The following is a 144179-nucleotide window of genomic DNA, read 5'->3' as shown; positions in this document are numbered from 1 at the left end:
TTTTTTTGGGTTAAGTATTTTTAGTATAGTTTCACATAATATAATCATTTTTGTCTCTTCTGAATCCGTCAAGTTATTTTTCTCATTTTAAAAATTGTTGCACATTTCTGTAGTTGTTAATGCAAATTACCCTCTTTATCCTGGCTAATGTTGCTCTGCACCTCTACTGATACCATCTCTGGCATTCACCTACAATTATTATTCATTCTATTATCTTTAATTTCTCTTTTGTTTTAGTTATATGTCTCAAAATATATTAGGTATCTGATAATTGAATTTTCTTTTTAAAACTATTAGAAGAATCTTTGTCTTTTACTGTATCTGCTGAAATAATCATAATCACATAAATTGGCAACATAAAAACTACATTCCCTAATGGTGTGACTCTGCACAATAAACAGCCAAAAGAATGAGAAGTTGTGTTCCTTTTATGTACAGTGTGTCAAAATACATTCTACTGTAATGTATAACTAATTAGAACATATTTTAAAATTTAAAAATAAATAAATAAATTTAAGAATTGATTCTACACTTATTAAAAGATCAAATTTCAATGATCAAAAGAAAAAAAACATTCCTGTAGTATTATGTTCATCACCTTTCTGGTTCCTTATATTCTCTTGCTAGTTTCTTAATTATATGCATTTTTATTTTCCAAAAACTTCCATCACCAGGACAATGGAGATCTCAGTAAACCAGTCCAGGTACTTTCCTCCTTTCGTGGGAAGCTTGCTGTGTCTTACTCATAATGGTCTGATCACTCTGTTTTAAACAGGTATAGATTGTTTCCTTTAAAGCATATAAAAACTAAAACAAAGTTTTATTTCCACAACACTTACACTTGTCCCTTCTCTCCAATGAAGTCTCTTCTTTGCCAGAGGCATGGTTTATGTTCTTACAGGAGGCTATAGAAGTTCCCACTAGGTAATAGGAAGAGCATTTGCCCTGGGAATTCATATCATGGGTTCCAAGACCCTTAAGTTTTAATACTGTACATCTATTGATACATATTTCAAAAACTCACCTTATATATATTCCTAAAACTCACCTTAGTGTCTGTTTCTTGGAGCTATCACAACTTGGGTTTTCTACCTATCACCCACATAAAGTAAGCAAAAGTTTATTGAAGAGTAAACCCTGTTAAAGGAGAAGGAAGGATGCTGTATCTGGTAGGAGACTTGACAGTTAGCTGTACAAAATCTTACAAAATTTCTGCAAAAAAAAAAAAAAAAATGGAAAAGAAGAATACCCAGTAGAGAAGTCTACATAAGGTGGAAATAGCTTGTATCATTAGCTTGCTCAATAATTAATTGGGTGCTACCTAGAGAAGAGCATGGAAAATTGAGGCAGACGCAAAGCTAATAGCTAAAAACAGTCAGATTGTATTAAGCATATCCTTTTAATCTGAAGCTTTCACATCTGAGGCCTTGATGAGCTTGGCAAGTGGGGTGGGACTGTCCCTCCCAAGGCAAACTAATCCCTAAAGATAACAAATGACTCTCCTGTGAGTGTGGCTTTCATAAACAAACCAGCTAATTCAAATCTTAAGCCTTAACCACCTCCTTTTTGGCACTCTTGTACTCAAGGCCCTGATTTCACTCCCAGATCACCCCAGGTCCACCCCAGGTATCAAGAAACTAGGGACTGCCTCTATGTCACAGAGCCCCTGAAATTATTCAACTAGTCAATTTTAAACCTACTCTTCTCTCTCTCTCATCCATTTTCCCCATGAAAATCATAGGAAAATTCTTTATCCCTTTTCTTTCTGTCTGTTCTTGGTACTTTGCTTTGTGGCCTTGTGTGGCCTTGTATGGCCATGTGTGACATGGTGTGCATCATTCCCCTGGGAACTGTGAGTAGCAATCTAACTTTACATTGGCAAAATTGTCACTGGATCTGATGATCTCACCATACTTAAATAAAAATAAAAGACAGGTGCTCATGCTGGACAAAGTGGCATATACCTCTAATCCCAGTGAATAAGAGGTCACTTATGCAGACAGGGAAGACTAGAGAAGCAGGTTTTGAAAGAGGAAGGAAGCAGAGCACAGCTGAAAAGGTAGTCTATTAAGGGAAGAAGAAAGCTTCTTCAGCTATAATAGAAGGATATGGGAAGATGCATATACATTTGAATATATAATAATAGGAAATTGAGGGAGTGTCCATCTGAAAGGCTTCTGTTTTTTTCAATAATAGTAAGGTGAACAAACATACATCGGAGAAAAGATACGCTCTTCAACAAATTGTGCTGGGAAAACTGGACGTCCATAGGTAGCAAAATGAAATTAAACCCTTATCTCTCATCCTGCACAAAATTCAACTCAAAGTGGATCAAGGAACTTGGCATTAGACCAGAGATCTGTGCCTACTAGAAGAAAATGCAGGCCCAACTCTCCATTATGTTAGCTTAGGAACCAAATTTCTCAACAAGACTCCTAAAACGCAAGAAGTAAAATCAAGAAATCAATTAGTGGGATGGTATGAAACTAAAAGCTTCTTTACAGTAAAGGAATCAATCAAGAATGTGTAGAGAGAGCCTATAGAATAGGAGAAAAACCTTACCACCTGCATCTCAGAGCACTTATCTCCAGAAAAAAACTCAAAAAACTTAACACCAAAAAAAAAAAAAAAATCAATAAATGGACAAAGGAATTATGATATTTATACATGTATTACAGAAGAAGAAATACAAATGGTCAACAAATATGTGAAAAAAATGTTCAACATCTCTAGCAATTAGAGAAAAGCAATTTAAAACCACACTGAGATTCCATCTCACTACAGTCATAATGACAATAAGAATATGAGTACCAACAAAATAATAGAAAAGTAAGTCATCTGTTGAAAACAATTGCGGTGAATAAGGGATGTAAAACAAATGTTTGGAGAAGAGTAGAAAAGATTTGAAATGGTTTTCATCAATGATAATTCTGACACTGATTAGGTAAATCTAGCTGTATTGCCAGGCAGTGTTGAAGAACCAACTAAGACCAACAATCATAAATTAGTAATGCGATCAATTTAAAAACTGATTTTTCTTATAACAGTTATCTGTACTCGTACTGTTCTCATTACTGACTATATAAAAGATCACCTACAAATTGTGGATATGCTGAATAATTTTAATAACTGAATTTATCAGCCAGACCCTTCAGAGGGTGAAATGTGTTTTGGTGTTATATATTAAATGTATTTATTTGTTTTGATTGCTTCTCTGAATGTAGAGAAATACTACAAGAGTCAGACTTGTTATTGTATGCAGGAATGTGGCAACTACGCCCGATAGCCCATAGAAGAAAACAACTCTGTAGCTCAAGGAAGTCTTGATGTGGAGAACATAGGAGAGGAATAAAAGTATTTGTTTTAGCAAGATAAAGGATAATATCATTCAGCTATAAAGAAGAATGAAACATGATGGCATTCACTGGTAAATGGATAGAACTGGAGAATATCATGCTAAGTGAAATAAGCCAGTCCCCCAAAACCAAAGGTTGAATGTTCTCTCTGGTAATGAAGGGAAGGAAGTGGGGATAGAAATAGGAAAGACAGTAGCATGAATCAAATATAACTTTCCTATGCTCATATATGAATATACAACCAGTGTAACTCCACATCATGTTCAACCACAAGAATGGGATTAAAATTGTAATGCTTGCATGCCATGAATGTATGTCAAAATGTACCCTACTGTCTTGTATATCTAAAAATAAGAAATAAAAAGAGAGATGCTTCTATTACCTCTTATTACAAAAAAAAAAAACTGTTAAAAAATTACAAGTAGAAAGCATAAGAGCTGACTTTCAGCATGAAAGCCATCACAGGTTGTAATGAATGTCGCGCTTCCTTAACCATGTTTGTATAAATGGTTTTGAAATGATTGGTTTGGAAAAGGAAAATAAAGTGGGAATCTAGGAAGGTAAACATTTTAGAAACATCAAAGACCAATTTCAAAATATGTACGTTCGCTCCTCAGTGATTTTGTGCTCACACACACACTATTGCCTGAATGACTATGTTACTAATGCATTAGTTCATTTGATTTGATTTGACTGAATTTGATTTTCACAACTTTATAGAATGTAATTTTAACTCCATTTCTAGAAGTATAAAAATCGACACTGGGTAAAAAGTATAAGAGCCAAGGTTTTATTTAGGGCAATTTCTACCTTCAAAGAGCATACTTGTTTTTATTATATCATGCTTTCAGAATAGACAAGATTAGAAACACTAGGATTTACTTATCTTTTTATCTTCAACTGCCTACAATTTTCATAATTCAGAAAATTAAATTGGCCACATTTTCAAAATCCATTACTACACAATTTTTAAATTTACGTTTATAATGATTGTAAATATTTTAATAACATACTGCAACTTTTGAATGATGGGTATATACATTATCTTTCTTTTTCTACCTTCATATATCTGTGAGGGAGTTTGTAACAAAAGCATCACCAACCACAACTATGCTACTTTGGACTTGATGACTTAAATAGACTCCAAACTCAAAGAAAACACTACTGGTCCACACCTTCTTAGATCATCTGCTTTTTGGTTATTGTTGTTTTCCTTTTTTTTTTCCTATTTATATTGTTATAATGGGTTCCATTGAATGATTCATATTTCCTTCAAAACTAGGTCTTTTAATAGATGTTTGTGGAGAAATATTCCAGAGTTCAAGATTCAATGATTTAGAGATATTTTCTTTAGCATGGTCTCTCCCCCTCTCCTTTGGCAGGCAAAAGAACCAACCTCAATAATTCTTACGTTGTATGGTTTATCTTCCTTTAAAATAAATGCTGTCTACTATCTTCTTGAAGGCTATTTGTACCAGTTCTCCTAGGTCAGGTTACCTTGGTTTTACAATTTTATGAGTGGGAGAATAAAATCAAGTCTAACAGAGAAGAAGAGGTATTTGGATTTTTTTGTTTTGCTATTGGGGTTTTTGTTTGCTTGCTTGCTTTTTGTTTTTTGTTTTGTTTTGTTTTTGTATAATATGATTCTACATACCTATTCCTGCACAAGCCACCTCTAAAGAATGGAATAGGTCAAGGCCTATCCTCCCACTCCCTAAGGATCCAAAGGTTAAGAGTCAACACCTTTGTAACTAGTTCCTATTATGAACAGTTTCTTTGCTTCACAAACCATAATTTCAGCCCCACCTCTCTTTCTAAATGATCACTATCATGCAGGAAGTCACTTTCAGAGGGAACACAATTTTCCACATGCCATTCTTCTGACTCATTCCCAGGTTTTGTTGTGAACAGTAAAAGTAATAAATCTGCATTAATATATTAATTTATTTGACATTCAAACAGTATATGGAGTAAGCACATACTGGGTAAAAAGGCCTTTGCTGAGTACTCCAAAGACGTAGGAGAAGGAGCATGCATAATGGGGTAAGATTCTGTAATGAACAAAAACAAAAAGATAACACTTCAAAATCTAAAAAAAAAAAAATTAGAACAAGAAGAAATTTTAAAAGCCATTAAAATATTTAAACTATTTGGCACAACAAGACTTTTCAGTATATTCTAAGTAAAAATTGAGAAGTAGGGTAAAAAAAGAAAAACTGTTCATGAAGGTGTCATTGAATCATTTATGATTGTAAAAAACAGAAAATGTCTAAAAACTTCATATTAGAAAGTTGTTTTAATATTTTATGATGAATCCATTCAGTGTAAATGATTTTCCCTTTAAAATATAGCCATTAAAATTTTTAGTAATTAGGGCTGGAGATGTAGCTCAGTAATAGAGTACTTGCCTAACATTCATAAGGCCCTGAGTTCCTGAGTTCTGAAAAATACCCAGTTCTGAAAAATAAATAAATAAATAAAAGTGAAAAATTTGTTGATATGTGATGAATCTAGGTGCAATATTACACATTTTCTGTTAGTTTGAAATTACATAAAAATAAAAAGTTATAAATATAGCTCCTAGAAATAAGAATTAGTAACAGGGATATGCTTATGAAATAACATGAATTTAAAAAGCATAATACAGGACGGTGATGGTGGTACATGCTTATAATCTTAGCACTCAGGAATTGGAGGCAGGAGGATCACAAGGTCAAGGCCAGCCTCAGCAATTTTCAGAGGTCCTAAGCAACTTAGTGAGATCCTGTCTGAAAGTAAAAAATAAAAAGGGCTGGGAATTTAGCTCAGTTGTAAAGCATCTCTGGGTTCAATCCCCAATACCCAAAACAAACAAAAAAGTATAATACAAAGTTACACATTGATACAACATAACTTGTGCAAAACATATTTATATATGAAAAAATATAAGTGGGAGGATAGGCCTTGACCTATTCCATTCTTGAAAGTACCTGAAGTTAACATGTTAAATGAAAATAGTTTGTTTAGGTAATGTTCAAATTTTTAAGAATATTAATTCATTTTTTTCACTGAAAAAAATCAATTACAGATAATCAGGCATGAGATACATTCTAAAAAACATATTTAAGAAGGATAAGGAGAAACCACTTATTCCTGCCTTTGTTGTACAGATGGCATATTATGTTAAAAAAAAGTGTAAGTAATTGAATACTTCTTGAGTTAAGATCCTTGAATAAATTCATAAGTCATTAGTTGTCAGTAATCTATAAGAAAGTCACAGAATTTTAAAGTTGAAAGAGTCCTCGAGGACCCCCAATACAGTTTCCCATTTTCTCATAAATACACAGGACTCAAGGAGGAAAATGCAATTTTTTTCCTTAGACTACATACTCAGTTAATGAAAAATCTAAGCCTAAAACTCAATTTTTAATTCCTAGTCTAATTTTATTCCAAGTTCCAATTCTGTGGCATTCGTTATTTCTTACAAGGTAGTCCCAGCATAACCGTCCAAATTTGTCTCCTACTCTTTCCCAACACATTAGACAGGAATGCCCTTTCTCACTTACATGCTATTCTTGCCTGTGTTTTCTTGGGTTCTGCTCCTGCCTACAAACACTACCTACTCTTACCCTGAATCCTTATTCTAAACCCACACACAAATAATACTCACTACTGTCCACTCATCTTCTAGTAGCCTGTGCAAAATGTTTTTCAAAAGACAATACTAAGAAAAAGATTAGGTAGATTCTAGTCCCTGCTATTTTGCTTGCTTATTCCACAATTTATGTACCTATTGGAATCTCTGCTTCATACCTTATGAGAAAAAAAAAATACTTTTTCTCAGAGACAAGGGAATTCAGAGATAATGCCCATTAATGTATACAATTTTTTCCTGACAGTTCTTGGCTTGCTGTGGCAAGGAATAAGGTACATTACAATATGATATCAGTGGGAGTTCATAACCCACTTGAATCAAAGTGTGAAATATGATATATCAAGAAACATGTAATGTTTTGAACAACCAACAATAAAAAATTTAAAAAAAACAATATGATATCAGGGGCAAAAATGTCATGTCTTCTTGGATTGAAAATTATTATACTATGTCAAGTAGTCACTAATTTTTGCATAATACATGTCACCCTCCATTGTGTTTAATCACAGTTTACCAGAATAAATGAAATTCTTACTGCTTTGTGAAATTCCCTGTTTCTGATTCTGTTTCATAAGTCATACTATTGATTTTCATAAGTCATACAAGTTGATTCCTTCAGACTTGTTTAACAAGTTAGGTTTTAATTACATGGGATTTCCTCCTTTGACTTCAGCCCGCTCAAAGATACACATAACACATGAGATTCATTTGTGAGAATCTCAAAGCAGTGGAACAGGCAGAAAAAACGAACCTCTTCATTATTCAGGGTTAAAATGTATAGGTAAGTCCTGTTTTTTCCTTCAGTAGTTTTAGATGTTTTACTATTTCTTAGGGATATAAAAAATATACAGAAGTTTAAGAAATTTTGGCTGTGTCCAGCAATCTTCTTGTGACTTTCAAAAACTTCACTGAAACTTACATATTGTGTAGATGTTTGATGTTTAGATAAGGTGTTTGCATTTTTACAAAATGAATAAACCTCAAGAGATGGTTTAGCATTTCAACATCTCTTTTAATAAGCAAGTATTTTTATCTCATGTTTCACGCTTCAAAAAGTGATGTGTAGATATTTTAAAGGTAATCAGTAAAAATTTACTCTATTGTTTCAGAATATTTTGAGAATTCTATATTTTGACTTCTGACACTGTGTGATTACTGATTATTAAATATACTATAAATTCTAAATGTCCTTTTTGAGAAAGTAAAGACAGTATTTGTCTATTTTACATACAGTTATGGAATTGTTATTTTCAAGAAAAGTTTGCTAATACTTAAGAAAAATATTTTTTTTGTTTTTTTAGTTAATGAATAATTATTTTTATATACTTTTTCATAAAAAGCAACAAGGTATGGCATAACCTAACATCAGATGGTACAGTCCCAATTAACACAATGAAAATCACTATATGTAATTTGATGTGTTTATGTGTGCATCTGAGTATTTAAGTTGTACATATTGTTTTTCTGTATGCACAGCAAAACATGATACTGATATGTCATGCTGAAAGGGGAATCAATAAAAACCAGGAAAATATGTGGTTATGACAAGAATAGTTGGATTTATTTTAATTTGAGCATTTGAAATGTAGAATCAAAATTCAATCTATTTTTAAAAATGAAAATCTGTGTTCATTTGAATAGATAGTTAAGTGAAAAATGGATGACATTTTAAATTTCCAGCAAAGTAGAAAATAAAACATTATTTCATATTCATAAAATATAAATGAGGAAGATGTTAAAAATCTATGAAGTAATTTATATACTGTGATCACTCTCATTAAATGTGAAAATAAAACAAATTTTAAAATTGTACTTTCTGATCAACTATCAAATGTAAAGATACACATGTCAAAAACTCTAATAAGGAATATAAAACCCTAATAAGGTTTATTGTATTAAAGTAGTGTTTATGAATTACATTTTTTCACTATTCCTAAAATTTCTATAACAATAATATTCTTTTGGCAATCACATTACATTTTGAAATGTATTTTGCTGAAATATTTTAATTTTAAAAAATTTCTCTGATTGGCTGGGGATGTGTGTGGCTCAAGCGGTAGTACGCTCGCCTGGCATGTGCAGGGCGCTGGGTTCGATCCTCAGCACCACATAAAAATAAGATAAAGATGTTGTGTCCATGGAAAACTAAAAAAAGTAATATTAAAAAATTCAATCTCAAAGGGAGAGAGAAGGGAAATTGCATGGAAATGGAAGGAGACCCTCAGAGTTATACAAAAGTACATACAAGAGGAAGTGAGGGGAAAGGGAAAAATAATACAAGGGGGACAAATGAATGTCAGTAGGGGGGCAGAGAGAGAAGAGGGGAGGGGAGGGGAGGGGAGGGGGATAGTAGAGGATAGGAAAGGCAGCAGAACACAACAGACACTAGTATGGCAATATGTAAATCAATGGATGTGTAACTGATGTGATTCTGCAATCTGTATATGGAGTAAAAATGGGAGCTCATAACCCACTTGAATCAAAGGGTGAAATATGATATATCAAGAACTATGTAATGTTTTGAACAGCCAACAACAAAAAATTAAAAAAAAAATTCAATCTCTCTCTCTTTGAAAAAAATTTCTCTGAGTTTTAAAAAACTGATCCATATATCGCAGCTAAATGTATATCAAACCATCATTCAAAGGAAAATGAAGATTTAAATAATGAGAGAGGTATAATTTTTTGCAGAATGCCTTCAATCAGTCTAAATTTTTTTAAATTTATTTGTTTATTTACTTATTTTTGTAGTGCTGAGAATTGAACCTAGGGCCAGGTACATGTGAGGCAAGCACTTTGCCAACTAAGCTATATCGCCAGTCCAGGATCAATCTAATTTTTAAATATTTCCATCATGTAGAGGAAATCTGACATTTAGTCAGGGCCAGCCTTACCAATAACAAAGAACTTTCCTTAGGAATTTTTATTTCTATAGACGTTTTGGCACATTTTATCTCTTAAACAGATTGAGTTTACTACTAATAATAAGCTCATCCCTTTTATTAAGATGAAACATCTACAACTCTCAATTCATTTTTTTTCATGGGTTGGTCAGTTAATTTTACCAAGAAAAGATAATCAGCATTATCATGCTAAATTGTTGAAATTTTGAATATAACTTTAATATTAATAAGTAACCTTATGCAAAGATTTGAGGACGTGCGACTGGGAAATCCAAGTCCAAATCAGAATTTCCAGCAGGAAGGAGGAAGCACATTCAAATGACCTAGGGAAATTTTTTAAACTCCAACTTTTCCCAATTCTTTTATATCCATTGAAGGACCAAAGTATCCAAATCAGGTTGAGGAAGGGAAATGTAATTATATATTATAATATTTAGGTAATTGTAGGTATTTTTTACCAAATTTTACATAAATCTTCCGATAATTCTGAAATACATTTGGTTGAGAATGGGCTCTCTTGTATGGTTTGATTTATTAAAAGAAAAAAAAAAACAAAAAAACAAGGATCTCTCCTGATCTCCTGAGTGCTGACAAATGTTATGTTTCTTTCTTTATTCACCTTGTTTTCCCCTTCTCTGTAGAAGGAAATCCTTCTACAGGTCCAGAACCTGGAAGGCTGTGTTATTGTTACTCATCTGAAGATCCTTGAGCACTCCAGAATTTCTTAGTCCCATCCAGAGAGTGTCTGTATCTACCAGATTATATAAAATATGTGATATGAGGTTTGAGGAAACAGGGTGAAGTACAGGCTAGAATTCATAATATGATTTACAGTAAAAGAACCAATCTCAGCTCAGGAATAGACAAATCTTAGCAGGAATCCTCTCCCACCAGAACAAATCTTATTTTTATTTACTCCACTTTTTTTTTGTTTTTGTTTTTTGTAATGATTAACTGGCTACAGAGGCATGCCAAAGTCCGTCAGATGCCCTGCCTCCCAAGAGCCTGAAAGAACATGAGACAAAAGTGGGGAAAAAAAGAAAAGAAAAACCATCAATGTCAAAAAATGTTTACCAAACTCTTTTCCTGTTGTTTCAATCTGGTCACTGAATTGCTCTTTTATCTTTCAAAAAAAATCATGCTTAAAATTGTAATTTGCTAGCCAAAGAATGTGTTTCTTCATAGAAATTGGGCAGGGAAGACACTAATATATGTTTATAGTCGGAGCCCAAAATAGTGTGAAGTACTATGCAGTTAAGACTGTGATGGTTGTGTCTGTATTAAAACATCACAGGGGGCTGGGGATGTGGCTCAAGCGGTAGCATGCTTGCCTGGCGTGCGTGCGACCAGGGTTCCATCCTCAGCACCACATACAAACAAAGATGTTGTGTCCGCCGAAAACTAGAAAATAAATATTGAAAAATTCTCTCTCCCTCTCTCTCACACTCTCTCTTTAAAAAAAAAAAAATCACAGACTGTTTTACCTGTAATTATTCCCTAAACAATACAGTATGACAATTATTTACATAGCATTTACATTGTACTAGGTATTTTAAGCAATCTAGGGATATTTTTTATGTGTAGATGATATACAAATACTACACCATTTTATAGAAAGTACATAAGCATCAACAGATTTTTACCTGCATGTGGTCCTAGAACCAATCTATCTCAGATACTGAGAGACAACTGCCTAAGTTTTTGCCTACAAATATTTTGGACTATATTCTCAAATAGTTGCTACATTTGGCCAGAATTTCCTAACAGTAGTATGGAATGGCGACTAGAGATGTCAGTATGATACATATGAAGATCAGCTGCAATCAGTCATTTGGGATTACATGTTTCCTGGCAATTCTCTCAAGTCTACTGGCAATTTTTCTACTAGAGAGCACTTTCAAACTACTTCCTCAGAGCTGAGCCCAGTGGTGCATGCTACAGATCCAGCGGCTCAGGAGAATGATGAGTTCAAAGACAGCCTCAGCAACAGTGAGGTGCTAAATAACTCAGTGAGACCCTGTCTCCAAATAAAATACAAAATAGGGCTGTGGATGTGGCTCAGTGGTCAAATACCCCTAAGTTCAATCCCCAGACCTCCCCGCCCCACCCGCCAAAATAAACCTGTTTCTTCAGAAATCCATTATTTTTCTGACACTAAAGCTCTCCTATCTCCATAATAGGCTACTGTTGCCCTCCCTAAAATAAGACCCGAGGTAGAAATCAATATCTACTATTTATTATTGTGGAATCCAAAGTCATTCAACCCAATTCCTTAAAAGATATTGCTCCAACTTGTAGGATCTCATTCTCTTGAGCAAAGATGTTTCATGATATCAGCTAAAGAATATTTTTAAAGTCTAACTGTAGTATATGCTCATAATGTATAAAATAAAAGCACCATCTCAAGTCTAAAATTAATCATTGAGCAACAGTCCATTGTGATTTAAAAACAGAACTGACTTCAAAAGTTCATGTCAATGAATAATTCAACAAAAAGGAATTGCAGATTTTATTAATATTTACAATATCTATTTACTAGACTTAGGAACAAATGTAGCAGTAATTAATAAGAGGATATGTGAGCTAAGAATTCAAGTATAGGTGTCAAAAAAACACTGAATATAATTTTTCTAACCTAGATAAGTTTTTTATTCTGATACTATTACTTCTTAGGCAGCATATCTGCCTGACTTACTGCAAGAAATAAATTAAGACATATAAGTTTTCTCCTCTGTTGGAATATTCCTATCAGCATGAAGACATGCCATTCTATTTTCAGTTAAAAAAAAAAAGTCCTTCATTTGACTCACATCCCTTTTCCAACTATGACTTCATTTCTAATCTTCTCTCCCTAATAGCAAAATATTCTGAAAGATTTTAGACCCACTGCCTCTATTTCTGTTTTCTTCTCCCATTCTATCCTTTTACTTTCAAATAATTTGATTATGAAACATATCACAATTAAGGCCTAATTAAAAATGAACTTCCTTTCTTATATGTTACTGCATAGTAGGATAACAATAAATAATGAGAAATATACATGTATCCATGAATCAAAATATCATATGGTACCTCATAACTATGTACAACTTTTGCTTTCATGTATTAATTAAAATAAAAATCAATAACTAAAAATCAACCAAATATCAAATAGGGCTACTCCTTAAAGAAAGCCCTTGCATTATGTTCAAAGAGATGAACAAAATATTCATTTTTCAATAATGGATAAATTAAATTATATTTATAAATCAGAATTACCATGTAGCAGTTAAAACAAATAACTTAAGATTCATATCAAAGAATGCCTCAGAAAAGCAGGTCATCTGATGATAACTATATATGTATATTTTAAAAAAACTAATAAAACAATACTATATTTTATTCACAAACACAATACCTAACTATACAAAAGTATTAAGAATACACAAGAATGAGAAACTAAATCCATTATGAAACTAAATCCATTATGAATCCATTATGGTTGACTAGGATGGGAGAAAGGAATCAGACTGGAGATGAAGGACCAAGTGAATTTTACCTGAAATGTCTTATTTTCTTTATGGAAAAAAAAACAGCCTTAAGTGGCAAAATGTTAGCAATTTTCTATTCTGGATGTTGGGTACAAGATGCTCATCATATAATTATGTTGATAACAACCTACTGAATCACCTCCAGGCCATATAATTTAACGTGAAATAATGGCATATGCCTAAAGTTAGTTCTGATGATATAGTTAGAAAGGATATATTGATGTGCACTTGCACAAACATTATTGGAGTAGAATTCAGATCACGTAGTATCTGATGTGAGATTTTTAAATGAATATACTTGTATTAAGTATTTTTAAAACTTTTGCAAAAAAATATATCAATGGTTAGTAGTTATGGTAAAAAGAATAAAATCTTTCCAAAGATGTAAACATTTCTAAAATTGAATTTCTGAATCCTTAGCATCTATTTAAAAGAAATAGCATCACCAATACTTAAAAGATCCTCTGGGTACCTCCACAAATACATCCTGCCTACTAACTTTCCATGTCTCACCCAGCCCAAGTAACTGTCATTTGTCAAGGTATAATTCATATAATTCACTTCAGAGAATTTACAGTTTACCATACATATGGTAGAGTTCTAAGTACAGTATCTCATATAATCCTCACAACCCTCTAAGGTGAGGAAAGTAGGGCTCAGAGAGATTTTGTCCTGTGTCAGTGGTCACATGGAACTGTGTGATAACAAAACTCATGATCAAAACTATTGTGTCATAGTAATATTATACCATTATTGTGTTGCTGTTTACCCATGTAGTAATTAAAATACAGGCCTCCACTCAGGGCTAGTATTTCATAGGCATTTTTATATCAAAACAAAAGTAACTGAGTTAACAGGTACATTTATTCAGGAGTCAGGAAAGAATTCCTATGCATGTGGCTCTTGATGCCCATGTTAGAAACCATGGCAATATTCACAGAGTAGATAGGGCCTCACTTCCAACATATACTCCATCTCCTTACTGCACAGATCTATTTAATGAAAACTTAGGAAAATGCAGTGGAAAACAAATCATAATCAGCCCCTGTTTTCATTTATTTGATTCATCAAAAAATGACATAGGGCCAACCATGTGCCAGATATTATTCTAGCTGTGTTAAAATTTTAACACATTTGTAAAATAAATTTTATAAATATCATTTATATTGTATTTATAAGGATAAAATTTTATCCTTATAAAAATATGTAGGTAGGTATTATTGTTACCTCCATTTTGCAGGTAAGGAATTCAGGAGTTAGGTGACTTCCTAGGTTCATACAGCAAGTAAATGGCAGAGGTGGTTGAATCCAGTTGGTCTAGATTCAGAGTCTGCCCCTTACTTGCTATATTCTTACTTCTTACTTGCTATATTCTTACTCTTCTTACTCCTATATTCTCTCATGGAGAGAGTTCTATGCTCTCACTCTCATGGAGCTTACTATCTGTTGGGTGTTGAGGAAGCAAATGGAGGGAGACAAGAAATACACACATGAGCCAACAGACCCTCTTAAGGAAATAAAATAATGGCAAAGATGGAGTGTGTAGTAAGGTTGGAGGATCTATCGCATGTAGTAGTCCTCTAAGTAAGAAGAGGCCATCAATGTGAAGAAGCGAGAGAAAGAAGAGTATGAAGGTGATGAGGAAGCTCACAGATTCTTTGTTCAATGACAGAGAAGAAAACTGAAGTCCAGGGAAGGTTTTACTTGGTGTCAAGTAGCTCTCTGATTACAGCACTCCCCTGCCTCTCTATGTAGACTGCATTCAGGGTAAAAGAACACATTTTCAGTATTTTTCATGAGCTCTGAGCAATACACTCTATTGAACAGATCTCAATATTATTTGGTACATAGACCATGGAACTCTGTGAATTTCATTATGAAACAAAATCAACCTGGGAGAATGATACTGAGAACCTCATGTCTTTATCCTGCTTCTAAAAACAGTGTGGGCAAAAAGCCAGTAGGATTAAATTCAGAAGGGATTGAGTATAGATTTTTTAAAAAATATATTAATGAAACTAAATATTACTCAAGAGCATGTGAAACAACTAATCTTAGGTTTGGTCTATGATTCACTATAAGCCACTTTTTTGTTTGGTCTATGAGAATAATTACCATTAGTGACAGTAATTAAATAGAACTAATCATGATGCAGTGAGGCTCTGATTCCAGTCTTCATTCCTCTTACCTAAGTTCCTGATAATAACCTTCAACCACTCATCCTGAAAGAACAGTTCCAGAACATTTCTGAATTCTCCATTCTATCATCTCCTCTGATATAATTCATCCAATGTGTGCTAAAATGTCTCTCTGGATTAAAGCTATTTATTAATAAATTCTTCCTTCTTAATCTGTTCATTATTAATGATCTATTTGTTTTGTATTTCTTCTACTCCATTATTCATAGAACCTTCTTTCCTATCTCTGCATTCCTGTACCCAACATTTTAAATGTTATGACCAATGTTTTTAAAAAAACTGATATATATCTTTACATTCAATTGGCAATTGTTAGAACTTTTTCAGTCAATATATAATTATCAATTAATATTAGAAGATATACTACACTCAGGAAGCAAAATAATAATAACTGTATTAAAATATATTTACATACCACCAAGTTCACCTGTTCAAGGTGTCCAATTTATTGGTTTTAGTATATTTACAGAGAAGAGCAACCATCACCAAAGCCCATTTTCAGAACATTTTCCTACCAAAACATAATTGAGTTCTGAAGATATTCAAGTACTCATATCCCAAAGAGCAATTTGACAATAAATATTATGTATTTCTACTGTCATGAATATTTATTTATACTTTGTAAGTAGCTAGCAAGAAAAAAATGATGCCAGTAAGTCAAAGAACATCTTTAGTTAAAAATAAAAAGAAAGAAAGTAAAGGGAAGGGAAGGGAAGAGAGGAAGAACACTTACCTATCTGAAAACCAAATACAGATATAAAAAAAAATGCTATTTTGTCTGTCTTGAGTGAAACAGGCAAGGAAACAAGTCTTCAACAAAATAGTTGCTTCTTGCTTTGAAACTGGTATAGATTAATGCCTATACTTTCCAGAACTCAGAAGTAATAGAATACAAACATTGAATGACAGTGCCCTCTAGAGTACATGCTAGGCTCCCACTGACTAACATTAATCCTCAAGGAGATAGACAGGTAACCTGTGTCCAAGCTTTCTGTTAAAATTGTTAGTATTCAAACACTGGGGCATTTTCTTTAACAACAGCAGAGTCAATGAAGTATTTTCCCCATAAATTTGAGAATTTGATGACTTCTAGAGAAACATTTAAAATATTAGCATCATAAAGATCCATAAGAAACATGTCTATTCCTTCTATTTATAAATCACTTAGGCAGTTTCACCTTTCTAAATGGTGACACATTTTGCCATAATGCTCCCGTGTCCATTTATAGACAGAAAAGGCTTTTTAAGCTCATTTATGGAAACAATAACCCACCCTTTGTACCACTGTACAGTGCCAGGAAAGATGACTTTTCTTATAAAAGCAAGTGTATACTAAGTATGACCAAGCAGAAATCAGAATATTCCTTAAAGTCATTGACTCTTTGCAGAAATATCTTCAAAGTCTTCAGATACTTTCTAGTCATAATTTCATGAGGTTGACTCTGTTATTGAATATGAGGGTATAAGCTGAGTGAGGAGAAACCAAGCAAGTTTAACCAACCAGCAACCAACAGCATTTCTTCAAAACTTTGTCAACAGTTTGTACCATGCTCCAAGCAAATCATTTTGCTTTGAGGAAAGTAATGCATGAGTGACAATACAGATACACCATCTCTTTCCTTAGCCTAAAATAAGTTAACTACCGAATGAGGATCCAAAATTATCATCTGGAAAATCTTGCATTAAAAATGATGGGTGCAGGGCTGGGGTTGTAGCTCGGAGATAGATCGCTCACCTTCTATGTGTGAGGCACTGGGTTCAATCCTCAGCACCACATAAAAAAATAAAATTAGGGCTGGGGATGTGGCTCAAGCAGTAGCGCACTCACCTGGCATGCGTGTGGCCCGGGTTCGATCCTCAGGACCACATACAAACAAAGATGTTGTGTCCGCTGATAACTAAAAAATAAATATTAAAATTCTCTCTCTCTCTCTCTCTCTCTCTCTCTCTCTCTCTCTCTCTCTCTCTCTCTCTCTCTCCCTCTCTCTTTAAAAAATTAAATTAAATTAAATTAAAATATTGTGTCCACCTAACTTGGGGCTGGGGTTGTAGATCAGTGGTAGAGTGCTTGCCGAGCATGTGTGAGTCACTGGATTGGATCCTTATCACCAAATAAAAATAAATGAATAAAATAAAGGTATTGTGTCCATCTACAACTAAAATTGAAAGAAAGAAAGAAAGAAAGAAAGAAAGAAAGAAAGAAAGAAAGAAAGAAAGAAAGAAAGAAAGAAAGAAAGAAAGAAACTGTAAGTTTCATCAATTAAGTCTTCCTTGGTCAACAAATACTTTCCCTGAAAAGGCTATGAAATAAGCCCCATTCATGAATATTGACTTGTCTTTAGCATATGCCATATTCCTCTCTAGTCTTTTCAATATCAAATTCAGTTCCTTCTCTTAGCCAATGTCATTCTAGAAATAGTTCTTAAATGTGTTAAATAGAAAGAAACCAGAGTAATGGAAACACTGCCTTATAAAATAAAGGCATTATACACTAGTTGGTGTAAAGTTAGAAAGGAAATAAAATAAAAATCCTCACCTCATGGAACCCTAAACCACTGGAGGGAGACAAAACAAAACAAGTAAATTGTTTACTATATTAGAAAGCTATAAGTTCTCCACAAAATAATAATAAAACAAATAAATATTAATAATAGAACAGAGAGAGTAGTTACACTTTTAAACAGGGTAGTTAGGAAGGTCTCACTGAGATGATGTCAACTGAAGAGTGACTCAAAGGAAACAAGGGAGAGAGCCCTGTGGAAACCTGGTAAGAGTGCTCCATGCAGAGGGAACAGGAAGTACCAATACCCCATGCTGGAGAGTGTCAGTTGTGCTAGAGGCTAAGCAGGGAAACCAGGATTCCTGGAGCAAGATATGGAGATAGAGAAAAATGGAAGAAAAAAATCAAAGTCATATGGAAATATGGGACTACATTAGAAGTTCCTGGAAGCAGAGTTTCTGTGAAGCATCAAGAATTTAAGAGTTAAAATATTACAAGATAAATACCCAATGTAGTACCAGATGACTGATAAATGTATAAGCATCACCAGTTTTAGTCTTGAATATCCTAGAAAATGTTAAAATGTTCAAAAAAGTGTTGCCTCACATAAGAAAAGCATATGACATTCAGCATGACATCCTTAGGAGGATAATCAATGTAGCTCAAAAGTGGCATAGCTTGTATTAGATCATCTTGTTTAATTAGGTATTTCCTTCCCTTCTTTTGTGAAGGAAAAGGAATTATTACAAAAGAAGCATAGTGATTTTTTAAAATAAGAATAAATGCTCAGCTTGTAGCTGTGAACTAGTGAGGAAAATTATTCCAAAATTAGTCCTTTGACCTTGGTTTCCTTATACCATACCCTAAGTACCTAAAATAGCCAGATACTGATTGATGAGTTAATGAAGTAGCAGTGGTTCTTCTATCAACCATTTAAATAACCACACACCTAATTATCCAGCATGAGTAATTATTTAGCCTATTTGCATCCATTTAACTGTCAGTGCTTTTTAAAGAATCAGTGTAGAGTAGAAAAAAAGAAGTACAGATCATATTACATATTTCTTTCTTTTTTCTTTTTGTAAGGTATAGTACATTTTTATTTTCCCTGGGTCATGGATCACTCCAATTTTATTATTATATGTAAAATAATTCTACTTAAGACAATGGGTGATCATTTGTTTGTAAATATTAATTGACAGCTGCATATACACACATGCATATAATTACCAAGTGCTTCCAATATTACTGGATGTCTAAAGCTACAATAATGGGAAATTCTTTATGAAGTCAAATTCATGCGTGGCTGCATAGATTAGAGATACATTGTAGGTCGGTATTTTTATTCCAACTGTAGCAAAATGAATTGGTTTTACATACTCTTTTTCAGAGATTTAAATACTACCTCTAAGATAATGACTTTAGAAAAGATACCTCCAGTCCTAAGATCATTGCTCAACCTAGAGCCACCTTTCCAGTTGACTTCTAGGACGACTATTGTTTAACAAATACTACTAATTACTAAAATTAAATAAGATGGTTCTGGACTCATAATGGTTTTATTTAATAATATTTCATCTTCACCATGGTGTGAAAACAATACTTCAGTGGAGTTTATAACTTTAAATTTAGAATTTTGAGCTTTTTCCTGTATATCAATAGGCACCATGATACTATTACAATGCTAGGCTATAACAGCAAGTCATGATGCCTAGTCATCAACAGGATCAGGAGGGTAGTATGCGTGCATTACTAAGTTACAAAGTAAAAGGGTATATTAAATGCATTTTGACTTCTTCTATTTTCAACTTACTATAAAGATGGACTGATTGAAGTATAACCTTCACAATTGGGAAGAATATATATTATTAAAATATCTTGGAAAATCTCAAATTCCTGTGACTAATATGATTAATCACCAATGACTCAAATTCAATCCTCAAAGTCTCAATTTTGAATGCTACTCCTACCTCCCGCACTGAATCCCCTACCAGAGAATAGTACTAATTTCTCATCTTCCATGTTCCTTTCAAATCTTCCCTTTTTGCCCCCACTCAGCCCCTACACAGCCCTAGGTCCCTCCTGTTTTATTAGAAGACTAATAAATAGTCTTTACGATGAGACTTTCTGCCTGCTAACTCCCTCATGTTGCAGCCCAATTAGGCCATCAAATTAATCTTTCCAAAACACTGCTATTTTCCTAAAAATTCTCATTTCAAAAAGCTTAATCATGCCCAAAAGCTAACATAGAGTCTATAATTAATCACTCTTCAGTCCTCCATAATCTTTATCAACCTGATTTTTCCAGATTATTTTTCCATCTGTTTGCCCACAAGCGATTTACTGGGCTAATTATCGTACTCCAAACACATCTGCACTTTCTATCTCTTTTGTAATTGTTTCTTCATTTACCCAGAAGGCCCACCCATCCTTCAAGGCATAGCTCACCTGTCACATGTTCCACAAAGATTAGTAACAGTTTCTCCTACCTTTAGCCAAAAGTTATTTCTCTGACCTCTTAATTTCTACAGCATATAGAGTGATCATGTGGCACTTTTCACCTATCACTTTGTAGTATACTTGAGAAATTATATCTTGTTTATTTTTTCATGACTGGAAAAATAATAGGCATGCCAAAAACTCAACATTACTAGGCAAGTGTTCTACCACAGAACCACATCCCCATATATTCAATAAATATTTCTGAGTAAAAGAATTAAAAACTATAGAAAAATAGAAAACTAATAGTAAACTTCTTCTACACTAGAAATACATCAATCAAGGAGAGTGTAGACATATGCCTTTTTTTCCATTCAAAGTTATCTGTGTGATAAAACTCAAGAGTCATTTGCAAGAAATTAGCATTCATGAAAAATGTTATAACTAAAGGTATAAATGTAGAAGTCATCTCTGAAAAAGAACGTATATAGAGAGAGTAAGAGGAAAAGATAGATGTTTAGTATGATATTGAATATTTTAAAAGACATGCAGTTTTTCTCCAGGTAGTATAAATTAAAATATAAGCAGATAGTAATAAAGTAGAATTATATGTGGTGCTGAGGTCAAACCCAGGGCCCCACATGTGCTAGGCAATTAAAATCATGAAAATAATTATTTTTGCTAAAAAAATTTTCTTGCACTTCCTTAGCCCTTTATATGAACTGCATATTATGTGCTCACAAAATATCCTGTGCAGTGGGTGCTATTAAGATTATCATATAATTGGGGGAAATAAAATTCCATGATGTTAAAAAGATTCATCCAGGATACTCAAAAGTCATTGGTATAAGGATCTTCATTTCTAAAGATCTTGCTATTATACTTCAGTTGCCCCTATAATAATACCTTCAATACCAGTGAACTTTATTTTACAAATTAATGTCACATATACTATTTTGATTCTTTTTGTATGAAAAAGCCATCATGTTGCCATGGTGCTTACTTTAAAAATAAAATAGCTGGAGCTTGGAACAGTTATGGTTTATGTGAGATCTCATAGCTCCCATTTGACAGAGTACTTGAATCCACATGTCCTTTCTATATCCTCTCAAAGCCCTTTTCAATGCAAGAATCAAGACTGTGTTCAGAAGGCTAAATTCACTTAAGGAATCTTTAATAGCTCAGGTCCTTCATTTGAAAAACTTGATTGGTAGTAGAGAAAAATCTCAAAAAGAAGAAATGATCATGTTTTAATTGAAAAAAAATTAATGTTTTACTTATTATAGGATCATTAAGTGAAAATTACTAACAAAGAATATATTATAGAACTATAGCTATTTTTCAATTTAACAGAATCCAAATGAATTAATATTTAATGTACTGTGGTGAAGCAGAATCTACAAACTTTTCCTTCTCTAATAATTGCTTAATACTGCATAAAGTATAGCCCTCAAATATTAGAATCCAGTGAAAATATCTTAAATTCAACTAGTGATTGCTGTAAAACATCTTCAAACATAATTCAATGATATCCTAATAGCAATAAGTTGGAGAGGGATGTCCATGGACTTCTAAGATATGAATATGATTTCTTCAAAATTAGAACTGATTAGATAAAGTATAGCTAGAACATCAGTAGGAAAGGCACTTATTTCTCTCCTAGAAGTGAAGATGTATTTGTCCTACTATGGTCATAACCTACACTCATTAGCCAAAGTTTCAGAAAGGGAAAACCTTAACCAGTCTGTTAAGCAATTGAGCTCATACTCCAAGCCTCATTGGCAGAAGGTTTTCATGAACCTTCATCAACTCCCCTTGCCTTTATTACACACATGCACCCACACATAGTAGTCATTTGTCCACATCAATTTGGAAACTTTATGAGAAAGATTTTAATCCTACATTGGCTTTTTATAGAAATATAAGATTCTAGAATTCAATACATCATTTCATCACTGCTCTCTACAATTGTGGAGTTTGTGCAGTGTACAAAAATGTGTGGGTTCAGGGGAAGACTGGAAGCTGAGATGGAGGCTATCCCTGCTAAGCTATTTGCCCCAGAGTAGAGTTGCATGCAACCAACCCAAGGAACAGTCTTTTATAAATTTTTGTCTCCCAAAGAAGTTACCCTTTTCTTTTTTAAATATTTTTTTAGTTGTAGTTGGACACAATACCTTTATTTTATTGATTTATATGTGGTGCTGAGGATCAAACTCAGGGCCCCGCATGTGCTAGGCAAGCGCCACATCTGAGCCACAACCCCAGACCCGGAGTTGCCTTTTTCTAATTCTCACCAAAGTATTATATAGGCTAGCTCAGGTCCCTCACCACTTACTCAACCTCTCTGTCTTCAAGGAGTATAAAGTAATTTGTATGCTCAAGGAAAATAAACTTATTTAATATAACTCAATATAAAAATATATTAAAAAATAAATCATTAAAATAAAGGTAGTACATTCTAAAGGTAAACACAATTATTGTCACATACATTTTCCCATCCCAAAAGAATCAAAATAGTGTATGTGACATTAATTTGTGTTTACCTTTAGAATGTGGATTTGTGGTTCATGGATAGAATTCTAACCCTCCATACGAATCCAGAGTTTTCAAAATGCAGCATGTTCTTCAAGAAGTTGAAACTATGGGGGTGATTATGGCTCTGCCATCAAGTTGTGTGACCCTGAATGATGCTCAGTTCTTTTCCTTTTACAGTGCACCTTACACTTAAGTTTATCAAGAAAAAAAATTTAAATAAAAGTGTTGGTCAAGATCAGTGATTTGTTGGAAACAGGAGACAAACATCCCTTCCTTCTACCCAATGTCCAACAGAGAAGCTACTCTATTTTAACCTATTTTATATTATTGGGCTTCTAAGCAAGACTTTGTTAAATAAAGTGTTCCTCAACTTAAAATAAATAAACCATTGCATTGAATAGTTTCTATTACCTGCCCTAGTGGTTAACAATCTAAAGTTAAAGAGACTGAAAAACAAAGGAAGTACTTTTACTGTGGAACAATTTTACACATTCTTTGTAACTCCACATGTAATATAAAGACATAGATACATATTCAAATATATGTATTTTAATGTCCTGTAGTATAAGGTCTGTAAAAACATTTTTTTTAATTTTCCAATTTTAACGTCAACAATAAGGCAGTAATAAGTGTGATAGGAATTAGTAACAACCTATAATTAGCAGAAAATTTCCTCCCATCTGATGTAGGTATTTGCAATTTAAACTTGTCAGACCTGGATTCATATGACAGCTCTGACTAACTTAATCTCTAAGCTTCTGTTTCCTCATCTATAAGCTAAGGTTTTACTAGGATTAAATAAAATTATGTAGAAAATCTCAAACAGTGCCAGGTACATGGTAAACATTTAATAGATGGTAGAGATTATTCTCTGACCTATATTTTTAATTGTCAGCATACCAAAAAAATGTCCAGCATATAATTTGATAACAACTTCCTCCAATTTATTATAAAATCATTTTAAATTACTCTTTGCAGCCATTCATTAATTTTTATATAAATTATATCTGATGTGGACTCTATGATGGATATTGTGCTTATAATGGAACATATACTGACAGACAAGATGTAGTTCCACCTTTCATGAGCTGAAGGGTCTAGAAGTGAAAGGCAGCACAAATATCATTGTTGCACACATAAAGTGATGATGAGCAAAACAGAAATTCACTAAACATATGTAATACATTGAGGGGGAGTGAGGTGCAGGGAACTACATGGAAGAAAACAAATGATGCTTCAGTTAATCTCAAGGACAAAATGGGACTCATCCAAGCAACTGAACTATGAATACTTTTTCCAGGCAAGAGAACACCATGCACATAACTGTTTGTAACATTTGTCTAGCTGGAGTAGAGTGGGCAGGTGAATATGTGGCAGAAGTTAAAACTACTGAGGTGATCATGATGTGCCTTAAATGCCATGTAGAAGGTTTAGATGATTTCCTGAAGATTTTGACAAGATAAAGGCAAATTTCAAATGAGGAAGGGGAAAGGGAGGATATAAGACCCTAATTTCAAAATTCCCTGGAAGTGTTTCAAAGAATCTATCAGAAAAAAGCAAAAACCCTAGATTCCTTTTCTCTCACATCTCACCAAAACCTCTGAAGTCTAAACTCAAAATATATTCAGATTGACCGCTTCTTATCACCTTTGCTGCTATACCCTTGTCTAAGCCACCATTATCTCTCATGTGATCTCCTAAATGGTCTCCTACTCCATTCCAGGTCCATTATTCCTTTCTTAGCATCCAGAAAATCCTACTAAATAAATACATATGATGTCACTCTTTTGCTCAAAACCTCAAAATACTTTCTGTCTCACTAAAAACAAGGACCAAAGTCCTTAAATTCACAGCTCTAAATGATCCTTCCTCTTCTGACTCTATCTGTTATCTTTCTGATTTCATCTGCCTGTACTAGTCTTTCAACTACTCATTCTACTCTATCAAGCTGCCCCACTTACTGTTCCTCAAATTTACCAAGAGAGACTCTGCTTCAGACCTTAAAGTTGGTGTTTCCTCCAGCCAAATCATTCTTCCTGTGTCTCCATGGCTAACTCACTCATCTCTTTTTGGTCTTTACTCAAATAGTACCTTCTCAGCAAGGTCTTTCCTGGCTATTCTAACATTGTATCACCTCATATATGCTCCTTTACCTACCTCCATGCTTTTTTCCTTATTTATTTTATTCATTTCTGTCTTCCCTACTTCCATCATTAGAGATGGGTCATAATCTTTCCAGGCTGCTATAATAGAATGGCATAGTCTATGTGACTTAGAAACAACAGAAATTTATATTTCAGGCTGGGAAGACCAAGATCAAAATATTGGTAAATTCAGCGTCTGGTGAGAACCCACTCTCTAGTTATTGATGACCATCTTCTTACTATAACCTCATATGGTATTAGGGTGAGAAATCTCTCTGGGATCTTTCTTTAAAGGACATTAATCCTATTCATGATAGTTCTGGCCTCATAATCTAATGGACTCCACCAAATCCCACCTTCTAATATCATCATTTCAGAGGTTCGGATTTCAACATATGTATTTTGAGAGGACACAGTCAGACCATTATAGCTAGTATGTCTGTTTCTGTTCACTGTATCCTTAGGACCTACAGCATTGCCTAAAACATTGTAGGAAGTTATCAGAGATTTCAAATATCAGGAGTAAGATAATTGTTTTCACATTCAGAGTTAAGATATAAAAAGAACATAGAAAAAGATTTAGACAATAGGATAAGAATTATTTGTTTAGTGACAAGCTGAAAGTGGGAGGTAATATAGAGGAAGCAAGTGCAGCTAGTCTCTAGATCCCTCATGTAGGACACCAGGTAGATGTGAGTGACATTCACCAACATTAGAAATAATGGGAGGTGAATGAAGGCCAAGGAAAAAGATAACAAATTCAATTTTAAACTATTCATTTAAGGTGGTTGTAAAACAGCCATAAGACATTCTGTGAATAACTGGAAATGATAGTATGGAGCTCAGAGAGACAAGGGTTAAAGATATATCTCAGGAAATATCCTACTGAGTGCTTGCTAAAACCATGACATGGATTGGGATCATTGAAGGAAGCTGCATAGCAGAAGAGAAACTTTGTTACTATCATACCTGAAATCTCACTTAAATGAACACAAAATTATCTAAAAGTTCTTTCCATATATACCGTGTATACCTGAATTTACAATAAATCCTATGACTCACTTCTCCCTTTCTTTCAGGTAATGGGAATTTATTGTCAAATTACACTATTAATTCACAGTTCAATATTAAGCATAACTATATAGGCATGGCAGAGTTTAATTAATAGTCCTATATAAATATATTGAGGTGATTTCAAATCAAATCAAATCAATAATTATTTTATGGCATACTTACCATGTATGTGTAAGACAAAGTCCTGGACACTTAAAAAGTCCTCAATAGATGTTCATTGCCTTCAGTTCTTCCAAGTGAGATCACAATAGTTCTTTCCTGTTCCCTGAAGTTTGTGGGAACTCAAGGAGTAATAGCATATAAGGAATTTTATGTTCTTTAATTCAGACCTATCTGGTTTTCATTTCTGGTGGTTTTTTTTTTCCCTGAAAAATCATGAGTTATTTGCTGCTGTAGCCTTACTTTTCAATAGTCAAAATGGAATCTTAATAGGGACTTTAAAACTATTATAGAAATTTGCAATATACATATATAATGCCTGACAAACAGCTTTCATGAAAAAAGTGTAGGAAGATGTATTCCAACATTCATGTCATTTTCTTTAAGTTAGTAAAGCAAAGAGGGGAAGCTAGTTAAATATATAACATATTACAACTGATAATTTGGTATTCTATTTTAATGCAATCATTAAAAATCTGACTGATCAGAACTATGCATTGAACGCAAAATATTTTTCTTGCACAGATTTCTACTGCGTTATAAGTCAAAATTCAAACAATGTTTACAAACATGTTTTTTTATAATAATTTACCAAGTAAAGGACATAATTCAGTTTGTGTCAACATAAGCTTTATAATCAGCAACATGCAAAGGTTTGACAATATGTTACACTGCCAATAAGATAGCAGATACTTTTTCAGCTGTTTCTACAGGGTGGAACAATTGATTTGTATGTAATCATGGCTTGTAAGATTAAGGTAATTTGACTCCACCCTTTTTTTACTGAGTCATATGTCTCACGGTGCTTTTCAGTCATTGAGTTTAAGATGTGTTCAGTGAGCTGCAAAGTTGGCTCTAAAGTCATTTCAAGGGGAGGCTCATCCAAGCTAGGCTGACTCTAGGATTTGGGGGTTTTGTTTTGTTTTGTTTTTTGTTTTTTTGCCTCCACTTTAATCCTTGTTTTTCGGTATCTCAGTAATTTTCACTCCACGTCAGATTTCATCTCTGGCAATACAATCAATACTTAATTGCTCCAAGGAGGATTATCAATTGGAGACATTTAACCCTTTGGATTTTCCCCTGCCTCCAACTCTGTCTGCCACTACTCAGCAGCAACTAATATTTACAGAATTCATTAATTTCATATACTGTGCTTTTGTGATCACATGTAACTGCACCACAAACTCATGCAGTAACAGATAACTAAACTGAGGCTCAAAAATTTAGCAAATATCAAAGTGCTGATTTTCTCCCAAATGTTGTTCTTGTGATCAGTGTCAGTGAAAGTTTTCACCAGTATAGCAAAATAAACAAACAGATAAATATAGTAAAAAAAATTATAAAGCTTTTTATTCATCTCTTTTTATTATTAGGTTATTTCCTTCCTATTTTGTATGTATTTAAATGTATTTTTATAAAATGATTATGTTTGAACAGGGTCAGTTTTTATGACTTAAAATGTGCTAATTAAAACCTAGTAATATGTAAATTTAGAATCCACATGATGCTTGTAGGGTGTTTAGTATTCAAATCTTTCAGTTGTCTTGATGTTCAAAAATTCCCAAAATAAAATATAGCAAAAGTATAAAAAAATTAAATGTACTTATTTACCAAAATTGAAAGTGGGTATATTTATGTGTATTTCCAATAATCTGAAAAGTTACTGGTCTCATTGGTTTGTGAATTGGTTAGAGCCCAAACTCCACCATGTGGAGTGAAACCTGTAAAACCTAATATCTGGAAACTGTTGATTTTTTTTAACATTTTTTTAGTTGTTTATGGATCTTCATTTCATTTATTTGTTTATATGTGGAGCTGAGAATGTCACTCAGTGCCTCCCACATGCTCTACTAAGCACTCTACTACAGAGCCACAACCCCAGCCCTGGGAATTATTGATCTTACATCAGATTTTTAGTGAAACAAAACAGAAAAAAATGGAAGTCTGACTAGAATCTGATTAAATGAAACTGCTTCCCAACTCTGTGAAGATTTTTTTAAAATATTTTTTTAGTTGTTGACAAACCTTTATTTTATTTACTCACATATGGTGCTAAGAATCGAACCCAGTGCCTCACACATGTTAGGCAAGCACTGTACAACTGAACTATAACTTCAGCCCTTCTGTGAAGGTTTTCAAATCTGGAACAGACCTGGAAGTTAATACTTGCAACTATTATTTATAAATATTATAAACATTTATAAAACACCTATATATGCCATGTACCCTACAATGTGTCACAAAGACCAGCATGAAAAACATCATTACTTTCAAGGTGTTCAAACCCTTGTGAATAACCTATTTAACTACAAATATTTACTTTTTAATGTTTATTTAATATAACCTCATTTAATCTTCAAAACAGAGGTAGGTATTGTTTCCATTTCTTAGATAAAATGTCTTAGATAAACCTTAGTATGTTCCTAGGGATTGTACCCAGGTGTGGTGTATGCCTGTAATCCCAGCTATTTGGAAGGCTGAGGCAGGAGGATTGTAAATTCAAGGACAGCCTGGGCAACTTTCTGAGGCCCTATCTCCAAATAAAAAAAAAAGTATTGGGAATGTAGCTCAGTAGTGAGCACTTGCCTACCAGAGCAAGGCCATGGGTTCAATCCCTAGGATCTAAAAAAAATAAAATAAAATAAAATCACAGTCTCAGATAAATGGCAAGGAGAACCAAAATTCACAGCCAACTCCTCTTGTGCCCTCCCCTGTGGGAGTATGTGTAACTCTCTGTGTAGTGGAGGGAGTGAGGCAGTGAAAAAGGTCTTCCTGATTGATATACTTAATAGAATATGAAATACTGTACTAATACACTATTACAAATCTACTGACCTATACTGCTGTTGACAAATTAATGGGGGGAAATGGTAAATCACATAAATCCTCTGGTGTTGGAGCAATTCTAATCCATTTCAGGTGCTGGCTACTCTCCTGGATCCCAGCCCCTTGTTTCTGCCCACATTATCATTTTTAATAATATGATTATCACAATGAGGATTGCTTCTGTTCTTACTCCCTCAACCCCTACTTCTTTCCTCTTCTCCACCCTTCTTGCCTTTCAAAATTATTTCCCTTTAGTATGTTCCTAGAGATTGTACCCAGTTGAGGAGGGTTGCTACAGTAATATCTAATCCATTCTCTTGAAAAGCATTGCTGCAAAAGACAATGATAAGTTATTCTTGAGAAATATATCAATTGTTAGAAATTTCTACAGAAAGCAACTCCAAACCACAGCTCAGATTTCCTCATGTTTCCATCAAATTACTTAGTCAATAATTTTGTGCAGGAAAACAATAACAACAACCCCTTGAAAGAAAAAAAAAAACATTAAAAGAGAGCCTTGCTCAGTTCAGGTTCATTTCTAGGACTATATTTCCATCAATGGAGCTAAGAGACTGAGAAAGACAGAAGATTATGAGCATGGAAATGATAGATTTTCTGAGTGAAACAAGTGACCTCTTCTCTTTCTCTTCAGACCAGCATGGGCGCCATCAAATTCGAGATTCCTGAATCCATATATAGTATGTTTCATCATCGTGGCAGTGGTGGTGATCCTGGCAGTGATCGTAGGTCTACTTATTCACTTTTTAGCTTTTAGTAAGTATCAGAGACTATTACTTTTCAGACTAAATAATTAAATATACTTTCAGATTAAAAATTTGATCTCTCTTGTTATTACTTTATTTCTTAATACAAAGTGATCTTAGAATGCTTCTCTACTTTCATATCTATATTTCCTCTCAATAAGCATTTTATCTCTTCTCCTTTTGGGTCTTTTTAAATATACAAATAATACATCTTTAGTATATCAAACATTGCTACCCATGCAAGAACCATTCTAGACAAAGAAAAAAAGAAACTCATCATACTATTCTGATGTTAAAATTTGGTTCATTTTGGTTTTTTGCTAATACCATGATTGCCTTCCTCATTTAACCTCTTAATAAAATCATAAAACTTAAATATTGTAATGAACCTTAAGTTTAACTAGCTAAAATTTGTATATACCTAAGAATTTATTAATTCACACTCTATCTCTTAAAATCAGATTTTTGTAAGCAAAACAGTTATGAAGACCAGTAGATGAATTTGCAGTTGAGAAGTAGAAAGGGGTAATGCCAAAGTTTAAAAAGATTCTGTGCTTTTTTTCATTTGTTTCTCTCTTTTTAACATTTTTATATCACCAATAAGATTAAAAAACATGGACTAGAAAAATAATAAAAGAAATACACATAGTTTATTCATTCACAAATACCTTTCCTTAAAATCTTGATGAATATTCTTTCAGATGCTTTCACATATAAAATGTGTCAAGTTTTACTATGCAATAGCAAGCATCATAATCTTTTTTCACTTAAGTATTTCTTTGTGGTTATTTATTTTTATTTTAGACATAATTATGATAAATCATTTAAATACTGTGCATGAATGTACCAAGTGGCGTGTGTCTGGAGAGAAAAAGAGAGAACATAATTTATCATATATCCTAATGTAAACAGGTCAAAGTCCTTAGCTATACAAAGGCTGAAAAATTCACAATGATGCAATAAAATTACCAAACTAGAGAAAAATATTAATATGGTATAATTTTACATGATCAAATATAAAGACTATAGCTAAATTTTGCTTTTGACTATATTTTGCTATCAAATCACCTGGAGTTAACTATCAGTAAGAATAATTACAGAAGAAGGAAAAAGACATCAAGTTTCAAATTATATTAATTGAATTTCACTCCTAATTAGATTCTCTTATAACATTGGAACACAAAGAGGAGGTACTTTAGTGAATCCTGTTTAAATAATGTCCCAGTAATCATTTATAATGTCAAAATGACTTGTCCCTCAGTTACAAAGACCACCCTCTCCATAGGATCTCCAACTCTTTCCTCAAACACTTCTCTGCATAAGTTATGTACATAAATGATAAAAATAAAGCATAATTTTTTTCTAAGAAAGATTATTTTGGGTTTTGTCCATATTCATGATGTTTCTGAGTTGTGTACAGGTGTGTTTTAGGGATCTTGGTCTTAACACAGCCAAATATATATTCTGGAAGATCCTTTTTGATGAAAACAGCTCAGAGTGGATTACCAGATTAGATATGCTGTCAGAAGATTTATTTTCTAGCTTTTTCAAAAAAAATTAAGTCAAATCACTAATTCCATTAAGCAATTTTATTTGAAATAATTTTTTAAAAATTTTTTTTAGTTACAGATGGACACAGCACCTTTTTTTATTTTATTTACATTTATGTGGTGCTGAGGATCAAACTCAGTGCTTCAATATGTGCTAGGAGAGCATTCTACCATTAAGACACAACTTCAGATCCTTTACATAACTTTTAAACTATTCAGTTATTTGAATTCTTCCATAGAAATAAATGAATAGTATATTAAAATATTTAATATTTCTTAAATGAATAAGCCACAAAGCTCACTAAGTTATAGTAAGAATGAAAACTATAGCACTCTGAACAATTTTTTTAATATAGCAACTAATTTATCTATAATGTCACCTTTATCAAATGCTCAATTCCTCCTTTCTATTTTTATTTATTTATTTTTATGTGGTGCTGAGGATCGAACCCAGGCCCTCGCATGTGCTTGGTGAGCACTCTACTGCTGAGGCACAACCCCAGCCCAGCACTCTGAACAATTTTAATGTCTCAAATAATAATTCTGCTATGATATTAATACAGCTTTCACAGTTCTAGCTTTGCCAATCTTTATAAATATTGAAAGAAAACAATTTTACTGTAGGTACATATATATTAAATATATAGTTTTCTATCTTTCAAGTAAAGCAAATCTTAATTGTATAATATAACTTCCCATAATCCTGCATAAAATGAAGATTCAACTACTTGAATACTTATGTGAGATTAATCCTTTTTTTCTTTCTTTTTCAGATCAAAAAGCTTGCTTTTACCATAGCAGTTTTCAAATACTAAACGTTGAATATAGTGATCAGTTAAGTTCACCAGCTACACAGGAATGTAGGAGTTTGAGTGAAAAGATTGAATCTATGGTATGTGAATATTGTCTTTATTCCATTGTACGATTATCATTAATAAACCTAACATTTTAAGGTATATTTCAATTGCTTGATTCTCTGCATATTTTCCTCTGTTGAATGGTGAAAGATGTGTTTATCTATGCTTTCTCCAAGTTAAATTGCTAATATACTGGTTCTAATCACATTTTCTTAAGTCATGAGTGACATATCATCTATAACAGTTTCTCAGGATTTTCCCTGATTTTGAAAAGTTTGAATTTGAAAAGTGGTCAGGTATTTGGTAGAAAGTCCCACAATTTGGGTTTTCTGCTATTTTTTTCCCATATGGTGGGATTCTGGGTTTTGGGTAGGGAGACTATGGACACAAAGTGTCATTTTCATTACCTAATATTGAAGGCGTTCATTATTACTAAATTGATTTAGCACTGTCGACCTTGATTACTGGCTGAGGTGGTATTGGTCAAGTTTGCATAGTATAGTTATTCCTCCCATTTCCATATTATACTCTTTTCAGCAAGCAGCCCACAGAGAGGACAGAAGAGTTATGCTTTGAATATCTGAAGAATATTTGAAATTTTTCTGTTTATCTGTTCTCCTCCTATATGTAATTAAAATATTTATTTTAATATCTGTGTTGGATTCTGGAAGTTCCCAAGTTTATACCCCCACCAGCAGATAAATATCAAGTATGCTTATTTCCCCACAGTATTAATATGAGGTGTTATAAATTATTTTAACTATAGTTAGTTCAACAAGTGAGAAATGATATTTCATAATTATTTTAGTTTGCATTTATTTGATTACCAGAGATTTAATCTGTTTCTATATACTAATAAATTATTTTTATAATTTTGTGAATTACTGATTATAACCTTGTCCAATTTTAATAGAGCCCTTGTTTTTTAATATGAACTAGAAAAATCTTTTTGACTATTAAAATTTGTCTGTCATTCATGTTACACGTATTTCTATAATTTTAAGTCTTGTTTATAAGGTAGAGCTTATTATGCCAAGTAGAAGATTGAATTTTCATATGACCCAAATTATCGATCCTCTTTATAATTTTTCTCTTTTGTGGCAAGAATGACTTTCTCCACCCTAAATATTTTTTAAGAATTCATTTATGTTTTCTTTCTGTACCTTATTATTTCAGCTATTAAAATTTATCTTTGATTCATTGGAATTTTTAAGGTAGAGATTCAACTTTCCCCCCACAAATAACTAGATGATGGTCCCAAAACAATGTGTTGCATAGAGCAACTAATTTATCTATAATATCACCTTTATCAAATGTTCAATTCCTCCTTTCTTTTTTCTGTATTCTACTCTTTTCCACTGATTAGTTGTTGGCTGACCTAGTACTAGATTATTTAGAGTACTGTGGCTTGATAATACATTTAATATTTCAAAATTTCTCTTGAAATCCAAAGGTCATACCATTTCCCAATGGTAACATGAGTGTCACAATTATCCTTGTCCCATAGATAATGTGGTAACAATGAGCTGTATAGTAGTCTTTATTCTATTATATTGAGCAATTTGCCCCTCTTTCTTATTCTGTTTTTTTCATTAGTACAATAAAATAGTTGATCTAGATGATTTTTACTGTATATTCCCATTGAAAAAGTCTATGATTTTGTGATTTTTTTATGAGAGATATGCATGTCACTCATTCACCTATTTTTCTTACCCTGCCTCTCTCACTATTCCTTCTCTATACCCTTTTTTGTTCATCATCCTCTTAACTACCATTAAATGGTAAAATTCCTCAAGGGTTTGATTTACACTCTCCCCTCCTCTCACACTATATTCTACCTTTAGATTATCTAATCCCTGTCCATTACTTTAAAACTTACATACAAATGACTTACTTTATCTACAGCCTAGACTTTTATCTGCTCTTCAGAGCTTTGCACCAAATTTCTAGGTTGCTTTCTTTCCATGATTATTTCAAAACACCTCAAATATATTTTGCCCCAAATCAAATTTATAATGATTCCACTCCATCCTAAACTTTTCCAACAATCCCTTTTACAATTAATTATAATGCTTTTTATTCTGTTATCTCAACCTGAAACCTAGGATTCATCCTTAAAACACTTCAATCATTCCAAATAACCCACCCATCACCATGAAGAAAAACCTTTGAAAACATGCCTAGCATTGTACCCATCATTAGGTGACAGGGTATTCTTTTGCTGTGCTGGAATTATGTGAAGTATGCTATCCTATAAAAACTCTCAAGCACACATAAAAATTGAGAAATAATTAAAATATCATGTTTCAAGGGTTTTGAACATATTTCTTAAAAAATATATGAAATATAACATATTTCATTTGATTTGCAAGAATAACTAATTAGTAATAGAGAAAATGGAAAGCCTGATGCTTAATTTCAACAACCGTTATATGATGGGTGAGAATGACAACTTAGGGTCATGGTTTATTAAGTTCTGGCAGTCATAAATGTCATACATTTGGACCACATTAACTATGTGAAAATGTTTTCAGCACTTAAAATCAAAAATTAAATGTAAACTCTAATCAGATCTTCGAATCATTTTTATAAACCCTGTCTAGTAATATCATAACCATAAAAATATTATCTTTAAAAGTGGAATTAAATACCTATTGTTTATAAGTTACCCTCTATTATTTCTAACTTTATGTTTTATAAAGTACATTATTCATAATACATTATTATTACATGTATATAATTTAAAAATTTATACTGTACAAATACTTTGGCAATTCATGGATAAAATGTTTTACCCATAGGAGTGCATGATTAAAATATTATGTTTTGAACATGAGGTGTCCTCCTGAATCTCCTTTGAACACAGGAATATTCAGAGGTAAAATGACTAGATTATAAGAGCTGTAAGTTAATCAGTCCATTCTAGTTTGAATTGACTGATGAGGTGACAGCTTTAGTCAGGTGGGTAGTCAGATGGACATGGCTGGAGGAGATGGATTGATGGAAGTGTGCCCTGGAAGGGTGCAACTTTCCTGCAGCCCCATCCCCCTGCTCTCTCTCTCTACTTCCTGACCTCACCATGAGATAAGTATCTTTCCTCAGTTGGGTCCTTTCCACTGTGATGTGCTGTCTCTCCTTGCCCCATAGAAATGGAGTCAGCCATCTATGAGCTGAATCCTCTGTAACCATGAACCCCAAATAAATTTTCTTCCTCTAAGTTGTTCTTGTCAGGTGTTTTGGTTACAGCAATGATAAAGCTAACCAAGAGGATGAGGCAGGAGGATCGCAGGTTCAAAGCCAGTGTCAGCAACTTAATGAGGCTATAAGCAACCTAGTGAGACCCTATCTCAAAATAAAAAAATAAAAATAAAAATGGCTGGGAATATGGCTCAGTGATTAAGTGACCTTGAGTTCAATCCCTGGCACACACACAAAAAAAACTGAAACTAGTAGAGTAATAGATCATATAACCATATAACAATATATCTTCCATCTTTTCCTTGAAAACAAGATTTCTAGATCTTCTGATTAAAGTTTAAAATAAAGAAGTAGAAAGTAAATAAGATCGCAAAAACATTATTACTATTATTCAGCTTGTAATCAACACGAAAAACTGTAAGTATCAAGTAACAAAGCTTGGAAGAGGGTGATTTATCTGACACATTTACAGGCAGCTAATAAGTTTTTTTTTTCTCTCTGAAGATGAAAAACGTGCCAAAAATCTGTGTGTAGTTTTCCCCCTTTATATGACTTGCTCTGCTAACAAATTTAATGATATTCACTTTGTTAGAATTTACTTAATCCATAACTAACTAATCCTTATTGACTAAGAATATTACTGAGGTTGAGGATTCTAGACTACCTTAGAATACAAGAATAGTATTATCACCCTCAATCAGGAAGAAAATATAAAACAGGTCTTCCTTTTTTCATTGTTTATTTGGTTTTTCCCCAATGTAATAAAAAAGGTCAACAATATAGGTTACAAAATCAAATGAGTACTGCAAATTGGTGCAGCCAATTTGGAAAGCAGTATGGAGATTTCTTGGAAAGCTGGGAATGGAGCCACCATTTGACCCAGCTATTCCCCTTCTCGGTCTATTCCCTAAAGACCTAAAAAGAGCATGCTACAGGGACACTGCTACATCGATGTTCATAGCAGCACAATTCACAATAGCAAGACTGTGGAACCAACCTAGATGCCCTTCAATAGACGAATGGATAAAAAAAAAAGTGGCATTTATACACAATGGAGTATTACTCTGCATTAAAAAATGACAAAATCATAGAATTTGCAGGGAAATGGATGGCATTAGAGCAGATTATGCTAAGTGAAGCTAGCCAATCCCTAAAAAACAAATGCCAAATGTCTTCTTTGATATAAGGAGAGTAACTAAGAACAGAGTAGGGTTGAAGAGCATGAGAAGAAGATTAACATTAAACAGGGATGAGAGGTGGGAGGGAAAGGGAGAGAGAAGGGAAATTGCATGGAAATGGAAGGAGACCCTCAGGGTTATACAAAAGTACATACAAGAGGAAGTGAGGGGAAAGGGAAAAATAATACAAGGGGGACAAATGAATGACAGTAGAGGGGGCAGAGAGAGAAGAGGGGAGGGGGGGATAGTAGAGGATAGGAAAGGCAGCAGAACACAACAGACACTAGTATGGCAATATGTAAATCAATGGATGTGTAACTGATGTGATTCTGCAATCTGTATATGGGGTAAAAATGGTAGCTCATAACCCACTTGAATCAAAGGGTGAAATATGATATATCAAGAACTATGTAATGTTTTGAATAACCAACAATAAAAAATTACAAAAAAATCAAATGAGTGTGGAAAGTAATTCATTTGAATAGATTAATACATTTGGAAGGAGGGAAAATGTACAAAGATTGAATGTCAAGCTTACTAAAAGTAGATACAATAGTCTCTCTGAGTTGCAACAGTCCAACTGTATATACATAAATCATTTTTACTTTTGACTACATTCCTTTTACAGATGGAGAAACTGAAAGGAAAAAAATAGTTACTCATTTCATTAAAGTTCTTTAGCAAGCTAAATCAAACTGTTTTCATCTATTGCCCTTTCTACTATTCCACTGGTATACTTTTCAAGTATCAACTCATTGATTTTCTAGCAATCATTTAATAAGTTCCAAAGATAAAGTCAATAACAAAATTTTCATCTACTCTGTGAAATATGTAATCTCATCTCTTCCTTTGTTTGGACATTCATGTCAACCAACTAATGGATTTTTAATGTTTATTATCTTAAGCATCACTAAATGTCTTATAATGTTTTCCATACAATGAATATGTCATAATTAAAGTGGATCTTTTACACTTTAATCCAGTAGAAACTTGCCTGTGCAATGTCCAATTATGAATTAAAATATAACAATAAGAAATATTTGTTTAAATTTTAGCTATTGCTTCAGCTTTATTTCAGTTTTTTATATTCATTAAAGTCAAGTAAAATTAAATTTAAATCCTTTTATTAAAGTACCACCTGTAACATACCACATTACTAAAAATATTAAAATACATCCTTCTATTTAGATAACTGGAATATAAAGCAAAGAATGACATCAATAGTTAATTCTAGGTGATAGAATTTGGAGTGATTTTTGTTTTGTTTTTTTTCCTACTGCTTGCTAGTATTACTTGAATTTTAAAAAAGGAACTTGAATTATTTTAATAAAGTCAATCATTTCATTGTTCTTAAGAATATTCAAGGTCTCTTTGAGAAAAAAAAATTATCTTTTCAAACAACTGATTGGTCTGATATCAATCCACTGATAGGAATGGATTCAAAGTAAGATACATTGTGATATAATAGAAGTTGCATAAACTTTTGAAGAGGTGGCTTCAAATCCTGGCTAAATGTAATATTCAGAATACTACTTAATTCTCCCATCTTTACATTTTCATGTCCATTTCCATCAGGGTACTACTCACAATACAAGCTTAAGTAATCCACTCTCCATTATAAAACTACAGCTGATCCTGCAACACAGTAGAACTATATCAGTTATAGTAGCACTCTTCCTTGACTGTAAGGCTAAATTTTATATTCCAAGACAGCTCATCATTTCTAGGACTGAGCAATGACTCAGGGAAATAGTTATGATTAGGTCAAAAAATTACCAAATAATGCTAAAAATAACCTCTTGAGCTTAGTCATAAATCAGAAATGACAAGGAAAAGACTGTCCTTTGCTTCTTTTCCCATTCTCTTCAGGCTTTCCATTGCTACTCATTTAATCTGCTTTAATCTAGTTTTATCCATTTTAGAAATAGCTGTTGGGTATCACACATGGTAACTTGTACGAGTGAACTTCTCTAGTGTTAATTTGGCTGTTACACCAATACCCTTAGAAACATCTGCCAAGTCCCTTAGAGAAGATAATGCTAAGTGAAGTCAGCCAATCCCAAAAAAAACAAATACCAAATGTTTTCTCTGATATAAGGAGGTTGACCCATAGTGGGATTGGGAGGAATAGATGAATTCTAGATAGGGAAGAGGGGTGGGAGGGAAAGAGAGGGAACATGGGATTAGCAAGGATGGTGGAATGTGATGGACATCATTGTACAAAGTACATGTATGAAGACTTGAATTGGGTGTCAACATACTTTATATACAAAGATACAAAAATTGAGGTATATATGTGTGTTAAGAATTGTAATACAAAAAAAAAAAAAAAAGAATAGCATTACCTTAGATTAGGTAAAGGGAAGTGAAAGAGGGGAAGGCAGGGAATGTGGGGATAAGAAAGATAGTAGAATGAAACAGATATTATTACTTTATGCATGTATGTGACTGTATGACCAATGTGATTCTACAATATGTATATACTCAGAAAAATGAGAAATTATATTCCATCTATGTATAATATATCAAAGTATATAAGTGCACTCTACTTTCACATATAACTAATTAAAACAAATAAAAAATTTTAAAAATTCAAAAAAACATTTGCCAAGTCACAAAACAAGCTCTCATAAAGTAAAATATCTGATGCAATTTGGATGAGGTCTAGTAAAGACACATGCTGTCACTATCATCTCTGATTAATAGAGGAAGAAAAGCACAATACATTAAAAGGTTATAGAGCCTGCCTGAATCAATCCCATGCTTTTGTGATTAAACTGAAGTAAACTCAATTGAAAATTTAGGCCTCTATTCCTCATTAACTTAAGTTCTACATTGAAGGTTGGGAGAAAAGAAAGAAAGAAATGTAATTATAGAAAGTATTTTTTCCTTGTATTTCTACAGATTGCTAAAACATTGCGAGAGTCAAATTTAAGAAATCAGTTCATGAGAGCTCATGTTGTCAAACTGAGGTGAGTGAAACTATAACAAAAACTATATAAGCATAAATGAAATTTGTCACATTTGACTTTTGTTCATACCACAGATAATAAATGGCATGCTCATGAAGTTTACTGTAACAATATGAAAATATAATCCTGGACAACTTTTAAAAATTTCAAAAATATCTTATATGGCTTATTTTGCTACTAATATGAGTACCAAATGACTTCAGTTCTTAATGGAGAAGGAAGAAAAGATGCAGGGAAACTTGGAATAAAGGTACTAGAGTAGAGTCATCTGAATCCAGATGGCATTTACAATGCAGTTTACGTAAAATATGTCTCCTGGAGGTGCATACTGCTTCAGTTCTGGATGATAACCAACATCAGAAGTGGCTTTTTAATTTCATCTGGCTGGAATGCTGTAATAAAAGGATGTTGCAGCCAAATCTATGACATTTCTGTCATGGACTAATACGAGCAGGAGTATGTGTGCTAGGTTTTTACAGTTCCTGTCTTAGTTAAATATGTACATGTCCATGTGATATTATTAGGTTGATCCTCTCCTCCAACTAATATAGTCAACCTGATTGACTGACCCTACCCAAAACATCTTAAATGTACACATTACTCAGTCCTTCAAATAATATACAAAAGTTCTTTGATAGGCAGAGAACTTATACTGTTCTTCTCAAGAACTCATTTATAAAAATTAAGCACATAGCTCTAGGTATTTTGGAAAATACCCTTCCCACAGACTGTTCCTACTTCTTTAACTCCTGGGAGTTAAAAGTCTGTGGGAAGGGTATTTTCCAAAAGCATAATCATTTCACTGCATATTCACCCTAGTACATTGTTGTAAAAGCATCTGTACCAGTTATTAATGCTCAACTGTTTAAGCCCTCAAAACTTATATGACTAAATCAACCATGTGAATTTCCTCTCCTTTGTTAATTTCACACTTACTATTCAATCTACTGCAATTTTGTTCTTGATGACACCACAGAATACACACTGCTCTTGCCAAATTCAACAAAGACAGCCAAAGTACAAAATACAAATAAACCATATTAGCACTCCTCTTGCACCTCTCAACAGTATTTGGCACTGCTGCCTATCCATAATGTCATCCCTTGGTTCCTATGACCCTACACAGCCTCGATTCTCCTCTTACTTCTCTAGCTGCTCAATTTCCTTTGCCACCTCTTGTCCTTTCTCTGTACATTCCTCAAATATTATTGAGCAGCAAGTATACTGTGAGCCATGCATCTTCTCAGTTCACATTCTCTCTTTTCAATGGCTTTATAACCAACTATGTTTATTTGCCTCAAAGTTCTGTCTCTGGGCCAGTCCTCTTTCATCTCTAGACACACAGAGTCATCTCTTGATACTATAACATGAATATCTTACAGACAACTCAACTTGAATGTATCCAAACCTGAACCTATCTTCACTCCTCAGATATGCTATTCTTCTAGCGATGCCTATCTCCGTCGATGACATCACCATCAACCTAGTTGCTCAAGAAAGAAATCAAGGACTCATCTTTAATTCCTACCTCTCTCTTAAACCCACATATCTCATCATTTAATCCTTAAAAGTTCTATTTCCTGACTATCTCCCAGATCTGTAACTCTTCTTCAAATACACTTCTATCATCCATTTTACTCCTGGAGTATGAGGTACCTCCAACCCTACAGTCTTACTCCACTCCACACTCCATGTAACAGAGAGAAAGATTTTTTAAAACAAAAATTCAAACATCCTATACCCAGAGTTAAAGCCCTCCTAATGGCAACTCTTCACCCATATTATATATGAGATTTTATACATATAAATATAACTATATATATATATATATATATATATACACATACACACATTATATATCTATATTAAAGATATATGTATTCTTTATATGTATGGACATATCAATTTATAGTATATGTAATATATATGCATCCTGATACATATATATATGTGAGATATACAAACACACATATATGTGAGATAAACACACACATATGTTATATACATACATTTCAATAAGTTTATTAAACCTTCCTTTATCTGACTTCTTTTCTCATCTCCATATCCAGGGATGTCTTTCATTACTCTCCTTGTTCTTTATTCACTGGCCCCACTAAACTTCTTTCAGTTCTTCACTTTTGCTTACCTCTAGATCTTTGTAAAATCTGTCTTCCTGTACCTGAAACTTTAATGCATACATATTCCCCTTCACACACACACCACTTTATCTTCTGCTTTAAAATACAGTATGTTGACAGAAAATTTGGAATAAATAATACCAAAAACTCAGGAAACAATTACCATTGAAAAATTTATTATTCACAGTTTCCAAGAGGAATGGACATGCCATACTTGATTGAGGGTTGGAAGGGCACATGGGAAGCAGAGGTCAGTCAGGAGGCAGAGGAGAGAGGAGCAATAGTAAGCAAAAGCCTCTGCTAAGGTTTCTGAATGAAGGAACAGTGAGGTAGGATAATCAGGTTTAAGATTGGCCAGTTTGAGCAGGGAAAGATGGTGCACATCTGTAATTCCAGAAGCTCAGGAGGCTAAAGTAGTAGGATGGCAGGTTCAAAGCCAGCCTCAGAAACTTAGCAATGCTTTAAGCAACTTAATGAGATTCTGTCCAAAAGTTAAAAATTAAAAAATAAGGGCTGAGGATGTGGCTCAGTGGTTAAGTGCCCTGGTTCAATCCCTGGTACAAAGTAAACACACACACACACACACACACACACACACACACCAGATGTGATATTCATCATGAAGAAAAATAAAGGATAAGGAGATAAGGATTAGAGATAGACAGGAAGGTTGGTTTTTGTTGGTTTTTGTTGTTGTTGTTGTTGTTTGTTTTGTTTTTATATGTTTGTTTTTAATAGGAGATGAACAGGAAAGTCTTCTCTGACAAAAATAAGCATTGCAAATATAAGGGGAAAAAAAGCATTCCAGGCAAAGAAACCAGCAAGTACTTGATGTGAGAATGTGTATGAGGTCATCAACAAACAGAAAGGATTGTGGCTATGATGGAGTAAATAGGAGCAAGGTGTAGGATATTTTATTATGTTATTGAGTGAACATCCACAGTTTATTTATTCACTCAACGTTCAATGTGTATTAACTTTTTAAATCTTTGGACATTCTAAACAACCCTACAATAAGCATTCTTTACACATTTACATATGAGAAGGTTCATCAGGAATATATATCTAAAAGTGTAATTTCTAGATCTTTAGTTTGGAATATCTTCAACTTAATTAGTTGATAAAGTATTCTTCAAAGTGCTTTAGGCAAAGTTGGTTTGATGCTTTCATATGCCTCTTGGTTTCCCCATCCCATCTTAGTTGCCAATTCCAAATTACTATTAACTCCAGGAACTAATTTAATATTTACACTCAAATATTAAATAAGCACCTTCTTGTGCTTACTTCTATTACAAGTTTCTGTTCTCTTTCAATATTAGCTGTGACTGGGGTTCAGAGTTGCCATTCTCATTAATATTTAAGTTTGGATGAAGCAGTGACACTGAACATATAATTACAACTTTCTTGTCTAGCAACATGAAAGTAAATATTTTTTTAAAAAACCCTTTCCATATACAATAACTGGAAATGTTAGATAAAGTATTACGATTTTCATTTCAAATGCAAGTTAAGCTCACATGAAGATGAAGAAAATCATTAATATCCCAAAATTTTAAAATATGAATATTAAGTGATGTATACTAGAACATTCAACAGACTTACATTTATATTAAGCAAATAATAACCACAAGAAAGCCAATGTAGCCATACTAATATCAGACTTGAAATTTTAAAATGAAAAAAAAATTAACTAGGGATAAAGTAAAATGTTTAGACAAAAAAAAATAGTTCATAAGGAAGATAAAATTCTTCTAAGCATATAGGCACCTAATAATATGTCCTCAAAATATATTAAACAAGGAGAAGCAAACAAATTCATAGCAGTGGATTTTATGAACATAATTATTAAGTTTAATAGGAAGGAACAGAATGAATCATCCAGACTCACAGACCTATGTAAACAAAGTATCACAGAAGTGCAGACACAAACCTGAAAGAAAATGGTTCATATAAAAAAATAAAATCTCTAGCTCATACATACATAAGCTTAAAACCTGAATATTAATATTAAAAACTTAAAATTTTAACAAGAAAATATGGGAGAATAAAAGGATTTTTTAAATAAGACATTTTAGAATTGATTTTCCCTAACAAAGGATACTAAAAAGAAAGTGTAGCCAGGTATGGTGGCTGCACATCTATAATTCCAACAGCTGGGGAGGTTGAGGTAGGAGGATTTCAAGTTCAAAGCTAGCCTCGGCAATTTAGTGAAGCCCTAAATAAAAACTCAGTGAGACCCTGTCTCTAAATAAAATACAAAAAGTGCTGGGAATGTGACTCAGTTGTTAAGCATCCCCGGGTTCAATCCTTGGTACCAGAGAGAGAGAGAGAGAGAGAGAGGGAGAGGAAGATGAAGAGGGAGAAGAAAAGAGAAGAAAGTGTAAAGATACATTATATACAAGGAGAATATGTTTGCAACTGAGGAAGTGGACAAATTATTGGTATCTATACTAATAATTAAATAAATAAGAAAAAGACCAAGAAACAATAGGAAAAAAAATAAGAATTTGTTACTCAAGGATGAGGGATCTTTAATGAATGATGAAAATTATAAATAAATATTCAAAAAAGGCTGTTTTGTATCAATTAATTTATTTGATCTTCATTATTACTCTACCAAAGAAGCACTTTGATTATCAGAGGAAACTGAGGCATGAAGAAATTAAGTAACTTGCTAGTGATTCGAGAGCTAATGGAAATTAGCATTGGGATTTGAATTTAGCCAGTTTTGATTCTAGAACCTATGTGATTTACTACTATAAAAGTAAAACTAAAGAATATCATTTTAACTCATTTAATTGTACGAATTAAATTATAGCCTGATTATATCAAATATTAGTGAGGCTTTGTAGCAGTGTCTCCCATACACTCTTGTTTGAGGTAGAAATTTTGACAAAGTCAAGTGGAGGTCATAGTTTATGTGGTAATTAATATGGTAACTAACATAATGTGCAATTTATCTAGGTTTTAGATAATCAGAACCTTTAACAAAGATATCAAGTTTCATTTCTAGGAATGAAGTATCCTTGGCTAATTGAAATGGGCTATAAAATCTTAACATATGACTATAAAAGTTAAAATTTGATGCTATAACAGATGAATAGGTCTAAATTCCAAAAAAGTTAAATTAAACTTCTCTGTCACATAATCTTGAAAGTCTCCTGTTTGTAAGTTTGTTTAAGTAGATATTTGCTTAAGGAGATGAGGGGTTTTTTCAGATTGCTAAAGTCTAATAATAGCTAACATTACAATGCACTTAGGATATGGTATGTACTTTTCCCCAAACTTTGTGCATAACTGTTTTATGTATGAGAAGTCATAGATACAGAAAGCTTAAGAAACTTAAGTAACTTATCAAAAGTCATACAGTAAAAGGCTATGACATTCCAACTTCAAAGCCTGCTATACTGTGGTGGGTATAGTGTACTGTGCATTGAAATTGAATTTTGGGGAACAGAATTTTGATCTATTATTACTTATTCAAATACCATTATGTAACTGTTCTAAAGGCAAATTCCTCAAGTGAATTCTTTAAAAAAGTTCAATCGAGAAAAATATATAAGCAGTATCAATATAATAATTATCCATTTAAAAATATCTTTATGGTTTACAGGCCAAATGGTAGTGGTGGTGTGATAGCAGATGTTGTCATGAAATTTCGATGCACTAGAGGTAACAATGGAGGATCAATGAAAGGCAGAGTTCAGGCTATTTTACAACAAATGCAGAATAACTCTGGAAACTTGGAAATAAATCCTTCAACTGGGATAACATGCAAGTACCATTTTTTATACCATTTTATTTCAATATATCTCTGAAGTTTACTAATTCAAATTTAAATCTCTATTTAAAGCAGAGGCTGGCTTTTCTTTCTTTAAAATTATTAACTTTATAAAAACAATATATTAAAAGCTAACTATATATAGTATATACCTTTCTAATATAAACATTCTATTTTTTTTACTTTTCAATGATTTTTTTATCTTAAAACATACTATTTTCTTTTTAAATGGAATAATTTCAACATGGGAGATCTCTTTTCTAGTGTTCATATGAGGGCAATATATTTTAATTTGTTCCAACATGCCTTTTTCCATTCTGTTTGAGACTTGTATATAATAAAACAAGGTAAGAAAGCAAACTTGGTATTATATAAATTCACTATCTTGCTGAAATTGCTTAGGTTGATCCTTTAAGGCAATGTTTGAACAGCAACTAATTTTAAAGAATCTAAGATTTTCAGTTTCAGTTTTCTACTTTGTAAAATGGAAGCTTGTCCTGATGTTTCAGGGCTACATAAGGAAATTGTGATAATGCTTCTTTTTAAAAAAAAATGTATTTTTAATCCCAGTGGCTTGGGAGACTGAGGCAGGAGGATCACAAGTTCAAAGCCAAAGTGAGGCACTAAGCAACTCAGTGAGACCCTGTCTCTAAATAAAATACAAAATAGGGCTGAGAATGTGGCTCAGTGGTCAAGTGCCTCTGAGTTCAATCCCTGATTTTAAAAAATGCATTTTTATTTTTAATTGACAAACAGTAATTACACATACGTACGAGGTACATTGGCATTTTAGTATATACATATAATGTACAATGATTAGATCAGGGTAACTGGCATATCTATCACCTCAGACATGATATTTCTTTGTATCAGGGACATTTAAAACCCCATTAGCTATTTTGAAATATTCAATTGTCAACATAGTTGTCCTACAATGCTATAGAACTTTAGAAATTATTTCTCTTATCCAGCTCCATCCCTGAACCCATTGTCTATCATTTCTTTCTCTCTCTCTCTCTCTCTCTCTCTCTCTCTCTCTCTCTCTCTCTCTCCCTGACATCCTTTCCAGGACCTGGTAATCATTATTCTTTTGAAGTCAACTTTTGAACTTCCACAAATAAGTGAGAATATGCAGTATCTTTCTGTGCCTGACTTAATTTCACTTAAAATAACATCCTTTGGTTCTGTCCATACTGCTACAAATGACAGAATTTCATTTTTATGGGTGAATAATATTCTACTGTGTTTATATACCACACTTTTTCACATTCATCTGTTGATATATACCTACATTGATTCCACATCTTTGCTATAGTGAACAGTGCTTCAGTAAACATGATGTACAGATGTTACTTTAACAACTGATTTCATTTTCTTTGGATATATACCCAGTAGTGGGATAGCTGAATCACATAGTAGGTAGTTTCTATTTCTAAGATTCTGAGCCATCTCTAGGCTGTCTTTCACAATAGATATATTAATTTATGTAACCATCTGTATGATTTTTGTTTGGATCCATTCTATTCCTTAAGTTTCCTAAAGGCAAGAACTGTTCTGCTTTGTTCACTTTTGCTGTTCTTCTACCACCCAGTATCTAGTATAGAATAGTTATTCAATAAGCAACTGTTGAATGACTGAAAGAAATGAATTACTTAATAAAGGATACCCCACCAACTTTGCCTTTTACTACTAGCTTAAGTAGCCTTGATTTCCTCAAAAGGAACTCAAAATTAAAAGGATTTTCATGGATCTCACACTGGGCTAGTATGCAGCCTGTACTAGCTACAGCAGTACTAGTTGTTAAAGTATTAGAATGCTTTCCAGTTTGTTGGTAAACAATTAGACAGTGATTGTTCCCCAAGTTCTCCAAATGTCTCCATTCCCCACTATGGACTCTCTTCTCTTCTGCCTGCAACTAAAGAGTTAACCACATAGGAAAGAATTCAAAGACACAGCTCCAACTCCATGGTCTGTGTTCTGCCTCCTGATGCCCAAGCACCACGGGTTACTTAAGCAACTGAATATTACTTCTGTTCTGACACATGAAGAAATTCTTTCAAAATCACTTCCCAAGTGTTTGTTCATTGTTTAGCATTATGTTACATAATGTGAGGATACAATGGTTATTTCTACCCCCAAGACCCCATAATACAGTTGAAGCAAAAGACATCCAAAGCAAGATAGCAGTCAAAATAGCAGACTTGACAATCAAGAGAACATATGACCAAGCACCCAAGGACCAAACAACAGTGACTGCTGCCAAAATTCAGAAAACAACGAGACTAGAGTTCTTGGTATTTCTCAGCAAATGATTCATCAAGAAGAGTGGATGGAATTTGGTTTTGAAATATTAAATAGCATTTCCTTAATTTAATCCACACAACATCCATATCCCATAGACACTTATAATATCCCCACTTAGAAAGGATGTATAATTGCTCAGGGTCATATGTTTAGCATGTGGCAGTCAGGGTTAAAACCTAAGTCACTGTTATTCAAATAATGAAGAATATACAGCTTTATTTATTTCCTGCTTCCAAAAAGGATGATGTGGCTCCACTGAAGCTTTCAAAGCAAACATGATACCTAAACCCCGTAACACTTCTAGATGGAAATAACTGCATAACTTGGTTTTATTTTTTTTTATTTTTTTTTTAATTTTTTATTGTTGGTTGTTCAAAAACATTACATAGTTCTTGATATATCATATTTCACACTTTGATTCAAGTGGGTTATGAGCTCCCATTTCATAACTTGGTTTTAGAGAACATGAAAATCCAGTTTTAGAACTTTGAAAGTATAGGGGGATTTGATCCAACATACATTTTTAGAAATGGTCAATCTGGACAGGTGGATAAATTGAAAAAGCACAAAAGTGGTAGTGGAGAATTGCAGTTTGAAGGTTATTATTACTAGTATCAAATGATGAAAGCATGAACAAAAGTAGTAACAAAAAGATAGGAAAGATACTCAGAAGGCTAAGGCAGGAGAATCACAAGTTGGTCAACCTGAGCAACTTAGCCCTGTCTCAAAATATTAAATAAAAACTTGGGATGTATCTCAGTGCCCCTAGGTTCAATCTCTAATACCACCAAAAATTTTTTAAAAGGAGAGGTGATAAGGAGACTCAGGATAATTCAAATGGCAGTTATTAGAAGGTACAGAACATGGAGACCAATAAAATGTGAGTATGATGAGAAAGTGAGAATTTGAAATATTTTCTAGCTGCCAGTGGAAGTGGTGTCATTTACTAAAGGAGCAAATGTAACATAAGAAGCAAATTTTGGATAAAATTTGGTCACATTAAGTTTGATATGACCACTGGACATGTAGGGGAAACTGTCCTGTAGTTTATGTAGGGGCCTTCACTATCTGATACCATTATAGTTTTCTTTCCCAGCTCAACACCATCCCCCTGCATGCAACACATGTAATAACTCTGCTGACTTTATTACACCACAAACATCCTATACCTCCATGCAATTATGCCCACTATGTCTTCCATGTGGAGTATCTTCTCCCACTTATCTACTTGACAAATCCCTTCTAGGTTTTCAAAATACTGTACAAATGTTATTTCCTCCAACTCAAATGTCATTTCCTCCTCCGTGACAACTTATGTGTTTATTTGGTAACATTAGTTAATCTCTATTTTCTCCTTTTCCTTTGGTTTTGAATTCATTTGAATAATTATTTGATTAATTTCTGTATGTAAATAACATATGAGCAGACCCCTGTTATTTGTTCACTGTTTAATCTGCAGCACTTAGAATAGTATCAGTAGAGCAATATATGTCTATACCAATATGTCCTTATAAGAATATTTGAATAAATGAACTTCTACTACAACATTTTTTATATTATATTCCAATGACTAAGTTATGTTCTGATTTTTCAGTTAAAATGAGTGACTTGAGAGCAAGGAAATATGAAGTATTTGATGAAACATTTTAGCACAAACGTTAGTGTGCTTAATAATTCAGGAAAGTTGTAAAAACAGAGACTTCTAGGACCCATGATTCAGAGATTCTTTCAGCTGATGAGGATGGAGCCTAGGAATCAGGATTTCAGCAAATCCTCCCAGTGGTTCTGATTCTTTTTGTCCGTATATACACTTTAAGAAATTAAGATGGGAATTATTTTTATCTTGTATTTTGTTGATCTTAGTCTCATTCTTTTTTTTTAAACACTAGCAATTACTGACCACGATACAGAAAATTTTTTCACTCAAGGTAAGCTTTGAAATTCTTTTATAAATATGTTTTGCTAAAATATAAGGAGTAAAAGTGCAAGTCTGTTATGCTCTTTGCCAAGATGGTATCTATACAGGTGGTACCTTTATTTTGAATTCATTCCATTGGTTTTTTGTTGAAACAAGACACTGCTGATCCAACTGACCCATGGAGTGATGTTTGAGCTATTTCTCCTTTTAGAAAAAAAATTAATGAAGTAGCAGTGGAGTACCACCACTCAGTACTCAGGTTGACCTTATGAAAATTTTCTTGGCAGTTTTAGGAAGCTTTTACTACCCAATTCTTTGGTGGCATTTCTGCAAACTTGCAAATTATGTTTGATGACATCATTTATGTAGCTTTTCCTAACTACCAGATAGCTTGCTCTGTTGTGGATTCAGGTCAATCATAGCCATAATAGAAAAAATTATGAAAAATCTTGTCAGTTTTGGGTCCTTAACCTTCTGAAGGGAAAGTCATATGTTTCAACACCATCCTCCATACTTTCAAGCTAGGATAGCAGAGATATAATCCCTAGAAAAATACTGTTTATTTCTCTTGCTTACAGAATATAGCTAGAAATTAGTTAAATGTACCTGGATCACTGGCCTTTCTCAGATACTTAACAAATTTCATAAAGTGATACCACCTCTCTAGGGATTTTTAAACTTCACTATAGTTCTTGATTATTCTGAATAAAAATGTATCTTCATAATTCACTAGGGAATTTATTAGAAGGATGCAGCACAGGAACCTAAGTTCCATACATATTCTTAATGGAAATCTAGTCCTCTATTTGGGAAATTTTCAAGAAAAAAAATACCTATTCAAGCAGGGCACTACTTAACAGCCAGTCTAGCAATATAGAAATAGGTGGCAGTTTACCTCTAATTGCTTGGTAATAGATTAATAAGAGAAAACAAAGCACAGAAATTGAGAGGAATTATGTGAATAGCCTACCTCAGCCCATTTCAGCTCTGGCAATGAGAGCATTTGCGGGCTTTTTAAGACATTTAAATAAACCTGTATACTACATACTAGAAATGTTCACTCACCCTAAGGCCTATTCTGTGGCCCTACAGCATGTGCCCTTTCAAGGGTACACCCAGTTATACAATCAGGTCTGGAGATGTATTGCAACCTCCAATGATAAAACTGTAATACCACTCAGAAAGTTGTTTGATGAGTCAGTTTTCTTCCAACTTAAATGTGTATCTCTCATCAATATGTACTTTCTGAATTGTTCCCTGATGTGGATCTGGAAGTCAGTATTTCTAACAAGTTCCTAGGGGATATTCATGCTACAGGTCTGAAAACCACACTATGCGTAGCAATTTATGAAGAAGAAGGGAATTTCCCAGGAGTTTTATCCTGAGCTGTCATATCCGTCACTGACCAATCCTAACCCTTACCATTCATGAAGCATTCTAGACAATTTTGAAGTTGCTCCAGAATTGAAACCCAATGTCTAGAAATGTTCTCTAGAATGTAATCAATAGGCAAGAATAGTCATACATGTACTCTAAAGATAATAGCATGTTGATCCTGCTTTTTTAAAATCTAGCATATCCTGGGGAGAAATCCACAAAAGACAAAGTCATAAGTAATGGAAAAGCTCTGCAGCAAAATCCCAAATGTAAATGAATCATGTTCTTCCCAGCTCATTAACAATCTTTGCTCTTAGAATGTGGGGCCCGGCCAGATCTAATAACACTGTCTGAAGAAAGAATCATTGGAGGTACACTAGCTGAGGAAGGTGACTGGCCATGGCAAGTCAGTCTTGAACTCAATAATGTCCACCACTGTGGAGGCACCCTGATCAGTAACACATGGATCCTGTCGGCAGCTCACTGCTTCAGAAGGTAAGGACACCTCTATCAACCCCTCTGGGAACAATTAAGGTAGGCAGTTGCATGAAGACTCCACCTATTACCCTCAGGACCAATCATGATTGGATAAAGCCAGAACAAAAAATGTAAAGAATATTAGTGAGTTTTTCTTCCTATTCATTAAAGCCAAAATACTTTTTTCTTATTTAGCTTACTAGTTTACTGTAGTTCTCAGTTTCAAATAATAGTGTACCCATCATTGAAAAGAACAAAGATTTATATATCAGAATGTTTGATTTAAATCCTAGCTATGAAAACTTAGAAAATTTACTAAATAACCCTATGTATCACATTTTTTAAAAAATTATGGACAATACTATTATGTATATCTTAGTGTTGTTGGTAGGATTAAATATGTTACTATAACTATCTATTAAATATTTGAGGAGGAAGATTTGTACATTACATCATGGAAGTTGATCAGTATACTGAGGGTAGACCTAGAGACTGCTAGGTGCCATTAATTTGTTCATCAAAATATATGGATATTTATGACAAGCCTAATATTATATGTTATATACGCACAAGTATAAATGAAATACTAACCTTGCCTTCATGGAACTTCATTCTAATGTTTGAAGGAGAATACATACACACAAAAAATTATTATCATTTATAAATAAGTATAAGTAGTATAAGCAAAATAAATTTAAGACACCTCACAAGAATTCTTAATTGAGGTGACTAAAGACTATTTATTACTTATACTAAGGCAATGAGCTTCCAATGGAAAATAAGTTGTATAAAATTATCCTGTTGGTATTAAAAAGGTTACACTGCTAATACTGAAAGATTTTAGACTTTGGCATTACAAAAACTTGCTAGTTTCAGGCCTACCGTATCACCAAGATATCCTAAATCATAACATTTAAATACAGAAAGATCACCAGAAAGTGATGGTGAACTCAAGTGTGCCCCTGACCATATCTATTATCTTACCAGCTTTTTTCAATGACTTGTCACTGTCTCAAATCCACATATTTACTACATACCCAAAGCCTTCAATGTCAAATTAATCCAAAATTATTTCTCAAAGTATGTGATTTCAGCCTCAGTATAACAGCCATTTTTCATCTCTTCTGGACTTGGTCTGTGTTTCCCCACCTATGACCACTGTTCACCCTGCTGTTTGTTTCCTGAAATATTAAAACCTTTTAAAATCTCTAGTTCATCCTATTTGAATTCTGTGAGATTTTCACAATTACTAAGAAGCATTATTCAGATTTGAGGGCACTATCTTTTAATACAGCACCTTTTTTTTCAAAAGTGTTTATTAAACCAAGATGGAATAAAAGATAACAAGATTAGGGTACAATCTAAACAAAAGTTTTAGGAAAGCCCAAATTATTCTATACTTTTCTTATGCTATCTTGTAGCTCTACAGATGGCAAATAAATTCTAAATTGTTTTATATAATACTTCCAACATTACACAATTTCTGATTTAAATTGGCAAATTCATTTAGGTGTATCCCAGATAACACAAGAAACAAAATTCTAAAAAGCATTCAATCATCACTGCCACCTGAAAGGCCAAAGCAAAAGAATGTCACTAGTTCAATTTCAATCACACCCTAGTATACAAATGCATGGAATTAGCAGGCTGGAACTGAACTAGATTCTAAGCCCTATTCAGACCTATCAAAAGTTAAGTAAAGGATATCACTACATTGAAAGCCACAATTATAAATATCATCAATGATTATCAAAAACATTCAGAGAAAATCTTTGAATTTTGCAACCAAAAATCTTTCTGTTTACTACCTTGATGTAATCACTAGAGCTATAAATGATAAGAACCATGTATTGGTCCCCTCACTAAAGACTTCATTGTCACTTGAGAAATACCAGTGAGGATTTGATTGGGGTATAACTAGCCTTACAAAAGGACATAGAAGTGATGAGTCCCTATTAGAGAAGATTACTGAATTGTCACCTTTTCTATGAAGATTTCTCTGGACTCTTTTGTCTCCTGTTCTATTTACACAGAAAATTTCTTCTCTGTCTTTTACAGTAGTCTTTGTGATTTATGATAGTATAATTGTCTCAGTATCCTCCACTAGTGTGTGGCAGTACTCAAGGACAGAGGCCATAATTATTAAAATTTTTATTTCCAGAGACTCACATGTTCTTTGTGCAATGTAGATACTTAGTAATGGCTTGTTGAGCTATAATTATTGAAGATCACAGATGTGTCCATTGAATGCCAAGCAGTGTTTAGCATATGCATTTGTTTCATTGATACTTAAAGCTGTGTGAGAGAATATTGCCAATCAAATTTTATACATAAACTAAGAATCAGAGATATTAACTAACTTGCCATAAACAATAATTCTAGTGTGTGATATAGCAAGATTTAAATCTAAATATAGCTGGTTCCAAAACCATTTTCTTATTTATTTGCTAGAAGGGAGGGAAGGAGAGACAGAGGGAGGGAAAAGAGTGAAAAAGAGTGAAAGGGGTGTCTCCCCAGAAAGGGAAGGGTGTCTTTTGAATCTCCCTACTGAGGACTCTGAGCAAAAGGAGTTGAATATTTTTTAAAAATGTGGATTTTCTTATTTTTAAATATTTTTTCTTCAGAATCTTTAACTAGGTTTCACTCTTACACATATACTATTTCTTATAAAAGTATTTCCTAGGCATATAATCCTTTTTGTGTGTTAATTCCACTATCTAAATTCCAAAAACTCTTAAATTATTATTGGTTGTTTTTATTCAACTATAGGAGCAACCATAATTTTTCTTGTTATCCAGATATGCATGTAACTGAAAAACCTAGAGTTGTTATGTGTGTGTTTGCTTTTAATTTATGAAAGGAGCATTGTGAATAATTCTTGTATTGTTTCTTACTGTATTTTCTCAATCCTGGGAATTTTCATCTGGTCCACTGCTGCATAACAAGCCACAGTAAACAAACATCATATTTCCTTCACCCAACTAGGTTGCTTCAACTTCCTACTATCACAAAGAGCATGTACAACATACACAAAACACTCATATGGGGTCATTCTATAAACCTTTACAGATTTCTCTGAGATATGTACCCAGAAGTACATAAGAGTCTGACAAATATACCAGAATGCTTTCCAAACATTTACATCTTCACTGATAATTCAAAAAGAGTTCTAATTTCCCTCCTTACTAACATCAGAATTATTTTCTTGTTTCTTGTCACCCTTATCAACATATATTAGATATTCATTTTTAATTACTATTTCTTCATTACTAATAAATTTGAATATTTTTTCATATACCTAGAAGCCATTTGGGCTTCCCTTTACATAAATTACCAATTAATACTTTGCAAATTTTATAATAGTTTTCCTATCAATTTATCGTTGGTTTACAGACTTTTTTGTATATTCTATAAAGATTTAGATATTAAATATTGCCAATATTTTTTAAGGATTTCGTATACATACTTTAAGCTTGTTTGTGGTTTGCTTAATTCTGATTTAATAAAATTCACTCATTTTTTACCTATGGAATGTGTTTTGAGGGTTTACCTAAAAAGTCTTATTCCTGTATCAAAATGATAATTTTCTATATTTTTTATGTTAGTCCTCTTTCTCCTCCCCTCTTTCTCAATATATATGTAGATATACACACATATATCTATATACACAAATGTATGTATATACACACACAATTATAACAATCAGCAAACTTAGTACAGAAAGGTCATTCATCTATTAACAAAACAAGGATGTCCCTTATCATCACTGCTATTTAAACTGAGTGTCTTTCTCAAAGCAAAATAAAAGAAGAAAATAAAGATTGAAAGGAATGAGTTAAAGCTATAATAGCTATTACTTCAGATTTCTTAGTTGCTTGAATTAAAGGGTACAGAAAAGGGAAAGATCAAAGAGATTTGTGTTATGCTAGATATCATTAAAGTATTAGAATATGCTAATTGGAATAGAAGAACAACCGGTATTCATCACTCCAAGACATGTTTTCTAAAGGCTTTCTTTGTTTCTTTAGGCAAATATCCATTTGTTCTGCCAGTTAAAAGCATTTACTAGCTTATATGCAAGAATATATAGCAAAGAGACATTGATCAAATAGTTCCTAGATGGTGGCTGTTGGCAAATTCAAAATCTAAATATTTGAAGTACTCACAATTTCCTTATTCAAATAGCATGGTTTCCAAATTTTTCAGCTACTCTAATCCTCAACAATGGACTGCTACCTTTGGTATTTCTACAACATCTCCTATACTGAAAGTAAGAGTAAGAACTATTTTACTCCATAATAACTATAAAACTGCAACTCATGAAAATGATATTGCAGCAGTGCAACTTGAAAGAGCTATCACCTTTACCAGAAATATACATAGAGTTTGTCTCCCAGAGGCTACCCATAACATTATACCTGGTTCTACTGCCTATGTAACAGGATGGGGATCGATAACTTATGGTGGTAAGTGTTTCAGGAAAAATAATACAATTGAACAACAAAATCTCTTGTCATTTGCTATTATGTAACTTTTTAAAGTTAGGGGAATGTTGAGTACAGATTCTCCCAACAGAACCATTGTGTATTCTACTCATCTTAAACTCTGGCTAGCTTAGTTTCCTCAGTAAAGCATAGAAAAGCTATACCCAAACATAGCGGTAAGGAAATGTAAAAGAAAGTGATAAAGAAACATTAGTTCTTAAACAATCCAGAGATTCTGTGGAACTCCAATGGCTTTTCTATAACAAAATAAAAGGACTGGAATAGATATTGTCTAAAGACTTTAATAACCCTTAAAATATCAACTGCCCTTTAAGGTATTCTGGGATGATATGAATTATGCTACATTGTAAGAAACTCCATGTATGCATAAATATTGCTCATACGTGATTGTCAAATAAATAAGGTATAAATTAAAACGAGGACAGAGTTAAAGAGAAAATAGAACATACGATAAAAATAAGAGTTATCAGCCAGGGAATGGAAGGGTAGCATCAACAGTTTTTCCCTGGGCTTTTACCCAGTTGCAGATTGTATCGCCAAGATATAATAAAAAGTCAGTCATCCCAGAAAATATTTCAATGTGTTCTTTTAGCACAAAGTAATTTGGACTAACAGGTAAAATTTGTCCAGTAATGGAAAACTATAACTAAGCTATTCTGAGGGAGCATCGGTATATAATGGATTACTTCTTTAGGCTTAAGACCACACTGATTTCTCTTTTGATGTTAGATTAGAGGTTACTCACTTTTCATGTAATTTTCCAAAGTCCATCAGTGGATAATTTAAGTGCAATCAATTTTAAGATAGTAAATTTATTTGTTTTCTAAATGACTAATGGACACTCAATCACAAAACTAATGCAAAAAAAAAAGAAAAGAAAAGAAAAATTTATCTGGCTAAAGGGGTTATCCTTCCCTATGAAAACCTTTGCTGGAAAGAAACTCCTATATATGAGCTTAGATGCCTTTCTTGCTAAACAGGGAATAATGTTTGGAGTGCATTTGTTCTTTCTCTTAATAATAAGAGAAGAGTAATGACTCTTAGTAATAAGAGTTATTAATTTTTTACACTTTATTTATTAATTAGTAATAAGAGTTATTAATTTATATAACCAATGAGTCATTTTATTTCTTCTTTTCTACTAAATAGGCAGCACAGTCACAGATCTACGACAAGGACAAGTCACAATAATAAATAGCAATGTATGTAATGCATCAACTAATTACAATGGTGCTGTCTTATCTGGAATGCTGTGTGCTGGAGTACCTGCAGGTGGAGTGGATGCATGCCAGGTATGTTCAAGACAATCTTATCAACCATCATCAAAAAAGCTTATAAGTATTCACTAGCATGCCATTCTGCTATGGGCATAAAGGTAACAGTTGTAATATACATCCCTGTCTAAAAATTTATTTAATTTTAGGGATAAAATTATCTTATGAAGTTTATTTATCATAAAATATTAACTTTTAATTTTTAACTACTATGAAAAGTTAAGTAAAACACTATTGTTCACAGGGAGGCTGAGACAGGAGGACTGAGAGATCAAGGCAAGCCTCAGCAATTTGCAAGGCCCTAAGCAACTTACTGAAACCCCGTCTCAAAATAAAAAACAAAAAGAGCTGGGTATGTAGCTCAGTAGTAAAGTGCTCCTGGGTTAAATTTCCGTACTAAAAAAAAAAAAGCCAACACTATTACACAGTATGGTGAATACAGTTAATAACAGAGGATTATACTCTTCAAACTTGCTAAGAGGGTAATTCCAGATGTTCTCACCAAATAAAAATGTTAGGTATTTGAGGTAATTAAGATGATACCAAAGCTTGATATAATTATTTCACATTATATTCATAAGTCATAGCATAATTTTCTACCCCATAAGTGAATATAATTATTGTCAATTTAAAGGTCCATAGAGAACAAATTAAAATTTAAAATATGAATAATGCTTGAAGCTAAAAAATTATACAAAATTCTAATCATTTGAGTCACAAGAATTCTCACAATTGTGTGGTGGCACAAGTATAAAAGAACTAACTATTTGGATCTAGACTGTAATTTTTTACCCAAATATGTAAAAGCAAACAATAAATGTTAAATTCTCATCTTAAAATAATTAGAATAAAATTTTAATAAAATTAATTAAACTTAATTTATGTGATTATATCTTATAATACATTTTATTCCTCTGTCTGAAATTCAATTCCATGTAGTCACAGAAATAATTAGTGTTGGAAAATAAATATTCTTTAAAATATTCTATTTTATTGAAGAATCTGCTGTTGTTTTCCAGGATGAGCCACATAGACAAAGATAAGTTTTAACCTTTACATAAAATGTTTCATATTTATCACTTTCTAGCATTCACAGTCTTAAAAAAAGTAAATAAGAAATAGTACTTAAGTTTATGGAAAGACCCCAATCCATAAATACTTTTCTCAAAATGAAACGTTTTGATCAACTACAAGTTGGTGCAGATGGACAAGATTTCTCAGTTTTCAAGATGTCAGTAATTACCCACACAGTCCTTTATTACCTTTAAGTGGAGATGTCTCTGTTGTAGGGAACATTTCTTGATCAACTTCCTCTTTCTCTTTACTGCTAGCCCTATAACAAAAATTTCTCAAGTTTCATGATAGCTTTCCAAATAACATACCTCCCCACTGACAATCCCAGAAGCATTGTTTCAAACTCACTTAGGGACATATGTGAGATTGAAAAGAGTATTACTCAGGCTTCATTTAGTCTTGCTGCCCACCCCCACCTTTTTTAATTGTTTTTATTTTTTAAATACATGACAGTAGAGTGCATCACAATTCTATTACACATATAGATCACAATTTTTCATATCTCTGTATATAAAGTATGTTCACACTAATTCATGTCTTTATACATGTACTTTGGATAATAATGTCTATCACATTCCACCATCATTGCTAACCCCCTGCCCCCTCCCTAACCCTCACACCTCTCTACCCTATCTAGAGTTCGTCTATTCCTCCCATGCTCCCTCTCTCCCTACCCCACTATGATCAGTCACCTTATATCAGAGAAAACATTCGCCATTTGTTTTTTGGGGATTGGCTAACTTCACTTAGCATTATCTTCTGCAACTGCATCCATTTACTTGCAAATGCCATGATTTTATTCTCTTTTATTGCTGAGTAAAATTCCGTTGTGTATATATGCCACATTTTTTTTTATCCATTCATCTACTGAAGGGCATCTAGGTTAGTTCCACAGTTTAGCTATTGTGAATTGTGCTGCTATAAACATTGACGTGGCTGTGTCCCTGTAGTATGCTGATTTTAAGTCTTTGGGGTATAGACAAAGGAGAGGGATAGCTGGGTCAAATGGTGGTTCCATTCTAAGTTTTCCAAGGAATCTCCATACTACTTTCCATATTGGCTGCACCAATTTGCAGTCCCACCAGCAATGTATGAGTGTGCCTTTTCCCCCAACTTCCCACCAAAACTTATTGTTGTTTGTCTTCAAAATGGCTGCCATTCTAACTGGAGTGAGATGGTATCTTAGAGTGGTTTTGATTTGCATTTCTCTAATTGCTAGAGATGATGAACATTTTTTCATATATTTGTTCATTGATTAAATATCCTCTTCTGAGAAGTGTCTGTTCATGTCCTTGGCCCATTTATTGATTGGGTTATTTGGGGGTTTTTGGTGTTTAGCTTTTTGAGTTCTTTATATACCCTAGAGATTAGTGCTCTATCTGATGTGTGAGGAGTAAAAATTTGATCCCAAGATGTAGTCTCTCTATTCACTTCACAGATTATTCCTTTTGCTGAGAAGAAACATTTTAATTTGAGTCTATCCCATTTATTGATTCTTGGTTTTAATTCTTGCACCACAGGAGTCTTATTAAGGAAGTTGGGGCCTAATCCCACATGATGAAGATTAGGGCCTACTTTTTCTTCTATTAGAAGGAGAATCACTGGTTGAATTCCTAGGTCTTTGATCCACTTTGAGTTGAGTTTTGTGCATGGTGAGAGATAGGGGTTTAATTTCATTTTGTTGTATATGGATTTCCAGTTTTCCCAGTACCATTTGTTGAAGATGCTATCTTTTCTCCAGTGCATGTTTTTGGCACCTTTTTCTAATATAAGAAAATTGTAATTTTGTGGATTAGTCTCTGTGTCCTCTATTCTGTACCATTGGTCTATCAGTCTGTTTTGGTGCCAATATCATGTTTTTTGTTACTATTCCTCTGAAGTATAGTTTAAGGTCTGGTATAGTGATGTCACCTGATTCACTCTTCCTGCTAAGGATTGCTTTAGCTATTCTAAGTCTTTTATTTTTCCAGATGAATTTCATGATTACTTTTTCTATTTCTATGAGGAATGCCATTGGGATTTTGTTTGGAATTGCATTAAATCTGTATAGTGCTTTTGGAAGTATGGTCATTTTGATAATATTAATTCTGCCTATCCAAGAGCAAGGCAGATCTTTCCATCTTCTAAGGTCTTATTTGATTTCTTTCTTTAGGGTTCTGTAGTTTTCATTGTATAGATCTTTCACCTCTTTTGTTAAGTTGATTCCCAAGTATTTTATTTTATTTTCTGAAGCTATTGTAAATGGGATAGTTTTCCTCATTTCCCTCTCAGAGGATTTGTCACTCATATACAGAAATGCCTTTGATTTATTGGTGTTGATTTTATAACCTGCTACTTTGCTGAATTCATTTACTAGTTCTAGAAGTTTTCTGGTGGAGCTTTTTAGGTCTTCTAGGTATAGAATCATATCATCAGCAGATAGGGCTATTTTAAGTTCTTCTTTTCCTATATGTATCCCTTTAATTTCTTCGGTCTGTCTAATTACTCTGGCCAGTGTTTCAAGGACTATGTTAAATAGAAGTGGTGAAAGAGGGCATCCCTGCCTTGTTTTAGTTGCTGCCACTTTTATTCTGTGTACATAAATTCTGCTCTTTCTTTGAGCCCAGTTCAAGTCATAACTTGTTATGAAAATTCCCCCATGTGTTATACTCCAGGCCTCACTAATTTTCAGCTGAAATACTATAATGCATAGAGTCTGCCTCAAAAAAATCATAGCACTTTACATAGGAGTTTATGAGATCCTTTTTGTTTCTTTCATTATTTAATTAATTCATGCAATCTTTAATTCAAAGACACTGAATGTATTACTTTCCATGCACCATTCACTGTGCTAGTAATGCTTCCCTGCACTCAGTCTAGAAGAAAGGACACAAGCTAAAATATCTATGAACAGTGAAACTGGCTACCTATAAGAAGAATTGCATGTCCCTTTTAGTTTGGCATTTGCTTGTCCACTATTCTTTTAAATATATTTATTTATTTTTTTAGTTGTAGTTGCCAATACCTTCATTTTATTTATTTATTTTTATGTGGTGCTGAGGATCAAACCCAGGGCCTCACACATACTAGGAGAGCGCTCTACTGCTGAGCCACAACCCCAGACCCTGCTTGTCCACTCTTTTTATTATTATTATTAGTTGCTCAAAACATTACAATGATTTGACATATCATACATTTGATTCAAATGGGGTACATAATCTTATTTTTCCATGTGTACAGATTGCAGGTCACATTGGTTATACAGCCACATTTATACATAGGGCCATACTAGTGTCTATTGTATTGTGCTGCCCTTCTTATCCCCCCTCCCCTCCCCTCCCCTCCCATCATCTCTTTCTACCCAATCTACTGTGACACATTTCTCTCTCTTTTATCTTCCCCCTCACACCATCTTATATGTAATTTTGCATAACCATGAGAGTCTCCTACCATCTTCCATGCAATTCCCTTTCTCTCTCCCATTCCCACGCACCTCTCATCCCTATTTAATGGTAATTTTCTTCTCATGCTCTTCCTCCCTGCTCTGTTTTCAGTCGCCCCCCTTATATCAAAGAAGACATTCTGCATTTGATTTTTAGGGATTGGCTAGCTTCACTTAGCAAAATCTGCTCTAATGCCATCCATTTCCCTGCAAATTCCATGATTTTGTCATTTTTTACTGCTGCGTGATACTCCATTGTGTATAAATGCCACATTTTTTTTCTCCATTCATCTATTGAAGGGCATCTGTGTTGGTTCCACAGTCTAGCTACTGTGAATTGTGCTGCTATGAACATTGATGTAGCTGTGTCCCTGTTGTATGCTCTTTTTAGGTCTTTTGGGTATAGTCTGAGAAGGGGAATAGCTGGGTCAAATGATGGTTCCATTCCCAGCTTTCCAAGGAATCTCCATACCGCTTTCCAAATTGGCTGAACCAATTTGCAGTCCCACCAGCAATGTACAAGTGTACCCTTTTCCCCACATCCTTGCCAGCACTTGTTATTGTTTGACTTCATAATGGCTGCCATTCTTACTGGAGTGAGATGGTATCTTAGAGTGGTTTTAATTTGCATTTCTCTGATTGCTAGAGATGGTGAGCATTTTTTCATGTATTTGTTGATTGATTGTATATCTTCCTCTGAGAAGTGTCTGTTCAGATCCTTGGCCCATTTGTTGATTGGGTTATTTGTTTTCTTGTTGTTTAATTTTTTGAGTTCTTTGTATACTCTGGATATTAGAGCTCTATCTGAAGTGTGAGGGGTAAATATTTGTTCCCAGGAAGTAGGCTCCCTATTTACCTCTCTTATTGTTTCTCTTGTTGAGAAAAGAACTTTTTAGTTTGAATATGTCCCAATTATTGATTCTTGATTTTAACTCTCGTGCTATAGGTGTCCTATTAAGGAATTTGGAGCATGACCCCACGAGATGGAGATTAGGGCCAACTTTTTCTTCTATTAGACGCAAAGTTTCTGGTTTGATTCCTAGCTCCTTGATCCATTTTGAGTTAACTTGTGTGCAAGGTGAGAGAAAGGGATTCAACTTCATTTTGTTGCATATGGATTTCCAGTTCTCCCAGCACCATTTGTTGAAGATGCTATCTTTTCTCCATTGCATGCTTTTGGCACCTGTGTCTAATATAAGGTAGTTGTAATTTTGTGAATTGTTCTCTGTGTCCTCTATTCTGTACCATTGGTCCACCCGCCTGTTTTGGTACCAGTACCATGCTGTTTTTGTTACTATTGCTCTGTAGTATAGTTTAAAATCTGGTATCGCTATACTGCCAGTTTCACTCTTCCTGTTTAGAATTGCTTTTGCTATTCTGGGTCTTTTATTTTTCCAGATGAATTTCATGATTGCTTTTTCTGTTTCTGCGAGGAATGCCGTTGGGATTTTGATTGGCATTGCATTAAACCTATAGAGTACTTTTGGTAATATCGCCATTTTAATGATATTAGTTCTGCCTATCCATGAAAAAGGTATATCTTTCCACCTTCTAAGGTCGTCTTCTATTTCTCTCTTTAGGGTTCTGTAGTTTTCGTTGTATCGTTTTTTTCACCTCTTTTGTTAGGTTGATTCCCAAGTATTTTATTTTTTTTTGAGGATATTGTCAATGGGGTGGTTGTTCTCATTACCATTTCAGAGGATTTGTCACTGATACACAAGAATGCCTTTGATTTATGCATGTTGATTTTATATCCTGCCACTTTTCTGAATTCATTTACTAGCTCTAGAAGTTTCTTGGTAGAACCTTTTGGGTCTGCTAGGTATAGGATCATGTCATCCGCAAATAGTGTGCTTGTCCACTCTTGATAAGGCAATATACAGAAAACTTTATCATTTTATATGAATATGCAAAAATGAAAACCTCTATTTTGTGTAATATGAACTAATAGAAAGAATGGTAGGAAGGAAGGACAGACAGCTGCAAAAATGCAGTAACAGGAAATACTGGGAATTGGTTAACCAGAGCATGCATACATCATCCAAAAGAGGGAGGTACTAGCCAGCACCATGCAGTATTTGCCACACAAGTTGGTGATTCACACACTGACCCTTCTACCCATCCAGACCAGTAATTCAACAGGTATGGAAGAGCCAACTACTCAGAGCAGTCAAATGAATAGCTAATTTTTCTAGATGCATACTTGGTAATAATGACTGATTTTTATTAGTACTGACTACATGTCAGGCTATACTTGAAATGCTTTATGTTTTAAATGCAAAATTATTTACTGATAAGAAAATTGATGTACAGAGTATTGTTAAATAATTACTAAAGTTCACATAGCTGGTAAGTAGACAATTCAAACACAGGTTACCTAGCTCCAGAGCCTACAGAATTAATCCTGCATGTAAGATGTGATAATTTTTTCTCCCAAACCAGATTATTGCATAAATATTTGCTAGTTGATTGGTTATTATAATTGACTAGTAAATATCTCTTAAGGAGTGTTTATCTATTGCCATGCAAATTTCTTTTCAATTATTCACCAAAAGAATATGATAATATACTATGCATCACATCATACAGAGTGCTATGGATAGTTAAATAAATGAGACTTCTACAAACTCATTAATTTAACAAATATTGCCTTAGAATTTTATGGGCTGTAACCTTAGGTTGCATCAGTATCCAGAATAGGTTTGCTCTCTAATGTGTGGAAAACACATTAGAGCTGGGAAAATAGACACTGCTAAGTATCATAAATGCAATGAGTGTTACAGAGAGGTACAACTACTACAAGGGAGCTGACCAGTGGGAATAAATTCAAACAGACACACAAATGAGCTTTTCTAAAATAATGCAGAAACAGTGACAAGATATACACACAGTGAGAAACTAATTATGCTCAAAGCTGAAAGTGGGGAGAGTCAGGAGGAAAGGAGCAAGTCAGAGTAGTATTACTGGAGGATGTTAGCCTGACGTGAGTAGGAAACAACCAAGCACTACCTGAGGGAGGTCTGGAAAATGTGCTTATCATGTTCTTTTCAGACTTGTTAAAGGGATAATTTATATACTTAAAGGATTTCAGTAATTTTTTTTATTGGTTGTTCAAAACATTACAAAGCCCATAACATATCATCTTTCATGCATTTGATTCAAGTGGGTTATGAACTCCCATTTTTACCCTAAATACAAGTTGCAGAATCACATCGGTTACACATCCACATTTTTACATAATGCCATATTAGTGACTGTTGTATTCTGCTACCTTTCCTATCCCCTACTATCCCCCTCCCCTTCCCTCTCATCTTCCCTCTCTACCCCATCTGCTGTTATTCAATTCTCTCCCTTGTTTTTTCCCCCTTTCCCCTTACAAACTCTTATATGTAATTTTGTGTAACAATGAGGATCTCCTTCCATTTCCATACAGTTTCCCTTCTCTCTCCCTTTCTCTCCCCCAACTCGTCTCTGTTTAATGTTAATCTTTTCCTCATGCTCTTCATCCCTGTTCTGTTCTTAGTTGCTCTCTTTATATCAAAGAAGACATTTGGCATTTGTTTTTTAAGGATTTGCTAGCTTCACTTAGCATAATCTGCTCTAATGCCGTCCATTTCCCTGCAAATTCCATGATTTTGTCGATTTTTAGTGCTGCGTAATACTCCATTGTGTATAAATGCCACATTTTTTTATCCATTCATCTATTGAAGGGCATCTAGGTTGATTCCAGAGTCTAGCTATTGTGAATTGTGCTGCTATGATCATTGATGTGGCAGTATCCTTATAGTATGCTCTTTTAAGGTCCTCAGGGAATAGACTGAGAAGGGCGATAGCTGGGTCAAATGGTGGTTCCATTCCCAGCTTTCCCAGGAATCTCCATACTGCTTTCCATATTGGCCAAACCAATTTGCAGTCCCACCAGCAATGTACAAGTGTACCCTTTTCCCCACATCCTCGCCAGCACTTGTTGTTGTTTGACTTCATAATGGCTGCCAATCTTACTGGAGTGAGATGGTATCTTAGGGTGGTTTTGATTTGCATTTCTCTGACTGCTAGAGATGATGAGCATTTTTTCATGTACTTATTGATTGATTGTATGTCCTCCTCTGAGAAGTGTCTGTTCAGGTCCTTGGCCCATTTGTTGATAGGGTTATTTGTTATCTTATTGTTTAATTTTTTGAGTTCTTTGTATATTCTGTATATTAGGGCTCTATCTGAAGTGTGGTTTCAGTAATTTTTGTATGACTTGGAAATTTCAAAAGTAAATAGACTTTATTTATATAAGAGATATAACTTCCTCTACTGCCGTAGAAATAAACTCAAGTTTTAGGGTTTTTCTTACTTAAGTAATTAATAATTTTGTTTCCTACAGGGGGATTCTGGTGGCCCACTGGTACAAGAAGACTCACGGCGGCTTTGGTTCCTTGTGGGAATAGTGAGCTGGGGATATCAGTGTGGTCTGCCAGACAAACCAGGAGTTTACACTCAAGTGACAGCCTACCGTGACTGGATTAAAGAACAAACTGGAGTCTAGTGCAATAAATGCATCTCTGTTGCAAAGTCTAAATGCAGGTGTGCCTGTCTAAAATTCTAAAACTTTACTTTTCAGCTGAAAAAGAAACTACAAGTGTCCTATTTTAATATCCTGTTGCATAAATATGATTTAACAAACACTATTTAATCTTTCTTTATTACTATGAATTTTATATTTTTCCCAGAAAACTATATGGATGTTGCATAGTACTATGACTGTGTACAAAAGAAACACTGAATGATTAAAGTTAACAGTTTTATTATAGTTGTTATAAGTGCTAGGAGTGAGAAAAATAGGTAACTAAGATTGTATACTAAAGGAACGTGGAAAAGTCTGAAGGGTCAGAAGGTGTTCTCTGAGGAAGTCTCATTGAAACTGATAAGTGAAAAATATGTTAAAAAAAATGCAAAGAAAGAAGTGGAAGAATATTATTCAAGATAGAAAGAACATTGTGAGCCAAGAAAATAGTATTTATCTAAAATTTATGGTTATCAATATTTTATAGGATATGAGCACTAAAATTTTAAATGTGAAGGCCTATAGTAATCTTAATTATGCTGTAAGATCATGCTGCCACAGGAAATCTGTAATGACCAAAAGATTTATAAATAGTTTTGATAATGACTTTTATTAAAATATCTTCTACCTAAAAGGGAAACTATATTTCCTATAGAGAAACTGATGAAATGCACCTACACAATATTTCAGGCACCTTTACAACTCCATAATTCTTCTTTAACAACTTAGCAATAGTAACTTCAAGAACTAGAGATTCGATTGTCAGGAAAGATTTCCCACTACAACTTCCCACCACTGACAGTTATATTTGAGAGCAAAAGGATGCTCAATAGCCAAATTTAAGAAATAAATCGAAAGTTAAATAGAAAAATGGGGGGAAAGTTGGTTTACAAAGAGAAAGTTTAAATAACTTAGTAACAATGAAACTATCTTGGAAAGAAAAGGTCTTTCTCCCTCTCTGTCTCTGTCTTTGTCCATGTCTGCCTCTCTCTCTCTCTCTCTCTCTCACACACACACACACACACACACACACATACACACACACACACACACACAAAATCACCACCACCACCAAGACCAAAGAGTATAAATTAAATAAAATGCATTAAAATTTAATGGCACAGCAATCTACATAATCTGAATCATAAATGTTACTGAGTTTTTAATAGGCTCCTAGTGCAGCTGAAGCTTGTTTATGCATGATCATCCAATCGTCAGAGCATTCTCCTAGAATTAACTACCTATATCTGAGAATCAGACCAATTCTAGGAATTGTAATGAAACTTTTTTGCATTTCTTGATATAATATTGAGATGAGACCTACATTAAAGCAATTTATTTTAAAGAAAAGGAGTTGAAATGTAACCAACTCTTGGTGAAATGTACAAACAAATCTTTCTTTGGTATACTTTATTTCAAATAAACTCTTTTACAATCTTTTATTGCCTAATTATTTATGGAATTTATGATTACTGAAAGACAATTCAGAACTATTTAATTGTTCCTCCAATGAGAAAACTGCAAACCAGACTACAAAGGCTTAGCACTTTCTGCCGCTTTATAATCAAGCTCTGTAACTGAGGTAAGTGCCAAGCCTGACACTCCCTGGCTGCACCCTGTGAGGACAACATTAAACTGGCAATTCAGAGCAAGCTTCAAGGGGAGGGTGTCTTTGTGCATGGGCGTGTTTGTGTGTGTGTGTGTATGTGCACGTGTCCTCACATAATCAAAGACATGTTTACTTCTACAAATACAAAGCTATTTAAAAGTATTCACTTAGAAAAAATGGAGCAAATTCAATTATTTATTGAAAATAATTAAAAAGTCATTAGCAAATATATATATATACATGTATATGTACATATGTGTACATATGTTTACATATATGTATAATTATGAGGGATATTTGAAAACCAGAGAAACACTATTTTAAAAGCCTCTTTCTTTTTTAATGTACTGATGAGGTTCTACTTTCCTCACACCTAAGTGACTTCAAGAAGTCAATTTTGAATATTTGTGGAAAAATGGTAGCTCAAATTTTTTTCAACCCTTAAAAAATATTTCTGAAAACTCACAAAAACTTTCTAGGAGAAAGACTTACTAATACCAAGAACAATCCATTCATCATACAGAAAATACAGATATAAACCAATTTTTAAAATGGCAAATAAAGTGAATATTTGATATTTAAACTGGGGTTAAAATAATGAACAGAACTAATGAAAAAAGAACTATCCAAGAAAGCTTAGAGCTTGACTATGTATTGTACTAAATGGAAGTTTTGTTTTGTTTTGTTTTGTTTTAGTGTTGAGTGGCTTTTACTTTAAGGAATATATTAAAATTACAGTTAAAAAATAATACCTACAATATTTGCTGAACATTCAAGAGGATAAAGAAAACAATTGAATGTTGAGGCAGGAGAACATTTCATCATTTTCACATAGGAAATAAATGACTTTACATTTATCATTAAACAACAAGCAATACTAATACTGAGTATCATGGTGTCTTAAAGGCATGCAATAATAGAATGAAAGAGCTGAAGAAAACTCTGCACTATTTTCTAAGTGGAGGTCTTAATTACAGTGTATACATTATTCATTTAAGAAATGTTTTGAGCTCTACTATGTTCTAGGCTCCCTATTAGGCCACAAGGAAACAAAAATAAGACATATTTCTTGCCCTTAAGGCACTCAGAGAACAGTGATGTTGATAAATATATTATGCAATGTATAACATAATGAAAAAAGTGATAAAGAGTTCTACATTTATTTCAGGATACAAAATATGGAGGAAGATCCTAAAAGTCTAATAGAAAATATATTTATTTTATAATAAAATCAAAAGCAGATCTTCCAGAGCATCAGTTTGCCATCAACCATGGCAATTACCCTCTATTAGCAAAAAAAAAAAAAAGGAGCTAAGAACCTCTCAGACTATGATTTTAACTCTTACACAGGCTCCGACTTTCACTATTCACTTCCTTTTTTCCAATTTCCTTAATATGAAATGATTTAGAGATTCAAAATAGATTTATTTCTTTACAGTTTTTACATGTGTACATGATCCAACCCTTAAAACTCAATCCTTTCCATTTTTAAGCAGTCTGACTAGTCTCCTATGGGGAAAATAGTTATATTTCTGGTAGTCCATTTCCATAACAAGTAGTTGTCTTTTGAAGAAGGGGTCCATTATTATGAAATATTTTTATTCAAAATTTGAATGATCACCTTCAGCAATGTGTAAGCTTTCGGCAGTCGGGTTGGATTTAAAATCAGAACATTTCCAAAGTCTCTTCCCACTCTAAAATGTTACCCATAATAAGTAAAAAGTTTGAAGGAGCATAAGATTTCTGCAAGAATTAAGAATTTCAGAATATTGAGAACATTCATTCACTCATTTATTTAATCTGGTGTACAACCATAAAATGAATCACCTAAAAAAATTAAATCAATCAGAATTTGAATTGAAAATAATCCATTTTTGGAGGGAAAGGAAACAGTGAAATTGAAGAATTAATTAAAAAAACAAAACGAACAGTTTCCAGGGCTGCATATATACTTAACCTATCTTCAATCACATAAATTAGACTGAAATAACTGGTGTGATAAAAATTGGTTGATATGTTAAGAAAGGTTTTTTCCTACAAAATTCACCCATCTATCCATTCATGTATTTTTTCATCTATCCTTAAGTTTGTTTACTTATCAAGAGCTTTTGAATACTTACCGTGTGACAAGCACCATTCTAGGCTAGTCAAGATGCATTCTAGGAAAGAGGAAGACAAAAGAAAGAGCAAGTGTCAAGGATCTAAGGTGACTACAATTTTGGTAGGATTGGGGAACACAAAGAAGCCAGTGTGACTGGAGCAAAACTAAGGAGGGTGAAAATGGTAATAGATGAAGCTGAAGAAATATGAATGTGGGCCTCATAAAGAAGTTTCTATTTTATTCTAAATGTGAGGGGAAGAGTTTAAATATAAATTTATGTATAAATTTATATTAAAATTTATTACATACATTAAATTTATATATGTTTATACATAAAAGAGTTTAAATATAATTTTCCATTTTTTAAGGATGAATCTGGCTACTATAAAAGGAAATAATTACAACAGGACAAGAGTAGTACAAGGGAGACAAATCAAGAAACTATTGCAGTCATCCTGGGAAAGAATGGGGTCAACTGAATTAAGGAGCTAGCAATAAATATTGTGAAAAATAGCTGAATTGAGAAAATATTTATAGAAAAAATAACAAGATTGCTGATTAATTAAATTTAGGAGCTGATGTAAAGGGAAAAAATAGGAAAGGTTGGGAGTAAGGCTACATTTGAGTACAGGGAATCAAGAATTTCCTTCTGAATCTTTACATTTGAATCATATAAGTTATGAGGAAAGGTAAATAACTGTAAATATGTATTTGTAATTCAAGGGAGGCATTAAGTCTGGAAATAACAATTTTGCAGCATTTATGAGAAAAATTTCAAGGAAATAGGGCACAAAAGTAAAGTTAGAATGATTAGAATAGAAAATGGGAGTTTAAAAAAATATATAAGATGATAACTTGGTGACCTTAAGGTAGAAAAAGATGTCTTGAAGATGATGAAAAAATAGTGTCATTTCACCATTTTTTATCAAAAAGAATCTTAAAGTAAAAACTGATAAATTTGACTTATCAAAATAAGAAAATTGTTATTCAAAAGATACTGTCACAGGATAAAATGGCAAAATAACAAAGTGAGAGAAGATATTTGTAATATCGGAGAATACAAAAAAATTTATTTCAACCCCTTTAGAGCATTTTTTCATCTGAGCCTGAGAATTAAGCTCATGTTAGATCAATAGGAGAAAAGTACACAGATTTATTTGAAACAAATTTTACATAGCACAGGAAACTTCATAAAGAAATAAAGACTCAAAGATGTAGTTAGTTTTGATCACTCATATACTAAAATGGACAAAGGGTAATACATTGTGAAAAAGTAACTAAATTATGTGGGAAAACTAGAAGAGTTATTTTAACAAGGCCTGTACAGAATTATGTGTCTCAGGTTTCTGTTTTTAATAATAAAAATGTTTCTTTCCTTCTGCTTTAAGGCAGATATTCTTCACATTGGAACTCATCTCTTGCTTTTGAGACACAGCACCAAGGAAAGAATGATCTAGCACCTGCTTATTTTCAAGTGGCATTAACTCAAAATAGTCAATATGCCAGAGTGACATATTTTTAATTCCTTCACCATACACATAATTAACAAAGAGCTTGTATCTGTAATGAATAAAGAATGACTGCTAATCAATAAGGAAAAGACCAATAATGCAATAGAAAAATAGGTCAAGCTTGGAATGGACACATCAGAGAAAAAGGAAAGTCAATAAATTTATTATGACAAGAGGCTAAACTTCATGAGAAGTAAGGGCAATGAAAATTAAATCAATATAATAAAGTACACGTACTTAGAAGAAAGGATAAAAATTAACAGTCTAAAATATTAAGAACTAGCAAGAATGTAGGAGAGTACATTGCTTCATAAAATTGAAAAAAAAATTGTCATCATCTAATAATGAAGGATATCATATGCAGATCCTGTGATCTAACAATTCCATTCCAGAGTAAATACTGTAGGAATTATGTACATGGGCAAGAATAGACAAAGAAGCATTATTCACAATAACCAAAGAAATTATTCACAACAACCAAATGTTCACCAACAGAAATAAGTAAGTAGATTTTTTATATCCATACAATCAAATATCATATAACAAAAAATAAATAAACCATACGGTTACAAATAACAACTGATGAACCTTAAAAACACAAAGATAAAACAAGCCAGAAACAAAAAGAAAAGCAAGGAAGTTGTCACCAAAAAAGGACTATGATTACCTTTCAGGGAGTAGGGCTAGGAGGAGACTTGTAATTAGTAAGGAAAAGGCATAATGCTACTGGTTTGCTAACAAAGTTTCATGAGTACTTGTCTAACCACAAATCATCAAGTTGTATATTTATGCTTTATTACTTTCCTGTGCATGTATTATTTTCCACCTTTCTGACACAGAACATTTGTGGTGTCCAGGCATGGTCAGGGGAAGCAATAAATTATTCCCAGGTTATTCAGGAAAGAGCCCTTTAAGGAAATATATGCAACTATTTTTTAAGTTCTGAATATATGATGACAAGTAGTATGGAAAAATTTTTATTCTGTTTCCATTTAATTTTTTAGCCTTAGTGGGACTCTCTAATGTTACTATTAGTATACTGAAGTATTTCTAGTGTTAATGATTCTTCAAATTTCTGGTTATAACTCTTCCACAAATAGCAATTTTCCTAAAGAATAAGTTTTTGAGGATAAAATTAAAAGATGCATGTATTTATAATCCTAACCCCATGAGAAACTCTGAGGGACATGAATCCACAGTAGCGTGATTCCCTGCTCAGGAAACTCATCCTATGGTGGCACGGGTTGCAAGGGATATTTGATTTGTTTTCACCAAGCCAATTCACCCACCAACTCTGAGCCCATTAAAAACACTTCCTCTCCAATCCACAGGTTTCTTCAAGTTAACTTTTCTTCCTTTTAAAAAATGTCTTAATCTGCCACTTACGTTTTCTCCTTTCTCTGCCAGGATGCTCCTTCCCCTCACAATCGCCACAAACTGAGGCTTCTTGTACGCACTATTTCTTAAGTGCAGGTATCTGATTTTCTGTGTCTTCAAAAAAAAAAAAATTAACAGTTTAACATTAAGTTTCAGTGTGTTCCCCTGGCTACCCATCTGCCTGAGAAGATGCCTTCCCCTTTTATATGATGTTGAGGAGCTGTTAGATAATGCTTTCTCCTTGTAATTCACCATCTTTGGAATCCCCCAGCTGTTAATTAACAAAAGGGAAAGCAAACTATCAAATTTAATGGCCAAATCTATGGCTTTAGGACACTAATATTTGGACAGGAAGATAAATTCAATAAATCCTTTATCCAACATTTAATTAGATGTTGGACTCAGAAGGAAAATATCAGAATTTTGCCTAAATTTTCTGATATTTCCTCTCATTTTCTGGTGTGTCGTGCACACATACTTTTTAAAAGTTAGTTTTGCCTCAGGTATTTTTACTAAAGAAAAACTTTATACTAGAGACTTAAAAATATATTTTTAAAATTCAAAATACAATAGTAAACTTGATAAATAATAATGGTTATTAGTTTAACAATTTGTACCAGTGTTGGATAATATTTTTGCATCAACAGATACTTTTGCATATTGTCATTTTTTAGAAAAAAATGAGATAAGGAAACAAACTCAAATCATAATATGATTTAATGGTCACACTTAGTTTTAGAAGTATTTTCCCTAAAAAAATTATTCAAATAAAAAATTATTCAAAATCTATGCTGAAAATTAAAAAGTTTACTGATGTGGCCATGTTCATGCAGTCAGAAACAGGAAAACATGGTTCATGGTCTTCTGATTTAGCCCAGAGCACTATTCATTCCTACCCACCAACTCTCACTAGTTATTTACACAACTATCCCATTCACATTTGTCTCCTGAAGGACTATCTATTGCAAGCCATGGGGAACATTTCCTTTTTTTTTTTTTTTTTTTTACTATTTTTTGTTAAGCTTGAGCAATTAATTTTTTCTACTTCATAGAATTTTATTTTGGATAAAAAGAGAAAATATAAGCATCTTAATAAATCACACAAAAGGAAAAATATAAAACTTTGTGATTTAGAAAAAGGATAAAAATATAAGCAGGTAAGATTTTTTTGGTACAAAGCTATATAATCAGTTAATTTATTTCACAAACTATACATTTTAAAAACCTTGCAACATAGAGAAAAATAAATAAAAGTGCTCTAAATGTTTAAGAGCAAAAAAAAACTGTTTACATTATTTCTTAATTTTAATGATAATTATCATAATACCATTTTCTAAATATCTAAACCATACTCAGAAACAGAAGTGTCACTCATCAGCAGAAAGTTCAAAATCCTGTCCTGTTGTAAGGACAAACGAGGGAAGGCACTGAAGATAGCAGGAAACAGTTTTATTTGGCTGCAGCCAGGTTCAGAGGGCACAGCTTTTGCTGTGATCAATTAATCCCCTGAACCCCGAGTTCAGGGAGTTTCAGAGTTTTATACCCAGCATGTAAGGGAGGGGCTCAGAAGTTCACAGTCTGCAGAAGTTCACATAAAAGCAGCTTTTTCTTTCGCTGTTTTGGACAAATTAACTCTTCAAGGACAACACCTGAGAAGGGGAGAGCTTCTTCTCCCCTTTCTTTCCTCCCCCTGCCAGGTGTTACCATGGAGCCCAATTCTAACTTATCTTAAAAATGTAGACATCTCTGTGAAGCCCAGCTCAAGGCCAGAGGCCTTGTTTGCACAGTTCTACAAAGTACTATACTGGATATGTTTGTGAAAAACTAGAAAGGGGGTGTCCAGCACCTGGAGTGCTGGTATCTTCTCTGCCAGTGGCCAAGTAAACAGGGTGACACGAAAATAGGAAGTTTATCTACATTGGACTCTTTTGCAGAGACTCTTTTGCTGACAGTCCTAAAATCAGCCATGGTGAAGATGGCTTTTACATGGAGAAAGGGGGGTGCCACTTCAGTCCCATTGGAAATTTCCAAAGTGATCTTCTGTTACATAATTACAGAATACATTTGGGGAGAAATCATGAAGTACAAATAATTTCTCTAAATAATAACATTAATATTTTGAAAGTGTGATAGTTATATTTTCAGGCCTACACTACTGTTAAAGAATATAGGTTATACAAAATTTCTTCTGTTAAAACTCACTTTAGAAAAAACACTTTTATAAGGATTTCTGTTTTTACTGGCAGTGATTTTGTTAGGAAACTCCCACATAAGCTAATTATGCTGATTATTATAGCATTAACCGTTTTTCAGTCTCGACCAATTTTGAACTTCTACATCAGTAAATAAAATATACTTTAATTTAGAAATTATAACACAGAGCTAAAATTCCATTTTTTCCTCAGGACTTCTTAGAGAATAATGTGTCCACTGACTAAGCAAAGCTGACTGGTACTTTAATGTTTTCCATACTCACAGCCTACAACAATAAGCACATAGCAGATCAGGTCAGTCAGGTTAGTTCCCACATCAGGTGGCCCAAATTTGATTTGGTTGCTGCATAGTAAAGAACAGTTGATTCATGTGTTTTCTTTTTTTTTAATATGTATTTTTTAGTTGTAGTTGGAAACAATACCTTTATTTCACTTATTTATTCTTATGTGGTGCTGAGGATTGAACCCAGGGTCTCGAACATGCGAGGTGAGTGCTCTACCATTGAGCCACAATCCCAGCCCTCCCCCATTCATGTGTTTTCAATCAAATGCTTTACCAGTATGTTCTCACACACATACACAAGGTGTATTTGCTTAATATTGCAGACTCTTTACCTACTGAGAGGATTTTATGGAGCCATGACTACAGCTGTTCATTACTTTCCCTTGAGACACCATTTGTTCAGGTGTCTAGTATACCCATATATGTCTTATGTGTTACAAAATGAAGAGTAAAACTATATGGAAAACTCATTATCAAAGAATAAATAAAATTTCTTACACAAAAAAATCATATTTTCTTATAGATTAAAAAAATCTAACCATTGAAATTTTATCTGAAATAATGAAGAATAATATGATAGTTACAATAGTCATAGTTATGAAGCATCCACTAACTACCAGGCACTATGTGTAATAATTCAAGAGATGTATTATTTTTAATACCCTTATTTTATTTATTTAATTTTATGTGGTTCTGAGGATCAAATACAGTGCCTCACAAATGCCAGGCAAGCACTCCAACACTGAGCTACAACCCCAGCCCAAGATGTATTATATTTTTTAAGAAGAAACTGAGATTAAAAGTTAAATAAAATGTCTAAGATTATAGAGTTGGTAAATTGATAAATTAGGTCTTGAAATGAGATCCTCAGATTTTAAAACATATGTATTTATCTATTAGAAACTGTTGACGTTATTTTATTGTTATTATTATTATTTTCCCTAACTAGGGAGTGAACCCAGGGGCACTTAACCCCTGAGCCACCTCCTCAGCCCTTTTTTAAATGCCATTTAAAATTTTGAGACAGGATCCCATTAAGTTGCTTAGGGCTTCACTAAGTTGCTAAGGATGGCTTTGAACTTGTAATCCTCCTGCCTCAGCCTCCCAAGCTGCTGGTATTATAGGCGTGTGCCACCATGCCCAGCCATTATTTGAATTTTCACATACAAATGCTAGTTTTATTTTCCAAACTCTATGTTTTCACCCTAAGAATCATACTAAATACAATTTTCTGTTCACCCTAATAATAGTCATTCTCTCACTAGTGGCCTCCACATGATAAGAATTATGTTTTAAGGATGGAGATTTCTAAGAGTCATTTCCTATTCACAGCACTTATTACTGACAAATATATATACACTGGCTATAATTCAAACTGAAACCTTTAGTCATGGCATTCAGATGGCTAGTGAGTTTCTCTATATTCTTCCACATAGCATATTTCTTACTTTCAGTGTGATTCTGCACCAAGTATGCCTCCTTTTTGTTCCATGCTTCTTCCAGCTATAGGCACCACATAGAATGTGGCACCTGTCTTCCTTTCTTTCCCAGGCTCCAATATGTTCACTGCCTGTGCTCATGAAGGCCACTCATTTAACAATCAACACCTCGACCACCAATCTTCCAACATGAAGCCATTAATGCTCTCTCTAGAGATGTCCTAAACTTCCAACATTTAGGAATGGTACAGGAATCTGTGCAGGGCAGAAAGATTGGCTTCTCCCAAAATCTATGCCATCCTTTTTCATAATAAAAAATTCTGATAGAGTGCAGTCTCAAGAAAAATTTCTTGTACATTTCACTCAACTCTTACTAATCACTCCTTCCTTAAAAATCTCACCAAACCCCTCATTATAATATGTTCTATTTTAGGACAATGACTCCTCTATCTTTAGAGTTGACACTTAGTTCCAGGGGCCTGATGTGTCCCCTGCACTCCCCTCATCACTGCCTCCAATAAAATTCCCTCACTCTATTTCTGAGGAAATAAAACTCCAGCTTCCATACACATCAATGCAATAAAAAGAGATTACTATATAGAATTTAACAGATTACTAAAAGGATGAAAGGATGCAGTATTGTAAAACTTGTTGGGCTCAACTGAGTCAGATGGAAGTAGTATATTACAATATATTTTTTCTTTTTCTACACATGTAATTATCTGAATCAAATACTACCTTTAACTCCCAAGCTTCTCTTCTAATTCTAATGCTGTCCTAATTCTACGCTACTAGCACTCATACTCATTGTAGGCCACCCAGTTTGGAGGTTGGGGACACACCTGCCAATTGCTCTTCTTGTCATGATTTACACATCCATGTGATATAATTTCACTTTATGTTTTGTTTGTCTTGGTCACACTTAAGATGCAAACTTGTTTCTTTTTAGCCTCAAAGATATCACTTTCCCTATGCTTTTGAGAGTTAAAGAAATTTAATGAGAAATTTGAATGAACTGTCAAATAATAAACAATAAAAAGAGGGTCATAAAAAATCAATATCAGCTTCAAAGGTACATTTATACCCCCTATAAGGTTCAGTTTGGGGAAAAAACTTTGTAATTATTCTGCATACAGAATGGATATTATGCCTAATTATATTATTCTAGTGAAAAATAAATCATTTAATTTGTAGCATTTATGAAAATAAGGAGTATTTTCTTCTAAAACTTTGAATTTTTTTTCATTTTTTTTAGTTGTAGATGGACACAATATCATTATTTATTTATTTTTATGTGGTGCTGAGGATCGAACCCAGTGCCCCACACATTCGAAGCAAGCACTCTACAACGGAGTTACAACCCCAGCCCAAATCTAAAGCTTTTTATAATTCTTTCTTTAAAGTTTTTCTGTGAGAAGACTTGTAAAACTTTATCTTAATTGCCTTTAATTTCATTTATTTCCAAATCTGATAAATGAAATATCGATTGTAGCCTAAAAATACTGTTGCTTTTATGATAAAAATTACCTATAGCATGAGATTTAATGAGAACCTCCCTTTCTTCTTCACTAGTTCTAGTTGCCCAGAGGTAAGTGTGACTTGCCATTCTAATTGTTTCATATAAAAATCTGGAGGTGCCCCTTTTGACCAGCAGACTACTACAGAAGGTCAGTCCCATAAGTCCAGATCCACCCACACCAGCCTGTGCAGATGCCAGGCACACAGAAGTCTCAGTCCATCCCTCCCCCAGTGGGGCAGACACCCACCAGAGCCTAGTCTCTGGTGTAGGACCACCCCTTCCTACCAGCAGCTCAGACTGCCCACACCAGTCCTGGCAGGACCCAGGCTCTCAGTAGGCCCAGTTCACACCCCATCTACGTTCATCAAACAAACTCTTCTCAAGTTCAAGAGTTGAATAGACCACAACACAATAATTTTGGGTGACTTTAACACACCTCTTTCATCACAAGATACATCTTCCAAATAAAACCTGAACAAAGAAACTATAATACAATCAATAACTTAGACTTAACTGACATATATAGAGTATTTCAACCTGCACTAAGCGGATACACTTTCTTCTCAGCAGTGCAAGGATCCTTCTCTAAAATAGACTAAGCCACAAAGCAACTCTTAGCAAATATAAAAAAGTAGAGATACTGTCCTGCATTCTATCAGATCATAATGGAATGAAATTAGAAATCAATGATAAGATAAAAAATAAAATCCACTTCAACACCTGGAGACTAAATAATATACTACTGCATAAACAATGGGTTACAGAAGACATCAAGGAGGAGATTAAAAAGTTTTTAGAGGGAATGAGAACACAGATACAACATATTGAAGTCTCTGGGACAGTATGAAAGCAGTTCTAAGAGGAAAGTTCATTGCATAGAGTTCATTCCTTAAAAGAAGAAAAAGTCAACAAATAATGACTTAACATTACATCTAAAAGCCCTAGAAAAAGAAGAACAAATCAACACCAAAAGCAACAGAAAACAGGAAATAATTAAAATCAGAGCTGAAGTCAATGAAATTGAAACAAAAGAAACAATTTTAAAAATATTTACAGGACAATAAGTTGGTTCTTTGAAAAAATCAATAAAATTGACAGACCCTTAGCCATGGTAATGAAGAGAGGAGAGAGAAAACTTAAATCACTAACATACGTGATGAAAAAGGAAATATCACAACAAATACTATAGAAATACAGAGATAATTTGAAATTATTTTGAAAACCTGTACTCCAATAAAATAGAAAATATTGAAGGCATCAACACATTTCTAGAGTCATATAATTTGCCCAAATTGAGTCAAGTTGATATACACAATTTTAACAGATCAATTTCAAGTGACAAAACAGCAGACACCATCAAAAGTCTATCAACCAAGAAAAGCCCAGGACTGGACAGATACACTCAAGTTCTACAAGATTTTTAAAGAAGAACTAATACAAATAATCTTCAATTTATTTCAGGAAATAGAAAAAGAGGCAGCACTTCCAAACTCATTCTATGAGGCTAATATGACCCTGATTCCAAAACCAGGCAAAGACCAAAAAAAAAGAAAACTTCAGACCAATATCTCTAATGAACATAAATACAAAAATTCTCAATAAAATTCTTGCAAATCAAATACTAAAATATATCAAAAAGATCATGAACAATGATCAAGTGGGATTCATCCCGGGGATTCAAGGTTGGTTCAACATACAGAAATCAATAAATGTAATTCATCATATCAAAAGACTTAAAGATAAGAATCATGTGATCATCTCAGTAGACAAAGAAAAAACATTTAAAAAAATACAGAACTCCTCATGTTCAAAACTCTAGAAAAACTAGGGATACCAGGAACATATCTCAACATCATAAAGGCTATCTATGCTAAGCCCCCAGGCCAACATCATTCTAAATGGAGAAAATTTGAAGGCATTCCCTCCAAAAACTGGAACAAGACAGGGATGCCCTCTTTCACCACTTCTATTTAACATAGTTCTTGAAACACTGGCCAGAGCAATTAGACAAAATAAATTAAAGGGATATGTATAGGAAAAGACGAACTCAAATTGGCACTATTTGCTGATGATATGATTCTATACCTAGAAGACCCTAAAAGTTCTACCAGAAAACTTCTAGAACAAGTAAATGAATTCAGAAAACTAGCAGGATATAAAATAAGCACCCATAAATCAAAGGCATATCAATGACAAATCCTCAGAAAGGGAAACAAGGAAAATGACCCCATTTTCAATAGCCTCAAAAAAATAAAATACTTGGGAACCAACTTAATGAAAGAGGTGGAAGATCTATTTAATGAAAATTACAGAACACTAAAGAAAGAAATCAAAGAAGATCTTAGAAGATGGGAAGATCTACCTTGCTCTTGGATAGGCAGAATTAATATTATCAAAATGACCATACTACCAAAAGCACTATACAGATTTAATGCAATTCTGATCAAAATCCCAATGACATTCCTAATAGAAATAGAAAAAGCAATCATGAAATTCATCTGGAAAACAAGATAAGCACCTAAAAAACAAGTAATCCAATCAATAAATGGGCCAAGGACCTGAACAGACATTTCTCAGAAGAAGATATACAATTAATCAACAAACATATGGAAAAAATGCTTATTATCTCTAGCAATTAGAGAAATGCAAAGCTGCTCTAAGATACCATCTCACTTCAGTAAGAATGGCAACTATTATCAAGACAAACAACAATAAGTGTTGGCGAGGATGTGGAGAAAAAGGTACACTCATACATTGCTGGTGGGACTGCAAATTAGTGCAGCCAATTTGGAAAGCAGTATGGAGATTCCTTGGAAAGCTGGAATGGAACCACCATTTGACCCAGCTATTCCTCTTCTCAGACTATACCCAAAGGACCTAAAAACAGCATACTACAGGGACACAGCCACATCAATGTTTATGGCAGCACAATTCATAATAGCTAAACTGTGGAGCCAACCTAGATGTCCTTCAGTGGATGAATGGATAAAAAAATGTGTCATTTAAACACAATAGAACTTTACTCAGCACTAAAAAAGAATAAGATCATGGCATTTGCAGGTAAATGGATGGCATTAGAGAAGATTATGCTAAGTGAAGTTAGCCAATCCCAAAAAAATAAATGCCAAATGTCTTCTCTGATATAAGGGAGGTGACTCAAAGTGGGGTAGGGAGAGCATGGGAGGAAGATTACCTCTAGATGGTAGGGAAAAAGAGGGGGAAGGGGAGTAGCAAGGATGGTTGAAGGTGATGGTCATCATTACACAAAATAATGTATGAAGATGTGAATCTGGTGTTAACATACCTTATATACAAACAGAGATATGATAAATTGTGGTATAAAGGTATATTAAGAATTGTAATGGAAGTATTTTCTGCTGTCCTTTAAAAAACCTTCTACTTTCCACTCTAAACTTACCTCGACATCCTTCTCTGGTGTTATAATTCAGCATTGGTGAAGCAAGGACTCCTCACCAGTAAAACAGCGACAATTATCTTGGGAGAGGAAGATGGTGGCAAATAGAGTGCATCACCCCTGTGTACCCAGTCACTGCGCAGGTGAATAACGAGTTAGAACGGCCAAAAGCTATCTTGTTAGGAATTTCCAGCAAAACTGGGGTGCACCGAAACCTAGAGGAAGGATTTCCATCGCCCGAGGATCGGTTACTGGGGCTCAACCGCGAGTGAACCGTGCGCCCAGAGATTCAAGCTGTCTGTGCGGCCTCCACCCCCACTGCTAGAGACTGCGGCATGCCGGGAAATGTCATGCTAGCAACGCAGAGGAACGGCACTGCAGATTCTGTGGTCTCCTGCCAGCTGTGCCCTCACTGTGCTCCGGGCTGAGTTCTGGGTTTGAGACAGGGGAAGGAAGCGGTCCAGTTCTGTCCTCCACACTGGACAGCCCACCAAGGAAGCCAGTGGCCACCGTATTGGAGAGCTGACGTCACCATCGCCAGTTTTCAACAGATTGCAGCTCATTCAGCAATAGAACAGGTGTGTGTCATTTAGACCATCTCCCATACAGCGGGGAAATTGCATAAAATCTCTCCCCGGCTTTCCGGGGGCGTGATTAACAGAGTGAGCGTGAATAGAGGCGTGGGGAAAGGTAAAGGCACCTGACCTCCAACTCCCCCCTCCCACCAGCGGCAAAAACGAAACCTGTCTTGCCAGCTCTCGGAGGAGGGGCTAGTGGAGGGAATCAAAACAATAAGGTGCCGGTTCCCAATAGCCGTGCTCCATGTCCAGGAAACTGCAGGCCCAGAGTGTAGCTTGAACTGCCGAGAGGTATCACACTGGGAAAGGCCTGGCTGGCAGGAGATCGAGGGGACTAGAGACCAGGAATAAACCTAAGCTAACAGGTTTTGAGAGACAGGGGGGGGGGGGAGGGAGCGGCCTCACACGGATTGTTTCCTACAGACGGAGGGCAAAATCTTGGCCCGGAAGGCACAGCGCCACCTACTGGAAGCGAAGAAAATAGAAGCCTAACAGTGCCCTCCTTTTTTTTCTCTCTCTTTCCCTTTTTTTTAAATTTTTTAATTTTTTCAATTTTTTAATTTTAATTTTTTCTTTTTTTAATTATATTATTATTTTTTAATTGTAATTTTTATTTTACTGCATTTTATTATTTTTTATCATTTCCTTTTCTTTTCTATTCTTTTCTCTTCCTCTCTCTTTCTTGGTTTGCTTCCTTACCTTTTCCCCATCTTTCCTCTTAAGCATGACCACCCAGATTACATACAACTTACTAAATGCAAATAGATGAATACTACGAATCGGTCTATAGTCCACCTAAGCCCTTAACTACCCCCAAGTACTCCTGTCTATTCTCTTGTTAGTATCCGCCTGCATTTGAGCAACCCCCCAAAGAAGCTAACATATACTAACCTCCATACCCTCAAATTGCCTGACCTCAATATAAAATCCTAAGTTCAAACCTCAAATCTATATATGCCATCAAAATCTGTAGGCCTTTAATGAAACTAATGAATTTACCTTAAATCACAATTAAATCCAACATCTCTAAACATTGTCTCCCAACACAAAGGAGAGATATTGAAACCATAAAAACCAAAACAAATTTAAAGAAGAAAACAGAAACACAGCAGTTAAACAGAGTTGGAAAGTAACGTGAGCACCATGAAAAAACAAGGGAAAAAATGATTAAAAACAATTCAGGACAACTTAAATCCACAGGAAAACCTAGAGGCATCAGAAAAATGGACAGAGAAAGAACTCAAGGCATACCTAATTCAGATGGAACGGAATCTTAGAGAACACTTTAGACAGCAAGTCCAAACAATGAAAGTATACTTTGAAAACGAATTACATAAGCAAATTCAGATGGCAAAGAATGAGCTCTACCAGGAGATAGAGATTTTTTAAAAAAAATCAAACGGTAATCCTAGAAATGCAGGAAACCAAAAACCAAATTAAAAACTCAAACGAGAATATTACAAATAGACTAGATCAAATAGAAGTCAGAACATCAGATAATGAAGACAAAGTTTATCAACTTGAAAAGAATATAGTCAACACAGAATGGATCCTAAGAAATCACGAGCAATCCATCCAAGAGATATGGGATGTCATAAAAAAACCAAACTTGAGAGTCATTGGGATAGAAGAAGGTGTAGAGGTTCAAACCAAAGGAATGAACAATCTGTTGAATGAAATAATCTTAGAAAACTTCCCAGATATGAAAGATGGAATGGATTGCCAAATCCTGGAAGCCTACAGGACCCCAAACATACAAAACCGTAATAGACCAACTCCAAGACACATAATTATGAAGATATCCAACATACAGAACAAGGAGAGAATATTAAAAGCTACGAGAGAAAGGAGGCAGATTATATTCAGGGGTAAACCAATTAGGTTAACAGCTTATTTTTCATCACAGACATTGAAAGCGAGAAGGACCTGGAACAACGTATTTCAAACGCTGAAAAATAATGGATTCCAACCAAGAATACTGTATCCAGCAAAATTAAGCTTCAGATTTGACAATGAAATTAAAATATTTCATAATAAACAAAAGTTAAAAGAATTTGCAGCCAGAAAACCAGCACTGCAAGGCATTTTGAGCAAAACACTACAAGAAGAGGAATGAAAAACAGCACCCAAAACTATCAGTGGGAGGTAACTCAGTAAAGGGAAGAAAAAAATAACCAAAAAGGAAAAACTAGCCAAATTAAAATAAATAAATAAATAAATAAGCATGAATGGAAGTATAAACCATATATCAATAGTAACCTTAAACGTTAATGGCTTAAATTCACCAATTAAGAGACATGGGCTAGTAACCTGGATTAAAAAAAACAAATCCAACAATATGCTGCCTTCAGGAGACTCATATGATAGGAAAAGACATACACAGGCTGAAGGTGAAAGGTTGGGAAAAATCATACAACTCACATGGTCCTCGGAAGCAAGCAGGAGTGGCCATACTCATATCGAATAAAATCAACTTCAAACCTAAGTTAATCAAAAGGGATAAAGAAGGACATTATATACTGTTAAAAGGAACCATCCACCAACAAGACATAACAGTTATCAATATGTATGCACCAAACAATGATGCTGCAACATTCATAAAACAAACTCTCCTCAAGTTCAAGAGTCCAATAGACCACAACACAATAATTATGGGTGACTTCAACACACCGCTCTCTCCATTGGACAGATCCACCAGACAAAAGCTGAATAAAGAAACTATAGAACTCAATAACACAATCAATAACCTAGACTTAACCGAAATATATAGAATATATCAACCATCATCAAGTGGATACACGTTCTTCTCAGCAACACATGGATCCTTCTCAAAGATAGACCATATATTATGCCATAGGGCAACTCTTAGTAAATATAAAGGTGTGGAGATAATACCATGCATCTTATCTGATCATAATGGAATGAAACTGGAAATCAATGATAAAAGAAGGAAGGAAAAATCCTGCATCACCTGGAAAATGAACAATATGTTACTAAATGATCGATGGGTTACAGAAGACATAAAGGAGGAAATCAAAAAATTCTTAGAGATAAATGAAAATACAGACAAAACATATCAGAATGTATGGGACACAATCAAAGCAGTTTTAAGAGGGAAATTCATTGCCTGGAGTTCATTCCTCAAAAAAAGAAAAAAACAATAAATAAATGAACTCACACCTCATCTCAAAACCCTAGAAAAGGAAGAGCAAAACAACAGCAAAGGTAGTAGAAGGCAAGAAATAATTAAAATCAGAGCAGAAATCAATGAAATCGAAACAAAAAAACCATTGAAAAAAAATTCATAAAACTAAAAGTTGGTTCTTTGAAAAAATAAATAAGATTGACAGACCCTTAGCCATGCTAACTAAGAGAAGAAGAGAGAGAACTCAAATTACTAACATACAGGATGAAAAAGGCAATATCACAACGGACACTACAGAAATACAGAAGATAATTAGGAATTAGTTTGAAACCCTATATTCCAATAAAATAGAGGATAGTGAAGATATCGATAAATTTCTTAAGTCACATAAATTGCCCAGATTGAGTCAGAAAGATACACACAATTTAAACAGACCAATAACAAAGGAGGAAATAGAAGAAGCCATCAAAAGACTACCAACCAAGAAAAGCCCTGGACCGGATGGATATAGAGCGGAGTTTTACAAAACCTTCAAAGAAGAATTAATACCAATACTTTTCAAGTAATTTCAAGAAATAGAAAAAGAGGGAGCTCTTCCAAATTCATTCTATGAGGCCAACATCACCCTGATCCCGAAACCTGACAAAGAAACTTCAAAGAAGAAAACTACAGACCAATATCTCTAATGAACCTAGATGCAAAAATCCTCAATAAAATCCTGGCGAATCGAATACAAAAGCATATCAAAAAAATTGTGCACTATGATCATGTAGGATTCATCCCTGGGATGCAAGGCTGGTTCAATATACGGAAATCAATAACTGTTATTCACCACAGCAATAGACTTAAAGATAAGAACCACATGATTATCTCGATAGATGCAGAAAAAGCATTCGACAAAGTACAGCATCCCTTTATGTTCAAAACGCTAGAAAAAGTAGGGATAACAGGAACTTACCTCAACATTGTAAGAGCTATATATGCTAAGCCTCAGGCTAGCATCATCCTGAATGGAGAAAAACTGAAGGCATTCCCTCTAAAAACTGGAACAAGACAGGGATGCCCTCTCTCACCACTTCTATTCAATTTAGTTCTCGAAATACTAGCCAGAGCAATTAGACAGATGAAAGAAATTAAAGGCATAAAAATAGGAAAAGAAGAACTTAAATTATCACTATTTGCGGATGATATGATACTATATCTAACAGACCCAAAAGGGTCTACAAAGAAACTATTAGAGCTAATAAATGAATTCAGCAAAGTGGCAGGATATAAAATCAACATGCATAAATCAAATGCATTCCTGTATATCAGTGACAAATCTTCTGAAATGGAAATGAGGATAACCACCCCATTCACAATATCCTCAAAAAAATAAAATAAAATACTTGGGAATCAACCTAACAAAAGAGGTGAAAGATTTATACAATGAAAACTACAGAACCCTAAAGAGAGAAATAGAAGAAGACCGTAGAAGATGGAAAAATATACCCTGTTCATGGATAGGAATAACTAACATCATCAAAATGGCGATATTACAAAAAGTTCTCTATAGGTTTAATGCAATGCCAATCAAAATCCCAACAGCATTTCTTGTAGAAATAGATAAAGCAATCATGAAATTCATATGGAAAAACATAAGACCCAGAATAGCAAAAACAATTCTAAGCAGGAAGTGTGAATCAGGCGGTATAGCGATACCAGATTTCAAACTATACTACAGAGCAATAGTAACAAAAACAGCATGGTACTGGTACCAAAACAGGCGGGTGGACCAATGGTACAGAATAGAGGACACAGAGACCAATCCACAAAACTACAACTTTCTTATATTTGATAAAGGGGCTAAAAGCATGCAATGGAGGAAGGATAGCATCTTCAACAAATGGTGCTGGGAAAACTGGAAATCCATATGCAACAAAATGAAACTGAATCCCTTTCTCTCGCCATGCACAAAAGTTAACTCAAAATGGATCAAAGAGCTTGATATCAAATCAGAGACTCTGCATCTGATAGAAGAAAAAGTTGGCTCCAATCTACATATTGTGGGGTCGGGCTCCAAATTCCTTAATAGGATGCCCATAGCACAAGAGTTAATAACTAGAATCAACAAATGGGACTTACTCAAACTAAAAAGTATTTTCTCAGCAATAGAAACAATAAGAGAGGTAAATAGGGAGCCTACATCCTGGGAACAAATTTTTACTCCTCACACTTCAGATAGAGCCCTAATATCCAGAGTATACAAAGAACTCAAAAAGTAAACAATAAGATAACAAATAACCCAATCAACAAATGGGCCAAAGACCTGAACAGACACTTCTCAGAGGAGGACATACAATCAATCAACAAGTACATGAAAAAATGCTCACCATCTCTAGCAGTCAGAGAAATGCAAATCAAAACTACCCTAAGATACCATCTCACTCCAGTAAGATTAGCAGCCATTATAAAGTCAAACAACAACTAGTGCTGGCAAGGATGTGGGGAAAAGGGTACACTTGTACATTGCTGGTGGGACTGCAAATTGATGCAGCCAATTTGGAAAGCAGTATGGAGATTTCTTGGAAAGCTGGGAATGGAGCCACCATTTGCCCCAGCTATTGCCCTTCTCGGACTATTCCCTGAAGACCTTAAAAGAGCGTACTACAGGGATACTGCCACATCGATGTTCATAGCAGCACAATTCACAATAGCTAGACTGTGGAACCAACCCAAATGCCCTTCAATAGATGAATGGATAAAAAAATGTGGCATTTATACACAATGGAGTATTACACAGCGCTAAAAAATGACAAAATCATGGAATTTGCAGGGAAATGGATGGCAATAGAGCAGATTATGCTAAGTGAAGCTAGCCAATCCCTAAAGAACAAATTCCAAATATCTTCTTTGATATAATGAGAGCAACTAAGAACAGAGCATGGAGGAAGAGCAGGAGGAAAAGATTAACATTGAACAGAGACATGATGTGGGAGGGAAAGGAGAGAAAAGGGAAATTGCATGGAAATGGAAGGAGACCCTCATTGTTATACAAAATTACATATAAGAGGTTGGGAGGGGAAAGGGAAAAAAAATGAGAGAATTAAATTACAGCAGATGGGATAGAGAGAGAAGATGGGAGGGGAAGGGAGGGGGGATAGTAGAGGATAGGAAAGGTAGCAGAATACAACAGTTACTAATATGGCATTATGTAAAAATGTGGATGTGTAACTGATGTGATTCTGCAATCTGTATACGGGGTAAAAATGGGAGTTCATAACCCACTTGAATCTAAAGTATGAAATATGATATGTCAAGAGCTATGTAATGTTTTGAACAACCAATAAAAAATGCTAAAACTAAAAAAAAGGAAAGAGGAGATTGATGAAAAGAGAAGCATACAAAAGTACAATTTGTTACTATATATTTCAACCACAGAAACCTCAAGTTGCAAGGGTTCAAGCATTGCCTCTTTTATGGATTATTCACAATTAAATGGAGTGTAGATTAAAAAAAAAGAATTGTAATGGAAAAAAAAGAGTTCATGCACAATGGCATAATTTAGCGTGAACATACTTTATATGAAAATCGTGCTGTGAATGGGTAATATGAATGTAATGCATTCCAGTATTGTCATGTATGTAAGAAATAAATTTTAAAATTTTTCAAAAAAGAAATAAAAGGAATAGTAGAAAAAAAAGAATATTGTTAAATTGTGTGCATGTACAAATATGTAATAACAAATTCCATCATTATGTACAACTATAATGCACTAACAAAAAATGTGGGGAAATTATGTAATATTTTCAATTCACTAGTCATTTGGTTGATTGATTTTAGTGGCAGCTTTTATAAAGTGGACATTAAAGTTGTAATCAAAAGGAAAAGAAGAAAAGCAGAAAAAATATCTTTAATTCTTTAGAGTGCCTTAACATTTTATCACAAATCTTAGCTAGATACAGACTTTCAAATACATAAAATTATGGAATTTACATGGAAATTTAAAATTATAACTTCCATAAAACATCTTTCTGTAGCATTCTGCCATAGAATCTCTTAAAGATATTATCCGAATGCTTTTCCTTGAATACTCCAGACATCTCCATTGTCTGACTCCTGCCCACACAATGGAATTAGGTTTCACTTCTGTCTTCACATAATACTTCATATATACTCCATCAAGTGTTTACTTTGATGTTTTCATTGCCAGCTTCTTTGACTGTTTTCATCATGAAATTGTGAGCATCTAAGAATATTATTTATAATCTATAATTAGTACAGTGCCAACTCCATGGTAGGTGTGCAATACATTTTTTTTTCAGATTCAGGATCTCTGAATCTCTCTTTGGAAAAAGATTAGGAAACTTTTCATCTGTAACCCAAGCATATTTTTTTGGAAGATTCTATAAGTTTAGTAGAATTTCTGAGCTTTAGATGGTAGAGTAGTAGGTTTTAAGAAACTCACATCAAGAAAGTAGGATTAGGCTCACCTTGAAGTATAAGTAGGCTTTATGGAGTCAAATGATATTGGGAAGAATACTCTAGATACTTTAAACACATGTACAAAAGTATAGTGTCTGTGATGGTCAAATAAATAACAATTAATATAGAAACTTTAAAAGAATATAGATATATCTTATCAGGGTTCTATTAATAATTGATATGAAAACTGCCATTATGATTATTTTGATCCTAATACAAATATGATTTCTCAGATTACCCTTTCCCTATACATGTTTTGGGAAGAAGGGAGATAGCATAGGTAGTATAATGATTCTACTTGGTCATATAATGAGGCTGAGCCTCTTTAACAAACATGAGGAAGGCTTCTCTCCCAGCATAATTACTAGATTCTCCCTTACTGTGTTTCCTGACCTTTGGCAAATTCTTTTTCTTCCAGGTTGCTGCACATTAAGGTGTCTATATATTCTCCATATCAGTATCAAAATTGGCTACTAAAAAAACAGAATGGTGTCCAAACCTTTAGAAAATTACTGCTAAAATCTATATATTATTAAATTAAAAATCAACACCCTATAGATTTCAGGATAGAAAACATTCTTTAACAAGCCTTAGTATTAAAAGGGCAGTAAAACTTTCAGGATAGAATTCATGAAAGGATGACACATGGTTAAAGGAGGCAAGAGAGTTATGAGTTGGAAAGAATCCAGATTCTGATGAAGGGCTGGAGCTTGGAGAGTCATTAGTTTTTCAATGAAGAGCAAAAACAAGATTGCTATGATTTTCAAAAATAGATTCTAAGGAGTAAAAACAGCGCCCACTCATTTCCCAGTAGACAAAAAGAGAAAAATAGTTCTTCTCAAACCAGATGACTCTACTATTTTCTCAGTCACCACAACTGAGTTTTAAGTTTGCCCCACTAGGGCCATATAATTATTTATTATTTATGGAGTGGCATATATACAGCTCATGTTTTACTAAAGTTTTAAAATTAATTAGCAAATGTCTGGAAAGCGCTTTGAAGATGAAAATTGTGTAAGTGCTAAGTATTATCATTATGCCATTATCATAAAACACATAAAAGTCACAGAATCTTGTAAGCTACATAGGTGGCGAATGACTGTGCTGCATAGCATTCAAGGGGAAGATGGCAAAGGGACAACCTCGGCAAAGAGAGGAGCCATGTACACCTCTGCAAAACAGGTATGTTTCAAAGGGGTGGACAGCAGGAGGGCTTGCCATTGTTCCTCAAGTAAATTTTATGAAGGAACCAAATTTGTTAAAGCAACTTAATTTGTGTTTTAAAGTTCTTAAAAATGAGGTTCTCCCTCAACATTTTGTAGAAATAGAGCAATGTAAATCCTAAGCAAAAGAAAAAAATGTTTGAGGTATGTAAATATTAATCATTAAGTTCTGTTATGATCAATTTTTCTGAGGAGTCTTTCAATTACAATTGGAATATTCATTTAAAGTATGTGTGCAATTTCTAAAACTTGAAGATGTTTGGGAGATTTTATCTTTGAAAAGATAACTTCACTATGAACACTGAAAAGATTAAGTTATTTATATCTATTTCCAAAGATGCATACTGATATAGAAATATTAATATTTATATTTGCAATATGCTATTTCACCTACAGAAAGTGTTAGACCAAAGTTTAGGTCTCAATTTTTAATTATTAGAATATTGCACTGCTTATTCTGCTATATGTTTAGAGGTATGATTAAATCTTTTGGTTGGAAACAAGGATGAAAACAAAAAGAGAAGATTTTGTTAGTTTCCATTCTCAATCTCATACTTTTAGAAAGCAACAGAACTGAAGGTCAAAGAAAAGTGCTGACTGGTTCCACAGTACACATAGGTGGACAAACAATTTTTACATTTTTATTCTTAAGCTAATGAAATTAAGACAAAGATAAATGTTCATATATATTTCTGTCTTACCTAGCACTCCAACAAAATATGAGCAAAATATGAACAAAATAAACCCATTGAAATGCACTCACATTTTTTTTTTAAAAAAAGTTTTAGCCAAATTTTTGGTTTCCATATCTGGATGAACAGAATACTATTGGGCAAGATGAATCTCCCAGTAGGATGCTTTAATAATGTTACTTTTTACATTAACATTAATAATTTAGCTTAATTAACTACAAAGGAAGAACTGAAATATTTTCCATCAAATTAAGTTCCTGTTAATCATTTTGATTATCGAATATATATTAAAAATCTTTCATCTCAGCTTCTAAATAATGTATTCTACTTCCTTCGTATCAGCTTGTTTAGTCTCTTATTTTCCATAAATAATATCTGAGAGAGAATGTATAAACAACCTTAATTTCATCTTTTTAAGGAATTAGTACTTTTAAGTATAACTCACCTGCAAGTCACTGTTTCTAAAATCCCCAAATAATCTATGATATCATTGTCATCTTATCATTATTATACTCAATGACTTCAGCATACCCTTTGTGAATTAACAAAACAGACATGGAAAAGTAAGTTATATTGCTAAAATCAAAACAGGTTTTTCTATTCTTCACCTCAACTCCCACCCAAGACTCAATTTCTATTGAATATTAAGTAGTCTACAACCAACATTATAACCAATAATAAAAAGTTTGGAAAATGGAACTTATATACCTGGTATTGATTTTAGAGAATGTTTTAAAGGAAAGAATCTGAATAACAAAAAAGTTAAATTTTCCTTTTAAATTTAGGAATGCACACACACTGCCCCTCACAACACACATACATGGATATTTTTTAAATTAATTAAAGTTTTGGCAGGTAGGAAAAACACCTAAATCTCAGAAAACTAAGGTGAGAATGACAGAAAAAAACTTTCTGCCTTTAAAATCAATTTTTAATCCATTAACCATAATTTTGCATTTGTGAATTAAATAGAGAGGTCACTGTAGTGACCTTAGACTTTGATTGTAAGGTGGGTGAGAGTTGAAAGTTAAAGTGGCCTATACGATTTGATTTAATTTTTCTTCTGGGGATGAGGAGAAAAGAACCTTAATCCAAATTCTAACACTAACCCTAAATATACTAATGACAACCAGCAGACAAATCTCTACCTATACTGCTAATCTTCTCTAGATTTAAAATGTCCCAAAGGGAAAATATTGTTCTACAGTCTCCTCATGTGTAAAATAGGGAAATCCGGATGGATGATTTGCAAAGACCCTTCTAGCTCTACACCAGGGAAATATCTCACTCAAGGAAACTTAAAAGGGAATTTTAAAGTCAAATGATGCTCCATATGAGACAAATTCTCACATACAAGAATTTCTTTTTATATCACCTTTGTAGAAAAATCAGGAGAAACAATGAAAGGTTTCTGAATATCTGTAGCCTGAATTATTCCAAAATTGTCAATATTCAATTTTCTTATCTACAAAAGTAGGAATTTTACATGGTTCATCTATTAGAAGGACACAATTAAAATAGGAAATATACTATAAATATTTGCTATATAAAATTTACCACTCATTTATCCCATTTTCCTTGCGACTTATCCCATGGCAAGATGTCTTAAATAAAATAGGCAAATATATTCCTATGGGTTTGGAAGCAAATATTTTAGAACACATATGCAACTGTAGGAAATTAATTTACCAAGGTTTACTGTACTATTTAGTCAATTGTCTTATGAAAAAATTTGAATACTATTCTAGATTCAGTAAGTTAGTTGATCCAATTGAAAAATTGATCAGGCTGAGGCAAGAGGATTGCTTGAGCCCAGGAGCTCAAGACCAGAGTAATATAGCAAGACACCAGTTTAAAATGAATAACAACAAAAAAAAGTGTTTCTTCTAAAAACAAATGCCAAATGTCTTCTTTGATATAAGGAGAGTAACTAAGATCAGAGTAGGGACAAAGAGCAGGAGAAGAAGATTAACATTTAACAGGGATGAGAGGTGGGAGGGAAAGGGAGAGAGAAGGGAAATTGCATGGAAATGGAAGGAGACCCTCAGGGTTATACAGTGGAGGGGGTAGAGAGAGAGGAGGGGAGGGGAGGGGAGAGGTGGGGAGGGTGGAGGGTGGAGGATGGGAAAGGCAGTGGAGCACAACAGACACTAGTATGGCAATATGTAAATCAATGGATGTGTAACTGATGTGATTCTGCAATCTGTGTATGGGGTGAAGGTGGGAGTTCATAACCCACTTGAATCAAAGTGTGGAATATGATATGTCAAGAAATTTGTAATGTTTTGAACAACCAACAATAAAAAATTTTTAAAAAAAAGAAAAAAAAGTGTTTCTTCTAAGTTTTTGTATTGTGAGGTTTCTTTTTAATTTTTTCCTAATGAACCAAAAAGTTCATGGACATCTTATATATATACAAATAGTGAGATACTGATAGTTACATGCAATTTGAACAAAATACTTTTCAATGATCAGAATGTTTTTCTGAGTATAATGAAATTTCTAAAAAGACTGAGACTTGGAAATGTCACCAGCATTAAAGATCTAGCTAATATTTAGGAAATATCTGTCTGTTTAGGAAATATCATCTGGAATGACTGCTAACTAACTAAAACAATGTTTCCTGATAGATATTTGATTTTATTAGCAAATAGAAATCAAAATAATATAGATAATAATATTAATATAGGTATTAATTAGGTATTACAGTACACCTAGTACATAGTAAACATCTACAAATATTTTTTGAGTGAATAAATGAATATTGATTTAGAATTATTATTATTTTTCATATGTACTGAAAAATAAGCAGTCCAAATATTATATCCAATAATTCTTCATTTTGTTTTCCAAGCTTAGCCGTCCACTAAATCCATAATTAATATTAAAAAAATACTTTTACACTTAACATCAAACCCATATTTATTTCTAAGACTCCTATATCAAGCTCATATTGAAACATTCTCCTGTCCTTTTTGCTAAGAAGAACAGAGTCAAAAACGAAAATCAAACTCACAAGATATGGGAAGATTACACTCTGTATCTTAATGTTGGTGATTGCTGCAGTCATCACTGGACTCATTGTCTATTTTGTTGCCTATGGTAAGTATTTATATGTCTGGCTTACAATTGCCTGTATTTGTGGATTCTATGTTGGGAAAATTTGGAATTTTGAAATTAAGGAAATAGGAAATCAGATGAGAGTATTTCCTCACTAACATTTTTGTAGTCTTTGCTCTTGTTTTTAAGGTTTTGTTGAGGTATAATTGATATAAAAAATTGCACGTTTTATATACAAATTCCAGAAGCAATGAGCATCTCTTCACAATAACTATTATTTCCTTTGACCCAGTAATTAAACAAGAACAAACAGCTGGACAAACCAAGACACAGCACAAATATTCACTTCTAGACACCTACTTTTCTCTGCTTCAGATTACCCTAAAAGAAAATGATGTGTTTTCTATTTGCTTAATTTTTTGTGCTTAATTTTTATGGATTTTAATAAGTATTCTTTCTTTTTTTAATTTGTTCTAATTAGTTATACATGGGAGGAAGAATAAGGTGTCTGAAACTGTATACAGATTGGAATCAACAAGCTTTCATTTAGTGATGACTTCTATACTTAAGGCAGATACTTAACTAGGTGCTTTATTCAGAGTACAAATAAGTATAGCTCTTTTCCAATAAATATTTATACGCAATAAAATTTAAATTTCATGTAATTGTCACATACCACCAATTATTGTTCTTCTTTTGACTTTTTCAACCTTTCAAAGTGTAAAAGACATTCTATGTTCATAGGCCATTCAAAAACAGGTTATATTCGGCTGAAAAGCCATAATTGCAGATTCCTGTTCTAGACCGGTGAATTTTAACCCCAAGTGCACCTAGAATCACCTGTAATGGTGTTTTTAAAAATACTAGTACATAACTGGGAAAGGTGGTAGAAACCTATAATCCCAGTGTCCCTCAAGACTGACATAGGAGAATTGCAAGTTTGAGGCCAGCCTCCGCAACTTAGGGAGGTCCTAAGCAACTTAGCAAGACCTTATTTCAAAACAAAAAGGGATTGGAATGTAGCTCAGTGAAAGAGCACCTCTGGGTTCAATCCCCAGTACCAAATGGATGGATGGATGGATAGATAGATAGATAGATAGATAGATATATAGATAGAAAGAAGATAGTGATACTGCACTATCTCAAAAAAATTACAAAAAGTTTTTGAATGTATCATCACAAATAAATGATAAGTACTTGAGAAAATAGATATGCTTACACTGATTTGAACATTACAAAGTACATCCATGTACCCCCCAAATATATACAACTATTGTGTCAATTAAAAAGTAAAAATATCGATGGTAGAAGGAGAGGGTCATCATTATACAAAATACATGTATGAAGATGTGAATTTGTGTCATCATACCTTATATACAAACAGAAATATGATAAATTGTGGTATAAAGGTGTATTAAGAATTGTATGCAAAAAAAAAATAAGAGAGCCCATGTATAATGGCATAATCCCAGTGTCCATATATACTTTATATACAGAGTTACAAAAAATTATGCTGTGAATGGATAATTATGAATGTAATGCACTTCACTATTGTCATGTATGCAAGAAATAAATTTTTTAAAAAGTAAAAATATAAAAAGTAAATTAAATTATATTTCCTGACACTAACAAATATGAAAAAAATACCAGTACATAAGCTCTACTCTAAAAGATACTATCTTCAGTAGAAAGCAGACTCTTCAGAGTTTCCCAGATAGTTATACTGCACAGCCAAAGTTGAAAACCACTGACCTTTAGGAAGACAGACACAGATCCAGACACACATAAATTCAAAGGTCAGTGACCCAGATTCACTACACTATTTCAAGGTGTTAGGGACCCAGGCTCCTCATATTTTGTTGCTCTATCAAACGTTACCTAAATTGCCAATGTCATTTCAATGTCCAGTTATAGCTATCAGGTCCAAATTCCAGATAGCCAGAAAATAGAAGAGGAGAGAGAAGAGCAGGTAATCTCTCAATAGGAAAGTATCACAGAAATTGCTAACACATCATTGTTCTTTTGTCAGAACATTCCATTTGTCAGAACATAGATGCATAAGGTTACTCCTAGATGTTACAGAAGATGGAAAATATACTTTTTATATTAGGATAGCATCTGCTTGATTAAAAATAACAGATTATATTACCATAGAAGAAAGTATATAAAAATACATAGTTTCTGCCTTAAGAAGTTAATATTATATTGCAGTAGTAAGTTTTTGAGTGCTTAGTAAGGAAATTGACAGATGATCTTTCCTATAAAGTTTATTGATATGCATGGAGAATGTTAAACTTTCTAATTTTCTCATTAACGTTATTTTAAGACATTATTTGCAAACATTGTGCTGATTATAAATGGAAACTCAGCCTGCAAAATAGCAGCTTTATTTTCAAAGAATAGAAAATGAAAACAAAGCATCAGAGTCCAGGCAAAATAAATACCTCTTCAAATGCAAATTTATTTGTTCTGCCTTCTTTCTTCATTATCCATGGACCAAAATGATAAGTATGTGTTACTCTTCCTATATTGTCTCTTCAGTGCCAAGTTTAGTATTAATTCGGATTTTATAAAAAGCATCTCTGACCCTCCAGAGATCCAATAATGAGAACATGGCCTGCAGACCTTCTCTCAGCAAGTTTTAAATGTAGATAACAGAAGCTGAGGCCCAGGCTGAAGACATTAAAGGTGATCCATCTTCTAAGATTATTCCTGTCAATAGTGGGAATAATTGGCTTCCACCAGAACCCAGTTCTGAGAAAATAAGTCACTGTGTGTGAGAAACATCTAGGTGTGGAAACCATGGAGAGACAAGTGCCCTGGTACTTATCAGTTAATTGTAAGCCTACACATTTATGTATGTATCCAACAACAAAAAGGAAAGAATTCCTGGAAAAGTCAAAATTAAAATTATATATCTAAAAGGACAACTGACGTGTTTTTTAAAAGTCAACATAAATACATTTTCTTGAACAACCGTAGATTATTTTAAAGTAATTGTTTAAGGAAGATAATTACTGAGGCTCGAAATCTTCCTTGAGCTTTTAACCTTTATCCATAATGTGGCCTGGATTATTTGAAAAATATTACTCTTCTGGGAATCAAAAAAATCAATAAAAGTAACACTTTAAGGGATCCTTTGTCCTATTTTTTTCTGCCCATGTATATATTAGATTTGAAGAAGAGGAACTAATCCTTTATTATAGCACTCTGTTAACTCCTCATAATGCCAATGGCAGCACTCTATTTACCTCTATCTTTTTTAATTTCATTCTTGGTGCTCTAATAGGATAACAGAGCTGGAGAATGGTTTCAGTCCTTAATGTCTGAAATTCATTTAGTAGTCCAATGAGTTAACATAACCTAATACTGCCCCCATGTTTCTTGATGCACAATCTGATGTAGACAACACTGATATTTCTAATAAGTCATAAAGTTTCTGTGCAAAGAAATATATAGCAACAAAATAGTATATTTCCTTCATATTATTCTAAATAAAACCATTGACAAGGGAATAATAAATATAAAAAATATAAAACTTAAACATTGAAGAAAGAATAAAAAAATTAAATTAAAAGAGAAAAGAATAGAAAAACAGTAGTGAAAAGTAGTAATTACAGAGAAAGATTCTTTGAAATTAATTTTCTAATAAATAATAATATTCAATAAGATGTATGAAAAATATAGAAAAACATAAATAAGAAAACAAACTCTTGATAATCCTACTCTCTAGTCAGAATCACTCACTATTTTGGCACATTCCCTTCTTTGTTATTTTCCTTTCTGTGCATTTTCAAGACATTAAATATTATTCTTAATATTGATTTTAATGATTACACAATATTCTATATCATAAGCAGATCATACATTATTTTGTTAATTTTTTACTTTAAGCATTTAGGTTATTTCTAATTTTTTATGTTACTTTAAATAATTCATTTTATACATAGATTTGTATAAAACTCATTACATTGAAAATGAATTATAAAAAGAGGAATCATGGAATGAGAAAAGATGTTTTTCAAGCTTTTAATAATATTACCAAATATATGTTTAATTTTCATTCCTATGGGTAGTCCATAAGAGTGCCTGATTTTTTTATTGTAATCTTTGCCAACGTAAGCCCATCAAAAATGCTATCATATTTTACTTTGCACATCTTTAATTATTGTGAAGGGACATGGGAGTCTATCCCAAATAATTAACTGCAGTCACTGACAAGAAAAATTTTCTCCAAAAAAAATTGCAAAATCCTTTCCTTCTTCTTTTTAAATTTTTCTCCCTTCCCTTCTTTCCTCTTTTTCTCTCATATTATCTCCCTTCTCCCCACACTCCTCATCTCCCTTTTATTTGACCCTCTTAGTCTACAGAATGGAGAGAAACAATGGAACCTGAAAAATTAACAAGCATTTATTTCCTACTAATTTTATATGTATTCAAATAGAACAGTGTAATGTATCCCTCATTCTATTTCCTTTGCTTTTCTTTCTAAAATTATAAGTTTCATTTCTTTGTTCTGCTTACTTAATGCTGAGTACTTACAAATGATGCCTCATTCACTTTCAACCTTATTCATTTTAATTTCTTAGGTATCTCACAAACAATAAACCTTGTAACTTTACTGGTTTTCCTAAATGTAATCTGTGGCAATCACAAAAACTAAGATAATTACTATACTTTGATGTAATTTCTTTTCATAATAACATATCTGTCTCCAGATTGCCCAAACTTGAAAACTGGCACATTAAAATTTTTGAATATACTTTTGGGTACAGTTATATAGTAATTAACATTTTTCTGTCAAAGCAATTTTAACAATCATTGGTATTGGGCATCAAAAATATTGGGGGATGGGGCATCAAGACTATTTAAATGTCAAGTAACCTGAAATTTTATCAGGGCATTCTATTTCCCATGATTTTCTTGAAATGAGAGCAGTTGCAAAATGTTCAATGTGGAATCTATTTTTTCTTTTCTCTCCTTCTAAGGAATGACACCTTTCTACTATCACATCAGCTTTAAAATCAACAATATTGACTATGACAGCAAATTTGCAAAACCCTATTCACAAGAATATATGGACCTAAATAAAAAGATAGTATCTTTGGTAAGTGTGAATCATTTTTTTTCTGCGCATTGTTCTTTAACAGGTATGCTCCTAGAAGGATCCTAGCAATCAACTTCAAAATGGGAAGCAATTTCTAACCATTACTTTAGTTCTACATTACAACAGTCAGACCTTTCAGAAAGTCAATTTGAAAATGTATATGACATGACTTCAAAGTAGATTCTCACCGTGCTGACCCCTGCCCAAGTTCAGGATGTGACTATCTAGCACCTGCTTGAACCTAGGACTGTGGTCAACTGAACTGCGAAACTAATGCTATTTTAGCTTCTATTTATCCCTTGCTTGCTGACTAGAAAATTCCAGTCCTGCCAACAGCCCACAGGTCCCACTTATTAATATTTTAATTTGTATGGTTGGCTAATTTACACGACAATAAGCAAGTCACTGAGTTGTGGTTTTTGTGCTTTTATTCTCCTTGGATGGACCAGGAAACTGCTGTCCTCCCTCAGAGCTTAATCTATGGTGGGTGACAGTCCCTGGCCAGGTAAATAAAACTCTCTTTTTATTTGAAAAAAATAATAATAATAAAAATAAAAATGTATATGATAGAAAAAATATAAAAGGAACAAACTTCAAGAACACCTAAGAAATGCCTGACACCTAAGTAGTCAATTAATATTTCAAAATAATTAATAAATTAAATGAATAAACATAAATCCCACCTCCAAGATACATGACTAAGGCTGCTGTTTCTGCTCCTGAAACTAAATAGTCCTTTGAGAAAGAGGAATAGCAATCTGAGAGAGCACATGGCCCCAAATAAAAGATCATCTTGCAGCCCCATGGTGTTGAGTGACAATTATAAAATGATTGAGAATATGCTTTGTCATAATTAAAGTTTACCTGACTGAAAACTTAGTGGAGAGTCTTAACTGCACAGTTGGTCGTAGCATCTGTTAACACAGATACCACTCTAATTAACTCAAGTGATTCTATCAAACAAAATCCTATCAAGAACACTGTTGGCCTCTTTTATCTCCCATTTCCCAAGGCAGATTCCTATAGGCCATCTTCAGACCTTGCTCTAACAGTGTAGTCTTTCCATAACACTCCAATATCTCCTGGTTTCTAATAAGTTCAGAGTTTCTGAAAGTCCTGTGTGCTTTTACCATTATACTAAGGGTTAGTTGATAGTAAATGGAAACAGAAAACCCCATCTTTAGCTTAGCTTTATGATAAAAATAAAATAATAAAAAATAAATATAATACAACGCTTAAGATATATCTTTGGACTCGCGGTCCTTGTTCAATTCTAAACTTGAACTTTTACTAGCTGTATAAACTCAAACAAATTTCCATATACCTCAGTTCCTTCTACCAAAAATGAGATCACAAATACTTATATAGTAGGGTTGTTTTAAGCATTACATAAGATGAAATATGCCACAATACAAGCAGAAGTTCTATCATTCTCTAAGCCTGAAGAAGAAGAAGAAGAAGAAAGTCTAAAAATAATTTGTTAAAATGAGAGTATCATTAATGTTGTTAATAAACTCTAAGAATATAACAAATACATAACTTTAAAACAGTTCCAAAGATACCCACAAAGAAAATCATTCAGTGATAAATTCACACAAATTTATTCAAGTCAATTAGTCTATGTTCGTTCTGCAAGTGAATATCTGAATTAAAATAATATTTAAATAATAAATTAAAAATATCAGTCTGACTAATTATTACATTGTTCTAGTCAGTCAACCACATCTTGACATCTTGCTTCAGGCTCCTTTAAAAACTCTCATTCCTAGTTTCTAACTCACCTGTTTGAACGCTTACCAGGTATTTCTCATACTTTTTTCATTTACATATGTCAGAATGCTTGCTTTTACATGTCTTCCTGTTTTCATTGAATACAATGATGCTTTATGTATTATAGTTATTACCATATGCAGCATATTTGTAAGTACAATACTGGTGATAACAACATACAAAATGGAGCTATGAATCATTAGACAAACCAGTTAGTCATTATTATAACACCACTAGGCTATTTTTTTCTGATTTTCATTATATAACACTTGTGATGATTTTTACTGAAATAAAATAAATTGGGGAAATAAATTGGATCAGGAGAGATGTTACTTTACTATGAGTGATAGTTTTTTTAACAGCAGAGGATGGCCTTGATAGGAAATATTTTAAAATTTAAAATATGTGATTTTTTTTTAATGAACAAGTCAAGAAATCTCAATTGTCCTCTTATCTTTGTAGCTCTCTAGCAATATAATGTCCAATTGAGGTAAAAATAAGTTCTAAAAATTAGGAATTGAACAATTATTATTAACAATAATAATTACATTAACTAATTTTAGTATAGTCTAATCATATTATGTACTCATATTCCTCATAACATTTTAATTTTTGTATGAACAAATGGAGACATTAAGAGACTAATTTATCCAAAGTCATACTGCTAGTGGGCTTCCAATCTATGACTTTTTGTCCTATAATTAAAGAGCATATAATTCTTATAAAATCTTAATAGACTTCAGATTAAATAAAGTACCCATTGCCAAATATTCTGAAATGTTAATAAGATTCAGTACTGTTTACACATATAAAGGCATTGTATTATAGATTCTTAAAAGAACCTGATACGTTTAAGTAACCTAAGATAACCTATATGAGTTGTCCAAACCAACATGCTTACATGTCAACATTTTCCACTAAGCTAACATGAACCTGCTGGGGCATATGTACTTTTATACATATTTTATACATATAACTTTCTTTAGAATACCCTATCAAATGACAGATCATTAATGAGATGCAATAAAAACATTGGTAATTGTCAGATCTCCTTTTCCATTTAATATAGGTTAGTAGTATCTCAGTTTGAGTGAAGATTATCTTTGTGTTCATTCAGTTTCATACCACTCAAAATATATCAGAAAACTACTATGAATTCCAAGATGGTCTTAATTTAAAAAACTACTATACTGACAATTTTAAAATAAAATATTTAACTAAAAAATTAAGAGAAAATTATTATCAGCTAAGTTTTTAGCACTAAAGGAATTAAGAAGTTCCAAACTTTAATAAAAAGTACAACCAATGTTAGAGAGCTATTATTCTTATTTGAAGTGATACAAGACAATTTATAAAAAATTAATGATATAATTGTGTTCTTTTCTACAACTGGAAAAAAGGATAGACGTAATAAATCTTAAATGCTCAGGATATCTGAACACACAGGGAATCACTATAAAGTAATGGAAGAAACCATACACCATTTTCACTTCATAACTGGGAATACAAAACTACAAATGTAATATTTCCTTTATATCCATTTTTTAATCATTTGTCATGCAGAGGTAGTATTACTCTGCCTTGATTACAATACATCATCTTGTTTATTATACACTTCACAGTATAATTTAACAATATAACATCACCACCATAAAAGTTTTTCTATACATTTATGAGCTCAATTAAAAGAGGAAATTTTAAAGATCTGAATTTTTATATAAAACAATTATAAGAATAGCTTTTAAAATATTTATATTAGCAAATTATAGTTTTATATAATAATGGGGCTCATTTTGATATAATCATACATGAATAGAATACAATTTGCTCTGTTTCAGTCTAAAATACTTTTTCTTTTCCATTCCTTCCTTCTTCCCCCATTCTCCTTCATCTACTCTACTGGTTTTATTTCTTTTTACTTATTATTTTATTTTAATTGATGCTTTATAGATATACATAAAGGTGAAATTCACTGTGGTATATTCATATATGTACATAGCATAATTGATCAATTTCATTCCACATTCCATAATTCCCATTCCATAATTGATCCAATTTCATTCCTTTTTTTCTTTGGCCCTCTTTCTTCCCCCTCAATCCCTTTCCTCTACTCCACTGATCTTCCCTCTATTTTCCTAGATTTCCTTCTCATAAAATAATATCTTACACAGTAGTATACTGTTACTGCACTAAAATTGGGAGTTTAGGAGGTTAGAAATTCTTTAAAAGGAGGGATACAATTACTTTCTAAAGTCATTTTCCTCCTCTCTTAAGTGGTATTTTTTTTATCTTTAGACCTTGTACTTTATTATGAAATTTTCAAAGTACAGTCTCTTGTATTTTTTATTTATTTTTTAGTTGTAGTTGGACACAATACCTTTATTTTATGTGTTTATTTTTTTAAGTATTTATTTTTTAGTTCAACACAATATCATCTTTATTTTATTTATTTTTATGTAGTGCTAAGGATTGAACCCAGGGCCTCACACATGCTAGGCAACTGCTCTACCACTGAGCCACAACCTCAGCCCCAATCTCTTGTATTTTTAATGTACTTTCTTAATATAACTACATATTTGGGCTTTTATCAAGTTCTTCTGTTTATTAAAAACATGTAATGACTGGTACTTTAGGCCTGATATCTTTGAAAAGTATTATAATGATCCATTTCTCACCCATAAGTAATTTTAATATCATAAATGATAATGATTTTTTCAGTTTGTTGGCCCATTCTTGAGATCATTATCTTCAGAATCTTTCCATCATCATAATCTAGAGCTTCCTTCTACACATTTGTGTAGCAGTGGCGCAGATGGCATTTTATCATTTTACTTTATGGGGAAGGACAAGAAGAGGGCAGAGTGACATGAAGAAAATATTAGATCTATATGGTATTAAAGAGCAAGATTTGGAGTTGTGATATGGGTGTCATTTGAATTTCACATCTTGTTATTCCTCATTTCTGGGGAAAAAAAATAGTTCTGAACTTCCTGCTCAAGACTTTGTCCAATAATCCTAATGGGATCCTGATACTTGTCATTAAAGGGTCTGAAAAGAGATTAAGCTTCTTAAAAACAGGAATTACATGAGTAATCTGGGAAAATTTCCATAACTCCACCTTACAATGTCTTTGAACAACCTCAGCATAAAGTTAAAGTCTTGGCATTATTTAAGGTATATGTGATCATTTGAGCTACTGTAAGATTTGAGAAGATTAATACAATGTAGAAATGGATGAATAAAGACATTAAAACAGAACATAATATTTGAAGAAGATAATAACTAATTAAAGCATTACAAGTTCAGCTGTATTTTGGTTTAGAGGCAGTGCCATATTAAAAAAAATGGTTTTATATTACCCATCTATTCACACCTTTATTGAAAATTTATTATATAATATGGTCTGAATTCATACTGAAGTCTGTTTTTAAAAGTAAGAGTAACATTTAACAGTCATCTATTTGGTCAGCAGTCTAGTCTCTTTCCCTAATTTCAGTTCATGGCATTCCAGTTTTTCCTTTCACACTGTCATTATATTTTAAAATCAAGTTTGTCTTATCCTTCTCCCTGGGTATCTAATCTGTTACCAAATTTTATTAATTATTCTTCTAAAATGGTTGTAGCCCAACTTTGAGGTAAGATTGTTATTTGCCAACAAGCATTTTGCCCTTTCTCTCTCTTCTAATCTCACTGACAGAAGAAAATCAAAAATAAAACCAAACTATACTGTAATGTGCCTTACAATGATAGAAATGTTGTTGTCAGTAGACTAAATAAGTGAGCAGTTCTGGGATAATAAGATCTCAATAGGAGCTGGGGTTGTGGCTCAACAGTAGAGCACTTGCCTGGCATGTGTGAGGCACTGGGTTCGATTCCTAGCACCACATATAAATAAATAAAAATAAAGTTCTATCAACAACTAAAAAATATTTTTTAAAAATCTCAGTAGCACATTTGCTAACAAATTCACAGCCTCATGAAGGAACATATGGCGGGCATGGTGGCACACACCTGTAATCACAGGGGCTCAGGAGGTTGAGGCAAAAAGATCTCAAGTTCAAAGCCAGCCTCAGCAACTTAGTGAGGCCCTAAACAACTCAGTGAGATCCTGTTTATAAATAAAATATAAAAGAAAGGGCTGGTGATGTGGCTTAGTGGTTAAGTGCCTCTGGGTTCTATCCTCAGTACCATAAAAAAATGTAAAATATGGGCCCACAAAAAAAGTGAATTTTCCCAACAGAAGCTTGGGATGAACCCAAAATCAGAGACAGTAAAGATTATAAAGGAAAGCCAGATTTGGGTAACTAATTAATTAATGGGCTTTATTATTTCAATAGAAAATGACATACTATAAATTAAAGAATGAATAAAACATTCTACTAGAAGTCATACCAATGCAATAAGAAAAAGAAAACTATAAAATATGTTAATGTGAAAAAGAATTATGGGGAAAATGTCATTATTTACAATGTTACTCAATAATACTCAATACTCAATAAACTCAATGGACACATAGCAGAGTTTTGTATGATGGCCAACCATAAGTCCAATACATGAAAAGTGGTAGCTTTCTTAAGATTAATCACCAAAAATAACAAAACACAAATGTTTTTATTTTAAGCATTATTTAGTAGCCACAAAGTTATAAAACACACAAAAAAATCACAAAATGCTCAAAACTTACAAGAATAAACCTATAAAACCATTACAAACAACATAAAAAATAAATGAGGAGAAAAATATGTTCCTGAAAGGGAAGATTCATTATTTTAACTACATCAATCTTGTCCAAATTAATCTATAAATTAATTATAGTTCTTTAGTTGGTTTATTTGATAATAAAGATGTTCTCTCTTCCTTTTATTCTTTATTTTATTTTCTGGGGAGTACACGGGATTAAACTCTTGATCACTGAGCCACATCCCAACCCTATTTTGTATTTTATTTAGAGACAGGATCTCACTGAGTTACTTAGCACCTCACTTTTGATAAGGCTGGCTTTGAACTCTAAAATTCTCCTGCCTCAGTCACCTGAGCCAATGGGATTATATGCATATGCCATTGCGTCTGGCTCTTTCTTTCTTTTTATTTATTTATTTATTGGAAATTTTATCAATAATCTGCACTCCCAACTCTTTTTATTTTTTATTTTGAGAGAGGGTCTCACTGAGTTGCTTAGAACCTTGCTAAATGGCTGAGGCTGGCCTTGAACTTGTGATCCTCCTGCCTCATCCTCCTCAGCCTCTGAGATTATGGGTGTGTCACCAAACAAAAATTCAGTAAAAGTATTAAGGCAATTTGGCTGGTAATCAAAAAATATAGAGAGTAATATCACTTATATATTTGGCACAATCACTATATAACATAAGTAGTTAGCATGGACACAGCTCTATAAATTTGAAGAATATAACTGGATAAAGTATTTTAAAATTCTTTATAGATTTAAAATTCTATGAATCCATTATTTTCAATTCTAGGATGTTAATTCAATCAATTCAAATTCAAAATGTTGATTTCTATCTCTGAACACCTAAAGAAATAATCTAATTCTGTCTTGTCTTTATAGCTATAAGTATGCTCTCTGTACCTTATTTTCCTAATTCCTAATCGTCCTCAAAAACAGACCCCAGTCAATGTTGAACATATCCAAATGGTATTTGAAAAAGAGAAGGGCTTGGGATATAGCTCAGAGGTCCAGGGTCTGCCTAGAAATGTGTGAGTCCCTGGGTTCACTGGTTTCAATCCCTAGTACCACAAACAAAAGAAAAGAAAAGAGAAGGCAGATGGGCAATGGTGGGGGGGACAAGAAGGGGGCATTAAGTATGTGAAACAAAAGAAAAATGATGAATTTCTTGGAGAGGAAAAAGCAGATTTAAGGGAATTATCAGAATGATTTCTGGGACCTAGATAAGCTAACACTGGAATTACTATGAGCTTATAATTAACTGTATTATTTCATTTTTTTTATCAGATTCTCCCTTTCCCACAGAAATAAAAGATGAGAATAATTGCTTTCTAAGAATGCAGTATGTTATTTCATGATCTTTTCTTCAGAGATAATATCATCTCACAAACCATCATCTTTAAAAACATTTCTCTTGAAGCTGTGTTCCCTTTCAGTAACATTTGCTTCCTATTTCCTTTGTTTTTACCCTAATTTTCCCAAATCTCTTTTCCACACAGTAGCAAAGGTGATCTTTTCAAAATTAAAATCAAATAACATCATTGACCAGCTTAAAAGTTTTCCAAAGCCTTTCAGTTTTGTTTGAATTTATATAAAGATATAAACATGAGAAGAAATGAGAAATATAAGATTTATATAAGAGGATAAAATGGTCAAAGCATATAAAATGGGTTTTTTTACAGTGCAGAATTTTTTTTCTGGCCTTTTCCCATTCCTCTCTCTTCCTCTACACGTATCCTAAAACTCCACCTCCAAATAACCCATATTAACAATATAGTATATATCTTCCTATATTTTCATCTTTGGTTATATTAGCTTATGTAGAAAAACAAAAGATAAGGATGGATGTTTGTCAGTATTTTACCATAATGGGTTAATTATACAAAGTCTTATAAAAAAATTACTTTCCTCAGTAAAACCTCATAGAAATTCCTCCAACTCAATGTAAAGGTCTAATGTATTCTTTAAAAAAATTTTTTGTTCTTCTTAAGATATACATGATAGTAGATAGGGTGTGTTTTGACATATCATACATACATGGAACATAACTTATTCTAATTAGGATCCTATTCTTCTGGTTGTACATGATGTGGAGTTACACTGGCTGTGTATTCATATATGAACACAGGAAAGTTATGTCTGATTCATTCTACTATTTTTCCCTATTCCCATCCCTAATCCCCTTCATTCCCCTTTGTCTAATCCTCTGAACTTCTATTCTTCCCTTCCCCCCCACCCTTGTTGGGTATTAGCATCTGCATATCAGAGAAAACATTTGACCTTTTTTTTTTTTTTTTGGTGGGGGGAATTGACTTATTTCACAGTCTATATTCTCCAGATCCATCCATTTACTGTCAAAAGTCATAAAGTCATTTCTTACAGCTGAGTAATACTTCATTGTGTATATATACATACCACATTTTTTTATCCATTAATCTGTTGAAGGGACACCTAGGTTGGTTCCATAGCTTAGCTACTGTGAATTGAGCTTCTATAAACATTGATGTGGCTGCATCACTGTAGTATGCTGACTTTAACTCCTTGGATATATAATGAAGAGTGGGACAGCTGGGTCAAATGGTGGTTCCATTCCAAGCTTTCTGAGGAATCTCCATACTGCTTTCCAGAGTGATTGCACCAATTTGCAGTCCCACCAGCACTGTATGAGTGTGCCTTTTTCCCCACATCCTCATCAGTATTTATTGTTACTTTATTCTTGACAATTGCCATTCTGAATGAAGTGAAATTCTCAGTGTAGTTTTAATTTGATTTCTTTAATTGTTAGAGATGTTGAACATTTCAACTGCTCAGCCATGGAGGTATGCTGATTTAATGTATTCTTTTCAATGATCCCAAAATATTTGCTAATATGAATATAGAATAGTGTTTTTATATGTTCTCACTTTTATTTCAAGGTTTTGACTAATACAATCAACATTGCAAAAAAAAATCTATTTACTTTCTCATTTTTTTTTACATTTGACAATTTTCTACTAAGATTTCTAAATCAAATGAAGATTTTAATTTTATGAAATGCTTCCAGGTTATTTTCCAAGGATGAAATAACTCACATTTTTAACATTAGTAAATTTGAGTATTCTTCCTCCATCTTCACCCACAACAGTTTGTATTATACTTTTTGATAGGTGTGTAATATTAGTTATTAATATCATTTATTATTATTTGAGATATTTTTAGATACTTATTCCATTTAATCTTCCAAACCACAAATTCAAATCTCAGGAAAAATAGTCATTATTTTAAATAGACTGACTGAATTTTTAATCTTGAAAATTTGGGGGTTTTGTATCATATAGTTTTTTGGTTTTTTTGCTTTTTTCTTTTCATTCTGTGCCTGAGGATTCTTATGTGGGCTTTTTGCCATTATTTTTCAGGTTGCTACCTGTTTCCTGAAGCAGTTGTGATTTGATTAGCACCTAATCCATTTTATGTCCTCTCTATCTGCTGGGCTCCTTTATTTGCATTATCATATTTTCTTGCTGGCTTATTGGGGCCAGATTCTTGTTATTGAGGTAGCCCCATAAGATGGAAAGTGAGAAGTGTTTAAACCCTAACTGGCTGAGGTTTGCACAACATGTACTCTATCTGTCCATACCAAAGGAAGTTTCCTGGCTCCTCATTTTCTGCCTACTATATAACTAACCTCAGGTGCAAGGAAGGTTTACCCTCCCCTTTCAATCACATATTGACTACTATGGGCCTTTCCATAGCCTCAAAGAAGCCCAGTGTCAGCTTTATTCCTAGGTATTCACAAACATCCCCTAGCCTGGTTACTCCAAGAGACTGTGGTGGTTTGTTCTTTACATAAGGCTCTCGGACTGTTCTCTGGATTCTTACCTGGCATATGGGAGAAAAAATTCTTTACCAACTCCTTACTTCCTTGACTCACATAAATCTAAATTCTACTTGGCCCCAGGAAAAACATATATCATAATTTGGAATGGAAAAAATATAATTTAATTTACTTGCTCACTTTTCAGGATCGCTGCATTCAGTGTATCTTGAAATAACATCCAAACTCTTAAACACTTTATCGCTTACTCACTTGACTTGAGTCACAACAACTTTCCTTCTATCCCTCAAATATACCAATATCATTGTTACCTAGGATCTTCACACTGCTGTTCACTCCATCTGGAAAACTAAACTCTTTTCCCCTTGATTATCAGCTTTTCATCTTTCAGTTTTCACTGAGATGTCACTTCTTCCAAAAGGCCTTATTTGATCATTCAAATACTGTTCCTGAGTCACTTCATCTCATTATTTTACATTTTTCATACCACTTAATACCATCTCAAACTGCCATAATTATATATTTATTTATTGGCATGCTTACTATCTGTCTTCCATTGAGTCACCAAGAAAACATGACTCTATCTACCCCATTCATAGATTTACCTTCACGAGTTTTTTTTTCTTTTAATAAATGAACACATTTTAATTGCTTTGGAGAAGGAAAAATATAAATTAAATCTTTTGTGAAATCCAACAAGTTGCTTTGTATGAGGCATGTATTTGCCAAGTATGAGTGCAATTGTATAGTGATGTGTGAAGTTCCTGCTACAGGAAGTCATTCATGAGATTGGAGAGAGGGGAGGAGAAAAGTTAAGAAAATGATTCTTATTTTATAAATCTTCTCTAAGAGATTTCTACTACATCACATTTTTTAAACCTGTCAGTAAAATGCAATTGAAAAAGAAGGAAAAATATATTGCAGTCCAGGTATGATAGGGCTCTTCCCTTGCAGAAACAAAAAATTAGAAACATCCCCCCTGGGAATATTTCTACTAAGTCTCATTGCATTAATATTAAATCAAAGTCTGCATGTAAAAAGCAAACAATGTCAATTGGGTGCTTTAAATTTACCTCTTCAAAATGAATATTCTGTCCTATCATGCCCGATAATCTGGGAAAATTTGGACATTGAATAGGTGATAATACTAAGAAATTTTTAATTCCTGTGAGATTGAGAAGTAAAATGAAACAGATTCGGCCATAAGTTAATAAATGGTCAAGCTGAATTATGGATACATATTTTATTACACTACTCTGTTTGCTTTTGTTATAGTTGAAGTTTACTAAAATGATAACTTAAAAAGAAAACATAATAATCATCCATTTTACTTTTTAACAGATAAATGAAACATTTAATGAATCCAAACTGAGAAGACAGTACATCAAGTCTCATGTTGTCCAAGTAAGGTATGTTCAATAGCCTGAGAGGTACAGACTTTTGTCCATCTCATACACAACAGAATGCTTTTGTTTGATGCATAGTTAAAAGATCAAAATAAATTTGATTTGGTGTATTAAAACCACCAGCACTTCAAATGCAAAAAAATAAAATAAAAAGGATTTAAGATCTGCTAGATTTATTAAACCACAAGCAAAAATCTCATCTGATTATGACATCAGATGAATGTTAAATAGTTTGGCTCATTTATTTGAGGGCACAGAGTCCAATAGCAAATCTAAAATTGGGATTTTGTTTAAAAATAAAAATTAAAAAGAATAGGCAAGATAAACCAGCCATGTATAGAATATCTGTCCTGTATTAGCAAACTAGTAACCAATAAGCCAAATTTAGCTTACAGTTATAATTTTGGTTTGCACATAGATTACTAAAATGAACTAAATGTTAAAGTTAGAAAATTTTACCTAAAAACAAATTTCAAATTATGTGAAAAAAAAATCACAATCTGGGAAAACACTGAACCCCCATTCCCACATGGTAATAATAGATAGACACTAAGGTTCTGAAGTTTGCAACATTCCTTAACACACACAAAGTATACATGTATATTTCACATGTATATGCATGTGAAAAAAATTTTTCACTCAACCATTCTCACTTCTTTTCTTTACTATCCTGGAACGTATAGAAATCAAATTTCATAGCTTAAGAACAGAAAATTGAAATAGAAAGTTCAAATGGTCAGGAGTCTACATACAAAAAAGTTCTATATTTGAATGAGAAAAAAGTCATACCTCTAGGAATTTACCCTCTGGGAGAAAGAGGTTCCTGGAAAAAAAGGAAAGCAAAGAGCAAGGTATCCCTTATCTTTTATCACCAATAAACACACCAAACCCCAGTTAGCACGAAATTTTCTGTAATTATTTTCCACCTGTTATGTGTCCCCATTTAGCTATGTCATGAAAACCCAACAGGAAATAATACCCAGAATATTGCCTTAATAATCTTATAGTAAAGTTAATGGAATTCAATTTTTAAAAAATATATTAATCACTCATGCAATAAACTGTCCTGTGCTCTCTTGGGCTTTATAGATTCATGAATAAAATACTATTTCTAGTCTCATGAATAATTGAGAAACCAACTAGATAATTAAATTGGCACTAGTGCCCATTGCTAATATACCCTGGAATAAAAGGAAATAAGCTAGGTACTGGAAACTTACCTCAACCTCATAAAGTTTATATACAACAAACCCAAAGTCAACATCATACTCGATGGGAAAAAAATGAGAGCAGTTTCTCTAAAATCAGGAACAAGACAATGATGTCCACTCTCACCACTCCCATTCAATATAGTACTTGAAATTTTATCCTAAGCAGTTATGCAAGAGAAGGAAATAAAAGGGATAAAAAGGAAGAGGTCAAATTATCACTGTTTGCAGGTGATATGATCCTCTACTTAGAAGATCCATAAAATTCCATGAGAAGACTTATAGAGCTAATAAGTAAACTAAGCAAAGTAGCAGGATACAAAATCAGCATATAAAATCAAAGCTTTTCTTTATACTAATGAATTCACTGAAAAGAGAAATCAGAAAAATAAATTCATCCACAGTAGCTTCAAAAAAGTAGAATACCTAGTAATATTCCAACCAAGGAGGTGAAACACCTCTGCAACGAAAATAATAGAACACTGTATTGATAATACTATGGTGAGAACCACTCTTGTATGCTTATTGGAGTAACAACACATTAAAAAGATTGTACATCATGGTCAAATTGTTTTTTTCCCAGAAGTTCAAGGATGCTTCAACATATACAACATATCTAAATCAAATCAGTAAGTATAATTTACCACATAAATGTAATTATGGTCAAAAATCATAATCATCTCACAGAAAGCCTTTGAAAAAAAGCCTATATGCATTTCAACTATATAGGATTTGTTGCAATCCTATATGGTTGGTATATATATTTTAGTCTACCATTCTTATTAAAAATATAAAGAAAGTAGGGATAAAAGGAAAAAAGAAACTGAAGCCACTAGAAGTTGGAAAGACCTCCCATGTTCATGAATAGACAAAATTAATATTGTTAAAATGGCCATATTACAAAAAACAATCTACAGAGTCAATACAATCCCTATCAAAATACCAATTATACCACAGACTTAGAAAAAACAATCCTAAGATTAATATGGAAGAATAAAAGACCCAAAATATCAAAAAATTCTAAGCCAAAAAAAAACACAATGCTAGAGACATTATAATACCTGATCATAAATTGTACTACAGTGATATAGTAACAAAAATTGCAGGGTACTGGCATAAAAACAGACAAGCAGACTAATAGAATAGAATAGAAGACACAGAGACAAACCCACACAGGTACAGTAATCAGATCCTTGACTAAGGTACCAAAATCATACGTTGGAGAAAAGACAACCTGTTTAACAAATGGTGCTGGGACACCTGGATATTCATATATAGAAAAATGAGACTAAATTCCTTCCTCTCACCTTGCAGAAAGTCAACTCAAAATGTATCAAAGTACAGGGAATTAGACTAGAAATTTCAACTGATACAAGAAACAAAGGGTCAACACTCCAACATAAAGTAACAGGCAATGATTTCCCCTAATAGGATTCCTAAAGTTCAGAAAAGAATATTAAGAATTAATAAATGGGATTGCATCAAATTAAAAAGTTTTGCACAGCACAGAAAATAAGAGCATGAAGACTGAGCTATAAAATGGGAAAAAATCTTTGCCAGCTACTCTCTGACAGAGGATTAATATTCAGAATATATATAGAACTCTAAAATCTTAACAACAAAAAAAGAAATAACTCAATTAAAAACATTAAAATGAACTAAACAGACTGTTCTCAAAATAATAAATAGGCCAACGAATATATTTTTATTGCTCAACATCTTTAGCATGTAGAGAAATGCAAATCAAAACTACTCTAAGATTTTATCTCATTTCAATTACAATGGTAATCATCAAAAAATATTACTAAAAATTATGCTGGAAAGGATATGGGGGAAATGAACACAATTACCATGAAAATCAGTATGGAGGTTCCTCAAAAGATGGTTCCTCATATGACTTAGCTATACCACTCTTGAGTATTTATGTAAAAGAACTGAAATTAGCATACTATTTAGCAAGACATGAATACCCATGTTTATAGAATTATTCTAATAAAAATAAGAGCAACTCAGAGTTTCGAAGCTTGTATGTTTCTCTCATATGTGGACACTAGAGAGAAAAATAGTGAAAAAAGGTTGTTCATAAAAAGAGAAGGGAGACCAGTGGCATAGAGGAAGTGAGAGGGAGGAGGGGAGGGAAAGATAAGTTACTAGTGAATGAAATTGCCCCCAAAATGTTACATGTATATATGACTAAGTTACAATGGATTCCATTATTATGCATAATTATTATGCACCAATAAAATTTTAAAAGATAAAAAGAAGCATAAAGCTAAATATCACATTTCAAATTATTCTTTAGTGTTATTAATTCTAATGCAGTCTCCCTTAAGAGGATATAGGAGGGAACATTTCTCTGAAAAGAAGAGAAAATATTCACTATAAATTAGTAAACCATGCAGCAGGAGAAGTCACTCTTGAAATGCAATAATTTCATATCCCTGCATGAAAATTTACATGAAATGCTAGAAAAATGTGTCCGAAACTGCATGTTTCACAACAATAACAACTACCAAAAACATAATCTATATACTTTAGTATATGGGACATTAAATCAATGATTGTAACCTTATAATTGCCCCTCTTACTATGTATACTTTTAAAACATAATTAGAAAATATGCCTAGATAGTTTTAAGACTAAGATTTAATATTTAGATTAAAATAAATCAAATCCATAACAAATTGAGATAAATTATTCAGAATTGTAATAAAAACTTTAGTGGCTGCAGTAAATGTGTTATATAATTGCTTTTAGTGCCTATCTAAAAAAAGTTAATCTGGAGTAACACTATTTATAGAATGAAAATGAGATATAATTCAGAACTGTCTTCTGTATTCAGGAGGAAAAGAATAACTATAAATAGAATTAAAAAGTTAATACACTTTGAAATCTACCTCATCATAAAACTAGAACTCATGATATTCTGTTTCTTAGTTTATTTTTTAAGTTATCCATGCTTTTAATCTGTACCCTCAGAGAATTCATTTAACCTGGTTTCATATATAGTTGGTATATTTTAGTTTTCCATTTTACAGACGAGGCAACTAAAGAAAAGATAGGTTAAGCCAAAGTGACATAAACTAACATAACCATTATTCCTACAAACTCCTTTCGTGGTAACATTTTAAAGATATGGCTTTCCATCCCTTGAGAAAAGAAATAATTATTATTATAAAAATGATTTATTATAATAAATAAATAATAATACTATAATTTGAACCCAGGCAATCTTATATAGATTATTGCACCAGTTTATCTAAATCTCTAGCTTTTGCTCCTGCTCTATTCACAATTCATTCACCACATAGCAAGCAAAATGAATCAGAAAAACATATTATTCCCCTGTTAATGCCTTCTGATGATTTCCCACAAATTCCAAATTAATTTGTACAATTCACAGGACTTTATGTAAATCCCTGCCCCTTTCTCTGATGTCAACTCACCCTCACCCTCACTCACAACTTTATATACACTCTGACTTACTACTGTCTGTCCTGTAAGCATACTAGAGTGGTTCTTTCCACAGTACTATCAAAGCAAAAAAACTTCACTTAGCAAAATGAAACAAACAATGAACACTTCATTGAAGGTTACTGCAATAGTAGAAAGATAGAACTAAGTCTTCACTCTGCTGAGACAAAAACTGGTAGAGTTTTTCAAAGGTAGAGGTCAGAAGGACAGCTTAGGTATCTGTGCATACCAAAAGGAAAAGTAAACTTGTACTTTTACACCTTGGAGCAAGGTGTCCACTGAAGTTAGGCTCCCACCCTCTCACAGAAACTGGGAGATAGGGTTGCCATCTCCTTTGATAGTTACTTTTCAAAGAGATGCTTTCCAGGTCCTTGGGAAAGTCATTTCCTGGGTTGTAAAACTGGCAAGAGGTTTTGAAAGACTAACTAACACATACTTCAAAGGAACAGAGAGAGAATTTATAATTACAAGTTTTGAAAGGAAATGCTCTAAGTGAAGAAATATTAGGGTCTATAATCAGGTAAAAGCCTGTGTTTAATAAAGTTTAATAAAGTTAAAGGAACTATTAAGTCTATCTTGGCCAGAGCCTTTGCCCTTGTCTCCTTTCTGGAATGTTCCTCAACCAGCTCACAGCATGACCCACTCCTTTTTGTCATTAGGGTATCAATTCTAAAACATCCTCCTTAAAGCTCTCTCTCCTACTAGAATATAAATAACCTGAGAGCAGGGACTTTGTGGTTTTATAAGCTGACATAGCTCTGACACCTAGAACTCTGTGTGGCATGTTGTTTATACTAATGTACTTTTGTTAAATAGAAGAAAAATAGAAAGTTCAGCATTGGAAAGGAAAATTGTATATGGCAAAGAAATACAAATATTTGTCATATAAAACTAAAGATAATTTTGTTAGTAAATAGAACAAAAGTAAAATATCTTTTAGTTAATGTGTCCAGTAATAAAGAGGATCCTATGACCCTAATGATATCAGAATAAGAATACATGTCTATATTTAGCTTGGTTTTAGTGTTATTTGACCCAGGAGAAAAGTTCAGGGTGACATCCACAATTTGACAAATTACTTAAAATAAACAGAGTAATATGATATGTCCTGCCTATTCCATAAAGAACAAAGGGGTTTTCCCTGCAGATCAGGCACTTGTGAGCAACATGAAAGCAGAAAAAGAGATGAAAATACTTAATGAATATAATAATTGACATATAATTACTAATGGTTTAATACTATTCAAAAGAAATAAGAATAATAGATTGATATCCCCAAAAGGAAGGACATCTGATACAGATATACCTTAAAACATAAAGTAATAATGGGTGATATAGAAATTAACTAACTTATTTTAAATTATTCTGAATAATTTAAATAATAAGTAACCGAGAAAATCCTGGACTTTGATTATTGTTTTTAGTTTTGTTCCTAAATGTTATAAAGGTTTAGAAGTGGATGCTTTTAGAATCTTAAGTTACATAAAGCCCTGGGTTTTTGATTTTCAGATATACAAATGTATAAATGCAGAAAAATTTTTAGGAAGAGGTAAAGAGGCAGAGAAATAAAGAGCAGAGCAGAATAGGCACTCCCTCAAGCCAATAGTAGTAACCCACTGGTAAAATATTGGGTTTATACATTTCCATCTTCAAATCAAAAAGACAAATAAAATAAGTTCAGTTAAATAACTTTGTTCTCAGCCTTGATTTCCAATAAGTAAAAGATAAATGGTTCACTATAACAAAGTATGCCTCAATTAAAAGAAAACCAAAGTAATAAATTGTTTTCTCATTTAATCCATTTCTTTTCTTTTATTATTTTCTACTAGCCTTTCCTATAGAGTCCATAATGGATTCATAACACAAAGTTACATTTACATTAATAAATAATTTTTGTTCATTATTCTGAGATTTTTTTAAATATCTCTATATCCATTATAAAATGTGTAAAATCTGTAATGATGCCTATAATAACCCAGTAAATAGAATTATCATCTAAATTTTAGAGATGAGAAATTTAAGTACAAAAAATGTAAACAGGTTACTGTAGTGTAGGAGTTGGCAAATAGTAGTTCTAAAAGACAAATTCAGTTCCCATGAATCTCAATCATACTCTTTACACTATTCCATGAGGTCCACAGTGCCACTTCTACCCACTTATGGAAGACTGGGATAGTTAGTACAGGATAGAATGATTCCACTTTGGCACTGTCTTAATCTCTACTTGTTATTTACAAACTCCCTATGTCTTCCCTGAAGAGTTATAGAGGCTCACTAATGAAAATATAATTTGTCTGTTTATGTTTTGCAGCAAAGCCAAAGGGAAAGTGGTAATACATGCTATACTGAAGTTTAAATCTTGTTACAAAAATAATGCAGCAAAATTTTGGGACAGAACTGAAACAATTTTACGTGAAAAACTAAAGGGCCAAACTGGGTCATTATTTATAGATTCTTCCTCATTTAAGTTTTCAGGTAAGAATATGTATGACATAGAATGTTTTTATCTTTTAGTTTGAACATAGTGTTTCATTATGCAAATGAAAATAGTATTCCTTTCTTTAAATATTATTTCATAGAAAATGATAACTATATTTATCCTTTTCTAAAGTAATCGGGATCACAAATAACATTTCTCTGCAAAGCAAGACAGCTTTAAACTCATGATTTATTCTGTGAGGAATGATATCACCTGATGTCTCAAGAATCTAGATTCCTAAATTCCAGAACTGTTGAATCCCCTTTAACATCAAACTTACTTCTCAATATACCTTTAGTAGAATTTGTCTCTCTCACTGTCACATAAAATCTAATTCTTATTCTTGGGCACATAACAACATGTGAAAGACAGCCTCTGAAAGCTGGGGACAACAATTCTTCTGTTCTCAGAATAATTAGTATCTCTCAAAATCTTGATAGAAGTAGAGCCAACAATGTGCTGGGCTATTGGTTCTCTGCTAAAGAGGGCTAAACTAAGATGGGCTATCAATTCTTGTCACAAAAAAATTTTGACCAAGTACAGAAATGTATTCCTACCCAAGGAAGGGTTAATAGATTTGGGGGAAAAAATTATCCAGGTGTTCAGTTCATTTGCATGGAATATCCAAAGAATCAAAAAGCAAAACCTGAACATGCTGCTGTTAGATAAAGCCATCGCAAAAACTCATCTGCTAAAAACATGAACTCAAATGTAAATAAGCAATATTATATTCCTAGTATTCTTGCAAACTTTGGGAACATTATGTAAAATCCCAGGAGGGATTTTGGAGGCTTTTTCCAAATATATAATTTTTTCTCAGTAGTTTTACTAAAATGCCTTCCTACAATTCACTCTGACTTACTACTGTTACTCCTATAAGCATCCTATAGTGGTTCTCACCACAGTATGAAGAAACCACACGTAGCAAAATTCAACAAGCAATGAAAACTTCATTGAAGTTTATTGCAGTACTAGAAAGGACAGAACTAAGTCTTTACTCAGCTGAAATAGCAGTCTACCACTGAGTTACATCCCCTGTTAAATATAACCTGTACTTTGATATTTCTTAACTTCTATCTGTTTCCATAACTTCTCATCCCTCCCTCTTCACTCTTCATCAGCAGTTAGGCACCTATAAAATTGAGTGTGGTTTTAAGGGTACAGGAGCAAACCCAGAAGCTGACAAAGACAATACTTCAAAACAACACTTGATATAAGTGATATGAGGCTCACATTCATGACAGTTCTCACCAAGATCAACTGTTAGTCTTCACTCATCACCAGGTAAATGATATATGCCATAGGGAACTCTAAAATTTATTTATGCAATCAAAGTTGCTGTTATAGCACCTTATTGAATATCCTGACCTTCTTATGCTGACTTATTAGCTTAGTAACTTAGCACCTGCATCTAAATATTTCAAAGTTGTGAATGTCATTTTCATATAAGCTGCTTAACATAGTAGAAAGTCACAACTTCCTACAACTGTGACTTAGACATTAGTGGCCAGTAGTATTAACTACAATGAATCACTGAATACAGCATCAGTTTCCTATACTATTATACCTAGCATAATGGTTAAAGCCATGGATTCTGCTATGAAATTGTCTTGAGATTTGAATCCTAGCTCCTGTATATATTAAATATTTGACTTTGGGAAATTTAAACATCTCTGTGCCTCAGTTTAACCATCTTATCATGAGAATGATAATAATTAAAATACTTCATATGATTGTTGTTAAGATATCAAATACCTAATTCACTACAAAGCACTTTCTAAAACATGACTAATATAAAGTATCCTTAATTGTTAAGTTTTTATCAAGAGGAAAAAAACAATTTGAAATGTACATCCTATGGATTGTGTGTTTGTAAATCAATTTTATAGATAGATAGGCTATCTTTTTATTAATAGTCCTACTCAAACTTCCCCTTAAACTTTGGCAGCTCTGGGTGAAGGGGAAGGAAATGGAGACATTCCTAAGGAAGAATGATCTCTTAAAGCACTAGGAAAGTAAAAGCAACCTCCCGTTAAGCTCTCACCAAATAAAATCACTTTATCTTACAGGGTCTTTCATTTCTTCATCTTTAAAAAGGAGATAGTTTATTTTTATTAGAATAAATGAGCATATACACTTATGATAATACTTGGCATAGAGCAAGTACTCATTAAATACTGACATAGATAGATAGATAGATAGATAAGATAGATTATATGTGGAGATATAGAGATATAGATATAATTCATGTGTGCACATGTGTATACCAAGTAATATTTTTTTCAGACATCACAGTTATTCTTCTGATAGCTGAATTTTTAGATGTTCACTGTAAAACCAATTGAACCTTAAAGAATATATGTACATGCTTTTTATATATGGATTCAAAGCAGGGCAATAAGCCCATTTAAAGAGATTTTACAAGCCTTGGGGAATTATTTCTCTCATAGAATTAAAAGTTAATCAAGTAAAGTGTCCATTAACATTTCACTGCTTAATAATTATACCCACCTCAGGAAATTTGTTTTATATAACTTTTGGTGGTTATAATGCTAAATCATAACTAGGAAAATGCTTGATCATCTACTATTGACTGTTTATTTATCCATTTTATGAATAATTACTGGTTGAACACTGACTATGGCCCAGGATGTTTGGGGAAAATTCTACCTTACTAACTATTTTTTAATTTATGCCAAATGTTGAATTCATTTTCTTTCCCTATGTACATACCAAAGGATAAAAAGATATATAAAAATGGTTCTGTTTGATTTCTAATTTTTTCTATGAATGATTAAGATTAAAAACCAAAATCTCACAGAATTTCCATTTAGTAGTTTTATTCTCTATAAATGCTATTCATATTAAGTCATTTATTTCAGATCAGTATTAAAATTAGGAATAGTAAATATAGGTTACTGGTTTCTAGTTCAGAGTAAATGCATAAAAACACATAATTCATTGCACAGTGGGCATTTAGGAAGCTTTAGAGTGGGCAAAGACCTTACAGATCTCTAGTCTGTTTGCCAAAATCAAGACTTAGTGAAGTAAAATGATTCATAGTAAGTTAAAAAATGGACAGATCCAAGACTTAAACCCATTTTCTCAGCATATTTGTGTTCCTACACTTATTTTTGGTTTTCTGTTGCTGAGGATTGAAGTCAGGGCCATACATGTGCAAGGCAAGCACTCTACCACTGAGCTACATCCCAAGCTCCCAGCCCCTTTCTAGAAATTTTGATATAGGGTCTCACTAAATTCCCAAGCCTCAAGCTTGAGATCATCTTCCTGAGCCTCCTGAATAGCTGTCTCTACATTTTTTAAGAATCAGTTCGGAACTTAATGATCGCACTAAAAATATGCTTAATCTATAAAGTCCTAGCTTAAAAAAAATCTGTCTTATTTTTCCTAATCTGTAGTTGACCATTCAAAATTCAAATCTTTTAAATTCTGTCCTCAGTTCTGGCAACAATAAAGTAAATCCATATCTAACTTAAAGAATTACTCAGGTAGGATAAAACAAAATATTATGCAATACTAAATTTAATTAATAATTGTGAACTAATTATACAAATGCCTTGGTAGGCCCTTTGGGGAATTTAAAGAGAATATTGTCTCTCAGAAAAAACTTACCTAAACTTACACTTACACTAAGAGTTAGTGTTGATGAAATGAGAGGCAAAATTAGAATCATTATTTCACAAATGTATTTTTTTTTTAAAGAGAGAGAGAGAGAGAGAGAGAGATTTATTTTTTAGTTTTTCGGCGGACACAACATCTTTGTTCGTATGTGGTGCTGAGGATCGAACCCGGGCCACACGCATGCCAGGCAAGCGTGCTACCGCTTGAGCCACATCCCCAGCCCTCACAAATGTATTTTAAAGTTTTCCAGTATAAACTTGGTTATGTGGTTTGGACCTAATGGTGTCTTCATTTGATAAAAGCAAACAGTGACAGCAATTGCTCAATAAAAACAGCTGTATTTAAAACATTATATATATATAATTATATATATATAATCAATTAAATAAAAATTTTTAAAAAATATTTTCAAAGAAAAAAAAAAAACAGCTGAAAACTCTTTCTGAAGACAACATGCCCAAAGTCCCATGTTTTTCAGTCCAAGGAGCTCTACATCCTTGTCACCAGGTTTGGCCAATAATCCCAGGTGAACTCAAAAATATGGTTCCCATGTAAACTCTTTCTTTTCCTTCAGAGCACTTCTCTCGGTTTTTAATTATATATTTACTAAGATATAGCCTACTATTTGACTACCAAATGTCTTTCCTACCAGACTATATTCTCCATGAAAGCAAAGGCATGTCCATTTTTGTTCACTATCGTATCTTCAGAGTCTGCCAAAAGCCCTGGTATATAGGAGTAAATAGTTGCTGGGTGAATTAATGAATTCAATAATATCAAATCTGTAACTGACAACCAAAAGAGGAGAGAATATAAGCTCAACTAAGGTGAGAAGCCCTGAATAAAATTATATGATAGCTATGTTTACAGTTCTTCCAAACTCAATATATACTACTATTCGAGATGCATAGTAAAATTCATTCATTTTATGAAATTGTTGCCGTAGGACTTTAAAGCTTATTTCTCCTGAAGAACCCCAATTGAGGAGCTGTTTTGACAAGTGTGGCTCATGTATGCTACAAGAAGATATTGCTGCCTCCAGATTTAGGAGTTAAAGAAGGCCCAAATATTAAGATCCATGAATATAATATGTAATCCCTTTTATTCATATTCCTGAATTCCATGAAAGCTGACAGTGCTACTACCTTCCAAGTACTAACAAAATCAGTATTTCTGCAGTTCTTGTAAAAATAAAGAAATGCCTCATATGCTAAAGTGAGGATTCTAAATAAAATGCCTTATAAAGTTGAAAGCTCATAACTTTAATAGGCATATTTAAGAATATGACTATCATTTGTTTTAAAAAATAATGATCACTTCCTGCACAAAAATGCCTTGTACATAATGTACAATCAACCTGGCAAATTGTATTAGTATGAAAAATATTTTTAACTACTTAACTCTAAATCATAATTGGCTACAGTAAAACTTCAAATTATATATAATAGAAAGAATATAACAAAGACTTTCATACACAAGTATGATGGTTCTGACTCACTATAATGAGTCTGACAAAAAATAACAACGAAGCTTAGCCTAGCTCTCCTTTGTGAGCATCTTAATAACACTGGGGTATGAATTATGTTACTAGAACACATTTTATCACATGGCTTGATCTTGAGACAAGGAGTGGCTTCATTGTATCATGCCTTAAGCAATTGAACTAACCATTGTTTGATAAATCAGAGGATATTTTGATAAGGTTACTATTATTATTATATGCTTTCTTAATGAAGAAAAAATTTTTCAGCTCTATCAGCCTGTTTATAAGCAAAATGTTTAACACTTGATGACCCCAAATTCCTTAGAAATAAGTCTTTTTTAAAAGGTAAGTTTTCTGAATAGTTTGCATCTTACCTTTTCAATAAAACATAAAAGTTATTCTTAAAATACTGTTTTCCAAAAATATTTCTCATAGTCATCACGAACTTCCTGAGCACCTCTATGGATATCCACTAATAAACAGTGGATATTGTGCTGCCCTTGAGAAATGTAGAGTTATTGGCAACTTCTCCAAAATTACCTTAATATTTGAGGTTTTAAACTCTCATTTTTGTTCTTGAATTTTGTTTATTTTTCAACCCTCAATGTAAACCAGAATTCCTGTTGTCATTTCTAGTTTCTCCATGTTTTTCCTATGGATCTTTTTTCTACCTAACCATTTTTCGATTTATTTTAAACATTTTACAGTAGTTTATATATAAAAATTAGAAAAGCAAACAACTTTTGAATAAAGGATGTTGGACCTTCTTATTTAATTATATAAACTTTAGTACATTGAAATTTGGCTCCTCAGACACTTTTATTTCCTGATACTTGACAACTTTATTACAGAGAAAATAGTTTCAATTCTCTCAAAATACAAAAGACATTGTACCTGTTGGTATTTCAGAATGTCTTTCGATAAAATCAGGAATTCACTTTAAAATGATATTGTAGCTTACAGTTTGAAATATGTACTATTATATTATAACTAGGTATCAGATATCTAAAATATAAATATTAATAAGATAGCCACTATATTAAAGATGGCTAATACCAATAAGGCACATGAGATACACTTTCAAAAATTTTTTCATAAAATAAAAGTGGCCTACCACACTAATTGTTCTTGTTTTCTAATCTCTGTCAAAGAAAAAAACACCATAATTTTCTAATAATTATTTTTGGTAGTTGGGTCCTGATTTTTAAATGAAGAACCACCTAGTAAGACAATTCATTTAAAGAAGTAAATTCCAGAGGAAAAAAATACATTCAGTATGAACAAGGGAATATTACCAGTCGACAGTTATTTTGCATTAGAAATTCTTACATGGAAGTTGGCAAAAAAAATATAAAGAAGTGATCTGAGAAGAGGGGATAAGAAGTAAACCTTGGAGAAGCTACATTTTAAGATGGGTCTTAAAGAAAGCAATGGCATGAACTGAAAGATCCACAAAGCCCTTGCTGGATGAGACACCAGTTCTGTGCCATCAAATGCAGATCCTTAAAAGATGTCTAGGTACCTGGACAAAGCTAGAAATTTCCAAACTGAAAATGATAACCTAAATATTAACTTTCTGTTCAATATGTACCCTCAAAGGGGCCCTTCCTTAGAAAAACAAGTATGGCATGTAAAATGCATAAGACATATAATCACATACATTACTACTACGTAATACCGCAACATGACTAAGTGTACTCCTGGGTATATGTCTTGTACTCCCTGCATCATGTCAGCTTTTTGTATTGATTCCAAAGCTTAAAGTCAACAATGGCTTGGATTATAAAAAAAAAGCACATATAATATACAAATAAAAATAGGTAATTCTGATTTTTCATATTTCTTAACATATGCAAAAGAAAATGGGGCACAGGTCTATTTAAAAGTTATATGCACCTGTGCATATAACTCGTATTAATTTAATTAATTGAATTGAATTTCATCATTAACATTTTCTCTTCATTGTCAAAATGATAAACATGGAAGGCATGTACTATAAAAATACCTAACCTACATCACTCTAGAGGAATGAAAAATGATATCTAATGTGTAAACCCAGAAATAATAAGTCTAATAAAAAACATAAAGAAAAGCATCTATTAAGATTAGATATGCAGCTAGGTGACTAATAAAAATGTGCAGTGAGTGAAGGATTCAGATGCAGGCTCTGTGTCTTTGCTTTTTTATACAGACTATTCATCCTACAGCTCCAGAGTAGTTAATTTTTTTCCTTTGATGAAAATATCATTAATTAGTTTCCATAATGAAAAATGGTGATTTCTATATCATAAAAAATTTTAACTTTTAATTATTTTTCTCAATAAGTTTCTGTACAATTTTAGATTTAGAGTTTTAATAAATCTATCAAATGAACATTTTAAAATATCCCATATAAAGCACATTCCATAATAAAATGCAGCTGAATTATTCTATATTTTTAATGTTAGAATTCTAGGAAAATATCTGAAAAATAGGATTTACTAATTTATTTACCATTTGGAATCATGTAAAGTAAGGGTCACTTAAATAGAGTTAAAGCCTGTGGCCTACATAAAATTTTTATTATAAATGAATTTACCATTACTGTAAAATTATTATTTATATTTAGAATCATAAAGTTTAGGTTTCGTTATTATTATCTATTTTAGATTTATTCTTTCCAGGAAAAAATATTCACTAGAAATTAGACTTTTGCAGGAGCCCTCTTTACCAATGCATCTAAACTGGTATGCATTGACATGGCTCAGTGGTTAAGCACTCCTGAGTTAAATCCTCAGTACCAAACTAACTCCAAGAGTAGTCATGGGTATGATTTACTACAGAGCCAAGAGCATATAAACATTTTGTTCTAATCTAATATTTAACAGTCAATAATTGTGCTTATTTTTCCCTGGGTGAAATAAATTTCCAGACTCCCTCCCAAGAGAATATATATTATCAGCAATTCCAAATCCCCTTTATGCTAAGTGACTTTTCTTGATATATCCAATTTGCTATGCCTAATTCCACCATAGTATGTGACAGTCCTGAGGATTAAATGCAGGGTCTCACACAGGCTAGACAAATGTTCCACAACTAAGCAGTATTTGTAATTGCTTTCGTTATGTAAAATAAAGAGGAAAAGGACAGGACAAGGTTATAGGTTATAGACAAAAACGATTTTAAAAATGAGTAATGATATTACCTAATGACTTACTAATATTAAATCGGTGACTTTACAATATAAATATTTAGTTGGGAGAAATTCTATACTTCAATTTCTATACCTCTTATAAATTCCTGGCTCCTATTAAGTTTATTATTTGACCAAGACGAGTTTATTCTTTGAGTTTGATATTTAAAATATAAAAAAATTAAAACTTGGGTCACTCTAAATAAAGTTTGACTCTTCCTTTGATTTGGTTGCCCCTGTTCAATCCAATCCCTCCTACTCCAAATAGTGACAACAAATCACACACCAATTGGGATATCTGGTAAGAAGGTGCTTTGTCCCTGAGCTTGGGAAGAGGCAAATTCCAGAATAAGGGCCACCAGCTGGGTGGAATCCCCAGAGCTACAGTGTCTGAGAGGCTGGTAGGGTTCAATATAGTCAGATAGATCCAGGTAGACCAAAAATAATTGATGACCTCTGTCACATCAAAGTTGGATTTTAAAATGTTTCATGTTTTGATGCAATTGGTTTGGAAAATGTCAGAATGTAGAAAGATTGGTGGAAGTAGAACATCATCATTAGGCAGGAATTGTTTCAGTTAAGAATTATCAATGGTAGTCCCGGTGTAGTGGTACATGCCTGTAATCCCAGTGGCTTGGAAGAGAGGCTGAGGCAGGAGGATCGAAAGTTCAAAGCCTCAGGAATTTATTTAGGCCCTAAGCAATTTAGGGAGACCCTGTCTCAAATGAAAAAAAAAAAAAATGGACTGGGGCCATGGCTCAGTGGCTATGCACTCCTGAGTTAAATTCCCAGCACCAGGAAAAAAAAAAAGAATCATCAGTGAAAGGTGGTTGGCAGCTCATGCTACAGCCCCTAGCTTCTCAGTTTTCTTGAGCTTAAGGATTCAGGGTCAGGCTGAGCAACATAGTGAGACCCTAACTTTAAAAAATCATCAATGAATTACAACAGTTTATTTTATGTACTTATTTAGTTTCTTTTTTGTGATTCTGGAGATTGAACGCCAAGGCACTTCACCACTGAGCTACATTCCCAGACCTTTTTTGTTTTAAGACAGGATCTCATTAAGTTGCCCAGGCTTCCCTCAGACTTGCTGAGGCAGGCCTCAAACTTATGTTCCTCCTGCCTCCAGGTCCCAAGTTCTATTGCATTGATTTTTAAAATTATCTAGTTGTCTATATTTTCCACTAGATTCAAAAATTATTGAGAGCAGGAACCATGTCTTTTCTTGGACTACTGACCCATGGGAGTAAACCAAGGTACATTTGCTGAGCTGTTTTATTTTTTTTTAACTGCTTTGTGTATTATCCTCTGATTCATCTTCTCCTTGGCAGAGTCAATGCCACTGCTTTTTAGTTGCCTCCTTTATATGACACAGTGTAAATAGAGTGTCTTAGGTTACATTGTTGAATTCTTTATTCAGAGACAAATCTATAGGAGTTCTAGCCTCTGAGTCCTTAGGGATTTAGGAATAAAACACAGTCACAGTAGTGACTGAGTCCAAAAGATGATGGCTTAAGTAACTTCCCTATTCACTGTAGCCTGTCTTTCACCTAACCAAGTGATAATTATTCTATTGATTCAAAACATTTCTTCCCCTTAGCAAGCCATGCATGAATAAAGAAAATTTCAAAGAACCAAGAAACTTCTGTGAATATAATAAGGTTTTTAAACAATTACCTTTAAGTATAGGAGTTTGCATTTTTCCTGTCCCAGTACAAGTTTAATTATTTCTACAAATCTAAATATGATTTGATATATTTTACCAAGCATACAAAATTCAAAACTGTACACTGGAAATATCTTCTCAAATAAAAAGTTAGATTCTGAAAGGCAAGCTGTGAAGGATATGATGAAATGATGCCAGTTTTCTCTTCAAACAGGCGTGGCTCACATCTTCTTATATCCCAACTGCCTGTTGAATGACTCTGGTCTTTTTGTTCAGGCAGGTTGACTTTCTGGTAAAGGATTCTTTGTCTACCCAATGTATTGTGCAACCTAATGTAAGAGTGTGTAACTGTAATTGACCTGTAGAACTGGTGATACACCTTCTTAGCTTTACAGAAATCCAAGAGCATTATAAAAATGAATCTCCAATGACATTTATAGTACTTACTTCATATAGCAGCTGATGATTCCTCCTTGAAGAGGAACTCTTTAAGTAGAAATTGCTAGTAGGTTTATGATTCCCTGTATCTGAAATTTGGAGCATGACTCGTTGGTTTCTCCTTTCTGTATACATTTCTCACCCAAATTAAACAGGTTTGCAATTCTTCAGGTATATGAGGTACATAGAAAAATTATCTGGTGTAAATAATTTCATTCTGCAACGTTCCTTAAAATGATTTTTCTAATAGACAATGTCAAAGTCTGCCTCATTGCTAAATGACATTATTTTTTACATAAAATTAATGGAAATGGAATGGCATGATTAACTGAATGGTTCAAATAAGTGAAAATTACCATTTAAAAGAATATTAATTTTAAAAGGATTAAAATATAGTAAAATGCACTCAACACAAAATATACTAAATGTAACAATGTATGTGTGTGTGTGTGTTTTTTTGCTTTCCTAATTAATAGTATTCTTTCTTAAAGTATAGTGCCTTAAATGTCTTATTCTAGTTCCCCAAAAATACAGAATCTAAGACAAAAGCTTGCTTGCAGTAGTAGATCTGACAAAAAGAGAGTTGGCAGTTCTACCCCCATCCCATGGGACCTAAAGAACTATACTGCCATATGATTACACGTGGAAGCATTTTTCTATTGTCTCCAATCTTACTTTGGTCAGTGGCTCAACCAGTATAAATGCCTACATGTCCTAATTATAGATCACTGAATATTCTGTGGGTTTCTTCTGGAAGAAAATAATTAATATTAATAATTAATAATATTTAAATAAATATAATATAAAAATAAATAATAATATTTAAATAAAATGTGCTGACTTGAGAAGGGCACCTATTACATTGACCTGAGCAAAGCTTATCCAAATTTACATGATCACCACAACTATCACATAAAGAAATGAGCCAAGATTTAAAGTGGTCATAAAAAGGTGTTAAATACATTTAGTTTTCTAGTGATATTGGTTCAGGATAATGGTAAAGGTCATCTTTTCTCATATATTTTAGTACTTTTCAGGACCAAGACTGCTTTTTCAAATAACTTAGGGTGCCAGGCATAGTGATGCACATCTGTAGTCCCAGCAGCACATGAGGCTGAGGCAGGAGGATCTAAGTCCAAAGCCAACCTTAGCAACTTAGTGAAGCCCTAAGCAACTTAACAAGTCTCTGTCTCTACATAAAAAAATAAAAGGGTTGGGCATGTGGCTCAGTGTTTGAATGTCCCTGGGTTCAATTCCTGGAAACTTAGGATAAAGAACTTGAGAGTCTTTTTAGAAACAGAATAATAAATACAAGGACTTTATTACTCTCTATGGCAATGTATGAACATAGAAATTATACATTCAAGATTGAATAAAATGATTATGCCTACAAAATGTTTCCAAAACGAAAATTACTATTATTTAAATAAAATGTGTTTATAACTGTACATGTTTTCATTTTCTTTTCTCTTGACTTTTAGATATTGCAATGCCGATAGCAGAAAATCTTCTTCATACCTGTAAGTTAATCAACAAAGAGTTGTTTTCTATTGAAATTTAATTTCCTTGAATGCCAAAAAGACCTCCATTTGAGAGTCAATGTTATTATACCAACAAAGGTGTAAAAAGGATGCCTGCTTTTAGAAACTTGTATAAAGGTTACTGCAGTTGCCTTACATTCATTGATACCATGGATTTAAAATTAGAAACACATTATCACATGCCATAATGGCAAGGAGACCTACTGACAAGCAATATAATTAAGAACCTATAATCTAAAATCAGCTACATATGAGTTTTGAGTCCCATCTGCTACTTATTAACTGCATAAATTTACATAGCTTACTTCTCAAAGCCTTAGTTCCAAATTGTTGTGAAGATAAAAATAAGGTGACACAAGCAATGTACTTATAAGAGCACAGTGCTCACAGTAAGCTCTCAGTACATGTCAGCTATCTGCATTTTCTGTTTTGCCTCTGAAAACTAAGCAGATATGTTTGTGCACAGGTGCCTTATGTGCAAGTAGCTTATCTTCCTCATACACCAAGACATTCTGCTTTCACTCTCCCACTGCCGGTACTGGGAAATATGATCCCCAGGGTTGCTGGAACCTGGTGCAAACTGTCGGGAAAAGCAATGCTTTTATCTGGGGTCTGAGACTAACTGGGGCAGCTGGATTAAAGGAATCACCCTCTAGAACCAGGTGACACTGACCCCATCACTTTTACTATATAGTTACTTCTGAGAAATTTGGGCAAAATTTAAACATAGAGCTGTATTACACTTTTTTCTCTTTCATAGATATTGACTGAATAATCCTCAAGCAACTTAATAAGACATCTTAAAGTAAACTTTAGTTTACTTTAAGTGGAAAACTTTAGTACCCATAAGATCAAAATTCACATTTGGGAATTTGTCAGGTTCATAGGAAAGAAATAGTCAAGAAAGAAATAAGAACAGTGATAAGAATGAGATCATCCAATTTGTCTATCCTACAGCTAAAACACTATAGAACTCACATTCAGTATTTTGAATTTGACTTGGCCTACCTAGGATTTTAAAAAAGAGGAATAGTCAAGAAAAATCAAGCAAGATTTAAAGAAGAATAGAGTTTTGATATATAATATGATAAAGTGTATTAAAATACTGTAATAGAAAAAGGGAGTAGATATTAAAAGGGTAAAGAGACAATAAGAGCTCGGTAGATTTGCCAGTGTTTCTGAAAGTATCAACCAGCAATCTCTATTATATTCTTTAAATCCTTGAATTTACCATAAGATCTCTTTTGACATAACAAAGTTACAAGGCGCCACGTAGAACTTCAGCAAAGGTAATAACAAGGTATTACTGCAGAGGTGGTGGCTCAAAGCTTAGCAGACACAACAATCATGAGTAAATGAGAACTTAGAATGGAAGTTGACACATGGATAGAAATTAAGTGAGAATTATGAGTAAGAGCAAAAACAAGGAAGTCATCACCTAGGTGAAGTTCCTATTCCACAGAGAAGCATCTTTGTTTTTATATTCCTGTGAAGGAAGTAGAATAAAAGCCAACTTCCTTTAGGAGTTGTCCAAAAAGAAGGGAGGATAGGGAGGAACCATTATACCTCTGGGTTCTGGATTATGTGTTTTATCCTTTGTAGCATCCATGATGAGGCAGTGGAAAGAAAAAGACAAAGAAAAGGGAGTTACAGTCAGTGAGTCAGTGTGAGGGCTCTCACTTAGGAATAGCAGCCACAGAGACTCCATCCAGTTCAGCTAAGTGATTCTTAATGAAGTGGAAGCCTTAACAACCTGAGAATAACCTAAAATTAAAAACATATAAATATATAAATATAAAAATATATAAATTTAAAAGACATTAGAGGGTCTCTAACGCCTTTTAAAATAGTCTAGATGACTCTTTCCTGTGCTTCTAATATCTTTCTAACTTCAGGAAAGAATATCTCAAAGTACATTTAGCATTCTGTATAATTAATATGCATCAACAAAAATATTTTATAAGCCCATTTCTAATAATAATTATTTGAATTTTTATTGCTTGTCATCTGTTATTCTCAAAGTACTTTACTAAAAATAGATAATCTGTGAAATTTGAGGAAAAAATCTTTATAAAGAAATTAAGCAGCTAATCTTTCCAATTTATTTATATATTCTAATTTTTTGTGTAAGTTGCTCTCTCTAATATGGGGTTGTCTCATCCTTAATACTATTGACAGAATCAAACATTCTTTTTTTCAGCAGCACTCCTGTTTAATACAGGATATTTAGTGGCTTCCCTGGCTTTTATCCATTTGATACCTGTAGCCTCTCTGAAAAATACAAGTTGTGATAACAAAAATGTCTCTTACATTTCCAAATATTCCTAGGGAGATAATGTTCAAAAGTGACTCTGGTTAAGAGTCACTGTTTTAATCTATACACCTGCAATGATTATAGTAAGTTTTTGTGGGTTTTTTCCCCTACTCTCTAAATGCTTTAGAACATATCTATTAAAGAAAAGAACTTTGTAATCAAGTATCATTTTTATTATACTTGGTTAATATTTGTTGAGCTCCTTCTATGTGCTAATGTTCTGTATGGTAAATTCTGCAGATACATTTTTTTTAAAAGTTGTGATCCCTGCTTTCCATTAATGAGATAGTAAAAGGTACCATAAACTGTTAAAGAACAAACTTGGTATTTAGTTGGAGTAAAGTTAAGTTAATCAAGGGAATCAGAGACAAAACTAGATGGAAAGAATACAGCAAACTTGCTTTAAAAACTTCAGAGTCTAGAAGTTTCTCTGGATCTAAATAGACAATAAAGCATAGTCCCGATTCATAGAATCATGAAACTTTGGAAACTGGTTGGCTATCTCGATATGTCATTTATTTATATAGGTATTATGTATTGTGATGTTAGTGGGAATACATTTCAATCTATTTTGTGTCTCTTCAATATCTCTTTTACATTCTTGTTCACTCATACTTTCATAGGAATGTTTTCATAGCACTAATTCATTGCTAACTCACACCATTCACTAAAATTAAAATGCACACATGTCCCTGTGCAATTCAGTAATGTAACAGTTATTTTCTTCAAAATTCAAACCTATAATTTGAATTTACCTCTTACATCAGGTCATAGTGAGGCCAAACAGATATATAAAGCATTTGTAGCTATAGCTATAGGGGAAGACAATGTCAATCTATTTTTAATAAATTCTCAGTAAATCTCATGTCAGCAGTTAAGTCTATCCTAACTTCTCCAACATGGTGAGATTTTCCTCAATCATTAATAGGGAGACATATTATGAGAAGTTTGTTTACTACAGCAAAATTAAGCAATATCAATACTGTTGAACTCTATTTTAAACAGGTTGTGGGCAACGCACAATAACTCGCTCTGGCAACAAAATTGCAGGGGGTCAGGATGCGGAGGAAGGTGAATGGCCCTGGCAAGCCAGCCTTCAACAGAACAGTGTCCACCGATGTGGAGCTACTCTGATTAGTAACAACTGGCTTATCACTGCTGCTCACTGTTTTATAAAGTAAGCTCTGGCCCAGATGAAGGTCTAAAAGTCACTCAAGTATCTAAAGTTCTAATAAATATATTTCAACAATGTGGTCATAAACTATACTTCCAACTCTTCAATATTGTGAAATATACCCTCAAAATTACTCAATGATTTATCAGTAAAATAATAGATATGGTCAGTTTAGAGGAAGATTTGTGGAGTGTCACTATTGGCAGTTTAGATAAGATAATTCTTTGTTATGGAAAGCTGTCCTGTACTGTGGAATATTAGCAGCATTCCTGCTCTGACATCAGCAGAATCCCTCAATATTGACAACCCAAAATGTCTCCAAACATTGCCAAATGTGGGGAGAAAGTGGACCCCTGCTGAGAACCACTAAGTTAGAGTTATTTACTTCAATTTTATAAAAGAAAACTTTAAATTCCAAATTGAACATGTATCTTATATTTCTTTTTCATCATTATAAAAGTTGGTTTCATTTATTTAATCATAAGTATTTTAATACATGTTCCCATAAATCTACAGCCTCATTTGAAATGATGATTTTTTAAAGATATATTATTACTCAAAAAGTATGGACTTTTTTTGCCTAAAAGATACTTACACTTTTGTTCAATGATTCTTTTCATTTTGTTTATTAAAAAGAAATCCTTGTCAACCCTGAGTGACTCTCCTCAAAATCATGCTTGTTTATTATGTTTTTTAAGTAGCGTTTGAAAATGTTCTAGCAGCACTATTTGTAGTACTTAGTATAAAAATCCTTGAATAAATAATAATAAGTCAAAAGTATTTTCTTTATAGTCTTTAATACTTGAAAGGGTATTTAGACTATTTCTTTAATTTCCACAAATGCATTCTTTTCATATATCTGTGCTCACTTTTTACTTAATATTGTCTTATGTTGTCATATTTATCTTTCTAGATCTCTCTTTAGTATTTTTGGTATGTTCTATTTCAACTAAGAAATAAAATATAGTTTCTCCGGGTTATCTTTTATAAGACAGTAAACAGATATTCCAAATCTCATCTTTTATCATTATTTTTATATTTTCTTTTACATGTAGCTTAATTTTGGCATGTTTAAAAGTACTATTGGGACTCCCACATACCTAATTATTTTTAAAAGATTAAGTCCTACAACTCTGAAATATAGTATCTTTAATTAATTTTTTTTTCTTTAGGGAAAATAATCCCAAAGACTGGAATGTCAGTTTTGGGCTTCTCTTAAGTGATCCAAAAACACAACGAACTATCAAGGATATTATAATTCATGAGAACTACCATTACCCTGCACACGATAATGACATTGCTGTTGTGCATCTGTCTTCACCAGTATTATATACAAGCAATATCCGAAGAGCATGTCTTCCAGAAGCTACTTATAAATTCCCACCCAATTCAGAAATGGTAGTCACTGGATGGGGAACATTAAAGTCTGACGGTGAGTTTTGAACCTCTCTCCATTACATGGCTTGAGTTTTAAGAGCTAAAAATAATCTACTCAGAATTAAAACAATCTGAAAAACACTTTCTCTGGATCATTTCACAGATAATGTGCAATGGATTGAAAATGATCCTCAACATAATTCATGCAAAACTCTTAATTTCATAGAGCTGTTTATCATAATTCCTCTAAAAATGGCAGTTTTTATAGAAATTTATTATTTAGATACACAATTTATTTTCCACCATTTCATTCATTCATTGAATAAACATTTATTTTGATTATGGTCTGGATACTTTAAAAGATAAAATAGACAAATACCTCAACCTATTTTCTTAGTAAGGAACAAGTTTTTGTTCTCAATAAAGAAAAACAAAAATTTCAAAATATAAGAAAGAAGTATAAACATATATATTATGTGTCATGCATGTAAGCGCCAAAGGAAAAAATAAGGACTCCAAAAGATTGAGCACTTTCAATGCAATGAGAAGAGTAGCCCTCATAAGTAGGTGATACTTGAGTAAGGTCCATTTATATAAGTGCATCCTTATGACCCTAGTGATAGAAATATTTAGTGGCTATTTGTGTTTATATATGTATTTTAAAAAGAGAAAAATAAAGTTAAAATTAATTCTAAGATTCATAATTATAGTAATAAACAATTGAAAACCTAAAAATGATCATGAAATTTATCTTCTGGGATACGAATTTTGAATTTTGCTTTCTAAGGCATATATGTAGTAAGTATAAAATTCTAAAAACAATTTTTAAACACTCTCATCACACTCTAAGTGTGATAATTAAATTACTAATTTTATTTAGTGTGTTCATAAATATCACTTGCTTCTTTGTTACTAAAAAAGAAGAAAAATAAAGGTTTAATAAACATGTTTTATGTTGATTTAGAAATTGTACATAGTGTTAAAAGTTAGATACTAGTAACTTAGCCAGAGAAATTAATATTGGTTTTAGGAAAAATAAACAATTTCCTTCCTCTAGGAAAAAGTCCTAATATACTCCAAAAAGGATCAGTGAAGATTATAGATAATGAGACCTGTAACAGTGGAAAGGCATATGGTGGAGTTGTCACACCTGGAATGTTGTGTGCTGGGTTCCTGGAGGGACGTGTGGATGCCTGTCAGGTAAATCTGCCTAGTCCACTTTCCAAAATTTTTTCTTATAGTTTTAAATTTGCAATTAACCAATTCAATTTTCTCAGTTTTTAACAGCTTACATATATTGCATAGCCAAAGAGTCTAATTAAAATTATAGTGATATCATTTAGGACTCATTAGAATACTGAAATTCTAAATCACTCAATCTAAGAAGTAGTGAATGGAAATAGGAAAAGGACTCAATTAGGCTTAACAATGAAGAGAAAAACAGGTTACTAGTAACTTTATTTTGCTCTTTGAGACACACTGAACTGGTCTGGTAAAAACCTATATATTGGAGCTCTCATAATTTGGCTCCAACATTCTAAATATTTATTTATTTAACAATACTTACATGGCAACCCCATGTGCCAGAAGTTCTTTACAAATATTATTCTAGTTATGGAAATTCTCTGTTACATGTTCGTATTATTTTAAACCAAATTTCTCAGATGAGGAGACTGAGACAAAGAGATCAAGTAACTTGTGTAAACTCACACAACCAGTAAGTAACAGAACTAGAATTTCAATGCAGTATATTTGACTCTTGTGCCCATACTCTGAACTCATACTAAGTTTCCATTGATTTTACTTAATGTGCCTCTTATGCTCCTATTGCTGTTTATAAGAAATAGTCCTAAAGCTATCAAAAGTACTACTGTAGTTATTTAGGCAGGCAGAATCAGTGATAAGATCAGGAAGAATCTCATTTTATTCTTCCATTCTTACACATAGTGATTATTTATTTACTACTATGTGCCAGATCCTGTGCTATGTAAAGGAAAGTTAAAATGAATGGAGCACATTTTTACATTCTAGGAGCCAGTGAACTTGCAAGCAAGTGTATACAATATATAATTATTATCTCTAATAACAGATTTCCATCTTTACAGTTGTTCCACTAGCTAAACCTATTCTTTAATAAGAGGCACTTAAACCCCCTTCCTTCAATTTTCTCTCAGTCCATTACCCCCCAGCCTCACGACTCCTAACTTTATGAAACCTAGAACCCACATTTTATTATTTCAACCACTCTGTTTACAATAACCTCAAAAACTTAATCTTCTACTCCTCCCATACCTGACTTACTATCTTCAATCACAAAGTAGTCTACCATCTTTCTTTGCTCTTACATGAGCACACATAGAAGAAATTTTACCTTCTTGTAAACAGTCATTTACTCATAGATAGGTCTAATATTATAATTCTTTAATGAATCTCTCATTGTGCTAAGTCAAACCTTTATTATATTCTTTACCTATCTATCCCACTATGCCCATATTTTTCTTAACATATGATATCTCACTGAAATATTTTCCAGTGAAACAGAGTACAACAATGGTTGGCAGAGAGGTGAGGGAAATGGAGGGATGTTGTTCAAAGGGTATAAAACTTTTAGTTATAAAATTAATAAGTTATGGGGACCTTATATATAGGGTAGTGACTTAATAATTATGTATTGTATACTTGAAATTTTCTATGAAAGTAGATTTCATACAAAACATAAATATATGACATGATGAACAAGTTAATTCATGTAATTGAGCAAATTGTTGCACAATGTATTTATATATCAAAACATCACATTATATACTTTAAATACAGGCAATGTTTATTTGTCAATCATACTTCAATTCAAAAACATATAAAATACATCCGTCTGTCTGAAAAGAAGGATACAGAGATGTGGACTTACATAAGTGAGCTGAGAAGTCGAAAGGGACAAGACAAGGAACAGAGGGTTTGCCACGTGTTATTTTCCACTGACTCTAAGAATTATGCTAGGTTCCAGGCAATAGAACAAGATTTTTTAAACTATGAAATGACAAGAGTTTGTAATGGTGGCCTGAGAAATGAGAAATTGACTAGAGACACAAAAAAAATTTCTGAGAGGAAATTTTGTAACATGATTTTATTTCCCAGTGTATGGGTGAGCACAGGCTATGATGGGGAGGGTGGTAAGAAGCTGAAGATACTGTTGATAAGAGTAGGGATATGGATGAATCAAAGAATGTAACCTGCATAACGAAAGATAGAAGGAGAAGAAGACCTGATATACTAATAGGAAGGTGAAGAGAGAATTGGTATTCATAGTGAGGTTGAAAAGCAGATGCAGGGCATCATTGGAATAAGTCAAAAAAGGGTTGGTACATAGAATCGTAATGCCGAATAATGGTGTTTCAGAAGTGGAGCAGTTCCAGGTAATGACAAGGAGTGATGTAAATAAATGTGTAAATGATCAAAGCCAGGGAAGCCAAGACACTGTGGGCCAAGATGCATCCTATAATGCATGTTAAAATCATCTAGGATGATAGAAAAAAATAGAGCAAAGGGAAATCTAAATGCTAAGAAATGTTCCATCACTCAGGGAATGGGCTAACGATTAATGGATGAAAATTATAACAAGTTATAGAGAGGAGTTAGACAAATTATACAATTCTGGAAATGGAAGCAAAATTTAAAAACAGATGAAGAGCAATAGTCCAGTGTTGGCACTCAATAAATACAAATCTTCCCTTTTTTCCAGTATCTGTCTGGAAATAAGGGACATGCAGAGATCTATCAGAGTTCCTCAATATACTGATAACTGCATAAGCAATAATACATTCAATAGCTCCTCTGTATAATGCCCGAATTGAAACTTTCATATGTGTTTTCCATTTTTATATTGTTATATCCAAATATATATTTGAATTTAAGTAAATGAGCATATGGCAAAGAATATTCTAGACTAAATCATTTTAGTTTTGAAATATCTAGGGTTCTTTTTTCCTCTTCTGCTGTTTTTCCCTATTCTTACTAAAAAAAGAAAAATAAGCAATATTCACCTTTAAAACATAGTAATTGTATACATCCTTTTTCTCTCTAGGGTGATTCTGGTGGACCATTGGTTAGCGCAGATTCAAAAGGTACCTGGTTCCTTGCTGGTATTGTAAGCTGGGGAGATGAATGTGCTCTTCCAAACAAGCCTGGTGTCTACACTCGAGTGACATACTATCGAGACTGGATCATGTCCAAAACTGGTCTGTAGGGTAGAAGTCCTCTGTAGATTAAAGCTTAACAATGCTTGCTAAAAATGTTTCTAATTCCAGACCACATTTAACGTAGATATTACCTGTTCTTCATATTTAATGAATGAAATTTAAACACATATAATTTTAGAAATATGAAAACTTCTTTATGAAACTATGAACCAAGACATACAATTTTCCTCTTTACCCCTTTCTAGCTTGAAAGTAATTATGTGAATAAATATGTTTTCAGTTTATTAAGGAACTATTCTTTAATGATTTGCAGATCCAAATCTTTTGGAAAATCACTGAATAGATTTTATCAATAAACTCCCTTCTGAAAGTAGAAACAATCCTCTGCTGACAAGCACATGGATTCCACAGGATCAATGTATTTGTAATGTTGCCATCCAGTGAGTTGCAATAATACTATCTATAAGAATTACTCAGGAAAACCTGTCTAAGTCTTTTCTTTCTGGTCCTTTTGCCAATGCTGATCCCTTCTCAGTTTCTTCACGTTCTGGGACAGAAAATAACAAGATAATGCCATATGGTACTCTTTTGAGTTTGAAAGTGATGTCTGTACATGATTCTCACTTACACACAATAGGAATGATATCCTCAGACATGTGGGCTTCATTTTCAACATGCAAATAATGACATATTGCATATCTCTAAACTCTTAAAATTTCTCAATAATACAAAGTATCCACCAGGATAAGTAATAGTAAAATTTTGCCTCCACTTCAATCTCTTTTGACCCATACAGAGACATCCTAGCTGTGGGTACATGTGTCCATAAATGTACTATTCTGCCAAATCATCAGGTTAGTTGCCATTTATCCAAAATATTGTCTCCTCCAGGTGCTTTCTTAGACAGTAGTCCATCACTGTCTCTATAGGAGGTTTTCTTTCTTCTTTACATCACTAACAATTTACAGCTACTACTAACTTCCATCATGATGTAAATTTTTTCATAACATCCCCAAATTACATTAATAATAATAGTTAATATTTATTAAGTCTTTACTAGTCTTTACCAGGCACACTTTATGTGTATTATTACATTGAACCCACCCAAAAAAACCCAGGTTGATTGTTCCCTTGATATATCAATTTTATCAGTAAGGAAATTGAGGTATAGAAAGTCAAGTAACTTTCTGAAAATCAGAGTTTATAATTGACTAAGCTGAGATTCAAAATCAGACCACTATATCCCAGAGCTCAGACTTGTAACAACAAAGTTATGTTATGTGATATTATTATAACTAGGACTATAACAAGTATAGTATTATAAAATGTAACATTTTTTCAGAAACCTAATTGATAAATTAGTACTATTGCTTTATTAAATACTTTGACATATCTTGTTATATATTCATAAGAATATGCATTTCTATCATTTGATGTTTTAGAAATTGAGGGTAAACAAAATAAAACTATATGCACATCAGTGAAGATTGACCTAGCATTGATCCAGGTACCACTCTTGTGATTAAGGAGGTAGAGAACTCTTGATTGACAAAACTTGAATTCTCATAGGGGCATTTCCAGAAAAAAAAAATGCTAGATAGACTTTTGAAAAATAATAGCTATCCATTACCCAATGCTGCCTTCTGAGTAAATAAAATGTTACTCAAAATCATATAATCTCGCAATAAACAGATTCTGTACTCTCATGTGTTATTGAGTTATAAGTCACAGATTTTTCATGTTATTCATATTCTGCTATCTTGGAAAGAGCAATATGGACTAGTGACTTGAGCAGCAAGTATTCCTCTTTACATAATTTATGTATGTATGAAAGGAGTACAAAATTCCTATGAGGAAAAAAAGTACAAAATGTTTCATTTTTTATTTAGAAAATAATTTCACATGTGGACAGATACATTAAGTTAGCAAAATTTTAGAATGTGTCTCCAGATAAGACTGGCTTGCATGAACCCACCAGCATGATGATATGCTGTATAATAATAGATTCCCTTTTCCTCTGTACAAGTCAAAAATAGGAAGTAATGACAGTGATAAAGGTGTCCCTCCCCACCTGGGAACCAGTGTCATAATCATTGGGTCTCTTCAAATTTGAGCATTTCTGCTAGAAATGGTATATAAAAAGAGTTCATGGTAAGAACACATGCAAAAGAATTAAATTGAACCATTATTTCATAAAGAAAAATTAACTAAAAATTAATTAAAAATTTAAACCAAAAGGCTTCTGTATTGTAAAGAAAATAATCAAAATTTGAAAAGACAAAGTACAAAAGAGAAAAAAATACCTACAAACCATAGTATCTTATTCTGGTATAATAACCATATATCCAAATATATAAAAAACTCACACAATGCAGTACTGAAAAGAAAAATCAATAACTTGATTTTTAAAAGAGTTAAATAGTCTGATAATACTTTTTTCAAAGAAGACAAACATACAGATGCCTACCATGTACTTGCAAAAGTGGTCAACACGACTAATACAAAAGTGAAAATTAAGACCATAGTGAGGTATCTTTCAATACTGTTAGAATTGCTATTATCAAAAAGAGAGCAGATAAAAAGTGTTAGCAAAGGTATGGGGAAAGAATGACACTTGTACATTGTTGGTGGGAATATAAATTGTCTAAAGAAATTAAAAACAGGCTTACCATATGATCCAGCAATCCCACTATGGGGCATATATGCAAAGGAATTGAAATCAGTATTTCAGAGATATTTACACCCCATTTTCACTACAACATTAAGCTAGATATGGAAATAATTTATCTATAAGGGAAAATGGATTTTAAAAATGTGGTATACACTTACACATAATAGAATGGTATTGAGCCATAGAAGAAAAGGAAATAATGCTATTATGACAAAATGGACAAACCTGGAGAACATTATACCAAACAAAGAAAAACAAATATTGAGTGATATCTATTGTATATGGAAAATGACAAACCCCAAAATAGTGTGGCCTGGGGAGAGGGAATGAGAGAAATGGCAATACATTGATCCTTTCCCAATACACTCTTTCCCATTGATGAGACAGGCTCCAGGGAAGAGGTATTAGCCTCTGGGAAGAGGGCAAAGCATTGATCCTTCACAAAACAAATCCTTCCTCAGGTCCTCCATCTGGCCCAACAAAGACAAATTCCAGATACTAACCACTGACCCCAGACAAGCCCCCACACACACACACATCTCACCTAGTAAAACAGAGCCCAAATTCCTGAGTATCCAAACTGACACACTCATTAATCAAGTTACCTCTCAGCATAACCTATTAAGCACAGACTCCTTCTTTGGCCAGTGGCTCATTTTCCACTAGGAAAGTGGGTCCATCAGAGGCATGACTCCGTTCCTGAATAAAGGCTTTTGCTTTTGCTTTGTGCCTGGCCTGGTCCTTTTGTGCTAACAATATCCTTTATATGTACAATATAAAAATGTTGAACTCATACAAACAGGGTAGAATGGTTGTTGCCAAGGGCTGGAGGTTGGGATAAACAGAGTGTTAGTGAAAGAATACAAACTTTCAGTTATAATATGGACAAGTTCTGTGGATCTAAAAATACAAAGGTGGTAGCAGGTGTGTTAATTTGATTGTAATAATCATTTTATACACACACACACACACATATTAATTCATTACATTTTACACCTTGGATATATACAACATTATCAATAAATATTCTAAAATAAGAATTTTGAAATATTGGAAAATCAATACACTGAATATAAATATCAGGTTTATTAGGTGAATTAAACATCATACAGATATCACTACAATTTCTGTGTGTTTAAATATACTTCTCTTTACTAGAAAATGAGTAAAATTTTAATGAACTTAAGCTTAACATCTCAGTTGGTTTCTTCTTTTACCTTCTTAAGCCCCATGCCTGTACCCTGCATCTCTTTGTTTTTTTAGAATTTTTTTAAAATTTTAATTTGTTATATATGA

The 144179-nt window shown here is 33.1% G+C and overlaps 2 protein-coding genes across 2 annotated transcripts; both read left to right on the top strand.

Moving 5' to 3' along the window:
• Positions 1-29942: 29942 nt before the first annotated feature.
• Positions 29943-66620, top strand: LOC124082245 (transmembrane protease serine 11D-like; the record flags this gene model as incomplete). Its single annotated transcript, XM_046428719.1, has 9 exons — positions 29943-30072; positions 32386-32504; positions 39750-39817; positions 45569-45729; positions 49930-49968; positions 51653-51830; positions 56019-56282; positions 57471-57609; positions 66459-66620. Coding segments are annotated over 9 exons (1260 nt in total), but the record flags the coding sequence as incomplete, so codon positions are not given.
• Positions 66621-91418: 24798 nt separating this feature from the next.
• Positions 91419-140259, top strand: LOC124082210 (transmembrane protease serine 11C-like). The gene is made up of 10 exons (XM_046428670.1): positions 91419-91474; positions 95194-95309; positions 100256-100374; positions 111984-112051; positions 119042-119205; positions 131092-131130; positions 134471-134642; positions 135812-136071; positions 137074-137216; positions 140098-140259. The coding sequence occupies exons 1-10, from the start codon at positions 91419-91421 to the stop codon at positions 140257-140259; spliced, it is 1299 nt and encodes a 432-aa protein (XP_046284626.1).
• Positions 140260-144179: the final 3920 nt, after the last annotated feature.

The sequence above is a fragment of the Marmota monax genome, unplaced genomic scaffold, assembly GCF_021218885.2.
Source record: "Marmota monax isolate L192 unplaced genomic scaffold, Marmota_monax_Labrador192_F-V1.1 WCK01_AAM20220418_F8-fsc00132, whole genome shotgun sequence".
Lineage (NCBI taxonomy): Eukaryota > Metazoa > Chordata > Mammalia > Rodentia > Sciuridae > Marmota > Marmota monax.
The sequence above is the reverse complement of the archived record's forward strand: the minus strand, read 5'-3'. Positions and strand labels throughout refer to the sequence as shown.

Bases quoted from the DNA above. Each gene is read 5' to 3' on its own strand.
- LOC124082210 (XM_046428670.1), top strand. From the start codon at position 91,419: ATGGCAAAGGGACAACCTCGGCAAAGAGAGGAGCCATGTACACCTCTG. The intron at 131,131-134,470 runs GTAAGTTAATCA...TATTTTAAACAG, and splicing joins AGAAAATCTTCTTCATACCT to GTTGTGGGCAACGCACAATA. The intron at 134,643-135,811 runs GTAAGCTCTGGC...TTTTTTCTTTAG, and splicing joins GCTGCTCACTGTTTTATAAA to GGAAAATAATCCCAAAGACT.